The sequence below is a fragment of the Melopsittacus undulatus genome, chromosome 14 (assembly GCF_012275295.1).
Source record: "Melopsittacus undulatus isolate bMelUnd1 chromosome 14, bMelUnd1.mat.Z, whole genome shotgun sequence".
Classification (NCBI taxonomy): Eukaryota; Metazoa; Chordata; class Aves; order Psittaciformes; family Psittaculidae; genus Melopsittacus; species Melopsittacus undulatus.
In genome coordinates, this window is record NC_047540.1 from 2671290 (window position 1) to 2806543 (window position 135254).

The 135254-nt window shown below is 51.7% G+C and overlaps 3 protein-coding genes across 3 annotated transcripts; 2 read left to right on the plus strand and 1 right to left on the minus strand.

Moving 5' to 3' along the window:
• The first annotated feature begins 22225 nt into the window (after positions 1 to 22225).
• EPHA10 (EPH receptor A10) lies at positions 22226 to 57999 on the plus strand. The gene is made up of 16 exons (XM_034069199.1): positions 22226 to 22285; positions 23490 to 24159; positions 38218 to 38373; positions 38976 to 39305; positions 44667 to 44791; positions 46083 to 46245; positions 47542 to 47650; positions 47866 to 47921; positions 49179 to 49304; positions 50777 to 50962; positions 51654 to 51715; positions 51800 to 52003; positions 53225 to 53374; positions 53535 to 53728; positions 53827 to 53991; positions 54387 to 57999. Exons 2-16 carry the CDS (start codon positions 23556 to 23558, stop codon positions 54499 to 54501), a joined length of 2745 nt encoding a protein of 914 aa, XP_033925090.1. The 5' UTR covers positions 22226 to 22285; positions 23490 to 23555; the 3' UTR covers positions 54502 to 57999.
• A 15124-nt stretch (positions 58000 to 73123) lies between these two features.
• Positions 73124 to 78049, minus strand: CDCA8 (cell division cycle associated 8). Its single transcript, XM_005142219.3, has 10 exons — positions 77870 to 78049; positions 77648 to 77776; positions 76936 to 76976; positions 76358 to 76433; positions 75886 to 76019; positions 75372 to 75433; positions 74946 to 75044; positions 74667 to 74793; positions 74121 to 74207; positions 73124 to 73754 (listed from the first exon to the last, which is right to left on the minus strand). The coding sequence occupies exons 1-10, from the start codon at positions 77949 to 77951 to the stop codon at positions 73710 to 73712; spliced, it is 882 nt and encodes a 293-aa protein (XP_005142276.2). The 5' UTR covers positions 77952 to 78049; the 3' UTR covers positions 73124 to 73709.
• A 54-nt stretch (positions 78050 to 78103) lies between these two features.
• Positions 78104 to 79737, plus strand: AIRIM (AFG2 interacting ribosome maturation factor). The gene is made up of 4 exons (XM_034069409.1): positions 78104 to 78375; positions 78456 to 78635; positions 78732 to 78850; positions 79227 to 79737. The coding sequence occupies exons 1-4, from the start codon at positions 78104 to 78106 to the stop codon at positions 79292 to 79294; spliced, it is 639 nt and encodes a 212-aa protein (XP_033925300.1). The 3' UTR covers positions 79295 to 79737.
• The last annotated feature ends 55517 nt before the right edge of the window (positions 79738 to 135254 follow it).

The window sequence follows — 135254 nt, forward strand, 5'->3', positions numbered from 1 at the left end:
CTTGTCTTCATCCCATTTTCCAGCTCCTTAAAGAATGTTTTTTTGAGGGGATTAAAGGGAATGTGGTCTGTGCATGCGCATCGCTTTTATCCCTTCCCTTTACCAAAGAGTTTAGCCTTTCTGGGATTGACACCTTGGAGATAGCTGCAGGGTGAATCCCTAGGGATAAAGCTTTGGGCAGCCCAGGCTGAGGTAGGGATGTGCCATGAGGTGCCAGAGGCCAAGTGCTGGAGCGATGAGCAGCTCGTGCTTGCAGGGAGGAGAGCTCCAGAGGTCAAGGGGTTTTACTGCGGGGTTGTTAAATTAACAATTCATTTAATTACATTTTGATTGAATTGGGTGAATTGGGTCCTTTTTACTCTTCAATGTCACCAGCAAATGGTTCTGAGCATAATGAACAGTGCCTGCTGCTGTTCGTTCATTGCTGCTGCTGAGGGGCAGAGGTTCCGCTAGCAGCCTGAGCCCTGTGCTGCTTCCAGGAACTGGTGCTGCCCCAGGGGCCAGCCTGCAGCTCCCCACGGATCCAGGCGGTCTCTGGGATAGGGAAAGCCCTGGATCAGCCCCCTCCATGCAATGAAGCTGTTCATTGTTACTCAGCAGCCAGCTCTCCTCTGTGTCTGTGATGATGCTCTCCATTAACTCTGCCCACCAGCAGCTGGGAAGCAGCTCCTGCAAGTGCAATTACTTGGTTACCCCATGATGCAGACTGTCATTAGGCACAGCTTGTTGTGATAAGGGTGGCTGGTGAAGGGGGAACTCCTGAGCCTATGGGAGCAACAGAGTCTCATGGCCTGTGTGCCCCAGGCCAGTGATGGTCTAATTCATGCCCTTCCTTCATGGGGAAGCTGCTCCACATGGGCACACTGGCCCATGGAGAGGGAACGGGATGGGTCCCTCTCTGCACCGCATCTCCCCACCTCACCCAAGACCTGAGCATCTCTTGGAGCCCTTCAAGGGAGGCAATCTTGTAGTGGCCAATGGGTACCAGGGGTGCTGCAGCTCCCATGGGTGGATCTGCAAGAGAAGCGAGGGTACACAACAGCTTCATCCTGCTTCTCATTGGGGATCAACCCCAAAGCAAGCCTTGCTTCCGCAGGAGCTGTCATTGCTGGGGGCTGGGCTCATGAGCTGTCTGCTGCTGAGAAACCCATTGAATTAACCTCAGGTTAGTCAGGAGAATGGGAAACTCTTCTTGGAAACAATATCATTGAAACCATTGCACCTGAAACTATCCCCACTGGAAGTGCAGCTGGAGACAGTCCTTCATTCACTGTGCTCCCATGTTGATGCTGCAGCCGCTCTGCTCCAGTGTGACTTTGATGAGCCGTGTCCAGCAGCAGTTCTGGGCAGGGAGCCCTGGGATGGGCAGGCTGGTCCCTGGTGGTTTCTGCATAGATGACCAGCAGAAGATGCTTTTCAGGCTGTTCTTGGTGTGCAGTTGTATCCTTTGAATACCCTTCAGATGCTGACAAGCCTCCCAAGGCGTGGAGACAGCACTTCCCTGCCTCCAGGTGTCTGGAGGCCCAAGAAGAGGTGTATCTCCAGGGATCTGGGGTTTTAATCATGAAAGAGCATCTTTAAAAGCTGCAGCGTGAGCAGAACCATTGGTTTAATGATCCTGAGCAGGTCTGGCTGGAATCCTGTGCCTGCTCCAAGTCTGTGCTGGGGGTGCTGGGGGCACAGCATCTTGCTGGGGATGCAAGTGGTGGAATGGGGACCATGATGGAACTGGGACCACTGGTGCCTGTCTGGCCCTGGGAACCACAGGGGCTCTGCAGTGCCTGGGTGAGGCAGCCACAGCTTCTCTGGGCACCCTGTGCCAGCGCCTCAGCACCCTCACAGGGAACAGCTTCTGCCTGAGAGCTCAGCTCAGTCTCCCTCTTGCTCAGCATCCAGCACCTTCCTGAGAGGCAGCACCACCAGCACAGTGCTGCTGGCATCGGGAGCACCGCGAGGACGATGCTGAGGTGAGTGTTGGGCGCACAGACCCCGTCTGGCACCGAACCTTCTGTGCTTAACGCTGCTGTGAGCAACCTCTTGGAAATGATTCCAATTAGGCGAGCACATCTCTTTGTAATCTGGATCCCTGTTGTGCTGTCAGAATCAATTCAAATGTAATTTGCAGAAGGTGTATATTGGGCAGCTTTTTTACTTAGCACAAAAAGGAGAGGAAGATAACATTGATGGAAAAAATAATGCAAGTTCATATCCTCCTTACCTTAAGGAAGGAAAAGAGATGCCAGACAAACTTGGCCAAATTTACATTTTAATGGGAAATGTTATGACTGCCTGCTCTAGAAGACACAAATTGCTTTCCGGATGGGACCCAGGCTTTATACCCGAGAGCAGAGAATTAAATCGAGCAGCCTTTGATGAGATGAAAGGGATCTCTAGAAATGCAGGCGATGCCACCAGCCAGACGTGGGGATGCTGCCTGTCCCTGTCCCCATCACTCTGAGGGCCAGGGGCAGGATGGGCTGGAGGGAGGCTGATGGACACGACCTGTGTGTTTCAAACTATGGGGTAGCCCTGCTTGGGCAGACACTCTTTAAGAGGGTGATGGCAAAGGAAGGGCTGGCTAAGAGCAGCCTGTCCTTGCTCCCTTGGCAGCAAGGAGTCTCCAGCAGCATTAACTGCACTTGCACAAGTGCCACTTCAGCCTTTCCCCCTGGCAGCTTCAACAGGAGCCCTCCTGCTACCCTATGGTCTCATTGCTCCTCATCGGAGCATCCCAAGCTCCATCAGTGCAGCTCCGCGGTGCCATCCGGCTGCCTCAGACCTGCACACAGGCCACTGATGTGCTGTCACCCACCCCTTGCACCTGCAGCACAACAGCAGTGAGCTTTACTTAATAGCTCTGTGTCCTCAGAGCATCCCAGTTGCTGCTGGGGTGTCCCTGGTGTCCCCCAGCCTGGTCCCTGCTCCACTCTGTGTGTGTGGTTGCCCAATCCTGCAGTATTTGGGGGATTTTCCAGCCTCTGAGCTTGGTTTTCAGGTAATTTCTCTGCACTCGAGGGTTGGGTTTCTACACACATTGGATGTTTTTATATTGGCAGCACAACAGGCAACGAGCTCTATTGGCATCAGATATTCTTGTTAGCAATGACCAAGGTGTCTCAGCACTTGAACTGACAGTTCATAATTCAAGTGGCTCAGCTCACCACCTATTTATTTACTTCCAAAAGTTGCTGGTGATTATTTTTCCTGCTTCCAAAGCAAGAGGCTGCAGCTGCCAATGGGGACTGGCTGTGAGTAGTGCTTGGCTGTGCCCTTGACTCCTCCCTGGCTCTGCTGGGCTCTCATAGCCCTGGAGTGGCAGGATCAAAGGCCAGCGCTGGGATAGAGGGATGCAGGCACAGGAGTAGCTGCAGGCTGGGATCTTGCATCCACAAAGCAGACGGAGCTTTTCCAGTTGTCAGAGCAGTTGTGGGATGTAAATTCAGTGTTTTATGGCAAAGGCATCACTCCGGCAAGGAGACAGTGCGCTTATAGGGGATGCTTCCAACCCAATCAAATGAACAAACCCAGCGCTGTTAGAGGCTCAACCAGAGCAGATGCTCTGGCACCCATGAGGCTGCTTCCCTGGGTGAAGCAGTGTCACTGTCTGCAATCCAAAGCAGTGATAAATCATAGGTGACCTTCAGTAATTTATTACTGCCTTGTGCAAAACCCTGCTGTGTCTGTGGGCCGGTTCCTGGGCATCTGCCTGGGATCACAGTAATTCCAATCTTTAGCATCATAATGGGTTTGTCATGGCTTAGATAATGACAAAAGGCTGGGGATGGAGGGGACGAGCAGATACTGGAGGCAGAGCAGTGCCCACACCAAGCAGCAGCTCCCACCGGCATTTCCTGATGTGGGAAGTGGGATCCAGGCTGCCGGCTCTGCAGAGCCAAGTGGGATCGCTCAGAGGGGATGGAGAGGGGTTGTTGCTGCTGCTTTCAGGCTGGCAGGCTCTGGGCTGCACACTGACTGATGCTGGTAGTGGGGAGCGATGGGAGCAGCAGCAGATGTTCTGGTAATGACACGGAACAGCTCAGGGCGGGCGCTGGGGATTTGGATTTCACAGCATCGTGCCCCAGTGCGGAGCCATGTCTGGAGCTCGATGGTCACAGACTGGAGCTGCATAATGGGGCTGTGGTGTAGTGGGGGTGCTTGGTCCTTCAGAAACCTCGTGGGCACCTATTTGGGTCTAAAGTACAGGGGTTTTGCTTCAGCTTGGACAGTTGGTCTTGTAGCATTCCCCCCCTACACCCAGCAGGGATGCTCTGTGCTGAACCACATCAAGGGCTCAGGACCCTTCCTGCCAGCGCTGGTCCTGAAGGTCCTTGTCCTGAAGCTCCCCCTGCTCGCTCTCGGATGCTCTGCCTCTGTGTGAGCATTTCAGCATCCAGGAGGGCTCTGAGGATACCCTGTGATGCTCAAAGCCAGGCCATGCCCCAGATACAGGTGCCTGAGTTGAACTAGCTTGCTTCGTGCCTGTGAGGATCAGGTGGGCTTGGCTGGAGTCGATGTGATTTCCCTGCAGGAAAATCACAGCAAGAGAAAAGACTTTCTGAGAGCAGAACCTTCCAGTTTGCGAGGCCAAATTTACATTTTGATTTTGGGAATCAATAGCTATTTACAAATAGTGCTCCTGCGTTGCTACGGGTCATCCATCAGCTTCGGGTCTCTGCTCGATAGAAGCCATTACTGGCTGCTTGTTTGTTTGTTTGCTCAATATTAGTGGCTTGTTCAGGTGCTACAGGTCTGTGTTCCAATGACAAATTACAGACTCGTGGGCTTCTTTTCTTTCCCCCAACGAGGGAAATGCAGATGGTGACATCATTGCGGTGCCACGGAGCCAGGGCGTGCAGCCAGAGCAGCTGTGAACATCTGGGATGAAGTGATGCTATGGAGGGCATGTCCCTGTGCAGTGAGCACCAGGTGAGCCTGGCTTGGGGTGGGCAGGGTGGACTTCGTGCTGCTGCCTCCGTGCCCATTCAAACTCCCCTCATGGAATCACAGAATGGTTTGGGTTGGAAAGGACCAGTTCCAACCCCCTGGCATTGATCCTTGTGCCAGGTAGAAGGACCAGGGCTCTTTGGGTGTTGATTCTGCTTTTCCAGTCTGTCTCATCCTTTAGAGTCATGGAATCAACCAGGTTGGGAAAGCCCTTTAAGCTCAACCAGTCCAACCCTTACCCCAGCACCTTGTTCCTTGGACAAAAAGACCAACCCCAGCTTCATGTCCTGGCCGTGTTGTTGGGCTCCCATCACAATGTGCATGCTGGGCTCTGCAGGTCCAAGGCTGTTTGCCAGCTCTGGTGCTGTGCTATTATGGGCGAATTACCTGTGGAATGCCTTTTTCATACTGAAAGAACTAACTTGATTAGTAATTATTGGTGCAGAACACTTGGGGAGTTGCCACAGAAGGTGAGGACGGGCTGTTTCACTGGAGCTGCTGTCACTTTTGTCATCTAATTATAAGACTATTCAGTGCCAAGGCTCTGGACAGAGAGAGGAAAAAAGCCCTCTGTGTAATTGTATTGGTCCCATTTTGTAGCCACTAATTACTTGCTTCACAATTAATGTTTCTCTGGCTGGCACTGGAGCTGTCGATGCCTTGGCTTGGGACAAAGAGCTTGATGCTCCTCATTGCACAGCTTCTATGTTAAATGTGGGGCTGGGTGGGGAAGGGGCTCAGCCCCTGTGTCACCCATCTGCTGCTGCAGAGCTGGAGGGTGCTGCTGCAGTCCTGGTACTCCCAGGTGTGCATTTCAAAGGAGCACCCATATAATCCATCACCCCTGCACCCCTGATCCCACTAATGCCCATGGCTGCTGTATGGGAGACAGGAGGAGAAAGGCAAAGTCCAAGCCTGAAGGAGAGGAGCGACAGGCACTGAGGTTATTTATTGTTCCCTGTTTACTTCTAACAAGCATCATTTTCAGCCTGTTAATTGCGGCAGGACGTGAGCTGGGTGCAGATTCACTTGGACCCCACCATTGAAGCGGTCAAACAGTTAAGACCCTATTTTCCGCTCTCTAACCAGACATGGTGATTGTTCTCCTCACACACTGTTTTACACCAGTTTAATTCCAACACTAAATTGAAAGCAAATGAAAAAGCAGCTTTCCAGCCCAGAAGACCTTCCTGGCACGTGTGCCTGAGAACAACAGCCCCTAGCAGGGAGATGTGTCCTGCAGCACCAGGTAACATAAAGAGCCAAGCAGAGCCAACAGAGATACAGGCAGATGGAGGAGGGCTCTACATCTTTAGCTGTTCACGTGCCTTGTTTGTGAGAGTTACACAGTGCTCCTGTCATTGCCATAGTGCTACTGCAAACTGCAACTTCATCCTTGCAGATGGCCAAGCCATAGTTTGGTGTCTGTTGGCCTCCTGCAGCCAGGGTCTCAGTGTCTCTTGGCTCCCAGCCTCCTGCTCCTGGTCCATGGGGACCTCCAGGGCAGCACAGGAGGGAGATGAGGGGCTGGCAGTCACTGGTAAGGGATGCACTGGTACCAGGTCTGGGCCAAGGTGCTGGAGCTGGGGTTGGTGCTTCCCCTTGAGCCTCATGGGCTCATAAATCAAAATGTGGATGTGAACTTTAGCAGCATCCATAAATTCTTCATTTATCATTATTAAAGATATGTCAACATTCCAGAATTGATTTATAGCTGGTAATTTAGATCATGGATTGCCTCTGATACAGTCAACTATTCACATCCAAAGTACGTCATGCGGTTTTCTACTATTAGGAGTTAATGACTCATAAAACAGGGCCAGAAGAGGCTGTTAGTGTGAATGAAGGGAGGGCTCTTTGGGTTTCCCTCCTGAATCAACATGAAGGAACCCCTGATAACCATCCCTTTGCATGCACCATGGGCTGGGCTGGGTGTTGTGGTGGGTCTGGAGCTGGTTGGGATGGCTGGGACCTGGTGTGCTGCCATCGATGAGGCAGAGCTGTGCCAGCCACTGTCAGGCTGCACAACCAGGTGCTCTCCCCTTCACTTTTACAGCACATACCTGAAAGCTCCACTTCTCTGCACTGGCGAAGCTTTAAAGTCCTTTATGTCCAGGCAGGACCATCTGCTTCTGCAACACCATGGAAACAGCTTTTGGCAGATGAAAACGTGAGTTTAGCACTTTAATTTAGTGCTGAGTTCCACAAAGTCAATAATTTATTGTGCACTTTACAAGGGATTTCTTGCAAGCCTTCAGTAAGCCCTATACCGAAGCGGGTTTTTTTCCTCGTGTTGTAGTGATTTTGTGTTTGTGTAAGTGCCACAGAATTGACATTATAGAGCGAGACAGATTGGCCTGTCTTAAACAGCGTCTCAGGGTAAACCAGCAACAGCTGCTGAATTGATGGGCTGTGCTGGCATACCTTCATAAATGGCATATTAAGTCCTAAAATAAAACTATTCGAACATCTAAATTAAATGGAATCAAAGCTTAAATCATAGCTAAATACATTTGCAGAGGCTGGGCCATCGTGCTGTTGGGGGGTAATGGGAAGTGTGAAGGGGATAGGATCCCAGACTGGTTTGGGTTGAAGGAACCTTTAAGCTCCTCCAGCTCCAACTCCTGCCATGAGCAGGGACCTCTTCCACTGGAGCAGCTGCTCCAAGCCCCTGTGTCCAACCTGGCCTTGAGCACTGCCAGGGATGGGGCAGCCACAGCTTCTCTGGGCACCCTGATAAGAAGTGTCAGGTACGAGTTCAGGTGTGTGGATGGGGCTGTTGCAGACCTTGGTCTGATGAGGATGAAACCTCCTTCCAGGGTGGAAGGGGCACGGTGGCCTTGCGTGTCCTGCTCAGGTTCAGAAGGCTCTGAGATGGGTTTGTACTGAACCATTTCCCAGTTTGTTGGGTTTTTTTGGCTTTATAAGGGATGTTTTGCATCCCAGTGCCTGATGAGTAAAACCTCTGCTCACCCACTGTGACAAACTATTGTATTTTGGTTAAAATATCACAGAGAGATGCCGGCATGATAGAATGAGCAACGTTATCTCTGATACGCAATTATATTTCATAATATGAATTAATTAAAATCTTACTCTTAAATCAAGTAGCTAATTGCAGACCTTTTAGCTTAATAAAGATAGAGTGTGGAAAGGGATAATGTATATGGTAATTATTGAGTTAAGCAGAATGTAATGTGCATCCGGGGCTCGCCTTGGACATTCTCAGTCAATACTTAATTACTTTACTGCTCTCTGAAGCCTATATGGCATCTGGCTGCTCTGCTCATGTTTCCTCTCCTGAAACATCATCCCTGCTGTGATTTACCTGTGGCTGTTCTTTGCAGTGGCTGGTGGGTGAGGGATGCCATTGGGTCCTATGGGATAACGCTCCATGATGGATTGCATCCAGCTTGGTCCATGCCTGCAGTGTGCTTGGCACAGCATGGCAGTGCCCAGCTCTACCTGGCTCCTTCCCGTGGGGCCTCTGCACAGCTTTGGGCTCTGGCCACAGGCTCCACTTTGGTGCTGCACAACTGCAGCATCCTGTGGATCTCCTTGGGGTTTCTACTACAGCTCTGTTGTGCAGGGAGGAAACGTGTTGTGAGATATGGATCTGTGCTGGCAGCTGGCAAAGCCTCCCAGCCCCATGCAGCCTGGCAGCGTGCGTGCCTGCTGTGCCCCGTGGAGACCCTTTGCTTCTCCAGCTCGCCTTGATTGAGTGTCGTTCCCGGCATCGCACAGCCCTTACGGGAACACGGAGGAGAAATGTATTTAGCAAAGCTGAAGGTCAGGTTTTGAGAGTTGATGGTTACAAGGTCGGGAACAGGGAGTTACAAGAGAAAACAAAGCATAAACCGCAGTCGTTGCTGGGTGCAAGGGCCAGGCTGCTCCCTCAGCTCTGGTTTGGGTGCTGCAGGGCTCCTGCATTGTGCAGCAGCACAGGGATGTGCAGAGTCCCACTCCCTGCTTGGGGTCTCTGCAGCCCTGCTTGTGTTAATCCTGTTTGCTGCCAGTGAAAACAGGGCAATGCTCCTTGTGCCTTCCTATGGGGCAGGATGGATGGGAAGTCCTCTGAGACCTGACTGCCATGTTCCTTTATGGGGATGTTTGGTGATGCTGAACCTTTCTATGGGCATGTGAACAACGCTGGAGAGCTGTCAGCATCAACCACAGCATCCTGGCACTGTAACAACGGGCCGACAGCTGATATGAGCTTAATGACTGGATGTGAACTTAATGAATGGCAGGCACTGGGACTCGCTGGCTGGTGGAAACTGGAACTTGACACAAAGCCAGAAGTATCCAGCTGGAAAGTTCTGGCTTGTTTGGGAAAGGCCACTGTGAGCTGCAACACTTGAGCTAGCTGGATTAAGAACAGCTCCAAAAGAGCCAGCAATAGATGGAAAGCAGGATAAGATGTACCATGGGTTCCTCAGCAATGGATCTGGGCAGGCTGTCCTGGTGAGGCAGGCATCCAAGGTAGAGAATGGGCATGCAGGAGATCTAAACCACACGTGTTGCTGTCAAACGTGAGACAAATTGTTGGCTACAACACAGCAAACTGAGATTAGAGCAAGAATGGCAAAGTGAGAAACACTTTCTGCTGTCAGCAGAGTTCATCAGGTAGAAAGAGCTTCATGGGACAAGGACCCGAGTTTATCAGTGCATCGTTATTTGCTCTGGCCTGTGGGAAATGGCCGGAGCTGCTCCACAAGGAGGGTTTCCCAGCAGGTGCACCCATAGGGCTGTGCAGAGGGGTTTGAGCACCATGCATTGATCCACAAGTGTCTGTTTGCCCTCTGATGCTTTCAGGTTGGTGGTGGTGGAGGACTCGGTCCCATCCCTGGGCATGGCTGAGGCCAGAAGAGCGTGTTGGAGGGATGGTGGCAGGAGAGACCTCTGCAGCAGGACCTGGCTCTGCCTCCACCGGATTCATCCTTCCTGCAGCACCCCTGCGAAGGGCTTGAACAAGGATGAAAGCCTCCTCTTTAGGAGGAGAGGCTGTTTCATTCATCAGCTTTCCTCCTTTTCACTCAAGTGCTGCGCTGCTTGGCAGCTGCTCTGAGCCTGCAATAATTATGTCAAAGCCTGGGGTGCCATCAAGGGTCTCTGACCATCTGCAAGTGAAGCACTCCTTTCCAATTACCAGCACTGGCATCCCATGTCCTCGCTGGTCCGAGCTGATGTTTGCTAAAGGGTATTGGAAGAATTAGGAGATATATTTCTCTCTAATCCTGTCCCTAGCGACAGCAGAATCAAACTAAAAAGCAGCAGCTCGTGTGCTGTTGTTTTAGGCAGGAGCCCAGTGGTGTTAATGAAGGGTTTTATCGTTCTGGGGGCTGCATTGATTTAGAGAACAGAATATCTGAGGTACCAAAGCTGGGTCAATTAAAAGCTTAACAGCGTGAAGAGGTGTTAGAGCACCACAAATCCTATGGGAACTTGTCTGGGCTGTCCCACTCCTTGATCCTGGTGTCCCTGCCAGACAGCGTTATCCTTCCCTCGGGAATGTGCTCAGCTGCTGGGTTTCCTCTCTCCAGGAAGGAGGCTTTAGGGCTTCCCTGTCTTCCTGGCATCACTTGTCAGGTGCAGGTGTGGGACTTGCCTTCCTCATCAGGACACAGGAACAATGGAAGGGCCTCACTTTGCATTGGATGTGTTAGGGATGCAGCACAATGGGGCTGTTGAGGGGTTCAGAGAGCCAGGGAACCATTTGTCACTGTCTGTGTTTTGGCTTCTATTTCATGATATCAATAACTGGATTGTGTTTGCAAAGGTGATGCTCCTGCATGTCCAGCTGGCTTTGGGGAAGAACAGCAGGGAGAGGATGCTTCTGAGAATCTTCTTCAGTCTTTGCTCTTCTTTCCTGGCAGCATCATCAAGCTTTCAAGCACCTCTGCTCTCTAATCTAATCAGCCCGAGGGAAACTGGATTTGCTGCAGTGCCAGAGGAAATTCCAGCTCTGTTTTACAGGAATGGCCCAAAGCTACCCCAGCACCTTTTAATGCAGAGACAGGGCTCCAGGACCTGCACCTCTCCCTGCTTTGTGCTGCTGCTCAATTCCAGCACTCCCGGCTTTCAGCAGCACTCTGACAGGTACGGTCCTTGGGACAGAGGGGGATATGCAGGTGGGGAACTCCAGTAGCAAGAGCCAGTTACTGCCCCCTCCAAAGCCCTGTGCTGAGGACTGATACAGCAGCTCACCAGGCAGCCCTGTCCTGGTGGCTGTGTGTGTTGATAAAGAGAAGCTTTCCAAAGGACACAGTCAGCTGCTTGTGACCACATTCCTATGGCAATGGCACCTTTGCAACCGCTGCAGTTCCAATGTCAGTTGTGAAAATGTGGCTTTGCTGCTCCAGGGTCTGAGTATCAGCTCCGGATGTTCCTGCAGGATGCAGCCTGGGAGACAGAGGCTGCTCGCCCAGGGCTCACTGGTCCAACTTTGCTTTCCAAGTGTCAGGAGAGCCCTAAATTATCACTAAATTGCTACTCAATTTCTTATGGATCTGGTCCAAATACCACTTTTCTGGCTACAGCACATGTGTTTTCCAAGCAGCAGCAGGACTGGGTGGTAAGGAGGGGAGATTTGATTTGATTAGTCCTGTTAATGCTCTGTTATTAAAGCTCAAGTGATGGGAGGCCATGGTTTCCATCTGCCTGGTGAGTGTGAACCTGGCAGGGCCCTGGTCCTGGGTCCAGCTCTTCCTCCTGGAAGCAGAAGAGGGTTTTCTGCTGGGTGCTTGGTTCTACCAGGCTGGGTGGGCTGGTCCAGGCAGGGCAATGCCACAGGGATGCACAGCATCCATCCCAGCACCCATGCAGCCCAAGAGCTCTGCTCTGCACCAAGGTCCCATTTGGCAGGGACAGGGGATGCCTTGGGTACCTGGTACCTTGGGTACCTGGTGCGATGCTGATGTCTCCCATACCTGTTGCAGTGGCTCTGCTGTGTCTCCAGCAGATGCCTTGGCCTCATGGACGTGTTGGTGGGGATAATGCAGGAGCTGCCACCGCTTCACTGTGCTGCAGGCTGGGGTTTCCCTGGGGATGTACTCAGGGATTTATGGGCGTCTTCCAAGGTTTTTTCCTTTATGAGTCTTGATCGGTAGATAAAAGGCCCCTTTCTTCCTTTAATGGAGTCTCTGATGTTAATGGCCTCCCTCCAGTCAGATTAAGGTGCTTTGGCCTGTTTTACTCTAATAGAGGATGATTGAGAAGCATCTGGCTGGGTCGCAGTTGGCTTCCTTGTGTGTCTCATTGTGACTCACAGCTGCTATCCCTGCTCATGAGGAGCTTCCTGGAAGTTCAGGAATGAACAGGCTGGAGGAGCTCATCCCTCCCTTGGCAGGGACTGCAGCATTCCCTCCTCCTTGCTTGCTGTGGATGCAGCTCAGGACAGTCCCAAGCAAGGGTTGGATGTGGGATGGGTATGGGAAAGGCTGTGCTGCAGCTGCACCCATTCTGCTTTGCCCCTGGGGTAGCTGGTGCTGCAGTGACTGCCTTCACTGGTGGTGCTGTGGGAGCAGCCCTGCCTGTCCCTGCCATGTCCAAGGGCAAAGCAAAGCACTGGAGTCTGCAGGGTAATCAGAGCTATTAGAGGCACTCATGTGTGCAAGAGGGTGTGAAATGCAGATGGATGGAGGACTCTGGGGAGCAGGAGACAAGTGGGGATGTGCCCATGTCAGTGCTGAGGCTGGAGGGAAGCAGAGGCTGTGGCAGCCAGCACAGGTCCCCAGTGCCCCGCTGAGCCACGGGCATCTCTGAATCAGCACAGAGCAAGTCCCCAGGCTGCAGCCTGCATTAACACAGCACCATTGCTGCATCTTAAGTGCATGCTCCTTACTCTTGTCCTGTCTCTAAATGATCCTGGAAACGTATCGTCGACTGAACTGCCTTTTAATTAAAAGTCAGGGATATTAGAAAAGAGCAGTCAATTCCTGTCACAATTAAGCTGTGGTTTGAACAATTGCAGCATTTCAGCAAAGGATCCTCTCTGGACTTATTGATCTGGATTGTCATAACCTCTGCTTTATTACCACCGCTCAGACCATCTTCAGTGACTGTTTCACCTGAATTACGCATGGCATCTGGCAGGCAGAGGGACCTGCCTGCTGCCAGCCACAGCCTACCCAGGCCCCCACACCTGCACGATGCTTGCACTGATGGCCTGGAGCCTCCAGGTTTGCCAAAGCCTTCCTCTTCTTCTCTGTCTGCAGACGAGGGGTATAGGGAGGTCTCCATCGCTCTCCCCTGTGGAAGTGACAGGAGTGCAGGACACTGATTCATCAAAATCCACCAGGATGAAGGCCCCTTCTAAAGGCAGAGGTTCCAGTTATGTTTTCCCTGCCCTTTCAAAGATCTAGCAGATGAGGGGGTCTTGAAGAAAGGAAAATGGGTTTCTTATGGCTTCAAAAGGGCCCTGACACAAAAGGTCAGAGTCTGTGTTGCTGGAGCAGATAATGAGATCTCTCACAGGCAAATCAGAACACTTGGACTGCAGCACAGAGGAACTCCTGGTTTAACCCAGGGAATAGCAAGAAGAGAGGCACGTGCTGAAGTGTTGTCTGCTGTGGGATCCTAGCAGTGGGAATGCTGCAGCCCCAGTTATCCAGGGCTTGCTGCCGTATCCTGCTGCCCCGCGGTGCCTGGCCCAGCCAGTGCTTCCCTGCAGCTTGGGCAGAGCCTGCTGGCCTCCTTCTGTGCTGTCACTGCTCTCTCGTGCTACGGCCCCTGGAGATGCTGTGATTCCTGGAGATGCTTTCTCTGCTGGAGCCACCTCACCCAGACATAGGGGCTGGGGATGGAGAAGCCCCCCCCACCTCCAGAGCATTTTGTGTAAAGCAATGGGCAGGGCTCCCGAGGCTGCAGCCCTTTAGATGCCATTTACTTCGTGATAAATAGGATTCATGTAATAATTGCTGGCTCTTATTAATGGTTTTAATTCGCAGACCTCAGGAGCACTCAGGCAGGGAGAGGTGAGCCAGTGGGAAAGGGAGGGATGCTCAGAGAAAATGGAAAGAAGCAGAGAAAAGTGAGCAGGATGAACTCTTTACCTCTCTATCCCATTAGCACATCCACCTCAGACTGCTAAATCCTGTTAGGAGCAGGCAGCCTGCAGAGCTGGGAGGCAGCACAGGGCACTCGATGCTGGGTGGTGCCAGGGCTCAGCACCATTTGGGGTGTTGGGAATGACTCCAGCCCTGCCTGCCCCTGGCTCCAAGTGTCTCCCCCTTGGAACAGCCTCTGGCTTTGCTCTTTGCCCCTCTTACCTGTGGGTTTTGTGTCCCTCAGGCTGCCTGTTGGTGCCTAATTGGAGCAGTGCCTCATCCTGTCCTCCGCCGATGGTCCCGGTCTGAGGCTTGTGATTAACCACGCTGTCAGGCGCAGCTGTTTACAGATAATAGTGCTGCTTTCTCTCCATTCCTCCACTATCAGACTCATTAGGAAGGTTTATGGGTAAATCAATCAGTCTGGGATTGAATAACATCTAAAACGCATTTACTGAGCTCTCCGTGCACCCAGATGTGACTCTGGTGACCCCAAATCACTGCACGGGGCAGAGACCCCGCTCCACACCAAGGTGACCCCAGCTCCTGCTGTCCCTGCATGCAGACCCTTCCGGGGGTGCATCCCCCCACTCTCTCCCAGACTGGAGCCAGCAGCAACCATCTGGGTTGATGAAATTCCCTCTGATGCTTCATTACAGCCGAATCCGCAGCACAGGCAAGAAGCTGCTGTTTCCACTCCTGCTGAGTGAAACGCTCATACATTTCCAGAGGAGGATCCTGGTACGGATGGAGCTTGGCCTCCCAGATGCAGTAGGAACACGCTGCAGCTGGGAACAGGTTGTTTCTGCCATTTGTTATTCTTTCCCCAGATTCTCATGCAGATTGGACACTCGCTCCAGCTTTTCCTCCCTTTCCGTTTATTTCAGCAGGATTTCTGTGAACCTCCAAAGCAATCACACTTTGGGACACTGAAACTGGATTTATCTCTTCCCCCCAAAGCCCTTTCCACAGTGGCCAGTGCTGAGCCTGGGAGACCAACTGGGGTGCACCCATCAGGGAGGGCTCATCCCCCCATCACTGGGATGGAGCTGGCATTCCAAGGGGTCAGTGTGGGTGATCCCTCTCTGGGGGGCTGCATCCAGCCCCAGCATGGTGACAAGCAGAGCAGAGGCACCCAGCGGCACGGGAAGCCATCCAGCTCTCCACTCTGCAATTACTGGAGAGCTTTAATGGAGCTGGATGCACCCGGTGCTGGTGCCTTATTTAAAGTCTACCCAAGTGTGGAGTCCTGGAGTGCAAAATGCATCTAGGAATCAGCCCCAGCTGGAGTAAATTGCTCATTATCATTTGCAAAGTATATTGCCCTCTTTTATCCTGGCCAAATACAAAAAGCGTCTCTCTGCATGACCTCCCTGTCCCCTCACCCTGTGACTAAGGGATAACTGGTGAGTGCCTTGCGGTGATTGAGTTCCCGAGCGAGTCCCCAAGTGTCTGTCTTCATCAGTGTGCCGTGCAGCTCGCATCTTTGATTGCCTCATGAGCAGGAGGAGAGCAGTGTTCACCCCAAGGAAATCCACTGCGGCTCAGTGTCCTTGTTGCAAAGGGAAGTTTATTGAGGGGCCAATCGAGTTGGGCATCTTGGTAATGGATCTGAAACGGTGATCAGCGCAAAGCCTTGAACGTGAAAAAGCCTTTGACAATTAGGGGAAGCACTGGGAGTTCTTGGAGAGGTTGAGGGAGGGCTGGGAAGAGCAGAGGCTGCAGTGGGGGCTTGGCTCTGGCCTCTGCCATAGCCACTCTGGCTTGTGAGGTTGGACTCTCACCCATGTGTGGCCATAGAACCAATAGGACCAGTCTGGCCACCAGTGCTGGCCACACGCTGCCCATCCTTTTGCAAAGCATCAGCTACCTGCTGTAAACTTGTTTCTGATGCCACTGGAAATGAAACCCCTAATGACAGCACTTCAAACAGAACTGCTGCAAATCTCTGTAAGTGATTTTAATGAAACCAGCCAGGAATACAAAGAGAGCAAATCAAAGCTGGGACAACTCCTTTGTTCAAATTACACGTAATTGGTATCAGAATTATGATAATGGCTGTTTGCACCATTATACCTGAGGTATATCATCATTTCTATCAGAGACCTCAGGTCTCAGAGGCTCAGACTGAGCGCTCGGTCTGCAATTCAGTCTTGCAATCAGAGGAAGAAGCAGCAGGTCTGTGCTCAGTGCTGTATTCAGTACCACCAGCAAAGCATCCTGCAGGGCAGGACCTGCCTCCCTGGGGAAGCTGGGGGGGTCTCTGGGGTGCCAGGCCCCCCATCCTGGTTGTAACTGTGCTGTGCACCCTCCATCCTGTGTGTGCACAGCACTGGTGCTTGCTCTGGCTGCACCCAGCAAAGGAGAGCCCCAGAGAGCTGGGATTCACTGGGCTCATGTGCTTGGCACTGGCTCCAGCTCTGCCGTGCGCCTCCATCCCCATGGGCACAGAGCTGTTTGAGTGGGCATGGGTCCTCTGGGAATGGCACAGGGAGTCTGATTAATGCATGTAATAAACCTGCAGAATTAGGTGGCCTGCCTGTTCTTGTGCATCTGTTGGTTCCTCCTCCACAGAGATAATGACATCAGAGAGCTCTTAAAATAGGTGGGTTTCCCCTTACAGGGGTTTTGTGGCTGGAGCTGAAGGCAGCCCAGCTTGGGATGGAGCACCCTGGGATGGCTGGATCCTGGGAATGCTGCTGGCAGCATGGCATTGCCGGACCCATGTTGGGTCCCTGTGGCTGCAAGTGATGCACAGCAAACCCTGTATCCTGATAGAAGCAAGGGATTTGGGGCTTCTGGGCAGTGATTTGCACTCACCTCATGCATGGCATGGCAGCACCTCCTGTGAGCCCTCCTGCTGCTCCCAGAGCACAACTGGAGGTGGGGAAAGGGGAACAGCATCTTCCACACACAGCTTCCCAGTAAATACCTTGTCTTTGCCCTTCAGATTCTGTCCCTGGATGGCTGTGCCTGGATCCCTCCTGTCTGCTTCTAATCAATAGCGTGTGATCATCTGTCTCCGGTTGAGTTGGAGTTTAATGCTGAGTGGATCCTTGCCCCCAGTGAAAGGCTGCTTTCATATTGATGGTGACAGGACGGAGTATTACTTATAGAAGTATAATGATCTTGTGCTGCCTGGAGCTCTGGGTTCTCTCAGTGTATGACGAATGGGAGGCACTGACAAAAATGAGGCATTTGCTGTGTTTTACATTATTTGCTAGAACGCAGACCTCTGTGGGCTGCATGGGAATCCATTAGCAAGAACTGTAAAGATGCTTCAAGGCATTTACCCAGATTAGCTGCCGTTATGTAGGCAAGGATCTTTTATGTGATTACCTTAAAAGCTAAAGAGCTGCTGCAGAATATTTCTAGCGCAGCGATCCTGAAGCAAAGTGCATCACATCCGACAGGGAAATGCAGCCCTTAAAAACAAATGCATGGCTCCGCTTGCTTTGATTTCCACACAAACAACTCGGGAGGTAAAAGGAGTTAATCCACAGAGTATTCCCTTTTTGCAGCCCAACATGTGGGGCTGCACAGCTTTGGCTGTGGGTTATGGGGAAGCTTTGTATTAACTTTCCTCCTCGCTGTGATTTCTACCAGTTAGCAGAGAGGAGACGGTGCAGGGATGGGATGGTGCTGGCTGCGATGGAGCAGGGTCTGCCTGGGAAGAGGTGTCTGAGCCCTGGGGTCAGCAGTGGGATGGTGAAGGTACTATTGGTACCCGGTGTGGATCATTAGAGCTGCTTTCCTCAGTGGGATATTTGCTTAAAGCCAGATTCTTTAATGCTGTTGTGTGCTCTGCTCTGCCTCCACCTTTGTCACGGCAGAAACATCAAACCTTGTCCTGGAGCATGTTGTTGTGCTGTGCCCAAACCAGCATGAAATCACACAAGTCCCTTGCTCTCCGTGGTAAGGAAATCCTTTCACATGTGGAAGAGGAAGATGCAAAAGCTTCTGTGAGCTTTTTGCTTGCTTCAAGCCACATCCCAAGGCCCACATCCTCCTTTGTCCTTTAGCATAAAAAGTCATTTGTCAGCAAAAGAAACCAAGTTTTGTTTTTCAGGCCAGATCTGGCTGTCCTCCCACTGAGACTTTCAACTCTTTATCTCAGGAATTGATGGTCTTGGATTCTGATCCTCTTTCCTTGGTGTTTGTATTGATTTCTGTTTTTTTTCCAGGAGGGTTATTTTCACTGTGGTTTCAAACCTATCTTTCTGTCTGCACTTACAGCAGGTAATAGCTCAGCTCAGTGAATTACACATTTCCAGGGCTCTGCTGGCCCTGGCTCTTTGCAGAAGTTCCCCTGGCAATCTGGAACCTGGGTATCCTGGATATTGCTTTCCAACTCTTGCGTCTCCAGGCTCATGTGGCAGCATTCAGGATGGGGGTAAGGTATTGTGCCAGCCTGGGGACAGCATCCCCCTGTTCTGCCCCCCCAGCCATGTCCCTGGTGATGGTTTGGCTGTGCCACAGCCTGCATTTGGGCTCAGAGACCCATCCTTGTCATTACCTATGCCTGATCATGAATTGATCCAATAGTCTCCATTGAAAAGGTGCCTCTGCTTCCTTCACCACAGCACTGGCTTTCAGTCACCCAGTCTTGCAGAAGAAACATGCATGAGATCCTTTCCCCTGAACAACACGATACTTCACAATCGTAATTAAAACACCCTCTGGCTGCTCTAATATTAAGCTCTTATTAGTGCTTGGAATAATATTTCAGATAAATGGGAAAGCTTCGTACTCTGTTAGCATGACATCCTCTTCTCCTAGCGAAGCATCTCTCTAACCCCAACCCTCCATCCACCTCCATCCACTCCTCCCTGTTTGGTCCTTCGATGACACGAATACATACACCTCCCCTGGGTTTCGGAGGTGAATGGAGCTCTCCCAAGGGGATGTATTGATTTGCTCCATGACTTTTATACCTTCCAATGTACCAGCAGCAAGATCCTGTCTGTGAATACTAAATGGGAGGAAGTTGTGCCCTAGAGGCTGGTAAGTGAGATCCCATATATTACACCATGTGAGTCGTGTGTCATATTAGAGCAATGTAGTTTTAAAGGGCATCTTTCAAGCACAAACTAGCTTTTCCCCACACTTGACTGATCACACAAATAACTGTGATTAAAGGTCAAGTGCCTGGGTTTTTCTATTTTACTCCTTAAAAATTTATATGCAAAAGAAAACCTCCAAGTTAACATAGCATGAAATTGTTATGCAGTTATGAGCCTTTAACGACGACTAAATATCACTTTTCTTCCTGGGTGGCTTGAAAAATCTCCAGTAATAATGGGTCACTTCTGCTTTCCACTTGAGGAAGATCATAAATAAGCCCTGGCTTTTGCTTCCCTTCCCCTCTAATGTGATGGAGGGAGGGTTTAATCATATGAACGTGTGACTCCAGTCACCAGGATGGTACCCCAGGCTCACCAGGAGCATCACTTGGGCTCAGAGCACTGATGGGATTCAGCAGCACCGCAGCAATGCACCAGCCCATGCTGAGCTCTCACAGATGGAAAGAGCATTGATAAATGGATGGGGATTTTCTCCCCTGTCAAGATAATGCAGGGAAAAGGTAGTGGCTGTGTTTGCAGAGGGATGGAGAAATGGAGGGAGAGATGGAAACACACTCCAGCTAGGCTGGCTGTGTCCCCTTACAGGTCTCTGCCCTGGATTAGGTTTCAACTAATGTGGGAGCTGAACAGCAAGGTTGGGGCTGAGCTGGAATATGGTAGATTGGTGCTTTGGGGTGGGAAGACATGGAGAACAAGTAGAAATATTAGAGGTATATATTGTCAAATCCAATTGTGAATCCTCTGCAGGCTGGCTACAGCAGCAGCATCTTCCTCTGAGCTGGCTGAGAGCCCCAGGTATCCAACAGCTTTATACTCGGATGCAATGCCTCCCTAATGTCTCAAAAGAAAACATGCCTTAGGTGTTAATAAAATGCTTGGAAAGGCAAGATTCCTGTGGAACGGATTAAAGAAACATCATGCTCAGGGTTTAGAGCTGGTACCTGAGTTGTTCACGGTTCCTGGTCCTGCAGGGACTTTCAAGTATGGTTTCACATGGGTAGTCCTAACTGACTTCAGGAAGAGAGAGCTTAGAAGCTGGGGTATGAGACAAATGAACTGCAGTCACCATATCTAATTAATCTTATTATGCAATGTGCAAATCTGAGCCTGACTGGCAGCAGGCTTCAGTGGGATGCCCGCTCCAGCAAGCTTCTCATGCGTGAGGCACTGCAGAATTCAAGCTTGAGGGTCTAACGCTTTGAGGTGTTTAAATGGAGCATGTTTGTGCAGACACATGACACTGCTCTTCTCCTGCAGCACTGTGACCTGCGGGAGCTTCCCCATTCAGTGCTGGCCACTGCACTGCTGCCTTTCTCTGGGGTTTCTTTCTGACTACTCTGACTTTTAGGGCAGCCGCTGGGCTTAGAGAGCCTGGAGAAGAAGTGGAGAATCAAACCTGAAGCTAGAAAGGCAGAGCAGAGGGCTTGGCATAAAACTGGTACTCCTGGGAATCAATGGCAGCCCTGAGAGCTGCCCTGCTGCTCTCCTGGGCCATACGGTGCAGAAACAAGGCTCTGACTCGCCCCTGGCTGCCTGTTAATAGCAGCAGTGAGCAAATGTCATCCTTGGAGTGGGGGCACAGCACTGCTGGTTATGGTTATGACCACAAGGCTGCAACGTCCCAGCATCAGCAAGGGCTGCCTGTGCCCCAGCAATCCTTCAGCTTCCATGGGCTGTAGAATCAGACCTCATCCAGTCCAACCCTTACCCCAGCACTGCCAAGGCCACCACTGAGCCGTGGCACTGAGGCCTCGTCTGCAGGCAGGAGCCTGCAACCGGACGCCGCAGGTCGGGGCTCGGGCTTCCCCTGCCATCAATAGGCTTCAGAGTGAACGCCGCGCCCACCCCACCCCTTCCCTCTGATTGGCTGTTCCGGCCGCTGCCCCCACCCCGTCGGCTCTGATTGGCTGTGCGGGGCCCGGAGGGGCGGGGCTCAGCGGCCGGAGCGCGGCGGTGGCGCGGGGAGCGCGGAGTTGGCGGCGCCATGGCGACGGCGCGTGGCGGCGGCGGCGGCTTCCCCCGGGCGCTGCCGGTGCTGCTGCTGCTGCCGGTGCTGCCCCGCGCCGCCGCTGAGCAGGGTGAGATGGGGGGGACCCGCACCGGGACCGGCATCACCGCACCGGGACCGGCACTGGCACCACCGGCACCGGCACCACCGGCAACGGGACCGGCACCGGGACCGGCACCACCGCACCGCGACCGGCACCGGCACCGGCACCACCGGGGCTGCTCGGGCGTTGCGGTGCCCGCAGCCGCCGGGAGAGGCCGGTGCGGCTCCGTGCCGGGTCCGCTCCGATGCTGCCGGGTCCGCTCCGATGCTGCCGGGTCCGCTCCGATGGTGCCGGCTCCGCTCCGATGCCGTCGGCTCCGCTCCAGGCGCCCTTCCCCACCGGGCGCGGCGGTGGCTCCGCAGGGTGGATGAAGCCGCCGCTCTGCGGGGCGCGGGGAGCAGCGGGACGGGGCGGGTGCATCCCGGCGGGATGTACGGGTCTCCCGAGGAGAGGGGTCTCGGGTCCCCGGCGCTACCGGAGGCGCTGGGACGAAGAGAGCTCCTCACCGGGATGGAGCCGGTCGGGAGCCGTCCCGGAGAGCTCGGGTGTGAAACGGGCGAGGATGCGCCCGGTATTAGCGGGCGGCTCGAACCGGGGGTGAGGCGCGGCAGAGCAAGCAGGCAGGGACCGCTGCTGGCTGTGGAGGAGCCCCGAAACTGTGAATATGGGGAAAGGCTCTTCTGGCACCCGGAGAATCGGCTGTTTCGTGGGAAGAGGGTGTAGTGTGCCAAGGAAACTCCTGTTTCAGAGCAGCCACCGGTATATTCCTGTTCCAGGACACGCACGGTGCCGCTGCAGTGGTGTCAGTGGGGTTGTCCTGCAGAGTCCCTTGGGAACGATCTCAGCCTTCCCGGGATGTCACCCTTCGTTAGGTCAGGGTGTTAATGGCATAGCTGAGAGTGCAGCCTAGAGCTCTGCAGTGGGAGTCCTGCTCTGTGCTCATGCTGGTGGAGATGTGATGGGAGCTGCTCCCCATATTCCAGGACCTGACTCCCATGCCAGGAGGGGTGCACAGCACTGAGGTTCCCAGGTGGATATTTACTGGCATTTTCTGGTCACCGAGCTTGCTTTCTAACGTGTCACCTTCTCTGCAGTTGTCCTACTGGATTCAAAGGAATCGCAGGCGGAGCTGGGCTGGACCTCGCACCCATCCAACGGGGTAAGTGCAGAGCTGGGGCTGCCTTTTGGTGCTGGGTATTGCAAGTCCTGCAGTGTGAGCATCCTGCTCACGTGGAGCTGGTGGAGGGGGCTGACAGCCACGGGGTCACCTCGAGCTGGGGGTGTACAGGCATGAGCTGTTGTGTTAGTCAGCACCAGGCGCACTGGGGAGCAGAGCAAGGGTTATGGGAGCAGTGTGGTCAGTGTGGAATGCCCCCTCCAAATGAATTTTACACTCCTGTGGTAAGCAAATAAATAGCAGCAAGTTAAAGCTTTGTGTTGTAGCACGAGCTCTGGAGGATCAGCTCGGCTCTTGCAGGAAGGCTGTGGCTGGGGTGGGATCATCAGCCCAGCATCACGTAGGGTTTGTTTGGTTCAGGTCCAGGGTCAGCCTATAACCGTGTTCAAGAGAACATGTTGGGAAACTCGGGAGTTGTGTTGCCTGTATCTGTGGGTTCATTTTCCAGCATGGAAGCAAAGTGTTCAGAGGGAGTAGTGCTAGATCGTGGAGTCATCTGTGTTGGCCAGCTGTTAGTCTGATGAAGAAACACTATTTTGGGTGGTTTTGGCAATCTTGCATAAGTTTACACCCAGAAAGAATTGCTTTGGGAGGTTGCCAGGTCATCCTTAAGGATGTGAGGGTGGAATCATCATTTCACTGATCAGAATCTCTGCTGGGAACTTTGGGGAAATACCATTTCATTTGTAGTCAGAGGGTTTGTCCTGTCCCAGCTAAAACTTCCCCTGATGGAGAACCTGCTGCTACTGTTCACAAAGATATTTGTCCTCCTGTGATGGTGTGACTGGAGTCACATCTCCTTGGCCATCTTTGACTTCTCTAGATAGCCCAGCCCCACCTGGCTTTGTGCTGTGCAGATAGTCCTTCCTAGGGACAGCATCTAGGGGATAAAGTCTCTGGCTTCTCAGCAGATGATGTGTCACCTTTTAGAAGGTCCAATGCCAGTGCTCTTGTTCTAGGCGTGTCTCCATGTTTGTACTTCTGTAAGGAGCTCAAGTGTTAGGTGGTCCAGCAGCACCACTGTGCTCCTACAGCTTGAGGTTTTGGTGGCCTGAAGACTTGTATTGCCTATGATATAATGGGGTGTAGGTGGGGAGAGGCTTGTGGTGGTGGGTGTTTTTCTGCCTGGGCAGCTGGCTCATGGCAGCTCACACGCTGTTTAAAGCCCTTTGCCTTCTTTCCCCAGTGGGAAGAAATCAGCGGGGTGGATGAGCATTACAAGCCAATACGCACATACCAGGTCTGCAATGTCATGGAGCCAAACCAGAACAACTGGCTGCAGACGGGCTGGATTGCCCGGCGCGATGGCCAGAGGATCTTCATCGAGCTGAAGTTCACCTTGCGGGACTGCAACAGCATCCCTGGTGTGACAGGCACCTGCAAGGAGACTTTCAATCTGTACTATGTTGAGTCCGACTCCGACCTGGGCCGGAGCATCCATGAGAGCAAGCACACCAAGATCGACACCATCGCCGCTGATGAGAGCTTCACACAGGGGGACCTGGGTGAGCGGAAGATGAAGCTGAACACGGAGCTGAGGGAGATTGGGCACCTGAGCAAGAGAGGCTTCCACCTTGGCTTCCAGGACGTGGGTGCCTGTGTGGCGCTGGTCTCCGTGCGGGTCTATTACAAGAAGTGCCTGGCGACGGTGCAGAACCTGGCCATGTTCCCAGACACGGTGGCAGAGACGGCGTTTGCCACTCTGGTGGAAGTGAAGGGCACTTGTGTTGCTCATGCCCAAGTGGATGTGGATAATCCGCCCCGGATGCACTGCAGCGCTGAGGGCGAGTGGCTGGTCCCCATCGGGAAGTGCACGTGTGGTCCTGGCTTTGAGGAGAAGGACGGGGGATGCAGAGGTAAAAGTGGCTGTTGGTGTCCTCTGGCAGCCTTTCTGTGTCAGTCCCTGTCGCTGCCAGACTGCTCCAGTGCTGGAGCGCGGCTCAGACAAGTGGAATTGCCTTTTGTCAGCAGTATGGTTCTTTTAGCTGATTGCTGCTCCCAAGCTAATGGCCAGACCTTGATTTGAAGGGTGGCAATTGGGTAAATGGGGTGCGTTGCTGGTAGCTGCTCTGCAGCACGGTGCTGGCTGGGCAGGCGTGCCAAAGCTCTGGGTACCGTCAGGCATCTCCCATGGCTTTTTCTGTGACTATAAAATTAATCTAGAACATTAATATCCCCTTTGTCACGCTTTACACACGACTTAATAATTCAGTGACTTTATAGCTCTTGAGGTTACGTTTAATGACAGCTGTAAAAGTGGATATAACCTTTACATTAACAGGTCTCCCTCTAATGAGCCTGCTGCTGTGACCACTTTGATCTCACTTTCCAAGGCAGGGGAGAGCCAGGCATGGGATCAGCCCTGGGTGTGGGATCCTGGCTGCTGTGCTCCTCCTCTCAGTGTGAGGGAGCCTCTGAAAGTACTGCTGAGGGGTGGCTGCCCCATCGCTGACACTGTTCAAGCTCCTCCAGCTCCAACCCCTGCCATGGGCAGGGACCCCTTCCACTGGAGCAGCTGCTCCAAGCCCTGTGTCCAACCTGGCCTTGAGCACTGCCAGGGATGGGGCAGCCACAATTTGTCACCTGGTAGAAAACAGATGGAGAGGAAAATGGGCTATAAATAAGTCCCAAACAGGCACAGCTCTGCCGTGTTGGAGGTGTGCGGTACCGCAGGAGAGTGAGCTTTTCCTGAGGGATCCAGTCTGCCCTTCAGGAGCTACTTGAAGCATTCCAGGTTTAAACCGTGCCAGCTCTGCCGCCTCCCTCCGGGAGGTGGGAATCCTTTCCCAGTGCTCCAGGTAGTGCCTGTTTGCTCAGTGCCCTCCTTTCAGGCGACCTTATGAAAACGATGGGATTGAAATCTCAGCACTGCTCATTGCTTCAGTGGCTGCGTGGCAGCTCGCCATGCTTTCCCCATCTGTTTGGAGTGGGAATTTACATAGTGAGTCCCAGCAGGCTTTTGCTAATGTTTCAGGTTTCTCTGTGTTGAGTTTAAATAATTCATATTCTCTAAGGAAAAATATTTGAAGTAATTCAATGGCTATAATGAAGTTTTCCCCCCTTTCCCAGGAAGCAGGTCATTAGTCACTCTGCGGAGCAGCATTTGATGCCTGGGCAAATAAGTTTTGTAGGGTTGAAAGTTCTGTGCTTGGTTTTGGAGGCCTGCATTAGCATAGAGCAAAGTGAGGAGCTTTGTAAGGCTTCTGATGGAAGCATCAAGGGCTGTGGAAATTCTTCAAGGACAAAAGCCCTTGAGCTGGAGGCTGGTAAATACGGTGGGAGTTTGGGGGTGTTAAAGCAGTGAATCTGGCTGTGCTCTGGTGGTGATGGTGGCTTTGGATGGTGCGAGTCCACTGGCTCCTCCTTGCCTGTGAAGCTGCTTGGCCACCGTCTCTGTCGCAGCCATGAGGGGTTGGACCAATGGGTTCATTCAAGGGCCAGATGCTTTGGGAGGCAGGGCTGACCCTCACCGGTGCCAGGGATGCCTGGTGGTTCTCCAGGCTGCCTTTGGTGCTGCTTCCCAGCTCCTGCTCCTCTCCCTTCTCCTTTGCTCTTCTCCTAGGACTTTCTGGCTGCCCCTACAGGGTGGGTGTCTGAAAGCAGTTGCTTGTTCACCCCCTTGCCTGCCGGGGTGGCTCCATGTCCAGTGATCCTACAGGGCCTGGCTGTGAGCTGGATCCAGAATGGATCCAGCTTGGTGCTTAGGGCCAAGTGTGTGGCTTCTGTGCAGCAAGAAGGAGCTTTATTCCTTTATTTGCCACAGACCTGGTGAAGCTGCTGGAGCTCAGTCACAAAGCTGGTGGCCCCATAACTGTGATTTAAGTGCTGAAATCATCCTGCCGCTGAGAGAACATTTGTATCCTCACACTGAAATCAGGAGATGAGAGAAGACTAATAGGATTTACGGCCCTGCTAATGACTGCTGCAAGAAAGCTGAGCCTTATTGCTGTCCATCTTCCTCTATGGCACCACTCCTCTGAAGAAGCCTCAGTGTACCTGCCAGGCTTCCGTGGGTTTCAGATGAATCATTCTGGGGCTGGTTGAGATGCAGCCATCTCCAGGGGGGCACCGAGCAGCTTCAGCATCTGCTTCACGTCTCCCCTCAAATAAGAGGAGAGCTTCTGGCACAGTAAATACATTTGGGCTGCCTTTTATGGCTGATGTCTGTCTATGGCCAGATGCTGGCCTGTGCTTACCCTGATCTTAACACCCAAACCTGTTTCCAGCAGATGCACAGCAGGCAAGTGTGAAGTCCTGTTGCACTGGGGATGATCACCTGCCCATCCCTAGTTTGTTTTCAGGAGGCTTCTTAGCACTTAGGTCTTCTTACTCTTAATTTCACCAGGCAGGAGCTGTGGCCCCTTCCTGCCATTTACTTTGTGGTGCCTTGCAATAGCTTTTGTGTAAATGAAACAGTGATGGGGAGGATCTGCCTGACATTTGCGGTGAAGTTGTCTCTTTCTGCTTCATCTTTTCCATCCAATCCCTTGTAATATCTGCAAGGAGAATTTCAACAAAGCCCAAGGTTAATATTTACCAGCCAGATTTGCTGCAAATGAGACAACTTCAACCAGACGTTGCATTAATATGATGGAGACCAGGTTCCAGAAATAGCTGTCAGCCACTCTTCTTTGACAGCAACGTAAATTTGTGCTCGAGAGAAGTTTCCTTCTTGATTTATTCCCCTCCACTTCTGACAGCAGTGGTGAGAGCTGGCTCAGTGCTGCTGTTGTGCTGGGCAATGCACTGCTTCCAACACTGGCATCGCCCATGCAGGGCATCCTGGCACTGCACTTGTTCCAATAGGTGATTGTTTCGTGGCTGCATCTCTTGCCTACACAGGAAGGATGCCAGTTTTAGGGATGAAATAGTCTCTAGTGCTTGGGCAAGAGTTTTAAACAACGTTTTGAACAGAGCTCAAGAGGGATGTGGAGCTGTTGGAGAGAGTCCAGTGGATGCTGTGAGGTTCTGGAGCCAGGCTGAGAGAGCTGGGCTAGGTCAGCCTGGACAAGAGAAGGCTCCTGAAGGGGAGACCTGAGAGCAGCTCCAGTGCCTAAAGGGGCTGCAGGAAACCTGGAGAGGGGCTTGGGACAAGGGCCTGTAGGGACAGGCCAAGGGGAATGGCTTGAACCTGCCTGAGGGGAGACTGAGCTGAGCTCTGAGGCAGAAGCTGTTCCCTGTGAGGGTGCTGAGGCGCTGGCACAGGGTGCCCAGAGCAGCTGTGGCTGCCCCATCCCTGGCAGTGCTCATGGCCAGGTTGGACACAGGGGCTTGGAGCAGCTGCTCCAGTGGAAGGGGTCCCTGCCCGTGGCAGGGGTTGGAGCTGGGGGAGCTTTAAGGTCCCTTCCAACCGAAACCACTCTAGGATGCTATGATTCAGCTGTACAGGCTGCTGGCCCATCTTGTCTAGGTCATGCTTTACCTGGACAGGTTGGAACAGGTGATCCTTGGGGTCCTTTCCAACCTGGGATTCCATAATTCCATGATTCTGTGATTCATTCTAATTTAAATTATGGGTATCATCTAGTTGCATGCCCCTGCCATAGGCATGTATCCCTTCCACTAGACCTGGTTTCAGTCTGTATTGGGCTCATCCCTGTAATGTCTGTGTATAGAACTTCAGAGCTTTACAAGGCAAGCTGGCGTGGCTGCTGCTCTGGAAACACAGGGGTAAGATGAAAGGCACAAGTCACACTAATGAGAAGGAAGCAGTCTTTGCTAATGGGAACTGCTTGTGGTATTGGATGTAGTGCACGCTTGACACTGCATTAGGCAAGAAATGGCTTTTCTGATCTACTGTGGGATTCATCAGTGATCTGCTGAAAAATGAGGGACACCAGCCTGCAAGTTCTCTGTGCTCATCAGCCTGAGCTCCCTTATTAATGGCTGCAACCGGGTGATGACTCTAACACTGTGTGTAGTGTAATTATGCTTTATGGCAGCCTATAATTGTTTCTGTTAATGAGGAGACAAGCTTTGCAACAGCTCAGTCTGGGTTCTGTGGTGCCTTTTTGCTGCTGCTCTTTCCCTAACCCATTTTTGGCCTCACCCCCTGGTGGTTCCATACAGGACTGGCCCATGCAGAGGGCAGGCTGCTTCTGCTGCTGTGGCTGGGCTCTTGGGTGTTGTATGCCTCCTCTGGATCACTTTATCCTTCTCTCAAAGCCCTCCAGTGATGCCTTTGCTGCCTGCCTGGGTTTATGTCTAACACAAATCGCCCTTGCAGTCGCTTAAGCTTATAACTTCTTGTCCTAGCGCCAGTGAGCAGTGAGAACGCTTCTCTCATAGCAGATTGTGCCTTGCTACAGATCTCAGGCATGTCAATAACATCTTTCCTGTGCTTGGTTTCTTGGATAATAGGGGAAGAAACTGATAAGCAAAGCTTTTGAGAAGATCATCCTGCCTGGTGTGAGTACCGGGTTTGAGGACAAAAAAGCACAGCTGTAAATAGTGTGAAATAGTTTCTTCATTGCTGCCAGCTATTACTTGGCTTACACTTGGTCAACACTTTGAGCAGATTTAAAAGGAAGTCCTTGAGTTTTGTTTTCCAAAGGGAAGGGCTGCAATAGAGAAAGCCCTTGCTTTTAAAAACACCCGTCTTCCCATCTGTGTCCTGTTGTACCTCCCCTTTTAGAGCTTCCCTTGTTGCTTCTCAACATCATAAGCTGAATGTGGGGAGAAAGCTCACACTGGTGTGGGACCCATTTGTTTTACACTCATCCATGGACTCATCATCCATTCATTTTACACTCATCCATTGATTCATCCCTCATTCATCTTACTTTCATCATAGATTGCCCTGATGAGTGCCTTTGCCTGGCTGTGGTACCCGATGGCAGCATTTGTCTCTTCTTTGGGAGAGGGAAATCAACAGATCCATTCATGTGTCTGCATTGAGAGATGCAGGTAGAGAGGGGTTTGTGCTAAAAGCAGGAGCCCCATTCTGCTTTGGCAAAGGAGCATGTGCTTGGGCTGACTTTCTGCTTTGGAAGCCACCAGTGCAGGGGTTGGGTGTGCAGGGGGCTGTGGGCAGCAGCAGTGCATGGCAGCACCCTCCTGCCTGCACCAGGCTGTGCTGGTGCCTTTCCTCTGCCACTGAATTTGCAGACATCAGCTTTAAAAGCAGAAAAACAGGAGCCCCAAAGCAGTGGCCTGGCCCTGAGAGCTCCTGACATCATCTTTCTCTTAATGACAGCAAGCTCTGAGCGAGGCTGCTGTCCTTGCAAGTCTCAAGGGCTGTGCGGCTTGCCTTGCGCATCAGCAGCTAGCTGCTGTGAGGGTACAGCAGGCAGTGATGCTCCTGCTTGGGGCTTGGTGGATGTGAGAAGGAAAGCATCCGAAGACCAGATGAGGTTTGCTGAGCAGGCTGTCTCCTTCTGGAAGATGCTTTTGGGAGCTGTGTGTGTGTTCTGTATGGCCAGGGCTTGCTTTTGCTGGGCAAAAGGTTGGGGCAGGAGTGGGAAATGGTATTGGTGAGATGCTTTCCTCTGTGTTGCATGTGTCCCATCAAGGCATTGTGTTACTACAGTGTCCTTAGGTAGAAAATAAATAGTTCAATTGAAAGTTAGAGAAATGTAGACAATTAAATGACAGCATTTTGTCAGTTAGTGGGAAGATACCTCCTGAAGCCCGAGGTCTGCTTTCCTGTTTAAATACAAAAAGTAATGGATCCAAATGTGCAGTGCCTGGGGCTTTTGATTTGTTTCATCTTTTATAGGTTAGCTTACAAACCTGTATGTGCTTCTGGAGTTTATTTTATCCTCTGAGTGATGCTTGAGTATTATGCATAACAAGTTTATTTTTCCTCCTGGGATTCTCTAAGTTGCACAAAGCACCAGCTTTTACTTTCATCACTGATGCATCCCACAGACAGGCACAGCAGGGCCAGTGCTGATGTACAGGTTGAGCAGCACTTGTCGGGGCTGGAGCCAGGCATGCTGTGGCTTCATGGGGTACCTGTGGGGTGGGATAGGGGCTGTGGGGGTAAATCCATGCCTGTTGCTGAAGGAATAATCCAAGAGGAAATTCATACTTCAATTTGCCTTCTGAATTATGGTTTGGCTTTCTCCTCTTGCATCTATGTTCTAGTAGGATGTGTCTGGAGCACCTTTGTGACCCTGGGCAGGGTGACAATTGGAAGGCATAGAGAGCTTTGTGCTGAATGAATTTGGAGCATCCACCTCCATCCATCCATTAGCAGCAGCTTCTGTGATAGCTGTGATGTCTCCTGATAGATGCTGCTTTCCATCAGTCATACCTATGAACCCCCCTTGTAAAATATGCTTTCTCTTCAGTCTTTTTTTTGGAGTAATGATCAAGCTTGGAGATATTTATTATTTGGGATCCCATATTATATTGCTGCTTTACAGTGTGTCTGCAATAATTATGGCTATGGAAATTGTGGCAGAGCCAGACACAAATTACTCGATGACATTTAATTTTAGAGCAAACTACTCAGAAAATTACAAGAAGCCCAATTCATTTGCCAGATTCTTGTCAGACTTCAGGTTATAGATACCTGCCTGCTGGATGGATATGCATGCATGCTAGATGGACATGGCTATTGTGCTGGAATACAGGGGAAGCACCTTTTGCCTGAGGCTGAGTTTGGGTGATGGGATGCACTTGGCAGGACCAGGTGTATTGGGGATGCAGGTCAGTCACTCCTTCACAGGGAATCATTCTGGGAGCTGGAAGAGACACCAGTAAATTGCAGTTGGCTCAGTGGCTGTGCCTGCTCTAGTGTGTCCTTGAGGAACATTCCAGCATAAATAGCCATGAGGTTCTGCCATAGCACTGAATTCAAGCAGATGTATTCTTTTATACATTTCAAGATTGTCTTAATATTCTTGGGTATTTAATTTGCTTTTGAGCTAAATCAGTGAATTTAATTTTCAGCTATTAAGAGCTCATTGTTGGAGATGCACAAAGATTTAGCCTCTGGACGTAGGTTTTCATTTCAATGCTCTTCAAATCATTTAACAAGGGCAAAAATGATAGAGGGACATTGTCCTAAAGGTTTTGGAGATGTTGGGAATGTGCTGAACTGTTGGCTGCTAAGGAATGTTATCAAAACCCAATTATTGAAACTAAAAGAGAAGTTAGAGGACAAGATGCTGTTGGTTTTGCTCAAGTGGTGCAGCCTAAAATGCCCATCCTGGCAGGCAAGGAACCAAGGTAGGAAGAGCTGGAGACCTGATCCAGTGCTTGTATTGATCGCTCCTTTGCACTGACTTTGTCCCTCTTGCTCGGGCGCGGCGATTGGACACGATTTCTTTCCCTTGCTCGCCGTGGGGCTCTGTAACAGCATCGCTCTCTGCCTGCAAAGTATTGATTACAGCTTTTGCAATAAGACAAGGCAAGATTGCAAAGCCAGCGTGGAAAGGGAAGACAGGAGCCTCTCTATTACCCAAGGACATTTGTTGACGAGGCTCTTTGACCAGCTCAATACACCACTGACACTGTATTTTGTCGGTGTGTTTTGTACAAGGTGCCCTGTCTGGTTTTGGGCAACTTGTCCTTGTCCATAGACATTCCCTGCCAGCTGCCCTTCCAGGATATCCGTCCCAGTGCTGACCTTTCTGTTCCTCCTTGGGCCTGCTGCCCTGTCCCTCCTCACGCAGTGCTGGCATGAAGCACCTCTCCTTTTAGGCGTTGATGAAATGTTTGGAACGTAATAAATAGTGACTTGCTTGGCTTGGTAATGGAATTAAGATAGATGGAGGCTGGATGTGCCAGCCTGGTCTGGGGAGGGGTCAGCAGCAGCAATAGCTCCCGAGAGACACATTGAGAACAACTTCATATTTTATAGGACTGATGATAACAGTGAGTTTGCAGGGACATGAGAAATGGATGTCGATGCAGTGCGTGGCGTGTGCACCTTTAGTGTGCCTCAAGGTATGTTAATGACAGGCACATACGCATCTATTCTCTGTGCTGCTGGGGTAAGATGGGCACTGGTGTGCCAATATCTCAAGTATGGGCTGTGTGTTGGAAGGAAGGACCCCAGGGGTGGGGTGAGTGGGAAGGGGGATGCTCTGCATCCTGCCTGTGTTGGGCAGAGGACAGGACAGACCTGCCTGTAGGGAATGGTAGGTTCCAGTTTGGACATAGATAGGATCCTCATAATGATGTAGACCTTTGTCTTGTGTGTTTTCCCCCCATCCTATTCTGATGGTTGCAATGGCATGTTTGACCATTGCTAGGTGAAGGTTGGATGCAAATCTAGAAGCTCAGTGCTCCAAGCCTGTCCTTTGCCAGGAGGGACACTGTGGCTGTGCTGGGGTGCCTTGACCCATGGGTGCTGCAATGGTTCTCGCTGCAGCATGCCCCTTAGTGTGGCTGTTAGTTTCCCTGGGCCGCTGCCTTTCCTAACCAGTGTTTTTACGAATGCCTACTTCAGCAGAGCAAATTAACACACATTAAAAGCAGATGAACTTTGTCAAATACAATTCCATGACAAAAAATGGCAAGGAATTGATTTTGGAAGACAACCGAGTTGTAGTGTTAATTATAAATGACTGTATAGGCGTTCAGAGTGAAACTGCAGGCGTTATTGATTCACGCTGGCACGCACGCGGCTCTCCTGCTAGCTGCAGGAGTTCAGCAACATGGGGAAGCTCAATAGTGCTAACGCAGGCAGTGTCCTTCATGGGGTTGTTTTCCTGCCTTCAAAGCTATCTGTGAAGTTTGTGGGTCAAGAAGCTGACCTGAGACAGTTTGAGGAGGGGAAAAGCAAGGCAGAACCCATCAGAAGCATGGAAAGTAGAAGCAGAGGGGGTTGAAAGGAAACCAACAACCTCTGATACGAAGAAAATGATACCAGACAACAAGGAGGCATGAGTGTGGCTACGAGAGCAAATGCCTTCCACAGCCATGGAGGGGTTTGTCCTGCTGGTACCTTGAGGAGGAGATCCAAGGCTTTGGTCTTTATCAGACACCGATGCTGGTGTGAGTGTGCTCATGCACTTGTGGCTGTGCTGTGTGCCCCTTCCTATCCCCTCCACCCTGCAGCATGGTCACTGCTGGACCCTTGACCCATATAACTCATTTTTTCCAGCTATGAGATGGCAGGAAGTATGTTTGATCAGTTTTGCCTGATTTTCTATTAACATTAATGTGAAGTTGTCTGAGTTAAGTAGCTTTATCCCTAAATCTGTGACACAAAGCAATTTCAGCCTAGTATTTAATCTTCCATCTGTGCTCATTCTCTTAATATTTCATGCTAAGCTTCAGTATTTACTTAGGTCTCAGCCCTTTCCTCTCTGCAAAGTGATGAACTTTTTAATTAGAAGAGTCTTGTGTAAGCTGCAGGAAATGGGGTTTTGGTTTTACTGCACCCTGCGATGCTTCTGGAGCAGTGTTGCTGCAGACCAGGCCAGGCTGGATGGGGCAACCTGGTCTAGTGGAAGCTGTCCGTGCCCATGACAAGGGGTTGGAACTTTAAGGTCCTTTCAACATCATGTATGGTTGTAGGAAAATCCCATTGGACTCATTTGCCCTTGACATCTGCAGCATCTCCCCAAAATGCAGCCCATGATCCCCAGGTGAGAGGGTGGCAGAGGGGAAATATCCTTTCAACCTGGGACAGCACCTTGGCTTTTCCCCCCTCTGTCTGCTCCTTTAGGGAATGTTGTCTTTTCTCTGGGAGGCGAGTTGCTACCAATACAATTGCAGCCTGATATGCTACTTGGGTCTTCTCTTGGGAAGATTGTATGTAGAAGCTGTGGATCTATGGGGACAGGGATGCTCTATGGATGGAAATTTTGCATTGAGCTGAACTGTTCCATGGGAGAACAGCAGCAGGAGCAGCACCTAGCCAAAAGGCTGCGGGAATAGGATTCAGTTTGCTCTAATTTGGTTAAAAGCCATTCTTTTCCTTGCCTATGTGTAAGCCAATATGCAGAGCAAAGCTGTGGATCCTTAAGGGCCAGCTCCTGTCTAGTTGTGCTGTCAATGTGCTAGCTGCACTTCCAGAGACCCAAGTCCTGTTCTTGGTCCTATTTGTCTTGGATGACTTTGTGCAAATCATGTGGTTGTTCTGTCCCAGTTTCCTGCTTGTCAGTGGGGTTAATGCTTCCTAAAGAAAACTTAGGTTAACTTAATTGCTGAAGAAGCCCATCACTGCACCAGCTGACTGTCAAGTGCACAAGGTAAAGGCTGCTGACCAGCTGGTGGATACTGCCAGAGTGATGGATAACTTCATTTTGCTGCTGCATGCAAAATCTTGGCCATGCTTCACTTGAACAGTGAACTATGATCAACCCTGGTGCTTACACAGCCTGTGTCCTGCAGGCGGGCTGTCCTACTTGGTGCTCTTAGTGAGTCACTTGCAATCTCTGTTCATCCATTAACAAGACAAAGCTGTGCAAGCTCCTGGTGCCCTTTTTGCTCTTTAATCAGGCACTTTTTAAGGCAAAACTTGAACACGCAGCTCACTGTGGCTTAGGAAATGTTGAGAACCTTGCTGGTGAAGGAGAAGGGTTCTGCCTAGGAGCCACTGGATGGAAGATCTGGTTGGCAGGCTTCATGGGGCTGTGATTTAGATGTCTGAACTGCTGGGGAGGGCAAACCAAAGCTGTCCCATGCCAGCTGAGTAGGAAACCATGCATTTTGCATCTCTGCATCCTCGATTGCCCTTGCTCTCCCTATGGCACAGACTGGGCATGAAAGAGGACGTTGCCTTCTCTTGATAGAGCCATCTGCTCTTGTCTGAGGAGCTGTGCTGGATGAGTTGGTAAGAGAAAACCTTTCCCATGGGTGCATCGTGCCAGGTAATCTGCCAAGCTGCAGCACAGATCAGTGCTGCTTGTTCTGCTGCTGGTTTGCTCATGTGTGCATACAGTGTTCTATCAAGGAGGGAATACGTGCTCTCTTTGTCAGTGAAACGAATAAGGCATGCCTGGTGAACAGGGAGTAGCTTGTGTGGGCAGAAATGATGGAGCTGGAGAGAGGCAATTAATCTGTCTGACCCATCCTGCTGCTTCTCTTTGGCTCGAGGAGAATGGCTTCTTGAATTTTATTATTTAATAATTAAGTTGCAGTAGTAGCAGAGGACGAGAAACAGGCTAGAAAATAGCATGGGGGGGGGGGGGGAAGAAAAGAGGGTTTCATTGTATAAACTGATGGCCTGATCTCTTGCGAGCTGTCACGTACCCACTGCAGAAATGAGCACTGTGAAATCACAGGGACACTGAAACCAGCTGGGGACCAAGAAAAACACTTGTAGGATGAGGTGGAGAGGGTGGGAGTTTATCTGAGAAAAGAAACGGAGATGCACACATGATGCATCACATGTGCCCGGGTGCTTTTGTTCTCCCCAAGTGTAAGATGCAGACAAGCAAGGAACAGAGTTAAGAGCAAACCCACTGGCTCCTCGTGGGATGTGCTCGTGCGGGGTCGTGGTGCCTGTGTTTATGGGAACTGCAGCTTGAGGTGTTTTGTACAGTTATTAACTCACCTCCTGACAGACACTGCTGTAAACTTCTAGCTCTTAGAAAACACTGAGGAACAGCTCCGAAGAGCCTTCTGATTGAAGATGTTCCATTTCCCACGGTGAGATGCCACACTTACGTGGCTGTCAGGCTCACCTTTAAATCCAAGGAATGGCAGCTCTGTGCTCAGGCTTTAGTGCCCAGGTCCCATCCAGTTTGTAAACAGGATTGATCTGTTGTGTTCTGCCTACAAAGGATGCACGCAGGCATCGCACACCAGCGTTGAGGCTTTGATGCATGGATGAGATGTGCTGCTCCCTGCGGGGAGGGTGAGCAGGAGCTGGAGCTGCAGCAGTTACATGCAGCACTGGAGCCCATGAGCCCCTTCCCATCCTGGCCAGGGTGCTCATCTCCCCATGGCCTCCAGCTACTGGAAAAAGGTTGGTTCTGAGCCTCGGCTCTTGAATCTCTTGGGTCACAACTGCAGAACTAGAAGGAAATGTTTGAGGAATCACAGAATCCCAGCCTGGTTTGGGTTGAAGGGACCTTAAAGCTCCTCCAGCTCCAACCCCTGCCATGGGCAGGGACCCCTTCCACTGGAGCAGCTGCTCCAAGCCCCTGTGTCCAACCTGGCCTTGAGCACTGCCAGGGATGGGGCAGCCACAGCTTCTCTGGGCACCCTGTGCCAGCGCCTCAGCACCCTCACAGGGAACAGCTTCTGCTTAATATCTAATTCAAATCAACCTCAGATACAGGGAAGTCTCAGTTTGTTACTTGGGCATAGCTGGAATGGGCCTGAGGAGCCCAAATCTGCTTCCCACAAGCTTTGCTTGCACTGGGTGACAACAGCACAGGATCTTGTCTGGCGAAAGCAGCTCTTGTAATGTTGTGTCTCTTATGGATGAAAAGGAAAAGGAAAAGACTGCTGTGTGTGGCTGCTCCAGCTCTGCCAAGCTGCTGTCATCTGCCAGCAGCCAGGGGATGAAGGGACCATTGGGAGTACAAACCTCAGCCACGGTGCTGTGGTCCCTCCCTGTGTGTGACTGCACTGAGATCCAAGGGGCTCTGTGGTAGGTGGAATAACCTCCCCTTAAATGCTTCCATCTCTCTGTGCTGTGCCTGGTGCTTTGTCCTCAGCTCACGGCTGTAGCTGCCAGTTTTATATCATGCTAAAAGTTAATGAACTGGAGTGCACCGGCATCATCTGCTTGGAAAGGAAGAGTCTCAGCAGCCAGCTCCTTAAAGATGATAAGAGAGGGACTGTGTGAGTGGAGCTGCTCATCGAGGAGCTTTACAAGTGATTAAGTTTAAGCATCCCAGGAGCTGATGAAGGGGTAGGAGACAGCAGCAGCACAGCAAGAGGATGCAGAAGCCAAGCAAAACACGAGATCCAGCTGAGCCGAACTCCTGCCAGCCCCTGCACCAGCTCCAGTCCCTGGTGCTGGGGCCACCAGCGATGCCAGACACACACACACACAAAAGGCCGTTTCCTTTTCAGATGTTTTAAGGTCAAACTGAAGCTGCTGTCAGCTCCTTTATGGAGCTTTGCAGCCTGTTTTTGTTGGGTTTGTAAAGTGGAAAGTCTTTCATGCAGCTTCTGGGTGTCCTAGCAGGGGGATTGCTTGGAGGCTGTGTGCTTACTTGTAGTAAAGATCAAGCAACTCCTTGTCCAGTGTGCGAGTTGTTTGTCTATCAAAGATGCTTTTCAAAGGGAAGCTTGGGTCTGTCCTGTTCAAGCAGATTGATCCTGCTGCTGGTTAACTCCAGCACATACCTGCCTGCCAGCAGTGACTGTATAATGCACAGTGATAAAGCTGTAGCTGCTGCTGACGTGGCCTCATGACTTGGGTTTGTGTATGGAGCTCTAATGACGGATGAGGTCTCCAAGTTCTCCCTTTTCAATATTCCTCTCCTTTTGGGGCAGTTCCTGAGTCTTGCTGTGCCTCTGGTGTCATTTCTGCTTTGCTCACCTGACACTTAAACCCAGAGCTGTCTGTTTTCCATGTCCCGCATCTTTCTGCAGCCACCTCATCCCCCACATCCCTCCAGAGCCTCCAGCTCCCGTCATCCCTTGCCCCAGCTGACATCGGATCATTCCTCCAGCCTGGAGCTCAGTGCAGAGCTGCAGCATCCAAATGTCCCTTCTGGGTCAAACCAAAGGCACATCTCTCTTGGTGGCAGGGTCATGCAGAGGCGAAGGCTTGGGGGGTTGTATTTACTGGCCAGTGGTAGGTAAAGGATGTACGAGACTACAGGGAAATGCAGTCATCAAACGTGTCCCAAATTCACCTTGTGGTGTTCTTCCTTGTCCCATCCCTGGCAGTGTTCAAGGCCAGGTTGGACACAGGGGCTTGGAGCAGCTGCTCCAGTGGAAGGGGTCCCTGCCCGTGGCAGGGGTTGGAACTGGAGGAGCTTTAAGGTCCCTTCAACCCAAACCAATCTGGGATTCCATGATTCCCATAATTCTCTCTGTCTTTTCAGCTTGCCTCCCTGGATTCTACAAGCTTTCCCCCCGTCTCCCTGTCTGCTCTCCCTGCCCTGAGCACAGCTTTACCCATGAGGAAGCCTCCACGTTCTGTTCGTGTCAGAAGAACTACTCCAGGTCTCCATCAGACCCACCATCTGCCTCCTGCACACGTAGGTCTCACTGCAGCATCTCCTTGTAAAGCAAGGGAATAGGGATCCAGACTGTCCTGCAGCACAGAGCCAGGGGGATGCTGTCTGAGGCCCCATGCATGGGAGCTTCACCTGGGTATAGGGAGTCTGCACTGCTGCAGGGGGGGGATTTGGGGTCTGTGCCATACGGCTCACAGGCTGAGGCTGCAGGCTGGTGAGACAGACGTGAGGTCAGGCTTGTAGGCTCCCCAGTAAAACTCGAGTACAGTCATTTAGTCAATAGAGTTGACAGATTTTAATTAAATGGCCTCTAGTTAATTGGATTGGACTCCAGCTTCCCCAGTGATGGATGCTCTCCAATGATGAGAAACCCTCCAAGAGTGTCTGACGGGTGGTGGGGTCCCTGCAGCGGTGCTGTGCGAGCTGAACCTTGCTGTGCAGACACCTTCCTCTGGTGGGAAACCTCCCTTTGGTGTCCCCACCATCAGCGCATCCACATCCCTTTGCGCTACCTGGGACCACGCGCTCTTGTGGTACCCGAGGTGCCTCCACTGCAGCTCCCATAGGTTTGCCCTTCACCCTGGGGAAGCACTGACCTATCTGTGATGCTCTCCTGCTTCCAGGCCCACCCTCCGCCCCTCGGAACCTGGTGTACAGCCTGCGGCAGTCATCCCTGGTGCTGGAATGGAGCGCTCCCGCGGATGCGGGCGGCCGGAGCGACCTCACCTACAGCCTGTGGTGCGTGCGGTGCCCTGCGGCTGTGCGGGGCCGCTGTGAACAGTGCGGCAGCAGCGTGGGCTTCGTGCCGCAGCAGACGGGGCTGGTGGAGCGCACCGTGACCCTCGTCAACCTCCTGCCCCACGTCAACTACACCATCCGTGTGGCTGCACTCAACGGGGTCTCGGGGCTCAGCCCCCAGTATGCTGAGGTCAACGTCTCCACTGGCATTACAGGTAGGGATGTGACCCATTGGGGTGGTTGCACAGGGGAGGGTCAGGGTGGGTGGAAGGGAGAAGCTCTTCCCTGTGAGGGTGCTGAGGTGCTGGCACAGGGTGCCCAGAGAGGCTGTGGACCCTGTGCTGTCCATGTAACCCAATCAGTAAACTGCAATAGATTCGAGTCTGCTTTCAGGCAGGGACAGGCAGCGCTGCTCTTGTTCAAAACAAGAGGATGAAGTTAGAACAGGGAATGGTTTGGGTTGGAAGGGACCTTGAATCTCCTCCAGCTCCAACCCCTGCCACGGGCAGGGACCCCTTCCACTGGAGCAGCTGCTCCAAGCCCCTGTGTCCAACCTGGCCTTGAGCACTGCCAGGGATGGGGCAGCCACAGCTTCTCTGGGCACCCTGTGCCAGCGCCTCAGCACCCTCACAGGGAACAGCTTCTGCCTAAGAGCTCAGCTCAGTCTCCCCTCTCTTGGGCAGGTTCAAGCCATTCCCCTTGGCCTGACCCTACAGGCCCTTGTCAAATTCATAGAATCATAGAATTTGATTTAATCCTTCTCTTCTGCCCTGCTCTGTGGCAGTTTTGTGCTCTTCCACCTCGCATCACATTTACATTCCCTTATGTGAGGGCAGCAAGTACCCAGCCTTGCCCTGGGTGGCCAGAGGAGCTTGATCCCTCCTCAGTTGTCAGCTGTGCCTAAGGAGAATCAGCTCTGCCTTGTGTCCTTGTCTGTTCCTCTGTGGTTATGCTATGAATTTGCATGAACCCCCTTTGCCAAGGCACAGTTAATGGAGACGGATGATCCTCACGTACCTCTTGGCAGGAATTGGCCAACGATTTCATCTAAAGAGATTAAACTTTGATCTTGTTATAACTAATTTTCCCACCACTTGATCAAGTGTTTGTGCAGGCGTTGTTGCTTTCCCTGCCCTCCTATAGTGATTTCTGTGCATCTGTGGGGTGGATGCTGTGCTGCAGACTGCTCTTCGGTGGAAGTGTCGCTCCTCATTAGGATCTTTGCTGTTCAAGGATGGATTTAGCTCCGGGAAGATCTTGTGTCTCCTGAGCTCAGGCTATTCCTGAGCCAGTGTACAAGCTTGGGAAGGGTGAGCTTGACAAGGTCTAATAATGAGCCATTCATCCAGAGGCTTCCTCCTGGTGCCAGGCAGAGGGAAGAGGGATTGAAGCTGCCTCCTCACCTGGAGCATCAGCTCTGAGCTGGGGACAAGAGGCTGGTTAAAGGCATTAAGTGCCTTGTGCTCTGTAGGGAGTGAAGCAACCGGTCCATCATAGCAATGCATGCCTTAGCTGTTTGTTCAGTACAGCTTTTCTTCTGGGTAAGTGGGAATCTCAGCCCCTCACTCGAGGCTGCTCCTGAAGGAGCTGAAATGCGCATGAAGAATATGGCATAATTAATCTTGTGAAGTGCTCAGAATCAATGTCTCTTGTGGAGCTGTCGAGTCTCCGGATGCAGATGGTGGCTCACAATTAGCCAAGCAGCTGAGGCTCAGGAAGCTTCTTGGAACACTTAAATCTTGTGCTGCTGAAGGTGCCCCTCCTGAGACAGCACCAGGCTGCCCTGGTACCCAGTTGCTCTCCTTTGGCACTGTGGGCGTGAAGTGACAGTGATGATGAACCTGCACCTATGGGCAAAGAGGGGGAGATGGCTGGAGAAAGGGAAGGCTTCAGAGGTGTCACAAGCAGTGGGGACTTCCTTGGTGGCTGCGATGTGATGCTCTCAGAAGTGGTTTGCAGCAGCAGGGAAGCTGCAGCTTCAGAGGAAAAATTAAACAAAGAAACAAGACCCTTATTTAGCTGTCAGATCTCTGCTCCTCTAAATATAGCTCCGAATGCAGCTTTCACACTGCCCTTCCCCTTCAGCAGTCACAAGGGGGAATTAGCAGTTGTTCGTTGTATTTGCAGGGGAAAAGAAAAGATGCTATTTAGTCTGCAGGAGGCCAAATTAATACTGTGTTTTTTCTAATCGGGCCCCAGCATGGGACTAAATAAAAGTGTTTGAGGAGAGAAGGGAGCTGTTTACCTGCAGGAGTAGAGCTGCATTAGCTATGTAAATGCCTGCTCTGGGACCATGCCATTTATATTCCCGGCAGGGATCGGCTCCGATCTTAAAGGGCTTTTAAATCTGTTGCAGATTAATAATGCAGCCGGTGCTGAAATACATTCTCCTCTCTGAGACTGTGGAGAAGTGGTTTGTGCTGAATTAGGTCTTGTGGAGTTCTCTGCGTGTGCAGTAGCCCAGCCCCAGCAAAGAGGGACAATGGGTCAGCAGGATGAGGGTCTGGGCTTGTGGGGTCTTTGCCATCCATGCAGCAAGATCCACCCCTGGAAGAGCTTCATAGGAGTTGATGAGTTTGGAAAGAAGGACCCCAGGGCAGGAGTTGCTTGGGGCAATGGCCAATGCGTTTGGTGTGATGGGGAGGATGTTGGTTGTCCCCAGTGCTGCGCTGCAGGGTGCCAGGGATGCTCAGGGTGACTGCAAGCTCTGTCCATCTGATGGCTGCTCACCCATATGGGGACCAGCAGACAGCACCAGCGGATGGGCTGTGTCTGCTCCTGTTTGCTCCGTGTCTGCCCTGCTGCCCTGGCAATGGAAAGGCATGGAGAGAGCGTTCCTGGTGATGGGTGGGCACCAAAGAGGCTCTTCCTGCTGTGGGCACTCTTGGTTCCACTTCGTCTTAGAGAGGAACGGTGCTTGCTGCTGTCCCTCTTTGGGTTTTGGATGCAATGGGTTGTTCATTGGAGGAGCACGGTGCCCACCCCTGGTTTGACTCCTTTTCTGCCAGCAGACTGGTTAATTAAGAGGACTAAACCCACATCCAGCTGAAGGGAGTGTATGAAATGAGGCACAGTGCTGAATAATTTAATGTTTGCTTTTTTAGAATAGAGGCAATGTTGGGGGAGCTTAAAATATTGATGGGGAACATGTTTTTTTTTCACAGTGTGAGATGCTTTATAGTCTGTGTGATTTCCTTTAATGCCTTTTAGACATGTTTGAGGCTAGCGCCTGCTTTTCTGACATGTAGCATGGGCTCTGCTCTACAGCCCATCACCGAGTGTGATTATTCCTTATGACTTTGTTAACAGTCAGGACCACTTGTTGGGGTGTTTTCAGTCTGTTTGCTAGATTCAGACATACAGGAGGGCATCTGTGTGATGATTTATTGATGGGAATCATATAAACCAGCAAGGAGCACTTAGCTTAGTTTACAGGAGTGAAATGCAAGTGGAGTGTTGGGCTGATCTCAGCTGCCCATATCACTTGTTCCATACAACATGCAGTGATGTGCACTCATGCAGAGGCCAAGGGCTCATGGTGGGGATTACCCTGCTGTCCAGTGACAAGAGCTGTGTGCATGCTGTGTGTTTGTGTTTGTGCATGTGGGTCAGTGTGTGTCTGAAGGCTTCCATTCCAACAGCAACAGCCTGGACCAGCCTAAACCTGGCTCTGATGAAGTGGAAACCAGGAGAGGTTTGCAGGGTTTGGAGCCAAAGTGGTGCAAATTCAGCCATGCTCATTATGGGTGTTTGAAGAGCCACGGGAGGACATGGGGCTTCCTGCTGGTACCAAGCTCACATGAGCACAGGGGGCTCCTGGCTGCTCTTTGGGCTCTCTCTCTCTTTCAGCAGCAGCCAAAGGGACCTGGAATCAACAAGCAAATCATCATGAATAAAACATCAGTTGGGCTTTTTGTCTTCAGCAAAGATTAATGAGCTAAGTAATAACCACAGCATTTCACGGACACTTAGGTTGACTTTCCAGGGACTTGCTCCTCTCCATAGGAATCTTTGTGGGATGCTCAGGGTCCAGCAAACATCCTGATTTTTGCAGGAGAAGCAGGACAAGCCAGAAATAGCCAATTTCCCCATGCAGCTTTCATTGTGCCTGTGCAGGGTCACTGCAGCTTGTTCACCCAGGTGTGCTCTGATGCTTACCAGGGTGATGCAGGGAGGACTGTGGCTCCCAGCCATGTCCAGGCTGATGCTGTGAAGGGCAAGCTGAGCAGCCCAGAGCCACACTTTTGAGAGGCTTTTGTGCCATTTCCCATTCCCTCCTCACCCTGAGAGGAGATTTTCTGCCACCCAACCAGGACAGCTTCTGGCACTGCCCTAGGAGAGCTGTGAAGACCTCACTTGATGTGTTCAGCCACCGGGGAGCTCAGTTTTTCCCATGAATCCTGATTTCCTCACTAATGAATCTGAAGCAGAGCAATAGCCTCCCACAGAACCTTTATTATAGTACCAGGTATTTTATTTCCCTAGCACATGGCAAACCCCTTCCTCCCTGCTCTTGCAGGTGGATGCCCTGGTCATGGGCAGATGATCACATCTGAGCTGCTGCTGCCTTGCTCTGAGCAGGTGAGGGATGCTGTGTCCTTGGCTGGCTCCTGAGATGCTGCAGACAGTCTGACAGGTCCAGCTGGCTCTCTGCTGGTGCAGGAAGGAAAAGACTTTGGGAAGAGCTGCCGGGATGCTGCCAGCAGGCAGGGATGCTGCTGCTGTACAGGCACTGAGCACAGCTCAATGGCTTGGAGGCAGGAGAAGGTGGTCAGAGGAGGAGACAGCACAGAGGAGGCTCTGGGAATGGGGAGATGAATGCAGCAAAGGCATCAGCATCCGACACAGAGCCTGTAGGTAGCCAGGGACAGCGAGCTGCCATGCCAGGGAATTCAGCCTGTTTGGTGCCAAACCTGCTTAACATGGGAAGAGTTGGCAAGTGCATCCTGCACAGTGAGATGAACTAAACGGGAGCACAGGTGCCAAAGCACACTCCTGCTCAAAGGTGTTGTGTTTCCCAGAAATCCTTAGCAGCAGGTTCGGAGCACTGGATGTTTGCTGGTGCTCGGACCCCTCTGCAGCACCACGGGTGGAGGATTTTAGGGATTTTTAAGGACTCTTTTGCCTGGTTCTGGTCCAACCATTGCCAGCTGCCCACAGTTTACAAAGCTGTTGTGTTTTACCACCATTTTCTCCCATTGTACAATCATCAGCTTAGAATTTGCTCTGTTTCAATCCTGGTTCAGAGCGTGGGAACTGGCATCCTGCAGCATGAGCACCACTCTTCAGCTGTTTGCATTGCTGAAGTTTTCACTGTGGCATCACTGGGCAGAAGCAGAAATGAAGTTACCAAACCTGAACACATTTGGGCTGATGTGGGACTTGCAGCCCAGGGGAATGCCCCATCCCTGGCAGTGCTCAAGGCCAGGTTGGACACAGGGGCTTGGAGCAGCTGCTCCAGTGGAAGGGGTCCCTGCACTTGGATGCAGGGGGATTTGGGGGCTGCTGGAGCAGGAGGGAAGCTCTGCCCTCAGCAGCACTGTGCTCACCCCCTGCTTTCCTCTCTGCTTTTTCAGCATCAAATCCTATCACTGACATCCGCACAGATAGAGTGGAGCAGAAGAGCATCTCCTTGTCATGGCAGGAGCCGGGCTTCCCGACCACAAACGGCACCGAGTACGAGGTCAAGTACTATGAGAAGGTAGGCTCTGGGGAATGGCTCTGGGGAATGGCTGCAGCTCTTGGTCACGTCCCAGCCAGCTCCATGTACTTCCCTTGACAGTCTGCCCCTGACCATCTCTTAATTTTAAGCCCAGCTTTTCTTTGACAGGGGGGTTGAGATTTTGAGAGTCAAAACCAGTGAGCAGAGAGCAGGGACAATGCTCTAAATCCAAATAACTGTGGTTTATGAGGCAGTTCCACAAATTACCTTATCTGCGTGTGCTCAGGCTCATTATGGAACTGATTGCATGTCAAGCAAACCGCGCAGGTGACATGGTGACGTTCTGTATTTAGAAACAAGCCACCATGAAGCTGATTCATATTAATGTGATTTTCAGCCTCTGATAGATTTGAGAGGAGAAATCTGTGTGAGAGGGCGAAGGCTGAAGCCCGAGATGGTAATTCCTGTGCAAATGGGCTGCAGCAACAAGATGCTCAGGGTATGTGAAATGAGGAAACATCCTGCTTGGGCAGGGAATTTGAACTGGTTTAGTAATTATTGACTGCAATGAGGCTCTTGATGCTGACACGAAAATCAACTTAGTTCCTCATCTTTGCTTTTAAAGCTGTATTTGAACTGTGGAGATTCAAGGGGGAAAGCGTATCAAATGGCAAATACATTTCACAGTGGTGTCCCTGGGTTGCTGCACTGGGATGCTCCTAGGGACCGATCCCTTCCTGAAAGGAAGGCACAGCACACACATGTAGGATCCGAGGGAGGCTGATGCTGGGACAGCAGGACACAGCCCAGCCCTGCTCCCAGTGGGAAGTGGCATCAGATAACCTGGTCCAAGTCTCATCTTCTCGCTGGGGAACTTGGTCAATGGTACCCAACACGGCTGAGAGAATGATCTCTAATGGTGGCTGTACAGAACCACAGGAAGCTTTTTTGGGAGCCATTGGAGCTTGGTTTGCTTTGCAAACCCACTGCCAGCTTTAATCACTCAGCGTGTGTGGATACAGGGGTATTTACTCCAGGGCTCAAGTGGCTCTAGCAAGGGAACTGGAAAGGACCGGAAAGTACCAGCATCCTGTCCTCTGCCTGTTTCCATAGCACATCACCAGGCTCCATCTGCTATTTCGTGTGACCTTTCCATGTAATTTCTATTAATGAGACATCCAGCAAATGTATTCTTTCTGTTGAAGGCTTTCTGTTTAGATAGAGTGTCCCGAGGGGACCCAGAGGCGAGGGGGAGATCCAGCAGTGCTGTGCCTGCTCCAGGGCACGGCCGTCAGTCCAGCTCCGTCTCAGGTATCTCATTATTTCACAGGATCAGAGAGATCAGAGCTACTCAACTGTGAAAACCACATCGACGGCCGTGACGGTCAATAACCTGAAGCCTGGTACCCTCTATATTTTCCAAATCCGGACATCCTCCTCTCCAGACTATGGGAACTACAACCCCAGCATCGAGGTGGAGACGCTGGCAGAGTGTAAGTGCTGCTACCTGAGACATGAGGCTCTTGGAGCTGAGCCATGGGGATGCTGCTGCTCCCTCCTCCTGCCCCAACATGCTTGTGGTTTCCTGGAGCAGCATCTCTGTCTCTTGTTCCTCTGCTCCGGGTCTAAGGGGAGGCACTTCCCAGGGTTTGCTTTTAATTGCATTTCCTATATGATTTTGAGCCCTGCCTCTGCTCTGTCTGTTCTGGAGGAGTTTGTCCTTGCTCTTCTCAGTGCATCAGTGTCCTGGGGACACAGTCTCTGCTCCTTGACTGAGGTTGCCCAAGGAAGTGCTCAGCATTGGCAGTGACTGGCTGCTGGTGTGATGCTGGTGCTGGAACAGATCTCACCAGGTCTCTTTTGTGGTGCTACCAAACAGGCACTGGAAGAGAGCGAGTGTTGGTCCCCGATGGTATAAATGCTGAGGGCACAATCCTGCCCAGGTCTGGGAAGCTGTGCAGCCCACAGCAGGCACAGCAAAGGAGGCAAGACCAGCCTGGAGATGCAGCTGGCCTTGGATGCATGCCCCACGTAGGAGATGACTGCTTTATCCCCACTGCCATCCTGGCTCATGAGGCACTTGGCTTGTTAGCTGTTTGGCTGCATCAGGTCAGCCAGCATCCGTGCTATTTGCTGGGGCTTTTCCTTTTCACAGTTTCCATTCATAACTATAGTCCAGAAGCATCTTATTTCACTGATTTAAAAGAGGGCTTGGAGAGATGCTTGGGCTTCAGCTTAATAACCCACCCTGGCTAGAAATGAAAGCCCTGAGATGGCTGGCTCAGTATGACTCTCACAGATTGTGTTTAACAGGGCTTTAAATTGCATCCATTTGCCACACAGAAGACATTTGCAGAATGAATTGAAACCAATAAAATTTTTATATAGAATGTAGCTTTCTAATACCCCTGTTTGCAAAAGCAGGAAGGGAAGGGATTAATGTGATGAAGCAAAACTATTTGTAAGCTATAAATTTTAATATGTCCCTCTGATAAACAAGAACCTTTCCTCAGTGCTGATTAACAGGACCAGGAGCCTGGTGTGGCAGTGCTGGGGCTGCTCCATCTGTGCCTGCAGCACTGCCCTGCACGTTGGTCTCACTGCACCAGCTCAAGTGCAGTAAAACTGAACCAGAATGGGAATGAGAGGATGGGGAAAAGCAGCTTGGTGCTAAGGGTGGATTGTCCCATCCTTGCTGGAGGATGCAGTCAGCACTGGGAGGAGCAGCTGGGGCTGCCCCATTGCCCTCCTGCGGTGCATTGCTGACCACCTCTGCTTCCCTCCCGCAGTGTCGGTGGCCTCCAGTGAGCAGAACCCTGTCCTCATCATTGTGGTGGTGGCCATCGCGGGGATGACGGTGCTGGTGTCCATGGTGATCGGCACCATGGTCTGGAGGAGGTGAGCGGGGCTGGGGTATGGACCAAGGAGGACCAAAGCCAAGTTGTCCTGCAGCAGGGCTCTTGGGAGCATGGGGTGGTGCTGGCTCTAAGCATGGGAGCTGGGTTGAGCCTGCTGGGGCTGGACTCTGCTCCTGAGCACTGTGACTTGAGGCTCTTATAGCCAGCGAGAGGCTGCTGCCCAGATAACAGTGTGCATCTTCATTCTCATTGCAGACAGTGTGGATACAGCAAAGCCAGCCAGGATGGGGATGAGGAGCTGTACTTCCATTGTAAGTGAAGCCTGGCCACCAAGGCTGGTATGACTGTGTGGGCATCCCTGTGTTTATTGCTATTAATAACCCAGCTTCCAACAAAGCAGCCCTGAGTCCTTCCTTTTGGAGTGTTGTCATCCTGCATTATCCCAGAGCAGGGGCTCAGCACAGTGAGGCTCCCTGGGGACAGCAGGCTTGGCAGCTTCCTAAGCCAGTGTCCATCCTTCCCTCACAGGGGTCAGTGCTGTGCCGAAGGAAACAGGGATGCTTCAGCTTTCCATGCAGTGTGTGAATCATTCTGTCAGATTCCCACAAACGGCTGCATGAGAGCACAGCTTTTGTTTTCTGGGGCCACTCTTGATTATTGAGCATCAGTAATTAGACAGACAGCAGTTGTCAAAGGGAATTCAGATATCAGGATTGATGAGTTTATCTGATTCCTGGCATATGCCCATGAAGCGTACACATGCTCTTGTGCTCCCCGAAGCATTTCAGACGCAGCAGAGCCTGCGTGCTGCTTGGATTCAGCTTGGCTGCTTCATAGCATCCCAGACTGCTTTGGGTTGAAGGAACCTTAAAGCTCCTCCAGCTCCAACCCCTGCCATGGGCAGGGACCCCTTCCACTGGAGCAGCTGCTCCAAGCCCCTGTGTCCAACCTGGCCTTGAGCACTGCCAGGGATGGGGCAGCCACAGCTTCTCTGGGCACCCTGTGCCAGCGCCTCAGCACCCTCCCAGGGAACAGCTTCTGCCTAAGAGCTCAGCTCAGTCTCCCCTCTGGCAGGTTCAAGCCATTCCCCTTGGCCTGTCCCTTTGCAAGTGCTCCTGTGAGCAGGTCAGCCTCGATCCACACTCTTGTCCTGGATGTGCTCCTGGTGCAGGATCACTGCCCCTGCAGCAGATGGTAGAGGCCTGGGGGAGGTATTTTGCTGCCCATGCTGCTGATGGAGGGGACCAGGAACATGTTTGTTTGTGGTTATAATTATTTCTCCCAGAGGTCTTGGGAATGGAGATGATTTGGATACCTGAGGATTCACATGAGTGACTCAGTCAAGGAGAGAGCCGCACTAAGGTGGAGGAGCTGCTCTCCTTTAACTCAGGGGTTGTGGCAATGGAGCAGAGCAATGAGTTTCATTTAATCCCACAAGAAATTTCCTAGCAACCTGAAATCTGAGTCTTTTGCTTTACTTACAAAAGGTGGCAACAACCTGGTGAAAGATGGATAACGTGGGAGAACAGGCTGAGCCCTTCTCATGCACCTTTCTGCCTTCCCTGCAGTTAAGATACCAACCAGGAGGACGTACATCGACCCTGACACTTGTGAAGACCCCATGCAGGCCGTGCACCTCTTTGCCAAAGAGCTGGATAACGCTAGTATTAAAATTGAGAGGATCATTGGGACAGGCAAGTTCCTTGTTGCATCTCCTCATCCTCTGGCACCATGGACTTTGCTCTCGTAGGGGCTTGCAGCAGGGAGATGGGATTGTGGTGTTCAGGAGCTTGATTGTGCATCCCTGTTTGTTTTTCCAAGGCACTAAGCACAGGCAGGGAGTTTGGAGCAGAAAGCATCAGCAATTATCTGCATCTGGGCACTTTGACAGCAGCATGAAAACTATTTATAAATACGTGAACCTAATGATTTATTGATTTTCATCAACTTTGCTGCCTGAAACTTAAAAGCAAATTAACAGCCCCTCAGTGGGCCCTAGAGCTTCCTCGCTAATGTGAGCCAGGACATGGGAAACGTGAGGATTCTTTGTCCCTTCTTTTCCTAAAGACAAATTCAGCTGCAGAAGAAGAGGTGGAGGAAGGGAAGAGGAAAGGGCTTTGTTTGCCAGCTTGAAGGACAGGGTTGAAGGGAGGAGGACACTGAGGAGGAGAGGAGGTTGTCTCTAGCTGCTGAGCGGAGCGGCTGAGAGGAATCCTACATCCCTTTGAGAAGCGAATTGATGTTGGAAAGATCAAGGAAGAAAATTAGCCAGGAAGACGTTTCCATGGAAGGAGTTTGGGAGTGCATTTGTCTCGTGTCTGACCTAAAAAGTACCTGGCTTTTAAATCAGGAAAGCTTTTCTTAGCTACACATTTTGCTATAAAGCCAATATTGGCCTTTTATGTTATGAATTTGGTTATGTTATGAATAGCTCCAGTTGTCAAGTGCGTGGCTGTGCAGAGTGGGATGTTCTGCCTCTTAGAATCATCCTAGCATCCCAACCTGATTTGTGTTGAAAGGACCTTAAAGCTCATCCAGTTCCAATCCCTGCCATGGGCACTTGAGCAGAGGTGGAGAGAATGGCTTTAGAGGTGTAGGATGAGGAAGAAGAAGCTGCATTGCATTATCCCAGGGTTTTAGCATCACATGCTGGTGCTAAACTTGTGTGAAGGGTTGTGTGTTCAGCAAAGGTGGGGGAAGATGTTAAAAGAGGCTCTGTGGGGGAAGGGGCTCCGGGTGTTTGAGTTTATGGATTGGCAAATCCTCTGATGAACTATGGGGAAGTCTTGCTTGTCTACACAGCAACACATCACTCGTGCCACAGGAATGTGTTTTATCCTTCCAAAGAAAGGGAAATGTTCCCTGAAGGGAGCTGGCTTCCAAGAGGAGGACTGCTGCCCTTTGCTTTATGGCAGGTATATGTATAAGCTGTCTTTATAATGCATTGCAATGGCTCAGTAAAACATCGCCCTCACACAATGCTACCAAGAGAGGAAGCTGTGAAGGAAAGGAGGAGGTTTCCCCTTCTTTCATGGTCTGGCTGTGGCCCAGGGCACTGTGACAGCCCATGATGGAGCGGTGCAAACATGACGGCAGGGGCAGACGCATGCTGGTGGCCGGGGCTGTGGGGCCATGGATGCTGTTAACCCCTCTCTCTGCTGCACAGGGGAGTTTGGAGAGGTCTGCAGAGGGTGCCTGAAGCTGCCCAGCAAGCGGGAGCTGCCGGTGGCCATCCAGACCCTGCGGGCAGGATGCTCGGAGAAGCAGCAGCGTTCCTTCCTGGCAGAGGCATGCACCATGGGCCAGTTCGATCACTCCAACGTCATCCGGCTGGAGGGGGTCATCACCCGAGGTGAGGGGGGGCATGGGCTCTATGATACAGGCTGCTGTGCAGGCAGCGTGCGGAAGCCATCACTTTGGAGCGGTGAGCTGGTGCCATAGCGTTGGCTCTAGGGATGAGGGCGTTTTTCCTCCTGCATTCCGCTGATTAATAAAATGCTCATAGCTGGATTAATGCACCCAAGGAGTGGGACTGGCTGAAGAGCAAAACTGTGCACTCTTAATAAAAGCAAATTGAAGTGAGGTTCTGTCAGTAAAACAGATGACTCTGCTCCCGGCTCTTGTACGCGCTGGACTGCTCTGCGGATGCTGTAGTTAAATGGATATCCATGTAAATCCAAAGAAACGTGAGCAGCTGTGCTGATTTAACTGCCCTTTTTATTAGGTAAGGAAGTGTTTGTGTTCTGAGCCATGGGCTGAGTGGGTTGCTTTTGCTTTCACTGGGTCGTGCTCTCCTTTGTGATGGGGTTTAGTGTCCTGGTAAAAGGAGCATCTTGTGGGATCCCAGCTGGGAGAGACAGGAAAACCTCGGACTCATTGCTCATTGAAAACCATCTTCACATGAAGTCCTTGTCTTCCTTAATAGCCAGGCAGCCCAGGCTGACTGTGCTGGACGTTAGCACCCAGGTTTCTAACCCCTGCATTGTCAGCACTGCCTAAGCTGTGGGCAGGACTCACCCAGTGCTCCTTGTCTGTCCATGCAGGGAGCACTATGATGATAGTGATGGAGTACATGGCGAATGGTGTGCTGGACTCTTTTCTCAGGGTGAGTGCTGTGGGAGCTGGGTCTGTCACCATCCCAGGCTCTGCTCATTGCTCACCTTTGGCTTTTCCTGCTCTCATCCTACAGAAACATGAGGGGCAGTTCACGGCCACCCAGCTGGTTTGCATGCTGCAGGGGATTGCCTCTGGCATGAAGTACCTGGCAGAGATGGGTTACATCCATAAAAACCTGGCTGCCCACAAAGTCCTCGTGAACAGCAGCCTGGCTTGCAAAATAACTGGTTTCAGACGGCCACAGGAGGATAAGATGGAGACCATCTTCTCCACGATGGTAAGCTGCTTTTCCAGGCTCCGCTGGTGAAGTTCCCTGAAGGCAGACTGCTGTCAGAACAAGGTCTCCCTGCCTGTGATCCATGGCTACGGCCAGGAGTGCTCGGCCACAGGACAGAAGGATTTGCAGCCTGCTCTGAATGCTGAATAAGGATCAAATCCAAAGCCGGCCAGCTTCCACAGGTGGAGTTAATAAGACATACAGCAGTTCCCCTCCAGAACCGCTATTTTTCCTAGGCTCCCATTTCCTTCCTCATGTAGGGATGCTGGCTCTGCATCTGAACAGCTTCTTTCTCAGCTAGAAAACAAAAGCCTTTAGCCAGGAGCTGCATGGATCTGCCCAGCTCTGCTCTTCCCATCCTCTGGCCACAGCCCTGCTGCATGTCTGTGTGAATGGGCAGAGGCACTGGGTGGCTGGAGGCAGCCCTGGCAGCCTCAGGGTCCCTCCTGTCTCTTTCATCCCTTGGAATGAAATTCATGGCCTCCAATTAAGAATCCAATCCCTGCTTCTTTCACACCCTTCTTTTGAGGGTGCATCAGTGCATTTTGAACCGCAGAGCAATTGGATGTATTTCAGTTGGTACCAGCTGGGGCTGTTGGTGCCTTGCATTACCCAGGTATTCATATAGGAAAGAGCATCAATCCCTCGATCAAATGAGCACTTATAGCTTGCAGGGAGCATTGGGCAGCGCCAAGGAGGCAGCAGCTCAAGTGTGCTGGGTATGGAGCTGAGCGAGGGCAGTGGAGAGCTCAGCAGGAGGCCTGGCTTTGCCCACCACAGTGCAGCGGGGCTGTGGCTTCGGGTCAAGGTGTCCCTGCTGTTAATGACGATTGGCTGTGGTTTGTGACCTGCTTCCAGTAGTGCAACCAGAGGGCTCTGCAGACAGCAAGACAGGCATTGAAAACCACAGGAGAGCAAACCAGGATGGAGGGACTGTGTGTTTGCACAGCACTGAAGCTGTTTTCATTAAATATTAAGGTATAAAATGCCATCAGCTCTTCCCAGAGACTTTCTTCTCTCCCATTAATATTTCAGGACTTGCATACAGTGGCATGGCTGTTTTCAAAGTAACCGAGGCTAAAGTTTTCTGTTACTACTAAACCTACACATGGCTCATGGGCTGCTTGGTGTCTGCCCTGTGCTGCTGAGCAGGGCGTGATGAAGAGCTGCTTGTGGAGGGGCTACATCCTGCTCATCATCTCTCCCCTTCTCCCCATGCAGCGTGGGAAGAGCCTGGTGCTGTGGTCAGCCCCTGAAGCCATCCAGTATCACCACTTCAGTCCGGCCAGTGACGTGTGGAGCTTCGGCATCGTCATGTGGGAGGTCATGTCCTATGGCGAGAGACCCTACTGGGACATGTCCAACCAGGACGTGAGTGCCTGCGGGGTAGATGATGGCATTGCCATTGCTGATGGTGGCTCTATGGGGTGTGGAGGAGCTGCCGCTGCTCTGATGTGGGCTATGGGTGCCCCAGGGGTTTGCCGTTGCTCTGGTCCCATCTCCTCACCTCCCGCACCCTTGTGCACTGCAGGTGATGAAGGCTGTGGAGGACGGGTTCCGCCTGCCCGCCCCAGTGAACTGCCAGCCCCCCCTGCACCAGCTCATGCTCGACTGCTGGCAGAAGGACCGCAGCCAGAGACCCAAGTTCTCGCACATCCACAACATCCTCAGCAAGCTGGTGCAGAGCCCGGAGCCCCCAAAGTGCCCCAGCTCCACGTGCTCCAGGTGAGCATCCTCTTGCTTTGCTGCCTCCTCCCTTGCCTGCCAGGTCCCACCTCAGGCGTGCCACGTCCTCCATCCTCACCACCCTGTTGTGTTGGCAGGTCCCACAGCACCTCCATCCCCCTCACCGAGAGAACCTTCTCAGCCTTCCCATCTTTCAGCTCCGTAGGCGAGTGGCTGGAAGCCATAGAAATGGGCAGGTACAAAGACAACTTCACTGCTGCGGGCTACTGCTACCTGGAGTCAGTGGCCAGGATGACAGCCCAGTAAGTAGCTATAACCTTGTGTCGCTGGGTGCAGCATGAGCGAGCTCTGCTTTGCACTTAGGCATCACTAAACAAGAGGACAGGTCTTCCAAAACCTGTCTCTAAGAGCTCGCTGGTGGGGGTTGGCTGCTTGTGTTGTGCATCTCAGTTGCTGTTGCCTTTCCCTTCCTGAAAGCAGTTTAATCTAATGCAGTTTACTGATTCTATGTTATGTGGACAGCACAGGGTAGCAGGGTTGGGAGCTACCTCATAGGGGGTGTGCTGCAGGCTTGTGTTATCCCTGCATCCCTGGGACAACAGGCTGGGGCTTTCTCACTGTGGCAGCTCTGAAACTGCACTGGGAGCTGTTGGTGTTGGGGCATTTGAGAGCTGAGGCTTGTTTTCCATGGCTTTAGGGACATCCTCAGCCTGGGCATCACACTGGCGGAGCACCAGAGCACCATCCTGAGCGGGATCCAGACCCTGCGGGCGCAGGTGATCCAGATGCATGGCCGAGGCGTGCAGGTGTGAAGCTGAGCCCTCAGCGGTGCAGAGCACTGACCCGGGGGCAGGCAGCCGCCCGGCCCCACACCGGACCAGAGGTGGGATGTAGGGATCACTGAGCTGCTGCCAAACCAGCGGGGCAGGAGCACAGGGCATCAGGAAGCCAAGGATTCCCGGGATGTGTGCCTCGGTGGATGCGGCTCTCCCTAGCACTGTTGTGTGTGATGAGTCAAACTGATGATGCCATTTCACATGGTGATTGGGTTAACAGGGTGGATGGACGTTTGTGCGCTGTCTTAATCCAGAGCTGACAGCGCTTTCGTACCTAGCATCCTACTGGTGAGATCCATGGGTATTTTTATACGAGCTGACACGTTCAGGCAACCCCACAAGGAGCTTTTTATTGCTTTTATTTTTAGAGACCGGAGCACAGCTCCCACCCAGCGCCCAACTTCTGGAAGGTGACTTTCCCCATCTGCTATGCTGAAGGCAACCCTTTCCCAGCCGCCTCCCTTCTGCTCTGAGTTACTTCCCTGTGTCTCGATGCCACGGTTGGTGAACAGAACCAAAACCCTCTCCACTAATGTGCAGAGCAAATGGTGCTGAATGTTTCTGAGGCTCTCTTGGCAAGACAGTTTCAAGGGGAGAAAGGAAAAGCTTTGATGAAGGGAGCCATAACCAAGAGAGGTGAAGCAGTGGAGCCCTTGGGCTGCCCAGGGTGCTCTCAGCCTTTTGTGCAGGTCCCAGTCCCCCTGGAGCCCAGCAGTGGGGTGGGAGCTCACAGACCAGAGCAGCAGCAGGCAGTGCGCCTGCTGTGTTATGAATAGCACTAATTCAACCCACAGCAGCAGTGGGAGCATCCCAGTTCAGCCAGAAATGGGCTGGAAAGCCAGGAACTGGTTTTAGGTCAGAGAGACATCAGGCAAAGCTGTGCTTTAGGGGGGGATGCTTCCCATGTCCTCACTGCAGTGTACCCCTGGCCACTGGAAGGGATACCTTAGCTGTGGTGAGTGCTCTTCTCTTCCTCCTCTGGTTGTCCCATACTGGGAGCAGGGAATGCCTGGCTCTGCTGTGCGTGTTTTCCAGCCTCCCATTAATGGCTGGGCAGAGGTCCATGGCCAAGGGCTGCAGTGCCAGCACTCCCCACAGCACCCACAGTGGGTTGCACCCCATTCTCTGCTGGAGGGACCACACACCCCAGGTGGGCAGAACTGATCCCTGCATCCATGGGATCCATGGAATCCTGCTGTGCAAACCAGGCCAACCAGGGCACATCAGCACTTTATTTGTTGCAGTGGGAGCGCAGTCCTGCCTGCCTTGCACGCTGGCAGTTCCCACTGCTGCAGGCCTGATCCCTGACAGAAGACATAAATAGCATCTACTTAATAATACAAGTTTCCTTGAAGTTAGTTAATTAAATGGGTCTTTGCAGCCTTGTACGGAGTTTTGTAAGCCTTTTATTGCCATCTGTAAGTATTGCAAGTGAATTATTGATGATGAAAGGCAAAGATTTACAAAGGGAATGGATGCTGTGGGAGATGCTCACAGCACGGCTGGAAACCTGTTGGAGTCGCATCCTCCAATTAGCCTGCTCTGTGAGGATGAGAAGCTAAATGATGGTTGAGAGAAAGGCTTTAATGTTGGCACAGGCACCTTGGTTCCCTCCTGGTCAAGCAGAGGAGCATGGCCATAGGCACTGGTGGCAGCGGTGAACAAGCTCTCTCCTTCCTTCCCCCTCTGCACTTTAAGCAACGCTCCCCAGTGTCACTTGGTTGGTTTTACAGCAGAAATAACTTGTCTTTAGGTTTGGCCCTTGCCCGGTCTGGTTGGTCGCTCTCCATCCCACTGTTCCACACCCAGAAGAGTAATAATGGTGAACCGAAACCTTCATTTGGTAGAGATGCCAGATCCCAAGGATCAAGTGCAATTTGTATGCTCTTTATGTTTACATTTTATCGATAGAGGAAGTCTATTCTAGTTCTCTAGGCAGGGAGTTGAACCAACTTGATTCTGGATCCTCACCCCCATTTCCCTGCTCTGGTCCTATCCACTGGGATTTCTATCCTGTGCCGGGATGCAGGGAGCTGTGCTGGGAGGTCATTGCCGGATAGGCTTGCACCACGAAAGCTCCATGCAGCTGCTTTCAGGAAGGTGCAGGGAAGCCCAGGGCTTTGTGATAAGGTGACGGAGTGCTCAGGGCCTGGGAAATGGACTTATCCAGACTCATGGCTCTGAGTCCCTCTGGCAGCTGCTGTGGCCATGCGGGCAGGGGTCCCTGCTCTCCCAGGGCTCTGCAAGGGGCTGGCAGCTCCACAGCTTCCCAGGCCATTTGCTTGTGTAGAATCATGGAATAGTCTGGGTTGGAAAGCACCTCCAGATCATCCAGTCCCAACCCCCCCCGTGCGGTTGTACAATGCTAGAATAGTGCAAGTAAAACTGAGACCAGCTTTCAATCATTTCTTTAGCGTTTCCCCCACTGAATTAAGCTCCCTCCATTCCCCAGCACAATCAGACCTGAAGGTGTAATTTCTTTGTCTGTGTCTCTCTGGCTGCTCCCAAAAGGCTTCCAGTGTTTAATTACTTCTCTGACTTATTCTGCTGGGAGCCTTGGACGTGGTGTTTCAGGAAGCTGGGTCTGTGAATGGGACCGTGCTCTAAATCAGCAGAAACAAGAGGTGTTTGCTTTGCTGGCCTCTCCTTCCAGAAAGAAAAGGAAAAGCACACGATGGAAGTCTGCTTTCTAGCCTGGCTTGCAGCAATAAACACTTTTAATTGAGCTCCGCATCAACACTGGAGATAATAAAATGAGCAGATTAAGCTGTAGATTGTTGTTATGATTTTAGAATTAACTTGCAGCCTCCCAGCACCTCTCTTTGGGGAAGCATTCAATGCCTTATAATTAAATTAATTAGCAGCACTCTTTTGAAGCTGCTTGACCGAGGGAAATGGCTCACAATGAGTTTGGTCTCTTTGGCCACCCAGCCTCTGAGATGGTACAAGGCTCCTTCCTACTTCCCTTGGTGTGGGGAAGCCCTCATCACATCGGTGCTAGTAAGGGGTCAGGGCAGGCTGACCACACTCTCCCGGTGCAGCAGCGTTATTGTTAATGGGCTTGTTCAGAGAAGCGAGCAATGAGTGTTCTGTAGTCTGTGGGCTTTGCTGGAGCTGATAAATGCAGTTACATGAGGATATGATTTTAGATGCTCAGGCAGAGCGGAGGCCAGGTGTGAATCAGAGGAGCAGAGCAAATGTGCATCTAAGCTCATGTGTGGCCAGGACCATTGGCTGTTCTTGCACAGTGGGTCTGCACTGGAAGGCAATCCTGATCCCAACAATGTCCCGTTGGCTGTTGGTGCCTTGGCTTGCGAAGCAGGATGCAGTTCCCATCATTGGAAGAGCAGGGCAGCAGCATTGCTGTCAGCAGCCAGAAGGCTGGGTGCTTTTGGAGGGGCAGTGGCAAGGCCAAGGGGAATGAATGGCTTTAACCTGCCCGAGGGGAGACTGAGCTGAGCTCTTAGGCAGAAGCTCTTCCCTGTGAGGGTGCTGAGGCACTGGCACAGGGTGCCCAGAGAAGCTGTGGCTGCCCCATCCCTGGCAGTGCTCAAGGCCAGGTTGGACACAGGGGCTTGGAGCATCACCGGAACCCTGCAGCACCCCCCTTACATGAAACCAAAACTGGAATCAAGTTGGTTCATCTCCAGATGCTTTTTGATATTCATTAACCACGTGTTATATACTGTAAATACATACTTGAGAAGGCAATATATATTTTTCTAAGCTTGAAACAAATGTAATATAATATCATAAGGGACACTGTGTGCATTTCATGTTTGAGCTATAGTCAGACATCTCCAGGGAATCACAGTTGGTTTTGAGTAATAATAATAACAATAAATGGTGATAAAGATCTATAGACATTTTTGTTAATTTTGTATTTATTGAACTATGGTTGAAGTTTGCAATAACAAAATATCCAAATACCTAAGTAAAGCCAAGCACTCATTCTGCCCTGGCTTGTCTGTGTGGGTCCTTTCAGGTGTTCTGATGCAAAGCTCCTCTGTAGCAAGGGTGGTAAGTGTCAGGTAAGGAATGGTTTTAGGAGCAGCAAGGTGTGAAATGATGCACTGTTTTATTGAATAGCCCATGTGCTAAGATGGGAACTGTTTGCTCCTGCTGTGGAGGTGGAGCTCAGGATGGTGGCTTCTTGCTGTTAACGCCTTGTGAGGGGGGGAAAACATGCTTTACCTAGTGCAGCATGTGTGTTTTGTGGACATAAAGGTCCGTTGGTTGGCCTGATGCTTTTGGCACAGGCAGGAATCCCTCTCATCACCCGGAGGACCAGATAACCTTGGAAGTGCTCCCGGCATGGAGCTGTCAATACCAGCACAATTCAGTCTAATCTACGTGTTGCAGTGTTTAGCGTAGGGATGCTGCTGAGCAGAGGGAAAACACTGCAGAGTTCCTGTGCTTGAGGCATGCCACTGATTGCCTGAGTAAATGGCAGCAGGGTATGGCCAGCATGTGAAATGCAAACACTGCACAAGCAATACTGAGAAATAATTCAATGCAATGCTCAGTACTTCACATTTCTGCTCTTTTTCTCAGGGTGCTCGATGCCAAAGTGCAGGTAAAAGGGTCTCAGTTTGGGAGGCTGACAACAGTGACAGCTGCTGGGGAAAAGGAACTGGATGGGTGCTTAAAATGGGTGCAGGCTATTTGCCTTCTGTCGATCAATTAATTCAGCCAGCTTTCACTAGGAGCCTGGCCAGGGCTCTATTGGCACTAGGAAGAAATAATGAGAGCTCTGAAGCAGGGTTATGAATAGTGGATTGCGTCTCACAGCCAAGCAGATGGATTTTGTGCCCTGATTTATCTGTGCTCGTGCCTGCTGCGGTCTGTGGGTGATGGGTTTACCTCTCTTCTGTGACCTTCCTGGCTGTAATGGGGGGTGCTGGGGACACCCAGCACAGGCAACAGGGGGTTGCTGTGGAGGACATGGGGGTCTCCAGCTGCAGACATCGCCCTTCTTCAGGGCTGGTGGGCAGGCACAGTGATGGCATCACCACCACCCTGTTGTGGTGATGCATTGCTAAGGCTGACGTTGAAGCTGCTGCTCCTTCTTCCCCCATCCTTTCCCCATCCTCTGCTGGTGCAGTGGAACAGGATATTTCCTGCAGGATGGACCAGGGAAAACTCTGCATCAAATTCTACTTCTCTGTAGAGCAGAGTCTTTGAGGGACAAGTCTAGCTCTGGAAAATGGCTGGGAAATCATAGCACACAGGGTGGTTATCACACTGTGCATGGCCAGCCCATGGTTCAGAGGTGCTGGTGCCAGCTCCTGCCCCTGGAGAGCTTCCCACCACCAGCTCTGCATCCCTGGGCTGATGGAGAGCACGCTGTAAGGCAGGGTGTTGCTCTCTGGTACCAAAGGAGGAACCAAGATGCAGTAAAATACAGGATGCAGCAGGTACTGGTGATGGAAAGGCTCAGGCCTGGGCAGGTGCTGCCTGTTATAGAGGGTGTTTTACATAGATCGTTTGTTGCATGGTGCTCATGCAGGCAGCTGGGACCACATCTGGCCAATGCCTATGGCAGGTCCATGTCTCAGGGAGAGCAAAGGCAGAACCAGGTCTCCTCCTCTCGCCCCTTGTTCCCATTTAGCAGCCTCGGATATGAAATCCATCACCTTCCTCTTTCCTCTTTGGGCATTAACTGCAGAGGTGCTGCTGTGATGGCTGATGAGGACAGGGCGAGCCATTGCTCCTGTGACAGCGATGTGGTGGGGTCAGACCAGCTCAGCCTCGCTGGCGCGTGTCCCCCATTATCCCCGTGCAGGATGGGGCCAGGCAGGAGGAGAGGATGCTCAGGGAATGCTAAAAAGAGCCTGGCTCTGGAGGAAGAGAAGTGTTTAAATATGAACAATTGCTAACTATCTATCATCATCACCTGCGATCAGTTCAAGTGTCACCGGGACGGATGCATCTTTCCTCCTTGTATTAATCTCCCAGCACCTTGGTGCATGAGAAGAGTGCTGCACAGGCCGGGGCAAGGCCAAAACCATGCAGCTCCTCCTGTCCCTGCCCAGCACCCACCTCCCAATAGGACTTTGCTGGGAAGGATGGGTCCTTTCCCAGTCTCCACACCGGGCTGGTCAGTGTCATGTGTTACCCACCTTGGTGCATGAAGGTGCTGCCATCCTGCAGGCACAGCCCTGCAGAGACCCAGCATCCTGCAGAGCAAGGGACAAGGCATCCAAATGCATCCATTGGGAGATATGGAGGCTGCACCATGGCTGGAAGCAGATCCCACAGCTCTCAGCCTTTCCCTGCCTGTAACTGCCTGTGTTACCCCATCTGGGCAATGGGCAGCAGAGCCGGGTGTCCCTGTGCCTGCCCCCATCCTGCAGCAACACCAGCTCTTGTGATGTCTCTTAGGGACTGATCCTGATCTGCTGCCTCAATCCCGTTCCTCTGCTTTTGTTCGTGCCCTTTCGGATGTGGCCACTGCCCAGGCAGGCGGCCGCTGCGCAGGGAGATAACAGCTTCCCTTTGTCTGATGCTGAAGGCGCTTGGCAGCCTTGGCAAGATAAAAAGGCCAAAGACATACATAACTGTGTAATTAAATGGCTCCTTGTGCCTTCCATGCATCCCTTGCTGCTGGGCAGATGGGTCTGTTGTCAGCAGGCAATGGAGCAAAGGCAGTGCAAAGGCAGCTAAGGTTACCCAGGGTACGGGGGTGCTGCATGGGTGCATGGGGTGGGATCTGTGGCACATCCTGGTTTATGTGGCCTTGGCACCCCTCAGGAGGAGTGCTCAGTGCTTTGTGTTGGAGCTGAGTGATGAGCACCCCAGTGCCCAGTGAGGCACCCTGAGCTGTGGAAGGGGAATGATGCAGAGGTGCCTATTGCACCTGATGGAAAAGCCCATGACGTGCTCGTGATTGGCATCAGCTGAGCAAACGCATCCCTTAGAGATGCGGCCGCACCAGGCCTGGGGGTGCTGCTGCACATGGATGTGCATTAAATACCACTTTACCAATGGGTCATGAAACATTCACCCACAGACATCACTGAGCACCAGCTAAACCCATCAGTGTGTTACCAGTGTTCCCAGGCTGGAAGTCAAAACCACAGCACTGCACCAGCTACTAAGAAGGAATAAAAATGACTGCTACTGCTGAACCCAGGACAGTTCATTACAGCAGTTCACATGTGGAACAGCAACAGCATCATTCCCCCTCCACCGTTTCATCACCAGCAATCCCATGGGAGCTATTTTATCCCCATGCTGCCTGTGTACCTGTGTGTGTGTATGAGGTTGTCTCACAGATGTGCCCAAGTCCTTCCCATCTAAAGCGCTGGCAATCAAAGCGCTGGTGTTAGTGGGGCATCTGGTTGTGTTGCTGCTGATATTTGCAGCCAACTCTGCAACACCTTTGATTTCCTAATCATGGTTAAGTGCATAGCAGGGTCTATAGTACCTGCTGCTGGGGCAGGTTCTGCTTTCCACTTTCATAAGGAAGCTCTGTTATGTCTGTAACACTTACCCACAAAAGGAGAAGACTTTCCCTGGTTAAAACTGTTGTTAACAGGATATTGTCTTGCCTGATAAGAGCAGGGTGGCTCTGAGGAGCTGTCTCACAGCACAGAGCAAAGCAATGTATAAATCACTGCTTCCACTGGTGGGGAAAGGCAGCGTGTCAGGTATCACATCACACTGCATCCAAATGTGATGCGGCAATAATGAATCCAGCTTCCACAAATACAACTTTCTTCCAGGAATAAACTTGTCGCTGTCAACTTCAATTCTTGCCAAAGAATCGTGATTTGAGGGGAGTTGCTTTTGCCAGCAATTTACAAAAGCGAGTGGGTTTCAGCACTATTTATAACACCAGTAAGAGTCTAAAGACTAAATATGTGTGCGTGGTACAACAGAAAACCCACATCCTAAATGGAGCTCCAATGTAGAAGAGATTTAGAGAGAGAAAGTGAAGCACAAACCACTTCTATGCTTGTGGACAGGGGCTGCAGCTCACCTGGGTGATGGAGACTGAATTGAGATTAGCCTGAAGAGGACTTGGGGTTGCTGATGGATGAGAAGCTCCCCATGACCTGGCTTCAGTGTGTGCTTGAGCCCAGAGCCCCCCCCCCCCCCCCCCCCCCCGGTAGAATTCACTTCCATGAATTGAATCAGGATTTATAGGAAGTACATTGGGGTGAAGCTTTGAGCCTTTCCCTGCATACACACTGCAATGGGAAGGTGCATTGCCCCAGATTACAGCTCTCGGTTTTACACAGCCTTGATTGCGGATAAGCACAGCTGGGCTCAGCCATTCCCACCTGGTGCTCCATGGGGAAGCCATGAGGCAGGCGAGGGAATGGGCCTGGTGCCTGCTGCTTGTACAGGGACGAGGGTGCCCTGATGCAGGGCTGGAATCCCTGTGCTGCCTTTTAAACCAGCATCAAGAGAGGGAAAAAGATACCGAGATATATGGGCTCTGATCAGCACTTTGTCAGACTTCCCGTGTCAGCAAGGAGCTGGGAATAAAAGGAGATGCGTGAGGGAGAGTCTGAGGACCTGAAATACAAGACACAGCGAGGAGCCCTGGTTATTGATGATGAAACCTCTGAAACTTGGCTCCCATGCATCAACGTCTCACTTGCCCTCTGTGTTCCTCTGATTTAGGCTTTAAAGCAGGGAAGAGCTGATTAAAATTCAGCAGCCTGAGGTGCTTCAAGTGCTTCTTTAGAGACAAGAACCTCCAAAACTCTGCGAGGAGGGAAGAGGACCTGCTCTGGCAGCAGGCTGAGGAGGACGATGCCTGCTTCCCAACCTCCGGAAGGGGTTTGTCCTCCCACCCCCCTCCTGGGAGCACAGACACGATGCAGGGGAGGTGAAGGGATGAGGGGGGGAGAGGCAGCGTCTCAGGCTCCGTTATTGATTTGAGGGATGTTTCAAGCACATCATTTATTTCCATTAGAGCTCTGCCGATGTCTTCATCTCGGTGTCCCCGGCGCAGGTCGACATCTGTCCTCAGGAATGCTTTAATTGCATTTCCTTCGCTTTACGCAGCTCTCCGCTAATGCATTCTGGCTTCATTAGATTAGACACCTATTGTCCTGAGGATGTTGTCATGTTTTCAAATGGCTTCAATCAGCACCTCCCAGGCACCAGCTATTTCTGGGTATAATAAAACTGAAACCTCATTCAGGCTGGATGAGTAATGGAGGTGCGTTTCCCACCCCCCTCCTGCCTGCCTTTGAATCCGACTTGCCCCTGGATGCTGGCAGAACACAATTAAGCCTCTTGTCTTGCAGGCATCATGCGCGTGGTTACGCACTGCTCGGGAGGAAGGGCTCTGCAACAGGAGCCGGGTTCCTAACGATCTTGTCATCGCCAACAGCACAGAGAGATTAAATGAAAGACGCAGGGAACAGTCAAGATCAAACCTCAGATTTCCAGATGTCCGGAGCACGGCAGGATCTGGCTCGTGGTGCTTGGACCTGATCTAGAGCAGCAGCTCGGGGTAGAGGCACGAGTGCGCTTGGCCTCTGAATGCCAGAGGGTGAAATATGGAGGGACACAGAACGAAAGAGCCAGGGCACAGCAGCAGAGCCCACCCATCACCACCAGCTCCGGGGGTTTCTTTCCTTGGCAGCTCCAGGCAAAGCCCATTCTTAGACCTTGTTCTGCCCCTTGGTGGGGGGGGGTGGGTGGCTGGGATCATTTCCCAGCACTTGTAGAAGCTCCTGACCCCACTGCACAATGGCAAAACAACCACAGCCTTAAGGAATGAACCAAGGAAGGAAGGAACTGATGGGACCTTGGGGCAGCAGACCTGTTCCATGGTCAGCTCTGTTCCGTGGCCAGCCCTGTTCCATGGTCAGCTCTGTTCCGTGGTCAGCCCTGTTCCATGGTCAGCCCTGTTCTGTGGTCAGCCCTGTTCTGTGGTCAGCCCTGTTCTGTGGTCAACCTGTTCCATGGTCAGCCCTGTTCCATGGTCAGCCCTGTTCCATGGTCAGCCCTGTTCTGTGGTCAGCCCTGTTCTCTGATGCCCCATCAAGTGGGATAGCTCTGGGATCAGTTTAACACCCAGGTACCCAGCCAAGGGCTCTCCTTCCTCCAGCAGAAGGATTGCCTCAGCCCTGTCTTATCATGAGCTACCGCAATCCCTGCATCTATCCTCACCCCACAGGCAGTATTTTGACTCCTGGAATTCATCTTACCTAGCAAGGGGACTCTAAATATATCCCAGACAATTTCCCCTCCTCATTTTTAATAATCTCTTTCAGTGTTAAGTAGGTTCTGGAAAATATGTATTGGGCTGATGGGCTTTTCATCCCAGCCGATAGACAGCGTTCATCACACCTGTGTTCTAATCCCCACGACACATGCACATTCATTGCAGCATTCCCTGCTTTGATTCTAATGGCACTGAATTCATTGCAGCTCCATCACTGCCTGTGTGTGCACTCCACAACAACAGTGATTTGTCAGCCGGGTCCCTGTGGATGGCTCCGGTCCCATTCCCATGGAGCCACAGTTGCTCCTTGAGCCATGGGATGGGATGGAACACTTGGAGTGCTGTGGGTACCTGTCCCCCACACGTGGAGAGGGCTTGCTCCGGAAACCTTATGGAGGTGACAGGAGGAAAAGCACAAGCAGAAGCACCCTTTTCCTGGGCAGGATCCCTTTCTCTGCTCACTGTGGGATGTGAGACCTTATGAGACTGGACCTGACTGATGGAGACAGCCCCACACAGGACTGGTGCTGCCTCCCTGTGCCCTCAGCTTGGTTGGGGACCCCAAATCCCACTGGAATATTGCAGCAGTGGCTCCTCTGGAGCAACTGTTGTGGCTCTTCACAAGGGAATCCAGAGACAGGACAAAGGGAATGGCTTGAACCTGCCCGAGGGGAGACTGAGCTGAGCTCTTAGGCAGAAGCTGTTCCCTGTGAGGGTGCTGAGGCGCTGGCACAGGGTGCCCAGAGAAGCTGTGGCTGCCCCATCCCTGGCAGTGCTCAAGGCCAGGTTGGACACAGGGGCTTGGAGCAGCTGCTCCAGTGGAAGGGGTCCCTGCCTGTGGTGAACTTTAAGGTCTCTCCCAGCCCAAACCATTCCTTGAATCCATGTAAACCCCAGTTTTGCAAGAAACCTTCCTGTGAAGCAGGTCCTCAGTGGCAGGGCAGAGGAGGAGCCACAGTGCCTGCTTAGGGCCAGGGCTGAGGGCAAGAAGAGGAAGCGACAAGGCCTGGAAACTGGGGACAAAGAGGAAAACTCACTGAAGCCTGAGATGCTCAGCAAGCGCATCCCAAGGAGTGCTGCAGAGGTGGTGATGCTGCAGCATCTGCTGTGTCCTGGGAGCGTGCAATTGTCTACACTGCAAAACCTCCATCTCTTTGGGCTGGCTCTGCAAGACCGAGGATGCAGTGCCCCAGAGCCCGTACCGGCTGCCTCATGGTGCGCTGCCATCAGCCAGTGCACAGGAGAGGGGTGAGGGTGAGATTTACACTGCTCAGCCCACGTGCCGGGGGGTTTATGGCACTGTAAAATGGCTCAGCTCTGAACAAACACATGGAGCAGCTCTGCACGGCCTCCAAAGCTGCTTTATGACTCCCTTTGGATGCGACCGATTCCCTTTCACTGCATTTAAAGTATCGCAGGAATGGGGCCAGTTCCCTGTTGCTTGGGGCTCGGTGGTGCCGGGGCTCCAACCCAGAGTGGGAGAGGTGGGATGAGGAGCAGGGCCCCCATCTTGCCCATTTACACCATGGGCAGCCAGTCTTGCAGGCAGGAATGAGCCCAGAATCAATGAGACCCACTCCATCAGGAAAGGAAATACCCTGCGATGCTGCTGGTCCCACACTTGTGGCCAGAAGGGCAGTGCTATGGGATACCCGCAGAGAAAGCCTCATCAGTAATCTTGGGAGCCAAAAGGCAATTATGGCTGTAGCAAATAGGGCCACCCTCCAGAGAGGATGGGGATACTGTCAGCTCGAGGAGAGCTTGGGAAGCAGGGAAAGCAGCACAGTGGCTCTGTATTGAAAACAGCATTTGTACTTCTCATCAAAAGCAAAATGGTTTTAAGGACATTAATGGATGCAAAGAGCAGAGGTGGTCTGAATGCAGAGTTAGGGTTAGACAAGAAAAGGAGTGCAGTGGCAGGTCTTTAGCAGATGGAGATAGAGAGGAAAAGCTGAACAGGGACCTTCCTTACAGCCTGGATCAGTTAATGATGATCCCCACCCCATCCTGGCAGTGGCCCTGGTGTACAAGGCAGAGGTGCTTGGGGCATGAGGGACCACTGTGAGTGCCCAGCCTCCAAACCCACTTGTGTTGTGCTACCTGCAACTGGGGCTCCAGCTCTCTGCACAGAGAAGCTTCCTACACCAAAGCTTAGCTAAGGCTGGGAGTGCTGTGGGGAGCAGATGGCAAGTGCCAGATGGAGACGGTGTCTGAGGAGGGAGATGTTATTATGTGGAGGGAGCCACAGGCTCCCACGATCCCGCTCTGAACAATCGGCAATTAACTCAGGCTGTTAGCATCAAACTTGGTCTCTGAAGTTCCCCCCTCCTCCCTTTGCCATTGGGCCTCCTCATTTCGAGGTGAGCTGGGTGTTGGATGAGAGCATGAACCTGGAATTCATTGGCAGTGAGACACCCGATACCTCACCAGAGGGGTTATTTGCCAGGGGTTATCCCTGTCCCAGAGGGAAAGGGAAGCTGGTTCTCTCTCATGGGCCCTTAGTTATAGGGAGCAAATGGAGCCTTGATGTTGACTTGGCTTGGGCTGTGTCCTTCCAAGGGGTACCTGCAGACAGCACCTTGGATGCTCCCCAGTGGGGCTCAAGCATCCACTAACAAAGCATTCAAGTGGGAGCTATTTGGGTGCATTCACGGATGAATGAATCCACAGCATCTCTGTGCTTTATCTGCAAGAGCTGCTCTAAGCTGGCAGCCCTTGGCAAGTGGCTCCCCTGTCCAGCAGGTTCCTGTGGAGCTGCAGCTCCTGCATCTCCTCTTTGTGTGCAGTAATTGAGCCACAGAAAGGGAAAGCAGGAGCCTTTGTGAGCAGGCACGAGCCGGGTGCTCAGCACTGCCCTGGCCGAGCTCCTCTCCTGCACTGCACGATCCAGACTGGATTTGCACTTCCCTTCCTTCACTGGTTACTGGCCAGCTCCTTGTGCCTTCATTTGCAGTCAGCAGAGGCAGCCTGACTGACACTGAAGGACAGCAGCGCCTCACATCCCATCAATCAAATGCCATCAGGATGCAGCTTCCCAGGCTCCTGGGTCACCCTCGGTGGCAGATCAGAGCCCTCCCCATACTCTGCTGCCCCTACAGCACACAGCAGGCAGGAGACAGATCCTCAAGCTGCCACTACTCACTGTCCCCTCCATCCCAGCACCATGTGAGGAGCTCAGATTGATCTGGATCCAGCCTTTGCTGTTTGTGTGCATGAGCCCAAGTGGGGAGAAGCACAAACAGGGTGGCCCAAGGTAGCTCTTTCCTCCTCACTTGCACCGCCTGAGCTGAGCGAGATCCATCTCCATCCCTAATGCATGCTGCAGCAATGGGGGAAAATCCACTTGCTGCTCACAGAAGGTATCATTTGCAGATGCTTATCACTCCAAATTACTCTGTAATTAGTGCTCTTCATGAAGGTGAACTGAGGCCTTTTGCAGAAGGGAAGGTTTGGGAAGAGAGAAGAGCAGATGTGCTTCTTAAAGGAGACCAAAGAAACTGCCTCGGGTTGGGTTTTATTGCTGTAACAGTGAATGCACAGAGGAGCAGACAGGCTCTGCTCTCACTGCTCGCTGGGAGCCAGCCCTGGGTATCAGGGTGTCAGCAGGATGCTGGGTGATAGGCTCCAGTGCTGCAAGCAGGGATAAGCAGGACAGAACCCAGCTCATGGTGCCTGCTCACCTGCAGGACCCGCAAGTCTCTGCTCTGCACTGTGCTCCTGCCCTTCCACCAGTGTGGTCCTGCTCCCTGGATGAGCAGTGCTGAGGGATGTGCTGGCCCTTAGATCCAGTGTCTCTTCCCAGCGATAAGGGTCCTGTAGTGCCAGGTTCTGCAAGCTGGCCTGGGGAGGCTGAAATTAATGCTCAACCCTCCAGTGCTAGTTTGTGTCTGATGCATGACAAGGATAAATTGTCTTTTCCCATTGGCTTTGTGCTTTGGCTCTAAGGATCAAGTCACTTCCCCAAGCCCCTTGATTTGGGGGCTGGACTCAGGTCCCAGCATCGCTCAGGGAGGGCGATGGACAAGATCTTATTAAATGTCTGGTTGCAAATGAATTAATTTCAACGGAAACACAGTAGCTTCCCTGCTGTGTGTAGCCCTGAACTGTGCAAACTCAGCAGGGTTTGTACTTTATGAGGAAGATTGACCCATAACCAGTAACTATTGATTGTTTCCCTTGAACGCTGCTCTCAGGCAGTTGCTGCAGGGCTGCACAGCATCAGCAGAGCAGACAGACCCTGGTAGGGCATGGGATTGCACTCCAGCAGCATAAGCTGCTGCTCCAGAGGTGCTGGGAGCAGAGCCTGCATCCTTTCATCCACTCTCTTCTGCAGCATCACAGTGAGCATCTCCAGGGCTATGTCCTTCACTAGCACTCCCAGGCAGAAGCCTGAGCCCAAGGGCATCCATCCATGGGAGGGAAGAGGGAATCACTCCTTTCCCTTCTCCCTCTCCAATGTGATTTCTGGTTCCAAGGTGATATTTCCTGGTTCCTTTGGAGGCACAGACAGTACCTGGCCCCAGGGCAAGGGCCTGAGCTGGGCACATGGGCACAGTCCTGTCCATGCTCTGCAGCACAGCCAGGCTTAGGCACAGCAAGTGGAGCTGAAGCCAGGACTTTCCTATTAACTGTCTTGCCCTTATTAAGGGAAATTAGATTAATTACATTGTAGCAGGCAATAAATCTTTCCCTGGAGAGACAGGGAGGGGGGCCTGGGATTCTGGTCCTGGTGTGCAACGTTAGAATGAGCAGCTCCATCTAATCCCATTTCTCAGTGTACGAAGGCTTTGGGCAGGAGCAGGGTAAAGCTCTGTGGTTTATGGGCACCAATTTCTGAGAGAAATAGAGGATTTCTTCCCTGCTCTCATCAGAGCCAAGGATGAAATTGCTCTGAAGCCTGCACCCTGTAAGCTCTGCTTCCCACTGCTGTATTTTAAGAGGACATTTATGCTTTCCCCAGCTCTGATGTGACAGCGGAGCAGCGGCGCCTGCAATTCCACAGCGAGGTCCAGCCACATCACTTTTCATATTATCATGCTGTAAATGACATTCACTGGACAACATCGGTCTGATTGGCGGCTCAGCTGTGAAAGAAAGCCTGCTACCATCTATGAATAAATTGGATATACTTATTTTGGCCTCCTGAAAGGCTTAAAAGTTTCAGGTACGAGGCTGTGAAAGCCTCACAAGACCCAGCCTGCCTCATGGGCACCTCTTAGGGATGGTGATAGAAGCCCAGACTGGTTTAGGTTGAAGGGATCTTAAAGCTCATCCAGTCCCAGCCCGCTGCCATGGGCAGGGACACCTTCCACTAGAGCAGGACCTCAGTGATAAGGTTTAGTGGTGGCCTTGGCAGCCCTGGGGTAATGGTTAGACTTGATCTTAAAGATCTTTTCCATCCTGGTTCATTCTATGACTCTATGACCTGCAGTGCTTCAGTGCAGAGACAACTTACCCGTGTACAACACCATGTGGCTCCAATGGACTCATCTCCCTGATGGAGATTATCTTTTTGCCTCATTAAAAACTGCACATTGCTCAGCTGAGAGCTGCTGGAAGGAAGAGGGAAGTTAGAGCAGAGCCACTGCGATGCCCCAGATGCCATCAGGTGACATGGAAACACAGGCTGGGATAGGAGTGGAGAGAGCATCCTGTCCCCACTGGGAAAGGCCCCCCCAAGCTGTGTCCTTACCAAAGGCAATAGCATCATGCATCACAGACCTGACTCTAGGAGCTTGATGCTCTCACTGGTCCCCAGACAGCCCTCACTGACCCCTTAGAGGGGACACTCATGTAGAAGAGTCAGTTTTTCAGGACAATTCATCCTATTGATTAAGCAAATAACATCTGGTTTTGAAAACACCTTTTTCTTGTCATTTCCCTCACCTCTGAGGAATATCTGTTTCCCAATGGACTCACAAATCCCCACGGATGAGTCCTGGGTGTGCAGAGTACCTTTACTGCTAGCTGCAGTCACTGCAATGGAACATTTGCAAATGCAGCCTGTTCAACTAAACTCACCCAAACACCAGATACACATTCCACCTTTGAATTTGCACTTCTCCCACTCACTTCTATAGAGAAGCGAGACCTTATGATCTGCTCGATGCCTCTTCAAGTGATGCTAAGGAACATTTCCCCTTCTTATGCCTTCAACTGACCCAGGAGACATGGATTTCTGGTGGAATTCTACAGGTCCACTGCATGTGCTGTCCTGCACCTTCAAATCCAAAACTCCTGCACGACAGAATTGCCTAGAGACAGTTGTAATTTCTTCTAAACTATCATCCCTTCTATCAGCAAGCAGGGAATTGGTATCTGTTCCTTTCTTCCAATGTCACCGAACCAGTGACCACCTGCAAGGTGTCCATGATGATAAACACTTGCTTTGTATACGGAGCTATTTCTGACAATGCTTGATAGTGCACATCTATCAAATTGCTTGCAAGAGCCACCTATTAGGATCATTATCTAACACAGTCCCTTTGTGGGAGTTCAATGTCAGCACGTCCTGGGGAAGGTACCTCACTGGGTACATTTTCTGCTCATTATTTCTCTTGATTGAGTGTTGCACATTCCCATTCTGAATTTGGGCTGAACTTTGGGGGCTTCTCACACCCGTGAGCATACCCCAGTGCACAATGTATGGCTGTACCCACTTGTAATGGGAGTGGAAACTCGTCTGGAGGGCTGGCTCTATATAGGAATGTATTTTCCTCTGCAAGTTATCCAGCACAATAAAAGCCTTGTCTACTCCCTGCTGGGTCTTATGTTGCTGGAAATACCACCAGCTCTTCCTTCTGCAGTTTGCTCTTTCCCAAGGGAAACTTATATTGGAAGAGCTCTGGTTCTGATCAGGAGTTTTGATCTTAAGTCAGTGCTCAGCAAACTTCAACAAATGATGGCCATTACCCCCCAAACCACCCTTCTTACAAGAAAGCCACAGTTGTCAGCCCTGAGCAGAATGCATCGTGAGTGAAATGGCAACCAGGAAAACCACTTTTTCTCATGGAATCAGCCACAAACCGCAGGAGCCTTAATTCCTGCTGCAAAGCCTCAATCTACGAACACAAAACACAGACCCTTGGAGGTCAGGTAGTTCAGTTCTTGGGAAGAACATAGGAAGAAGTGATATTCTAAGAAGGCCCCTTGGTGCCCTCTAGCCCTTCCCAAGACTGGCTCTGCTCAGGTCCGTCCCCAAAGCCATGCCAAAGACAGTTTCCTTGCATTGCCCCCATCATCCTTGAACTAGAGAAGTAGGTTCCATCTTAAACAAAACACAACTCCCAAGGGCCAGAAGTGATGGCAACAATTTACACGAGCAATAAAGCTGCATCAACCTAAAATACTGCTTACCCCTGTTGCAGAATAGCACATGCTGCAGGCAGCATGCAAAATGGATTTAGGTGATGAATCTGTTTAGCTATTAGCTGCCAGACAGCTTTAATTCATGTCAGATACAATTAACTCAGTCTGACAATGGGAAAAGGAAGCTTGAATATTAACAGCACTGTTGGTTGCATTGTGCTAGGAATGCCATGTGCTGCCTCTGGGAATCATAGTACTGCCTCTGGGAATCATAGAATCATTATAGAATGGTTTGGAAGGGACATTAAAGCTCATCCAGTTCCAATCTCCTGCCACAGGCAGAGACATCTTCCACTAGAGCAGCTTGTTCCAAGCCCCTGTGTCCAACCTGGCCTTGAGCACTGCCAGGGATGGGGCAAAAAGGAACCTTGACCTATGCTCTGTAGAGCATGGTGGCAAAGTCAGCATGCCAACAACCCCAACAAGTACCAACTGAGATGCGGCCATAACCCTCCAGGTTCTGCAGATTCTGCTTCTCCCAAACTTCCAGGTGCTAAACATTTATTTTTCAAGGAATTTTTTTGCTGTATGTGTAAGTAATGTCTTCATTCCAACAGGAGCATTAGTTAACAGAATACAACAGCAAGACAACCGTACTGGTAGCTTAGTAGTTTACAATATTGCCACCTGCAGTTAGGACTTAGAATTGATCCATCCAATTACAACAGCAAGCTCCCAGGGGGCTACATTTAAAGGTGATGACTCTCAAGCAGAGCAAGATTTCTATGTCCTGTAAGCAATGGGGAAAAACCCCACATTAATGACTGAGGAAGTTAAAACAGCGTTTACTGGATATGGGTTCTTTGTCAAAGAGATGCACTGAATGAACTCAATTCAGATGAGCAGAAAGGGCAAAACAATGTTTTGACTAGGCCAAACTTTCCTCTACCCTGTCTATACTCTGTTCCAGGAGCATTGCTCCTCCTAAAGGTTTTAAAGGGGGTGTAGGAAAAGCAAAGCTCTCTCACATTAGAGATACTCCAGTAGCCCGAAGGTTACTCTCAGGAATCTGGTTAAGTCACAGCCCAGCTGATTCTGTTGAGTTTCAGTAACTCCAATCCTTTATTATTTGAAAACAATAAAATGCACAAGTTCTTCGTACAAACCTCAAAACCAGTTAAAATACAATGGCTACTATAAGAATGAAAGCACTGAGATTCATAGCAGCATCATGAACTACAAGAAGCTTTCCATTTAACCCCAGGCACCAGTAACTTGCCTTTTGCCTCAGCTTGCAAGCACATCTGCAGAGAAAGGATGTGCCTGGAAGGTTGGGCTACAAATCTGAGCCATTGCTTTCTTTCCCCAGTCACTTGCGTCCACTGCTTAAGTCTTCTGTGAGCTACCAGAATAGCTTTTTTTGCTCAGGCTGTTGGTCTGCAAGCCCATGATAACTGTATCTTGGTCTCAAACCTTAAAGGAAATAGGAAATAGAGTATCTGGCCCCCAGCCCCGAAGAACAAGAATGAAATCTATTCTAATCCCATTACATATTATAGGTAGAAAAATTAGTTAACCTCCCTTCTATAAATTAACAGAGGACACAATTAGGACGAGAACTAAAGACAGCAGTCCTAAAGGGTACGTTCTGTATTTACAGAGGGATGTCAATATCCACTGCATTTCATTTGCGGGGTTTTGTAGCACTGCAGGCTTGTGCGAGACGACCCTAGAAAGAAAGGGAAATGAATCAGTGCTCTAAGACGCCAATATCCCACAACCATTTACAACTTCTGCCTCAAGGAGAAGACACCCTCAGTTTGAATCAGCTTTTCCAGAGCATTGACAATAGTTCTTTTTCAAGAAGCATATGGTTTACTCACAGTTTGTATTAAGCTAGATGTGATGTAAAGCTACTCTATCTCCTCCCCTTCTCACTTCATGCTTTTTGACCACTGATACGAGCCAAAACGCAAGGCAGGGCAGGGAAAAATAAGGAGTTCCTGTTACAGTTCAGGAGTTCAGTGACTAATGCCAGAATGACAACACTGCCTTGTGACTTCAGGCTACGACTGACAAAAACACACAGACTTACTGATAGCTTCTGCATAAATCCTTGGACCTCCGCATTCAGATGAAGAAGATTATTCTTGGTCACATCACTTGCTGCTAAACCAACGCTCTGTGGAAAACAACAGCCAAATGTTAGGTTTTCTGTCTGTAGAAAGCTGCAGGAGTCAGAAGCAGCAAATAAATTCAATTAGAAAATAAAAGTAAATAAAACCCAAGCATACCAGGAGACCATGTGCAGGCAGAGACTACATTAAGCTCGACCAGAAGCTCATCTCATACCTTCCTTGCAGTGCATTAACACATGAGTGCCAGCAGAAGCTACTTTAAATACAACTTAAACACAGAGCAACCATCAATTCTACATTCTGTTTTGACTAGTTTGTAAGAAGTGAGAGCTGTTCAAGTCTTTGAAGGTTCTTTTTATGTTACATCCATCCCTTGATAAAACACAATGGCACAACTAAACAAACTAGAGTGGATGAAATGAAACTGGTAAGGCCCCTTCTCACCCCCCCCCAAAAGAATTTACAAGCTATCTCTTCAGCATTGATTCAAGTTTGTGATTTACCTCCCCTCCTCCCACAGGGACTGTGATGAAGATATCATTGATGGCAGCAAGGGGGCTGCCATTGGCAGAGACGGTGTAAACACGTTCGTGCGATACTGGTGCACGCAACCCGGGTGTCTTGAAGATGCTGAAACAAAGAGAGATGAGAAATGGCACTGCAGTTGCTCAAAGCACTTTGAATCAAAGTCTTTCATTTCAGGTTCAAAGAGCCACTAAGGATTACATTGCCAGGAGATGACAGCATAAGAGAGTAACAGAGAAGTTCATCAAAAGGCAAACCTGGGATCAAATCTGGGTGTGGGCATGGAGGAACCTCCCGGAGCACAGAGACCAACCATCCTGCCCGTAGCTGGAGTGATAAAACTGTTTTTGCTTGATCTGTTAAAGGAGAAAAAACCCCAACCATTTGCTTGTAAGAATAAGTGCAAGTGTTATCTTACCAAAGACTTGCATGAGGCTGTCACCACACAATACCAGAGGTTCTAGCTCATCAAAGTTAAACCCCAAAGCCAGGGGTAGCTGCTCACCACCAAACAGAAAGTTGCCCATCATTCATTCACTGTCAAATCCCATTTTTTCCTATAGCATGGCACAACTACCCCCACCAGCCTACTAAACCATACTCCAGTCCTTTTCAGAGTTGTGTTAGCTCTATACACTTACTCTCCATTTCTAAAACCCAGCACAAAAGATATCCCCCATTACCTTTTGTTTGCGCGAGCTCTTCTGCTCCTGGATGCTGGCACTTTTTTAGTGGATGCATTCACCTGAAACGCACATTACACAGCAAAGCAGTCACTTCACTCTCATGTGACAGCTGAGTCCACATCAGCAGAGGCTTCCATACAAATTGCTGGACTCCACAGGCTCCTTTTCATGGCACAAGAGTCCACAAACAAGCACCAAAGAAGCTTCCGTAACCTTCCCCTATTGCTACAACTTTCAAGGAAGCGACAGGTGTTTTGAAGTCCCCCAAAAGTGGGGATTTGCCAACACTGGACACTGTTGAGCTTTGGCTGGACAGGGTGCTGGGACATCTAAACCTAAGCCATGCTTTGCCTAGACAGGTTGGACCACATTATAATTGAGGTCCCTTCCAACCTGGGATTCTAGGATTCTACAGTTCAAAGTATCCCAGCCAGCTCTAGTATCGTAGGCATTGTCTCAGTAAGTCATTCACACTTTGGGAATAAAGGCATCACAAAAACTAGCTATTCACCTCTCCAGTTGCTGGATTAGTGCTTTTAGCTTCTGGCTCTGGAAGACATTGGCCCTCATGTTCTGCTTTCTTTGCTTGAGGAAGCAAAGACTCAACTTCTTGAATAGCTTCAAGATGCTGTGTGAATTTTCCCCCTGGAAAGAGAAAGTGTTGCCCAAGTTGAAAATAAACAGTAACTTGAAATTATTAGTTAGCAGAGGAGGTAAATAGCAAACAACAAGCATTTTGAGCAACAATTTGCTTGCAAAATCCAAATTCCAGTGTCATCCAGATGGCTGACAGAGCACTGTTCTGAATGTTTTAATAGAATTAAGCAGAGGTCCTGCAGATAGTAGGGAGAAAACTAAGATTCTTTGCATGGTTTTAAATATACTGGAGAACATAAGGAAGAATGGGGTTGTTACTCCCAGTCTGTAAACCTTGACATGCCTCCATCTCACTGCACTCACCACAATGTTTAGAACAAACTCACCTTGTTTGGTGACCTTGGAAGGAGTACGGCCAAATTCTGCTGCCAACTTGCTTATTTCTGGTATTTCCAAGTCTGCCTACAATTAAACCCAGTCACAACACCATTAGGGCTCTCAGCAGGATATAGTTCTGACAGGCAGCAAGAATACCTTTGTGCTTTAAACTGGGATTTTCCCCAGTTATTCTGGAGGTGATAGTGACACACCTCTGCATGCCTTTCATAATACACTTATGCTACAAGTGTGTTTCACCTGTGTGAAGGTGTGAACACAAGTGTTGTACAAGTGTGCACCCAGCTGCCCAACCAGCTTACGAATGCTTTCATTGATTGAAAAGCGTGTGTGCTGTCAGGGATCTGGCAGTGAAATCAAGCAGGTAAGGGAAGATGCACATGGAACAGCACGAGCGTACAAATCCCATATTGCATATAGCAGACTGTTAGGTTTTACAGCAATGCTGATAGAAGTATTTGTGTATCTTCTGCTATAGCAAGACCCCCACAGACTCAAGAAACCCTTCCCTGCCCACAGTGCTATGCCACAGTATCAGAAAAGCTGAAGATTTATGCTAGAAACCTACCACTGCTGCCTCTTCCAACAGCTCCTTGCATCCTGCTTTATCTAAAAGGAAAAGATTGATTAGAAAACAAAGACATCTAAAAGCCATAGGCCCATACAGCATACGCAGATATACTTTAGTACGTGACCACTAGGGTGCAGAAACCCAGCAAAAACCAGTTTTGGGGCACCGAGAGAGCTGGGCAGTGGTGGAATCACGGCCACTGGTTCACAAAACGCATAGACTGGATAGAAGGAAGATATATTGATATATATGGATATATTTTTAGTCTGGATATAAGGAAGAAGTTCTTTACTGTAAGGGTGCTGAGGCACTGGAATGGGTTGCCCAGAGAAGCTGTGAATGCTCCATCCCTGGTGGTGTTCAAGGCCAGGCTGGACAGAGCCTTGGGTGCCATGGTTTAGTGTGAGGTGTCCCTGCCCGTGGCTGCGGGTTGGAACTGGGTGATCCTAACGTCCTTTCCAACCCAAACTATTCTAGGGTTCTACAGACGAGGCCTTCAGTGCTATGGGTTAGTGCCGGGGAAGGGTTGGACTGGCCGAGCTTAAAGCTCTTTCCCAACCCAATTGACTCCATGACTTCAAAGCGCTCAGCGCTCCCGCAGGTCGCTCGCTGGGGAGGGGTGAAGGGAGCAGAACGGATCCCGGCGGCTCCGTTATCGCCGTTGGGTTCAGTAACAAAGACAAACCAGCGGCCCTGCCCGGGGCCGTACCGAAGAACTCCAGCCAGTTCATTTCGCGGAAGGCCTCGGGCAGCCGCAGGATGTGCATATCGTACATGTCGTCCACCTCCTTCACCAGGCGCTCCCCGTTCTCCTCCAGCCGCGCTATCCGGCTCTCCACTGCGGGGGAACACACACACACAGGGCCTGAGCGCTGAGCACCGGCCCCGCTCCCCTCCCGGCCCCGCTCCCCCCCCCGGCCCCCCGGCCTACCCTCGCTGTCGAAATCCTGCAGGAATGCCTCCAGCTTCCTGCGGCGCGCGGCCGCGCCGGGGTTCTTCCTGGTGGGGGCCATAGGAGCGGGATCGGGATTGGGATTGGGATTGGGATTGGGATCGGGATCGGGATCCGGACCGGAATACGGAGCACTGCCGCCAGCCGCGCTTTCAAATGTACCGCCCAGCGCGGTGCGATGACGCTGAGGTACTTCCGGTCCGGCTCGTTGCCATGGCACCGGCGGCGGCGCTGTCGGCAATGGCGGCGGCTCTCGAGGCCTGCTCGGCGGCGGTGGCCCGGCAGGCCGCGGCCTGGCGGCAGGCGCTGGCCGGGTGTTCGCCGCCGCTGGACTCGCTGGCCGGGCTGGCGGCGCAGATGCGGGCGGCAGAGCGGCTGCCGTGGGGCTCGTCCCCGCTCGCGGCCTTCGGGGACTTACCGGAGCGGCTGTGGCGGAAGCAGCGCGGCGCGGCCGAGGCCCTGCTGGAGCAGCTCGGCAGCCGGCGGTGAGGCGGTGGGACCGGGCCGGGTGGGCTGGATGGGGAGTGCGGGGCCGCGGCTGAGCGCAGCCCGCTTTGCCGTGCAGGGCGGAGCTGCGGGCGGTGCGGGACGCGGTGGGGGCCGCTGTGGCCTCCGCGCTGCGGCTGTACGAGGAGCGGGCGGCGGAGCTGGGCCTGGAGGCGGCCCTGCGGCGGGGGCCGCGCTGCCCATCGCTGGCCGACGCGCTGGAGGGGCTGCAGGACGTGGAGCGCCACTACCGACACCTGTATCCTTCCGTGGGGGGGGGCTCCGCTGAGGTTCTGTCCCTTTCCCATCCGTGTGGGGTTCCTCTGCCTCGTTATTGTCCTTACCGGGTGTGAAGGTACCTGGAGATCCAGCTCTTCCTCCTCCGCATCAGCTGTGACAGCCTGGCAGACATGGAGACCCTTCCGCAGGCCTGGGGGAAGATGCTGGAGCGCTACAAGGAAGACGTTGTCGAAGGTGGTTCCGCTTTCAGCAGCCCAAGGGACCCTTCCTTGAGCTCCGTGGTGATGGCTCAGCCCTGGAGATCCCACGCAGGCCTTGCACTGTGTGTTGGTGTTGATCTTGGTGGCAGTGGGTGACCCCACTTGGTTTGCAGTTGGGCTTTGCGACCATGAACAACTTCAGTTGTAAATAGCATCCCACCCTGGCGCAGCGGGAAGTGATGCCCTTCCTTGCAGTGAAACAAGGGGTTTGGAGAGCCATTGCACTTGGTCTGCTAAGTTAGTTGTCCTTAAGCTTTTCTTTATTACTATTAGAAACAAGGTTGATTTTTGTGCATACAGAATACAAAGTGCATTAAGCTAACGGGGTTGTTTTCTTCCTTCCAACTCAGATACTCTTCTGAAGATCTCTCTGTTTGTGGACAACCATCAAGAGCTGTGCAGCTCAGAAGGCTCCTGACGGAGAACAGGAGGGGCTGATGTGGACCAGCTTCTGTGAGACTCTGGTGTGCTCCAAGATGACCTTGAAGAGCAGGAAGATGAACTGAGGAAGCTTCACTGGTGCTTTTTGGAGGCTGAATGAGCTGGGGACCTGGCCTGAGCAGGAGATGCTTGGGCTGTTCTGTTTTCAAGTGGAAATGGACTTGATATCTGCCAATAAATGGGCATAACATAATGTCCTGATACCATATAAGAAAGATGTTTAGGTGCTGCCCTTCCAAATAAATAAGGTGTCAAATCAGGGCTTCAACCCAGTTTGCACCTGGTGCCTCTCAGCAGTGTGTTTGCTTTCATCCCACCTGCACATGGCTTGACAAGGAAGGAGTTTGTAAATGTAATGCTGGAGGTGCACAGACACCCGAGTTCTTCTCAGAGAAGGCCAAATAAAGAATGGTGCTTGGACAGGTTGGAGCTGTGCTCTGCTCCCTGGTTTGACGATGAAGTGGCTCTTGGAGCAGGGAATGTGACCACCTGAGGGCACTGCTCGACCGGCAGAGAGCAGCACTGGGGGCCCTGATGGCTGTGCGGGGCTGGGGCTGGGTGTCCCCCCTCCTGCCCAAAGATCTTCCTGGGATGGTGCTTTGTAGGCAGTTCCAATTGCAAAGGAAAATAACGTGAGCCGTGCACCACTGTCCTGAGCTGCTCACTTGGCCATCCCCTTCCCCGGGAAGTGAGAAATGGAGTCCCCCTCCTGCTGCTTCAGCTTAAGATGAAGCAGATGATGCACTCAAGATCCTGGTTTGGCAGATTGGCCAAGAATGCAGCTTTGTTTAGCAAATGGCTGTACAGCAGTCTTGCTGCAGACACTTCTGCATGCAAAGCACTTCCCTCCTGCTTGAGTGCCTTTGTCTCACCGTGACCTGTCACTGACTCATTGGGCACTAGTTCAGTTTAAGGCATTTATTTTCCTGTCCACAGCAGAGTGAACAATTTCAGCTAATTTCCTTTTCCAGGGCTTTGATTCCAGCCATAAACTCCTCCCAGCCCTAGAGATTCACATCCTGTGTTTCAGTTCCAGTCAATGAAGCAGCACAGGTAAACTTCCTTAGCCATTGCCTGCTGCTGGTGTTGAACCCCTGCTCCTTCCCTAGGGATGTCACTGACTTGTGATGTTAAGGAAGGGGTCAATATATGCCATGGATGACACAGGTCACAGTAGATTTATGTAGGTGCCCTCCAGGCTATCTCTGACAGCTGAGGGCTGGTGGCTGCAGAGGCCACCAGCCTGAAATCCAACTGACAGTGCCTGTATGGCCTTGTGTTCATGAAATGTGGCTTGAAGGGCACAGAGGCAGAGCACAGAATCCCAGCCTGGTTTGTGTTGGAAGAGACCTTAAAGCTCCTCCAGCTCCAACCACTGATATGGGCAGGGACCCCTTCCACTGGAGCAGCTGCTCCAAGCCCCTGTGTCCAACCTGGCCTTGAGCACTGCCAGGGATGGGGCAGCCACAGCTTCTCTGGGCACCCTGTGCCAGCGCCTCAGCACCCTCCCAGGGAAGAGCTTCTGCCTAGGAGCTCATCTCAATCTCCCCTCAGGCAGGTTAAAGCCCTTCCCCCTTGTCCTGTCCCTATATGGCCTTGTCCAAAGCCCCTCTCCAGCCTTTAGGCACTGGGAGCAGCTCTAAGGTCTTCCCAATTCCTTTTTCTTCTCCAGGATGAGTGCAGAGTGAACCCGGCAGTGTCATCCTTGCTCAGGCCTTGCCGAATCAACACCATAAAGCAATAAATGGTGGTGTTCAAGGATGCAGAGTCGTGTTTACATGTGCACACACTATACAGCCCTTCAACACCCCTCTCTTCTGTCAGTCAGTCTTCAGTACAGCTGCATAAAGAAATGGATTTCAATTTTGGAAGGTCTTCACAGGAGTTCACTGGTGGCCCTTCTGCTTCTCCCAGATGTTTGTCCCACTGATGTCTGGCTGTGGGCTAACAACAGCCCTGCTAAAAGTGCTGAGAAGGGTTTCTGGATTAAAAGTGGCCATGACGTGACTGAGTGACTGAAATGGGTTGAAGGATGTGCTCACTGAAGTCTTGCTACGATTAATGGCTCTGCACTGTTTCTGGCTGGTGGGCCATGTCATCAGTTGCATTTGTCTGCAGTGTTCTGAAAGGGTACAACTGAACCTCAGCATCAGAGCACTCTAATTGGAGACAAGTGTGGGTTTGTTCCACTTGAAGATCTGGATGCTAAAGCTCAGGATGGCTGCCAAGGTCCCCAGTTGCTAACAAGAATGTGGTTCCCTGTGGGTGTGAGACTCCCTGCAGCCAGCATTCACCAGGGAATCTCTGTGGGGTCAAATGTTCCCTCCATGAAGGCTGCCAGGATGGGCATTCAGTCTTGAAGCACTTAACTTGAGAGCACTTGAGTGGAAAGGCTGCGCCTCCTCCTCTGATGCCTGCGAGCCTGCATGGCCAAGTTAGGTACCTGCATGGGATAGCACTGGGTGGTGCCATCCCAGCCTGTGGCTCCAAGTGATGGAGTCACCATCCCTGGAAGCATTCAACAACCATGTGGACAAGGCCCTCAGTGCCGTGGTTCAGTGGTGGCCTTGGCAGTGCTGGGGAAGGGTTGGACAGGATGATTTTAGAGGTCTTTTCCAACCTGGTTGCTTCTATGGATCAGGGGAGCCAGGGCAGGCTGCCTGCGGTGGGCGCTGCTCTTCCTCCCCACGTCTCTCCCTCATCCTGAAGGTCCCTGGCTCACTCTTAGTTTGTTTCTGCAATTCAAGGCTGAGCTGTGTCATGGTTCACTATTAGCAAGCCGTGTCTGCTGTCACCAGCAAAAGGTTTCAGCGCCTGTCTGAGTAGTGGCAGAGGAGGGAGGAGAGTGAAAAAGCAGCAGCATCCGCCTGGCCGGCAATGGGATGCCCTGGTAAAACACGCCAAACCATAAAGATAAACCCGAGTGCCTTTCTTTGGGGAGCAGGGCTCTTAAAGTGTTCATGCTCGGAGATCTGACTTTCAGGAATGCAGTAAACCTGAGTGAGCAGCTGGAGCAACCTTGTTAAAGTAAAATGGTCAGGAAACACAAAGCTTGTGCTTTGATTTCCAGCTTTACCTCCTGCTACCTTAATTTGAACGTAGTTATTCCTCCCCTGTAGGGAGAGCAAAAACTGAAATGGGTTCCTGAATTTAAACACTCTCAAACATTTATAGGGAGCCTCTGACTTCTATCTGCTTAGGTTGTTTTCTCATCTAGGTTGGAAGTCAGCTTCTGGTGTGCTGCTGTCTGCTCAGTTCTGCTTTGGGAATGAGGACTCCAGACTTTTGAAACCCAAAAGCTTTGCTTCAGTGCAAGCTCCTGGATCCCAAGCAGATTCCAAACTTGAATTTACTACAAGGGTCCACGGGTAGGAAAAAACACAAAGGATTTGGCACCTGAATTGAAGTGTAAAGTGAGTCAAAGGCAGAAATATGTGATAAAAAGCATCACGAGTCAGTCGGGTCCTAAACCAAGCGTGGGTTTCACAAGCCCCTGTGGTTTTCAGCCTTCTTTGCGACTTTTATCTCGGCCTGCAGCAGAACTCCTTTGTGATTTTGCAGGGCCCAAGAGGCTGCACAAGCACTTACCCGCTCCGAGAGAAACCCAGCAGTCAGTACTTGGATGTTCAGCTCTGTTCCCAGTACTTGGATGTGCAGCTCTGTTCCTAGTGCCTGGCTGCCTATGCTGCAGTGTTTCTCCAGTGCTCTTGACTTCATCACATCACTTGCCCTGTTGGGTTGCTGATGAGCTCCAAGGGGGCCAAATCTAACCCTGTGGATGTGTGCTGCATGGGGCACATCTGCCTGAGCAGCAGGGTTGTGCTTTCCCACATGCTCAGCATGGGAGCTGTTTGCCCTCACAAAGGTGCCCGCACAAGCAGTGCTATGGCCAGCTCTTTTGCCACTGTGGTTTGTCCTTTGTTGCCACCCCAGCCCCTTCTGTTGCAGCAGACCCTTTAGGGCTTCCTGCTCTGCACTTTGTCCTTCCACAGAGCAGAGCCTGTTCTCACTGCTCCCCTATCAGCCGGTCCTGCGTAGGTTTCATTTCAATCCTCCCTTCCTGCTTTTCCCCCCAACCCTTTCCCTCCTCCTCCCTCCTTCCGTGGAAACAAGTCTACAGTAGGTGTCTCTTGAACTCGCCTGAACTCCTTGTCCCAGCCACCTTCCTGACTAATCCTTTCCAGATGTCCAGGAACTTTCATGTTTAGCAGTTTTGCCCGAGTTCCTATTCCTTCTCAGACAGAGCAAACTTTCTGTTTCCTAATCCTATTGGAAAAATGCAACTGATCACAGCCTTCTGAGAAGTCCTTGCTGCCACAAAACACCATGTTTTAAGCACCACCACAGCCTTCTACCCCTCACGAAGCACAAGACACTCATAAATAGCACAGGAGTGTTATTTTCCATAGCTGACTGTGCTCCATGGCTGTCTATGAAGGCATGAAAACACTCAGTACCCAGCCAAGTGGCAGGGCTGTTGCCTTGGAATATCCCAGCTACAGCAGAAATGAGGAGATGTATCCGATGTTCCTCTGCTGGTGACCCAGCAATGGAAAGCAAGTTTCTCTGCCCATCCTCTCATCTAGTTTCCAGCATAACATTGGTTTCGGGGAGGTGACTGGTACTTCAGGCAGGGGATATGGTCAGTGGCTCACTGGGTGACCTGAGCATCCCATGTTGGTTGTGAAGTATGGCAAGCTGCATGCAGCCTCATGGTTTGTGCATAAAGGTGGCATTCAGCATGGACCTCTGGGGAGAAGGGTTCTCTGTTGTCCCAAAGTCCAGTGGGATGATGAGATTTGGAAGAATGGAAGCAATGCCTGAGCCAGTTTGCAATCATCTGCCTCTCCAGCAGAGCCTCTGCCTTGTCCTGAAGTCATGTCCTAGGGTTCTCCATGTGCATCCAGTGGTTCTTCATCCTTCCCCACTGCACTCGCTGTGCAGCAAGGCTTGTAGTGGTTTATGGCTATTGTAAAGAAGCTTTGGGTTCTTCAGTGAACTTGGGAAAATCCCCTCTTTTTCCTTCCATTTTTCCTTGCTTCTGGATTCACTTACCATATTCACGTTCATTGGCAAACGGCACTGATAGGAGGGAGACCTTCCCTAGGTTCAGATTCTGGGAACAGTTTTGTGCCATTAGCAAAGCAAACCTCTGTGAGATTCCGTGCTCCTCCATCCCCCAGCCACAGCCACCTTCCTCACTGCGGGCTGATATGGGATGTGCTCCCTGCTCCTTCTTCTCCACAGTGCAGACACCCCCACCTGGGGCAGGCAGAATGCAGGCCATCAAGCCGGTAAGCCTCCTCACCCTTCTGCTATGTGAGGAATGAGTCCAAGAGCCTTTGCACACCATTAATCTTTTCCAATTCTTAAGCAAGCAAATGATCTCCTCCCGCTCCCATAAATTCAACCTCTCTCTCCCCCTTCCCCCCCTCCGCCTCCTCCAGTGTTTGAACTGTTGGCCAAGAGCTTTATTAAAACCTACAAGATGCCGTTTTGTTCCTAACCGAATCCCAAACAACAGCGTTAGGTGGAGAAGAAACATTTGGTGCAGGCAGCTTTAGAGCATTTTTGTGTCTAGTCCATAGCCACTTGTCAGCCAGAGACCAGATTCAGCTCTGCACTAAGCACAGTAGGACCTTTTCTCTCCTGAGCTTAGGAGATGAATTCAAGCTGGTCCCACCTTGTTTCATAGAGCACCTGGTAGTGTTGGGGAGAACTCATAGGGCACAGCAGAAGGGATGCCCCCCCAGCGATGACAGCATGGTCCAGCCTCTGCTTGACCTGGTGTGTGGCTGAGCTTCAGAATGATGCTGCTGTCTGCAGTGTGCTGCCAGCCCCAGGAACAAACTGTCCTGTGCCACTGCCAGGGCCAGTTTTCCTGCCCTTAACAGAGAGGTTCCAGAGATGCCATGGGCCCAGCAGCATCCCCTCCATGGGAGGTGTGGAGCAGCAGGTATCATCCCCAGCTTCTGTGAGCAGAGAGGCTGCAACCGGTGCTGGGAGGCCGAGGGTGGCTGCAGGGTGCTGGGGCAGTGAGGACAGCAGGGTCCCATGGAGGGTGGCTCCATGCTGTGGTGCTGGTGAGGTGCACACCAGGGTCCCGGCCAGCAGCCGTGCGTCACCGCCATTCCTTGGCACCGTTTAGGATGTGTCACAGCCGTCCCCCTTCCGTTTCCTAATGTTCCCTCAGCCTGAAACCCATCAGCCAGGGCTGAGGGAAAAACATGCACTGAGGAAGCCAAAGCAGAAGTAAGCAAAGCTGTTCCTTTGGCTGCATTCCTTGTGTCTCACTACTTCGTTTGAGCAAGAAGAGCCTGCTCCTGCCTTGTGCACCTGAGCGGTGGGGAAAGGACAGCAGCAACAGCATCCTTCTTGCTCACACTAGCAGAGAACATCACATCCCTGTTTTGGGAATGAGCAAGGAATGAATTGTGATTCTGGAATAAACTCTAAGGGTTTTGTTGTTTTTTGTGCCTGAGAAAGCAAATAACCATCATTCATTCCCTTTCTTTGCATTTTACCCTCAAAAGTGGGCTCCGCCATCTCCCTCTCCTCGTGGAGGCACTGTAATGATGATGAAGTTTAAACACAGCTTGTCTTGAAAGCAGAATAGAAAGCCAGGGGGTTACCCATCAGGGATTGTAAAGGTCGCCTTGGTTTCCACAGGCTGCACTGGTTGTTAGGTCAATGATGGATTAACTTTGTTCTTACTTCAATGGGTCCAACCGACTGGGTTCCCTCCAGTCTGTTGCAATAATGGATTATTCCTGCCATTCAAAAACCAGGCCTAACTTGCCATCTATGACGATTTTCTTTTGCAATGAGTTGTACTTGGCTTTTCTGTGCTGTTTCATGCTCAAACAACCTTGACATTTTCACTCATGCCTGGGCATTTGAAATCAATCTCTGCTTTGCAGCCATTCTCAAAGAGCTGGGGAAGAGGAAGACAGGAGTTTCATTCACAGGAGTGTGTGGAGGTGTGTGGAGGATGAACCTGGGAATAGCGGGACACAGGGGAGCAAGAAGCTGGCACTGTCTGGAAATCCCTGTTGATGGCAAGCTTGAGACAGGGGAAGATGCTGAGTATCCTGAGTGGTCCAGGTCTCTTCTCTACAAAGAGCTTCCCTCCCTCAAGGAATCTCTGTGTTGTTGTGCAAAGAGAGGTGGTGGCTTTGCTAAGGAGAACTCTGTTTCATGGTGTGGTTTTCATACCTATGCCCAAACGAGCTCCAGGGCTGAGAGTGAGAGCAGGAAGATGGGAGCTCTGGAGTGTGGCTTGCACAAGGAATGCTTTAAAAGGTAATAAATCTCCCAGTGAGTCAGATGTCAGGAGCAAGGGAAGGGAGAAACAAGGGATGGAAAAGTCCAGATAACTGCACACAAGGAAAAGCCATCTGAAGCAGTTCTGGAGCCTGTGGCTGATGTGTCTGGAGCAGAGGCCTGGGGGGCACCTGAGGCAGCCAGAGAACAGTTCTCCTAATGAAGACCCTGCTGTTAACCACATCTGCAGGTGGGCTGAGCCCTCCAGGACAGCAGGGTCCAGGCAGACAGAACCATCCCATTCCCATCCCACATCCCCTTCCTGAGGCTTGGGATGACATGGAAAAACCCCCGAGGCTCCAGGGAATAATCCAGCCCAGCTTTCGCTGGACACGACTCCCCCACTTCTAAAAAGGCTCTTTTTTTGGGTCGAGTTTAATAAGATTAGTGTGTCATCTCTGGAGCTGTCAGCTCGCTGGCAGGTCTGCCTTCAGTAGTTCCTCACGCGCCAGGGAACGCTGTTGCTCATTCCATTGGCCTTGGTTTCCCTGGATCAGGCTCTTGCTTTGCTTTTCAATTAGCTGCATCTGCACAGCAGGAACAAAGTGGAGATGAGAAAGCCTGGAGAGGGGTGCAGGGAAGTTCACCCATGTGGAAGGGAGCTCCCAATGCTCCCAGAGTGGGGAATGCTGGGGCTCTGCACCCAACCTGACCCCGCTTCCCACCAGGAGCCCCACTAGGATCCAGACTCCTTGTACACCTTGTTTTGCTGCTGGAGACTGTGTGTTCCCTAACGCTCTGGTTTGGGTCTGTGCTGACATTATTGAAGCTACTGGTAATAAAACATGTCACTACGGGGGCCAGGGCCACATCTGATCCTGTGAAAGGAAAGCAAGAAAACCCAACCAAACCCCCAAACTCCAAAAGCAAATGAAAGCCAACCCATATTGACATGAGGAATGGAATTCCAGGGATGCAGAACACTTTGTCCTGCTGCCCAGCCCTATGGAGAGGCAGCTCCCATGCGAAGGCACAAAGTGGCACACGGGAGTCACAGCATCCCGGTGCCACATCATCGTGCAAGTGTTGAACACTGCAGTGCACTGAGAGCCAAAGAAATGCTGCTGATGCCTCTGCCATCCCGTCAGGGATTAGTACATGCTGGAGCAATTTGCATGGGGATGAAACTTGGAAGGAAGGGCAATGCTGAGGGAATACGGGATTATTTATTATTGCCAGTTGCAAGGGAACAGCAGCAGCCTCCAAGCTTGTATAACTCTGGAACATGCCTATTATTAGAACGGAAAGTTAGCAAGCAATTAGCTAATTGCAATTCACATTGTCAGTTGGCAATTAGAAGGAGAACAGTTCTAAACCCCAACAGATGGAGCTCAAATGGGGCAGCCTTTTATTTATGATGTGTTTTTTCCATCCCCAAAGGGCAGTTGCTAGGAACTAAACTACAGGTTAGGATCAGGGAGTAGGGAACAAAGCCAGGCCTGTGAAGGGGTCCCTGCAGACCACCTTGCTCAGCAGCAGCAGACCTGCCCAATGCTTGCAGGCAGTGGTTTGGTGGAGCTTGGCCTGTGCAGGCGTTCCCCAATGGGCCATCTTCAAGGCTGGAGAGTTCAATTGCTCTGTGGTTTCATTCATTTACTCTGCTTTGGGGGTATTATCAGCTAAAATACATATTTCTTCTTATCCATTAGTTTATGGCTCTATGGAGCTTCAGATAAGGCCTGCTCTTCTTGACACAAACCAGTGGTGCCCTCCTGAACCTGATTTGAGGTCATTTGAGGGCTCTTCAGTCCATAGGGAGATTGAGTCAGAAAATGGATCTCTGCAAAGATTAGCAGGGGCTGAGGCACTGCTCTGCTTCCCCTTTCAAGCCACAGGAGACAGCAGCAGAGCAGTTCTCATGGGACAGAGATTACCTCGTTGCTTGTGTTAGAAATACCTGAGTGATGGAGCACTGGAACGTGAGGCTTGGCTTCAATGGACCGCTCAGTGCATGCTTTATGTTTAAGCCAACTGCAGCTATACTCAGTACCTGGGCTCTTTTGTTGTCCTCTGCATGAGTTCTGTATTTAAGGAGCAGTATTTTCCAGTGAAGCTATAGATGGATGTCGAATGAATGGTTGGGAAGTGGTTGTTTTCTGCTGACCAATGCAAGATCCAAGCTGCTCACATACAGAAGGCTGTGCTTAAGGTGGTCAGATTTGACCTTGGAAATAAAGCACCCCAGGAGGTATTCTGAGGCAAACACTGGGCTAAAGAAGCTCAAATCTACGTCAGACTTTCTGTGGTCATGGAAGGAGCCTTGCTTTTATCTCCTCTGAATGTCTGTGCCACCAGTGACTCCAGCAAAGGAAGAGCATCCCTGTTGCAGGTCAGGCTGGCACAGGGACAGATATGGGATCTGAAAAGGATTAAGCCCAGCAATATGAATTTCATAACTAGTAATACAAACCCACTGCACACCTTGGGCTGATATTAACCAGAGGATGAGTTGGGGTTCATCTTAGAGCGAACGCACTGTAATGAAATGGAAACATCAGGTTTTACTTATGAACCTCAGGTTTCCCACAGGAGGCAGTTTATGGAGTGGCCATTTATTAAAGACAAATGCTATCATTTGAAACGTATCTCACGTAGGGCAGGGGTCTGGCTGATGCAGAGGAGCAGTAACTGGAGATGGAGCTTTGCATTTGCAAGGCATTGTTTTAAACAGGCTCCTCATGTAGGAGAACGTGTGATGAGAGCTGCTGGGTGCCCGAATGTCCACCCCAGCCCCTGCCTCCCACAGTGAGCACAGCCCCACGAGGTGCTGAGTGCCGTGACCCAGGCTATACATGCTTAACCTCAATATATATAACAGTAGGCAGGGAGATAATCCAGTTATCTGGAGCCAAGCCAGCTATGTGCAGGTACAGGATAGGGGCCTGAGCTGCAGAAGGGCTTCTCAGCCCTGGGGTACTGAGCTCTGCTCCCTAAATCCGCCACATGGGAGCTGCCTCTTACAGAGCATCTACTGGGGCTGGAAAGGACCATGTCCAGAAAAGAGCAGGGTAAGAGGATTCCTGTCTTTGTTTGTGGATGGAGGGCGATTTGTAATGCTCCTTCTCTGGGGTCTCTCATTTGGGGTTATGGAGGCCACAGAATCCCAGCCTGGTTTGGGTTGGAAGGGACCTTAAAGCTCCTCCAGCTCCAACCCCTGCCACGGGCAGGGACCCCTTCCACTGGAGCAGCTGCTCCAAGCCCCTGTGTCCAACCTGGCCTTGAGCACTGCCAGGGATGGGGCAGCCACAGCTTCTCTGGGCACCGTCACTTGAAAAGCCTCAAAGAGGGGAAATCCTCCCCTTTCTCATCTGCTCCTCTTGAGGCACAGCAGCCTCAGCACCCTCCAGCCACCAGCCTGATCCCCCTTTCCTATCAGGAGTTAGTGATTGTGAGCTGCATTGCAGATGTTAAATGTTAACAACTGCTGCTGCAGGTAATTCTGCTGTTCACATGGGAAGGAACAGTTCATTCAACTCATTGAAGAAGCATTCATTGCCTTTCTGAAATCCTTCTGGGTAGATCCTGGCACCTCAGCAGGATGGTGCTATCCGGTCTTAATATTCTAAGTCAGAAGTCCAGGGCAAGGACGTCCTTCATAGGCAGCAGCAGGTGAAAAAGCAAGCCTATTGCATGCTTTCTAGAGGTGTGAGTCCCATCTGTTCCGTGTAGAAGAACTTTCTGTCTCAATGCCATTTGCAACCATTTAATTTGAACAATTTCCATTTGGATGCTGAAGTCTATCAGCCAAACCAGGGACAGAATCCTGCCTGTATTCCTTCTCCTGCGCTATCCTCATGGATCTATCATGCTAACGCCACTGTTGCTTTTGCTTTCAGAGCTCCCAGGGCTGAACAGTTCAGTTCCTGGAGCCCTGGCAAAAACCATGGGTTCCTTTTGGGTGGACAGTGGCTCTGGTTTGGGATCTCTCCCTGTTCTCCATCCTGGATGCTTGCAGACCCTGCTGAATTGCATGGCAAGGAGGAAACATGGCCTGGAGCAGTCAGGATGCTGCTCATGGTGAAGGTGCGGGAGCAGGGACAGCCCTGAGCAGGGACACCCCAAAGCATGGAGAGCCCAAGGATGAGCTCTTAGGTCTTGTAAGAGGGTTCTAAGAGCCTCGTGTCCCTCCCAAGCCCATCCTCTGCTGCCAACAAAGGCAAGGTTTTGCTGGGCTAAAGACCTATCACTTGGCATCCATTAATGGGAAAATCAGTTCCTCTCCCACAGAACTTAGAGGTGATTTGGTCCTGGGAATGGTGTCCATCCATGTGGAGCCTGCCTGGCCCCTGCACAGATGGGAGTAAGCAGCAACCCCCCTGAAAGGCAAATTGCATCAAGGGAGCTCCTAACTGCTTTATCCTCACAGCTCTACATCTGGCAGGGAGAGCAATGGGGCAGGGGAAATGCATTGCCTGCCTGCCTATAGAGCTCAGACAGGCTGGTGACAGCTCGGCAATGTAAATGATGCATATTAAGCCCTAAATAAAGTGTGAGGAACATGTTTGGGATCAGTAAATCCATCCTGACACAAAGAAGCAAAGGAATGAAATCCCTTTTCCCAAACAGACTGGTAAATGGCCTAAACGGAATCTAGTCCCACTGAAAAATGGAGATTTATGGTTGTGGTCAGGGAGCTCAGTTGGGATGCAAGGGAGCTTGTATCAGGCAATAGGGGCAGGGAGCCCTTGGGGAAGGTGAGGCTTGACTCAGGAATGGGGGTCACATTCCCCCCCTTGTAATGCTCAGGTTTCATCAAACCCGCTTTGTCCACAGCCGAGCTCATCCCATTTCCTGTCGCATTCCCCCATCAGCCATTTATCATCCCCATGGGGTGGCTGCAGCCAAATGTCCCCTGGCTTTCAACAGACTTTGTGGGCCTTTCTGCTCTGCATAAGTGGTAGACTTAAGATAAGCCCAGGGTCTCTTAAAGATGGATAAACAAAGTGGGTGTGATGTGTTACAGGCTGTGTTGTGACAATCAGACAGCAGAGGAGAAGGGGACTCTCCTTAGAGCTCTGTTGATGCTGGAGAGTCCCTTGTCCCCAAAGGATGCCTGCTGGGGGGCTCAAGCACGCTCACATCCCAGCTCCGGGAGGCAATAATCAAAGGACCTGAGCAGTCACATTGCAGGCAGCAGGGGAAGGAGGAGCCCAGGGGATGCTGCTGTCCAAGTCTGGGAATGAACAGCTCTGGGTCTGCTCCCAGGGAACAGAGACAGCCCCGTGCTTAATGGAAAACATGATCCAATCCAGCTTGCTTCTTCCCAGCAGGATTCCGTGCCCGCTCCCTCTGCCGAGCCACCTGCTCCAGCAGATTCATGTTTTCCAGGGAAAGCTTCCCAAAGATAAGCACCTGCACAAAGCCTGCAGGAAGATGCTGTTCCAGGCTTGTCCCCCCATGCACAAAGGCCAGCACTGGGTATGGGAGGCTGAGCATCACATCCCAGATCAGCGCATCCCTCCCTCTGCTAGAAACCATCGGATGCTCCTGGATCCCCCAGAACCAAAAAGTGAGGTCTCTGGTCCTGAAGAGCATCTGGCTGAGGAACCAGTAATGCTGCTAAGGCACAAGTCCCAGCAGAGAAGGTACCTGGAGCTCTGTGTGCCCTGGACAAAGTGAGTCCTGTGCTGCCAGCCCTGCACAGAGAGGTGCTTGTGGCTGCTCCCTGCAGGGCGCTGGGTGAGCCGCAGGGAATGGCTCTTTCTGGGCTCCATGAAGACTCTGAGTTTTTAACCTGTTTGCTTTAAGTTTTTTGCTGCCCTTCCATTTGAACAGGGGCCAGAAAGGTGGGATGCAAACTGCAGGTGTTTTCCTACTGCCTCTACCTGTCTGGAGGCTGCTGTTTTTGGTCTTTGCATTCCCCAAGCATTGGGACGTGGTCTCCCTCCAGTGTGGGTCAGGCCATTGTCATCCCAGGACACAGGACCATGTTACCAGCATGAGATGCAGGCCCAGGGCGCAAGAGGCTGCCAGGACACCTCACCAGATGCACAGTGTCTCTTTGTTCCTCTGAAAACCACAAAAGAAGTTTCTCCCTTCACAGTTCAGCAATGCCCAGACAAAGATGACATGAAATCTGTGGGAAGACTTCGTTTGTTACAATATAGGAATGCACAGAACCAGATGTTTAAACTTAGCTGCTGCTCCTCCATATGAGCATCGGTGCCCCTGCTCCATGGAGCTGTTTGCAAGAGTATTTACAATGCTTTAAATGGCTCCATTGCTGCTTGGGTCTCCAGAAGCTGCTTGGGGTCAGGGTCGATGCCATAGGATCCCATGGAGAGAAGGTGGTGATGCCAGAGCCATGGGAGAGCAGCACAGTGTCCCTCAGTGACCCACAGGAGTGGGGACAGGGTGCAGCTGTACATGGTTCCCAACCAGGAAGTCATCCTGCCCTGTGGGAAGTGTTTAATAAACCATGTTCCCTATGGAATGTCCTCCCTCTATGCCGGGATGTGGTGTGTCCACTCCCATGGAGTTCCAGGAATGGGCAGCATCTCCATAGTCCCCTAAGACTCAAACCCTGGGCCTGGTTCTCTGGTTTTCTCACTGGGTTCAAAGGCACCCGAGTCTCCGGCTGGAGATGTTCTCTGGTGGGATCCATGCAGCCAGCAGCTGTTTTGCAGGAGCCTGGGATAGCCTTCCCAAACCCAGTTAGTCAACCCGGGTCCACAGGCTGGAACAGGGAAGAGAGGCTGACACGCACGTCCAGGCTGGCAGTGTTCTTTGTTTCCCCAGCATCCAGAAGTTCATCTTTTCCACCTTCATGCTGCCAGCATGGTCCTTGTCCACTGCCCTGACACCTCCAGGGTTTATTTCAGGCTGAACCATGCTGCCTCCATATGCGCTCCTGCCACTGGCTGCTGGCTATTAAAAGATGATGCTGTTGTTGGTCCTCCTTGCCTCCATTCAGAAGCTGGCAGTCTCTAAAAGCTCATTCATCTTAGACAAGCCTAGTGGCAATTGCAGCCTCCATCCCACAGGATCAGTTAACTCCTTCCCTCCCATTAGCCCAAGCTGCAGGGATCAGCAATGGCACCTGGTTCTAATTAAAGTGATGCATGGAATCAGGGCACATTCCCTGCCCCAGTTGCAACAGAGGTGGCTATAGAGAAAGGGAAAGCTGTGGAACTGCCCAGAGGCAGGAGATTGGCACAAGTTCTTCCCTGTGAGGGTGCTGAGGCACTGGCACAGGGTGCCCAGAGAAGCTGTGGCTGCCCCATCCCTGGCAGTGCTCAAGGCCAGGTTGGACACAGGGGCTTGGAGCAGCTGCTGCAGTGGAAGGGGTCCCTGCCCATGGCAGGGGTTGGAGCTGGAGGAGCTTTAAGGTCTCCTCCAACACAAACCAGGCTGGGATTCTATGTGCTAGGTTATTGTGACTGAAAGTGAGACCCTAAATGGAGCTGCAGGCACTACATCACCTCCTGGGGCAGGACACAGAAGGTAACAGGGATATAGGAGTGATGGCAAAGGAGAACAGCTTCCAGAATGCAGCAAGGCATCAACCCTCAGGAGGTTTAGGCGGTGAATATGAAATAACAATTACCTACCTGGAAAAGCACAGTGTTCCTAGTGGATCCCCCCATTCCCAGTGCTCAGGAGGGGCTGCTCCCTTGGATGTGACCACTGTTTAACAAACGACTCCAGCCAATTAAAAGCACTCAATTAGACCTGGATACAACCCCACCCCACCCATACAAAAGCACTTAGATCCTAAGGACCAGGAACGAGCAAGCTGAAGGTCTGTGGCCCCTCTGAGCAGTCCATTTGCTTTTGCTCCAGAGGATTCCTCAGGTCTACAAGCCATAGCAAGGATGGGGTTTATGCTCTGGAGTGAAATCCAGAAACACACAAAGAAATCTCAGTGACCATCTGGCTTGAACGTTCCCAACGCTCGGAGCCATTTATCTCTGTCCAAAAGCGTGCTTTAAAGATGCAACAGGAATAGTCCTTTGTCGGGAGAATCCGTGAGGGTGTTTGGCCTTCAAACGTGCTCATCTGAACACCAAAGCCTACAGGAGGTGCATAAACAGGAGAGAACAAACAAGCTCCTTCACACCTGAAATACAACTCACTTTTGGATGCAGAAGGGTGTTTATTTCCTTGGAAAGAAACCGGCTTTGGCCTTTTAGCTGTTCCAGATTCTCCCAAGGGAAGAATTCTCCTAGCAAACCTTGCTCCTTCTGTAATCCTCTATAACAACTCACCGGCTCCTGCTGCCCCAGCTTGAAAACTGCAGTTTCAAAGCCCATTAGCAAATTCACAGGTTTTTTTTATACACTGGGAATTCGAGTGGAAACATAAGACCTAGCAAATTATTTTCGCTTTATATACAGCCTCCCTAGTAAACAAGTGTTGCAAGAGCCTGTGTGCTGTCGGCAGAGCACTGAGGGATGGAGAGCAGAATGTGGTCACATGTGGTTTTAGTCAGGGAGTTATTTATATAATCTGAAGTATAGTAACAATGTCCTTAGATCCAGAGGCTCCCAGCTCCGCAGCCCCTGCAGATGCTGCTCCCTGGCTTTCCCACCGTGTCTACATGGACACCGCTCAGCTCCAAGTGCTTCTCTTCTGAACATCGCTGCTCGGTCAGGATCCTTATTCCCAGGAGTGACTTTGGACCCATAGAGCTCCCTGGTGCATTCCCAGAGCTGCATCCTGGTGCTCCCCTAGTACAGCATCCTGCATCCCGGTGCTTCACTGATGCAGCATCCCTCATCCTGCTGCTCCCCTAGTATGGCATCCTGCATCCCCGTGCTTCAGTGATGCAGCATCCTGCATCCTGCTGCTCCCCTGCTGCAGCATCCTGCATCCTGGTGCTTCCCTGGCCCCATGGCTATTCAGCATCTAGTCAGGAAGATTTTGTGACAATATCTGAAGGACAGGATGTCCCAGGAGCCAGTGTGACCCCATCCTCTCTGCTTCTCACCCCCCTCTACCTTCCCAAAGACCTGATTTTACACCTAGAGATGTCCAAAAGCACTGTGACTCCATCTCCTGCTTCCTCTGCATCCCATGACAGCCAGCATCTCCTTTGCTGCCCTCCCAGAGCATCCCACATGAATGATGTCCTTTGTTTTCCACACACCATTACCCCACAGGCCAGATCCGTCTGCACGGTGATGGGCACCACTGCACCCCGTGTCAGCATCCTCTGGGACAAATGGGAAGCAGGAGCCAGCACCGCATCACATCTCCTTTCTCCAAGGGGTGGTGAATAACATTGGCTGGAGACTGTGGTTCCACCAGAGCTCATCCCTGAGCAGCTCCATTGGGATTGATCTCTTGCTGCTGGCAGGCGCAGTGTGTCAGGGTGGAGTGCAGCTCAGTTAGCTTCTGCTCCGGGCACACTCTGAGTGTGTGGTGTGTGCTGGCTCAGTTCTAAGTGAGTTTGAGGGAGACTCCTGTGCCAGGGCTTGTTCTGCCTCCCATGAGAATCTGCTGGGACCATAACAAAGGAGGAAGGAGCAGATTCCGGGTGCAGGGGATGCGGGTGCAGGGCAAGATGAGCCAAGCAAGCAGCAGTGGCTGATAGCATCCCATAGGGGTACCACTGGCATGGTGTGAACTCTTCCTTTGCATCCAGAGGATCAACTATGCAACATTGCAGACTAGTGGTATGACAGGAGAGCAGCTGGGGAGGTGCAGCACGGGCTGAAGAAGGTCAGATGGGGTCTGAGCAAACCCATCACAACATATCTGGTCCACTCGCTCTAAAGAAATGCTTTTAATCTCGCTGGCATTAAAGGTTGCAGTCAGTCACTCTCCAGGCAGGTGAATGGAAGTCTTTATTGTGGTTGTTTGGTTCTATCTCAGATAGCAATGAGGATTATTCTCCAGATTTCTGCATCTCACTCGGAGCCCCCAGCATGTGTTTGTGATTTGCCTCTCCCTTTCAGGCAATGCCAGCAATCTCCTGAAGTTCTGAAGCTGAACCTGTGAAATTTAATGGCTGGGCAGTGTATCTGACATATCCTTCTAAAATACTGCTGCAAGTGTGCTTCTCCTGCTGATTTATGATGTTTTTCTCCAACAAAGTATCCACTCTATTTTATCTCTAGCATTTCTCATGCCATTCTTTGCCAGAAAGGAAGATGGGGCCAATGATGCTTCTATGAATTTCCAAGGAGGAGCAGTAGGTGGCTGGCTTGGATTTCTTTCGCCTGCCTTTGCTGGTTTAACCAGGCAAAGGCTTCCTCAAGGCAGGGACTATTGGAAGCCCTGGTTCTGCCCCTTCACCCGAGTGCTGAACCCCATTAGGCTGCAGACACACAAAGAGGAGCAGGTTGGGGTCCTGCACCATCCCTTGGCTCCAGGGAGACCCCATCCCACCACTGGGTTTAGTGGTGCTGGGCCGGTGCTGTGCATTGGCTCCACATTCCAGTGTGTGCAGCTGCTTCCCCACTCTTGGTTGCTTTTCTTTTATGAGTGGGTAGTTTAAAACTGAAATATACAAGGATCACTTCCTGGTTTGAGGGGAGGATGCTGCTTCCTGAGCCAAAGCAATGATGATTTGTGAGGACATAAAAACACCATTGGCTTTCCCTATATCCACACCACTCCTCATCAGGACCTGCGATGCTCCAGCATCCCAGTACCAGATTTTGGGGAACCTTTTGTGTCACATCATCACCTCGGGATGCTCTCAAAGCCAGTGGCATGGCAGGGCCAGTCTGGCTCTGGGTCAGCGCCTGCAGTGGGTTTACAGGCAGCATTCGGTGGCAGGATGGACGCTGAGCTTCATGAGTCTGTAATGGCAAATGCAGGGTTGTGGTAATGAGGGAATTCAATGAATCCACAGATTTCCTATCTCTGCTGACCCTCTGCAGCCCATAAATGGTCTGAATACTGATTCCTCTTGTCTGTGGCCAAGAGGGAACAGTTCTTGTGTTTTTGAACAAGGCGGCATCGTCTGGCAGCGGATTTGAGGCTTGATGGGGTCGTCATCAACTCTGTTTCTCAAAAGCTTTTTTCTCAAGTCATTTCTTTCACTGAACCTTTAATTGCTGCCCTTGTCCCATCGCAGCCCTCCCCTGCGCTTGTTGCATCCCCAGGCTGCACATCCCTGTCTGATGTCCATCATGGGGCTGCTCCTCTGCCACACAGCACGTACAGTGAAGGGTTTAACCTAAACAGGCTCCACTTCCCACCCCTGGGCACTGCGCACGCAGATCCCGGCTCTCCTCCAGCTGGGAAGCCAGGAGCAGGCAGGAGGAGGTGGCAATGTCAAGACAAGGAGCTGCTCAGGGCCGCTGCACAAGGGGATGTGGGGGGGCCATCCCCACTGCCCTGCTCCTCCCCTGGCTCCCCATGGCCTCTAATCCATCCCAGTGACCACAGCAGAGGGGTGGCTGCTGCCTCCCTCCATCCACAGCTGCCCAGACTGGTGCCCGGTGCCCAACACCGTGGCCTCGAGCACCCCAAGCACCACCTCTGATCCCAGAACCGGCAGTTTGGGACAGGCAGGCTCTTTTCCAGCCAAGCAGAAATCCATGGCTTGGCTCCCTGCTTCCTCCCATCTGCCCAAGTTTATTTTCCTTGTTTTCTGTTTATGAGCTAGGCGAGTATTGAATTTCCCCAAGTCATTGCCATCCATTGCCACAGGTCTCGCACACAAAGACTCCCTCGGTGCCAGGATCCAAGTTTTGCAATTGGACCGGTTCCCTTTCCCTCCAACCATTGTGGAAACAGCCTTTGTTTTGCTTCTGGATCTTGTTCATCAGGCCCAAATCAAGGGCCACTGTCCAAAGGCTGCCTTGTTTGAAATCTGATTTCCCTGCTTTAATGAAAACAGCACATTTCAGGGGACAGGGCTGAGGTCCTTCAAAGCAGGGTTTTCTCTGCAGGACCTGTGCATCCCTGCACAAGCTGCGCTGTCCAGTCCTACCAGCTCCCTCTGAATAGCACAAACTGGAAGGACGGGGCATGAACTCCATAAGGGACTTGTTAAAAGAGAAAGCTGGCCCAGAACCTCCATCCTGGCTGCAGACTGATAGCAGAGGCTGAGCACCGTGTGCCCTTGCAGGAGCTGGGATGCTCGGCAGCTTCCCCACCTCTGTGTGCTCAGGGAGCAGGCTTGTGGTGATGCAGGCTGGGCTGGGGTTGAGCTGGGACCACTGCTGCCACCCCAGCTCCTCCAGGACCCGGTGCCGCTCCGGCTCCAGGGAATGTGGCTCCTTTCACCTGTGGAGATGCCTCTGCCCCATGTCCTGGCAAGGGGCAGCCATGCTCCTTGTCCCACATGAGGCGGTCGCACCGACCTCAGACTTTCCCGATGAAAACTCCATTGATTCCGGGCCTGTAGGAGAGGAATCCCCTTAACTGCATGCTCAGGCATGTGCTGCGACTGCCCTTGTGTGTGTCAGAGCCAGGGAATGGTTCTGTAATCACCCATTTTTGTTTAATTGTAACGCCCCTGTCCCACTAACTGTTCCAGATGCTCTGATGGTTCCTAGCTCTGGGCTCTATAACATGCTGTTCTTTTCACCCTGGTCCCCGCCCTTCAAGCACAAACAATGGTTTCGCTGGTTTTTGAGCCTTTTGTGTGCCAACGGGATGTGGGGAGAGAATCCCCTCCATGCCAAATGCAGTTGATAATAAAAAACAGGAAGGGAGCTGGATGCCAGCGTAGGAGCGGAACGGCCCTGGTCTGCTCACTGTGGTGTGTGAATGTCGCCATCGCCCAGCAGCAGGGTGGGATGTGGGGGGAGATGAGGGGACAGGGACAGGGTGGAGGAGGATGAGGTTTCACAGAGGGGCTGAGTCCACACACACCAGCAGCCCCCAGTTGCAGCCGCAGCACCCAGTGGGTGCTCCCAGTGAGCACCTGGGATGGTGCTGGGGTAAGGGGACCACCGAGGACTACAGCAGAGACCTGTGCCAGGCACTGCTTTTGCACACTGAGGGATGTACTGGGGGCTGTGAGCATCCTGCATCCCAGCAGAGCCATGAGCATCCTGTGCCATGGTGGATGCTGCGCTCCTGCTGCTGGCATCACTGCCCTTCATGGTAGCTACTAGCCATGGGCAGGTGGGAAAGGTTGATCCCATGGCACCCTTGGCCTGGCCAGTGTGGGAAGCCCCTCTGCTCCATCCTGCCCACTGCACAGCTGCCACGGGGCACTAACAGCCCTGGTTATCAACAGCCTCCTGTCACCTTTGCTGTCCTTGGGGGGATCAGTTATCCCTGTCTCCCTTCTGATGGCAGAGATGGGAGGAGCAGCCCTGTCTGCAGCCAGGAAAGCAGTGGTATCAATGCTGCAGGCTCATGGGGCTGGTGGCTGGAGGAAGAGGACCCTGTCTCCCAGGACTGGCTGTTGCTATCGTCTCCGCAGGTTCCTACATCTCCTCTTTTATCCCTTCTTTATATCTATTCCAGAATGATATAGATTCTCCGCTCTGTGCCCTGCAGCAGGAGCACAAAAGAGGAGTTGCAGGCGGGCCCAAGAGAAAGGGAGGAGGAAAAAAGAAACCACAGGAGAAAATTAATAAAGCATTTGAGAAAGGGAGAGGGCTCCTCGCTGGGAAAGTGTGTAGCACACAGGGCTCCCCAAAGCACTTCAAAGCCTGACTCTGAAATTAGCCCAACTGTTGGGAATGTAAAGCAGGGGATTCTCCCACTGGGCTGTGGATTGAGAGTCCCCCCACGGGCTGCGAGGCACTGACATTTGTATTTATCCAGGCTAGAAGCTCCATCATGGAGCTTTTCAAAGGGCACTGCTGGGACCCAGCAGGCCACCTCCCCAGCGTGGCCAACACTGCACTTTTAATTACTGCTCCGAGACGGCACATGTGCCCGACCCCCACGTTAATTCTTGTTGCAATTACAGCGATCTAATTGAGTTTATTCACTCGCTGCAGCTTTTGTGTCTTTCTTTCTTGCACTCCCTGCCGGTGAGAGCCGGGCCCTCCATTGATCCTCTAGGTAGTAATATGGGCACTGCCGGCGTGCCGCCCCTCGGGGTCCCGCCAGCCTCATTGTGTCCATTGAGATGCTGGGAAATGCCAGATCCCTGTGGAGGCAGAGCCCTGCCCGGAGCGGGGTGACCCTTCCGCCGGCTCCGGCACCGTGGATGTGCAGTGTGTGCTTGATGCTTTGTTTGGAGAAGGAATTCTGTGTTTTGATAGGAAAATTATTCCCGAAGAACACAGAAATGATGCCCTGGAAGTCACAGACAGGATTTCTGCACGCAGGGATGATGAGCTGACCAATGGGGACCATAAAGGTCTCCAGCCACATCCATGCAGCCAGGGGAGAAGCTGGAGCCTTTTGGGCTGTGGGGCATCCAATATCCCTGTGTCCCCCCATTTGCTTTCTACAGGGAGGCTGAGACCTCAGGTTCCCAACTGGAAAATCCATCAGGGAGGAAAGGGCTCTTGGGAAGGGGGTCCCTGGGTGCTGCTGCTGTTTCCTGCTCCCCTGCATTGGCTGTGCCCAGCCAGTGTGATGCCCAAGCTCCACAGGGGCTCACCAGGAAAGTGCCTTAGCAGCAATGTGGTTATTACCAGGTACCCGGCACTCTGTGCCCCGTGGATGCAATTACACATCTACATAGTAATAATCTCATTACAGTGCCTTGCACCTGCAGCAGACTCCTGCAAGCACCAGGAGTGAGGACCTGGCTTTCATTTACCAGTGGGGCTGGGTGACATTAGTGAGTCCCAGGCACGTTACTGCGATGAGTCCCTGGATGCCATCCCCCTGGCTGCTGTTGTTTTAGATGCTGGCAAATGCAGGTTTCTACTTCATGAAAAGAAATCCACCCCATCTGCAAGGTCCTGTTGGGAATATTCTGAGTAGAAATCAGATCAAAATCACTGAGGTTTTTGATAAAATCCCCTCAGGTTTTTGGTCTCTTGGGGATTGGATTTTGCCTTCTCTTTTCCATCACCCTCACCTCTTCTTTCTCTTTCCCTTCTTGCTGTCTCCCTGTATTACAGGGCAATGGGGGGATGTGAACCATGCTCCCAGCCTCAAGCTCTGCTCCCACCACTCACTGGAGTGGCTTCTTGCTTTTTCAAGCTTATTATGAACAATAACACACATGAAGCATATTGGTGCTTGAAATCAAAGCTTTCTTGTGCTGGACCTTCTGCAGGAGCAACAGAACAGGGGACCCACCTGAGATGGGCAGTGCAGCCAGGGCTGAGCCCCTGTGGGGTGAATGGGACCCCAGAGCATCCTCCATCCCCAGAGGCCCCCATAGGAGAACCTCTTCTTGGAGAGCCCTGGTGGGAACATCTGCCCGTGGCTTCTGTGGATGCTCTCGAAGAGGGAGCTGAGCAGACACATGGTAACTGGCAAGCAGCCCAATGAGGGAGAAGGGGGAGGAATTAACTCTCATTTAAGTCCATTTTTGTTGTAAATAAACTATAATCACTTCAAACCTTTTGCTTAATCAGAAAAGGATGTCGACCATTAAGCAAGCAGTCGGCAGGCTTGTCTTACTGCGGGATTAGAGATATTAAATGCCAGCAAAACTTGCTTTTTTTAATCTGTCCTGCAGCTGCATTATTAAAACAAACACATTTGTGGACCTGCAAAAAACCTAAATGAAAACAAAAGATGAGATTGAAGCTTTCCCAAGGGCAAGATCTGAAATCTGGACAATTTAAAAACCTGCATTTAGGCTTCATCTTTTGAACCCAATAATGGAGGGAAATGACACATAATACAATTAACCACTGGAATTAGCAGCACAGCCTCTAACGGGGCCAGGTTAAGATCCAGTAACCTCTCCGTGTGGAGACAGCACCTCCACAGCCCTGCTCCCCATTGGCATGACCTGGTGCTCCTCCTGTGGTCCTGGCTTTCTGCTGGAGAGAGCAAACAGCCTTTGGTCTTCCAACTGTTCCCAGGTTTATTTCTTACAGCTCCAACTTCTGGCTTCCAGTGAATGTGCCCAGAGAGAGCCTCTTGCAGGAGCTCCTTAAACTCTCACCTTTACTTGCAGATATGAAAGCTTCTGTCTTCTTTGGTGGCAGGGAAAAGCTTGCAAGTGTGATGCTGGAGTGGAAGAGGAGCACGTACTCACCATGCATTAAAGATTCAAGCACTTGTGCTGACCCCGGAGCAGCAACCAGGTCCCAAGAGCTTTGAGAAGCCATGGGGAGAGCTGAAGGGACCTGTGGGGTGTGAAACTCCACCTAAAGCTGCCCCCCAATAGGTAACAGAGGGGTGATGGTGACAGCCAGTGCATGGTGGGGTCACCCTGGCTGAGGCGAGGAGCAGGATGCTGCCCTTTGGAGCAGAGTGCAAGTGAACCCCTCCTCACCCAGCTGGACTTATGCAGTCTCTGCCACCCTGCCCAGAGCTCTGGCATCCTTTGTTCCTCCCTCCAGCCCCGGGCACAATGAAACCAGATTTTAAAGGAACCAGAGGGAAATGCCAGCTCCATGGGGCTGGGTAGGCTGGGACATGCAGGATGGCGGAGTTAAAGTGAGCGTCTTTGCTGACAGGGATGCCAGCCAGCAATTCATTTTCCACATTAATTTTAATTATGAGCTCTTCTATGGTTGAGGAGTCCAATTTTCAAAAGGGAAATTTCACCCCTGCACACACAGGACAGCAAACCAGATTGACCTAAAGTCGTTCTTTCCTAAATTTCTTGTGGAATCTTGGCTGGATACAAGTTGTCTCAAATGCAATTACACTGTCATAAATAATTTTCCACCTCTTTTTTCTGTCTCAACCATCCTGCTCCCCTGCGGTCAGTGGAAATTTCCCCCTTTTATTAGGTTAGACTCGTTGGCACGGAGAAAAACCCTGTGCTCATGGCATCATTGTCTGCATGGAGCCAAATCCTCGGAGAGCTCCCTCCCGCTAGCACAAAGGCTGGGGCCGGGGCTGGATAAGGAAGCCTGGAGCTGGATGACGAGCTGCCACCCTCTCACGAGCCTGAGGTCTCCTTGCCCAGACATGGGAAACACCCACCCTGAGTGTCATTGACTATGAGCACCCGCATAGACCTTGGGGAGCTCAAGAGCCAGAGCATCAGCTCCCAGCTGGAGTGAGGAGGTCGCAGCTCGTGCTCCAAGTCAAATGCATGCTAGAAACGCTTTGCTGCAGTTCCGTGTGAAGGAAGGGTTATTACACACACATTTCTCAAGGTTTTGGCCAAAACACACCGTTTTCTAGCTCCTGTTTTGCTCCTCGTGGCAGAGGAGACTGTGAGTATGTGGCCAAGTCCTTCCAGACAAAGGGCTCAGCAATGTGACTAACATCTGCCACATGTGGACACGTCCTTCTGCTATTTAGGACTCCACTGTGCTCTTTTTTACTGTGCCTTTCATGCAAGCTGCATCCCCAAACCACTTCATAGAGCAGACTAATTAAAATCAAGGCTACAAATCCATGCAGGGAGAAAAAGCTCCATGGGGGGGGGGGGGGGGTCACGTTCAGCCCTCAGGCTGCTCTGCAGGATGAGGGGCAGATCCAGTCACACCCAGGCCCTGTCTGGGCAGGGTTCATTACTTCAGCCCCTTTGAGGGCTGGTAAATGATGTTTAAAGGTCATTAGAGGTGTTATAGGTCCTAAAAGCCCCATGTTCCTCATAGGACCAGTGCATTCCAGCTGCCAGTAGCACTGCCATGGTGGGGATGGCCACAGGGAGATGCACTTCTGCATTTGCAGTGAAGCCTCAGACAGTTGGATGCATCTTCTGCAGCAAAGGTGTTCACTTCTTGACACTTCACTGCCCTCCCAGAGGTGGGACCGTCTCGGCTCCATCCTTCTGTGGGTTCTGGTTTGCATCCGAAGGAGGAGCGCTCATCCATCCTCTCCCCATTCCCAGGGCTGCATGTTCTGAATTCAACCATATCGGAGACGTTCAGGGAAGTGTGAAGTCATTTTCTATTTAGAGGGTGGAAAAAAAAAGCATGGGGGGAATAAACCTCGAGCTGATCTGATGAAACTGCACTGTCCGATATTAGCAACTGATTAACAGGAGAATACAGAGGAGACTCCAACCATGAGCTGTGTGAGAGCACTGCCAAGAGAGCGAGCCACATTACTCAAGAAGTGGAAAGTCCAGGTAAAGCCCATCCCCTGGCTGCACATGTGGTAGTGATTTGGGCAGATCCTCTGTCAGAGGGGCTGACATCATGGCGAGAGGTATTTACAGCCGACAAGGAGAGCTCGGCGCGGACCTTGGCCCCCCTTCCCTCCTTCTTCTCCTGCTTGATTCGGAGCTGTTATTATAAAGTATTATTTATGAAGTGGTGAGAGCATGAGCAGCGCAGCCCTGCCAAACTTAAAGCACTTTTCATTTAACAGAATGAAAATGATTTTAACATGAGTATCTGAAGGAAAGATCCGTGGATTCTGGACAGCTTTATGGAGGCAGGCTATAAATTCTGAGCTCGCAAATGTATTTTCTTCACCAATAGGCTTCTCTTCACCTCCGAAAGTTTATTCTCAATAAACACAAGCTGACTCTCCAGCAGTGTCCAGAGGAGGATGTTAGCAGCTATTACTGTACCTAATCAGCCATGGATCTGTCCAGAGAGACACTTAGAGACATGTTTGCGTGTGCTGTTGCACAAGGCTCACCTCCAGCTGCCGAGGTCAGCAGGGAGCATCACTGCGGCCTCATCCATTACAGACCTGATGCCAGGCCACCGGAGGCAGTGGGATTCGCTCTGTGGACATCCCTCAGCTTCCCATTAAGCTGCCACAGGATAAATCTTGGTGCACCCACTTAACTCCTCTGACAGAGGTCAAACTCCGAGTCCATGGGAATGGAGCCCTCACCCAACCTTGAGCTCCAGCAGCTGCACTGGTCCCACTCCCCACACCAGAGATTTGCTTCTCCTTGTCTGGTGGTTACTGCCTGTGCTCACACTGATACCAAACATCATTTGGGTGAAGCTGACACCAGAGGCTCACCTGCTTATTTAGGAAGATGTTCTCCTCTCTTCCCATCTCCTTTGCTCCCACTCTTTATCCCTGCGAGTGCCAGGGATGTGCAGCAGCGAGGGGCAGTGCTGGTGATGGCCACGTGCTGCTGGGACAGCAGGGCAATGCTCAAGGTTGAGAGGCACAAGGGCACAGTGAGCAGCTTCCAGGGCACAACCTGCATGAAGAAACCTTGTGGATGAAAACCACCCGAGCTCGCTCTGCTCCCACCCTGCCACCCTCTGCAGCACAGTCCTTGCCATGACCCAAAGTCAGCGGTCACATAGGATGGTTTTCAAACATGCAATTAAGCGTTTTCCACTGGCAAAAGCCAGGGATCAGCACAGGCTGGTGGCCCTGGGTACATTTTGCATAGAGATGGAACCCCCGGACCTCAGGTTTGTGACACTCAGAGGTGATTTGCTGCCACTGGTGTGTTTGGCTTCGCTTCCTTGTGTGGACCAAACGCAGCCAGCGGGGTATTTGTATTTCTGTCTCACATAGCTTAGAACGCCAGTTGCTGTCATGTTATTCTTTTTTGGGATTTCATGTCAGTTCAGTATGCTACTGAAATGGATCCTCCCCACAGACGAAGGCTGTTGGGAAACCACAAGCTTTGTGAAATTCAAAATTGGTAAGCAAGAAAATGATGAAACCACAGGAAATGAAACGAGCAATTCCTGCAATTCTGGCTCTTCCCCTCAGCTCCTCCATTGCTCTTAGGAAAATGTGCATTAAAGAGGGTGTTAGCAAACGCTTCCTGTCCTCCAGTAAGATTCCTGCTTTCAGAGTGTGGAATGGGTGCTGAGAAGGATGGAGGGGATGAGCCATAGAGGGTAACGCTGACTCATAACAACAGACACCACAAAGCCGGGAGTGGAAAAGATACATCAGGATCAGTGGGAAGAGGATGACAGGAGACCCCCACGATGACAATAGGCAGTGACATCAGTGACCCACACACCGAGGGCAGCCCAGCGGCTCAGAGAGCAGCAGCTCCCTCTTTGCTCCGCTCTATGTTTTATGGGTTCATACTTCATCCTGCTGTTTGCACCACTGCTCTGCCTGTTATCACACATCAGACCAGGCTGTGGGGCTCCACAGAGGGGGTGTGTGATGCCAGCTGTGTGCCTCGCACTGGGCAACTTCTCTTGACCTCTTGGTCAGATGGATTCTTGGTTCTTTCCAACCTCATGGAGAGAAAGCCACTGATTTGGGAACATTGGCCAATGCAGAACAGGCACAGCACAGCTCACAGCACATCTCCTGTTGAAGTGAACCTTGTCCCATGATGTGTTGCTCCAGGGTCCTTCATCCTCTCTCAGCTTTCTGTTGCAAGTGCATTACAGCCGATGTGCTCCTGTCTATGGTCGCGATTCTCCACTGCAATTTGGTTTGCATTTCGCTGTTGACATGTTTATGGGCTGATGATGCTGGGGCAGCAGCCCCGGTGGGGGAGTAAGACACATCAGTGTTTTCTCCCCCTTTTGAAGAACACACCAGTTGCATGGATAGCCAGAAGCTGGAAGCTGTGGTACAACTAAATCCAGGACTCCATGATGCTCCAAGGCACGATCCGTGGTGCTTCATGAGACAACCTTTTCTTCCCATCACCAAAGTGAGCTCCAGCCTGGCTCTGGAAAGGCCCATTCCTTGCAAGTGAGCACATCAGCAAAGTGTTCTTATACTTCATTTTGCTTCTGGAAAGGGATGGGGTGATGGTGGGGTCTGTGGACTACAAACATCCACACATCTGCAGGGAAGAGGAGCTGAGATGGTGCCAGTGTTCAAGCTGCAGAGTGTGATTCAGTGATTTATCCTTCCAGGGCAGACTTCTTACATTGCTTGTTCACACTTTCAGTGCAGGGTAGGTGTTAAGGTGCTTGCACAATGCAGAGGATGAGACAGGGTCCCCTTGCACCAAAGCAGCATCTTTGGAGAGGGTAGAACAGCCCCACTGCGTTGTTTTGGTTGACACCATCTCTGTGGGATGAAACAGGAGCAGCAGCAAGCCCTGCCCATGGATTCCTCCAAATCCTCTATCAAACAACTCATCAAGGCCCAGCTGCCTCGAGGAATGTGCTTTGCCATGCGAGAGATGGTCCCAGCCTGCAGAGAGCAAAGCGGCAGCGCATTGGGAAGAGCGGCCGCCTCCGTGCGTGCTGCACGGCTGGCTCCAATGGGATGTCCTGGTGCCTCGGATGAGCTGTGAGCCTCCAGGATTTCCCCAAGAAACGTCAAGGGACAGTGCAGAAAATGCTGCTTTTCAATAACAAGGAAATATTCCATGAATGAAACCAGATCTGTTTATTTTGAGTTCACTGTTGCAAATCATTGCAAAGAGAACCCAGTCCTACAGAATGGATCCAATGTGGATGTGAACCACATGAGGTGCAGGTTTGATCCAGCACAGAAACATTTTGAATTTGCTTTTTTTAATCTAATTTCTTATTGAAACAATGTGGTTTGCATTAAGGTTTTGATGTTTTGTTTTAAAACCACACATCTAATTTTAAATGTTTAAGGCTTATAAATAATACAGTAATTTTGATGCAGCCAAAGAAGATCTCATGCAAGAAACAGATAAATCAGTAAATCAGTACCTCATTTACATGTTTAACATGTGCCACATTTCATTCCCTCTCCTCCTTGGATGGGACTCAAAGGGACTCTCCAAAGCATTTGCCCCCACATCCCTACTTCATCCTGAGATAGAAACAAATTCCAGTTTGGAAAACACAGTTTTTATCACAGATGTCAGCAATTAAATTGTCCATTAAATAAAACATTCGCTCACCTTATTTTTCCCCCTTTTCTCATTTGCTAAGATGAGAAATATTTCCCTCCGTAGCCACATTCCACCAGGAAAGCTTCCCAGCACATCCTTGGGCAGCTCTTGTGGAACGGGAGCTCTTGCAGGGGCACATGGAGCTGCTCAGTGTAGTTGGGGGTTCAGAACCCATCACCCATGTGGGATCCATCCAGGGTCCCAGCTACAGCACCCATGCACTGCAGGTAACTGAGCTGGAACCTGCCCTGGGAGTGAATGTCTTCTCCAGCACTGCATTTGGCCAGCTGAGGACCCCCTGGATGAAGGGCACAGCAGAAGGAAAAGCTATAGGGAAGCAAAGAACAAGCCAGGATTGCTGGAAGGCACCCACCCATAACTCTGCTCTCCATGCCTGCACCCATCTCCTCAGCAAGGGCACCCAAATCAGCACTGCTGCCACAAAACTGCTCATTTTCACCTGCTTTTACACCTGTAATCAGGCATCCCATAATCACTCATTTCCTCCTTGCTTCCACCTGTGATAGCTGCTGTCTCCTGCAGAAGGGTTCAGCTCAGGCAATTAATTCAGCTGTAAATGAAAGGAGCCCCAATTATCCTCTCTCCTCCTACTGTGTCAGAGTGAAATCTCATTAGCACTCGTGTGTATCCGAGGACGCAGTAACAGGGGTGTTAGATGTGTTAATGGAAACCATTTTCCTTTATCCTTTGGCAATTCCAGCTGTTTCCATCAGGGAAGTGTGGAATTTGATCTGGAAGAGTCTGCGGTGGCCAGGCTTTGAGGGCGTGAGGTGTTAGAACAGAGCACCAACCCCAGGCTCAACCAGCATCTCCTTGCTTCCCTGGTGCCTATCCTAAGGGAACACCTAAACTTTGAGCCATATTATTGACTGCGGGTCAATGTGTAGCTCTGGGTCTTATGAGGAGAGCACCTTGAACCTGAGCTGGAGGGCTGGCTAATCTGAGAAGACAAAGAGATTATGATGGTGTTGGGAATTTAAGTATTCCACTGCAAAGTGCATGAGAAGAATGTGGAAACCAAACCCTGAGAGTCTTTGCATCCTGCTGAATAGTTCCTGTCCCATCTTTACATTATATATTATATACATTATACATTATCTTTACACATATATGGAAATTATACTGCTCTGAAAGCTGGATGTGAATGTGATGCTGGCTCCCCCAGCGGTGCTCTCCCCTGCTCTTAGTTCACACCCTATGGAAGGCAGAGGTTTCCCACTATATGGAAGTTCCAGATTGCAGGACACAATTGCAGGTCATTACAAGCTCAAAGCATGGTTTTCCTTGTGCCTTCTCCCCATCTTGGCATCCTGGTATTCCAGGTCGTCCCCCCCCAGACCCACAGTGACAACAGAGATTTCCCTTCCCCCTGGGTTTGGGTTTAAGGCTGAAGCTCCTCCAGAGAACGTAAGGCTGGTGTGAACATATAACAACTGATCCCATCTGAAGCAATGGAGTTGTTTCCTAGCTGTGCTCTCCCTGCTCGGGAGCAGGATGATGCTGTGCAGGGCTGGGACTCCCATTAGCAGGGAGGGACTCTGCTCACTCTGTGGGGGGAATGAGGAAGGGAAAACATCTTGGTGTTGCAAAAGGGCTTGATGAAAGCCAGGAGGATTAGCAGGAGACCTCAAGTCCTGCTGTGTGAGTGTCGGGAGTGTACATCCTGCTCCTCAAGGCTGTTGGAAGCCCCTCAGCCTGTTTCGGGATATGCATTTCCAGAGTTCTGGTAGATCTTTGCACTTCATTCAAATTACAAAACGACATTGTGTTAAATCTCAGCATCTTTGTGAAGTAAAGCTAATCTAAATGCCAGGGAGAACAAAGGAAACACCAGCTTTCATGGGATGTCCTGATTGCCACATCCCTGCCTGAAGGAAGGGGCAGCATAGGGAAAGTGTGGTGGGACCCCCTGGGGCTGGGGGAACATTGCTGCCTGCCAAGGCCTGGTGCAGGGTGGCCATGGGGACATCCATGCTCATGAGGCAGAGCATGGCAAGGCTGCTGTGCACAGTGCCTGCCTCAAGACCTGTGGCAGAGCCTCCACCTGCACGCTGTGCTCCTGGGCATGCCTCCACCAGGCCTGTTTGAAGGGTTAAAAGCATTCTTGATCTGGCCTCAGTGCAGGTCTGAATTAGAAATAAATGAAAAAGGAGAGAAGAAAAAACTATCATTTGACTTTTATTAAAATTTTGGGAGGGATGGGGCCAATATAACTCCTTTTTATTGATAAAAGTGCCATTAAACATTGCATTCCCCCATCCCTTTCCACTTTTCGCTGTCAGGTGTTGGCAGCGGATGGGCAGAGGAGCACAAGATGTTTGGGGCTGGTGTGCTCCATACCGGGCCATAGGCATGGCACAGGGAGCATGAGCAGAGCAGGGAGTGATGGCAGCACGATGCCTCTTGGTGCTGATTTCCAGGGGATGCTGTAGCCCTAAGCTAAAAGATACTGTTTGTTTGGTTTGGCAAAGAAACCCACTTTCCTTTCAGTGCGTTTATTGACATATGAATCAGAGCTGGCACCGAGAGCGAGGACTCAACAGTTGTGTACAAGCAAGAGAGTGTGTGTCAGTGAAAGTCGCAGTAATGAGGCTATTAATCATGTCACTCCCAGGCAAGGGAAACCCCACAGTCCCCGGTGCGTGGGACACTGCTTGGCGAGAGGGAGCCCCATCATGTGGCTGCCTGTGCCTCTGCCTCCGGGCTGGGAATTGGTTCAAGACGTATAGATGTGAGTTTGTGCTGCTGCTCCCTGCTGCTGCCCTGCCATGAGAGCCCAGCCCCTGGCAGCACCGGTGATGGGCTCCGGTGCTTGGGTTGCTGTAGTCCTCCTGTGTACTTCTTGTCTTCCTGAAGTGCTGAGCTGAGATTACCCCCGGGTCTCTCCAAATGAGGCACTCTCACCCTGTAAAGCTCTGATGGATGGTGTCTGTACCCACCATTCCTTAGGCAGGGATGCAGGGCAGCCCAGCTCAGCTCCCTGGACAGTGCTGCCATGTCCTCACGCTGGGTTGCAGGTGAAGAGCTGTGTCCTTCCCTGCTGTGAGCACCGGAGTGCTGCAAACCCACAACCAGCACAACAAGAGGATGCTTTGGTTTTGGTTCCTCCTGCAGCTGGTTCCAGATGAAGCTGCAGGAAGGAGCATTTGTGGAAGTGAAGGAGGAGGGAAGGCAACAGACAGGCTGGGGCATGAGCAGTTGGGATGGAGCTGAGCACCAGCAAAGCTCATGGCATCGCAACAGCCCATAACACAAGTCAGCCCATTGATCAGAGCAGCCTATAGCATTCTGGAACCCCATGGCACAGTGCAGCCCATGGCACAGGACAGCCCATGGCACAGGACAGCCCATGGCCCTGCAGAGCCCATACTGTCACAGCACCCAAGTGGGCAGAAGGGACAAGGGCTGGGGTCTGATGATGGCCTTGCTGATGGCAGCACCCAGGGCAGGATCCTGATGCTCCTCCTGCCTCTCCATCCCCAGCCCCATCTCACCCATGCGGGGCCACCTCCCAGCATCCATCCTGCTCAGGTCTGCATCCTCCCAAGCTTCAGCTCTGCCCATGCTGGTGACTCCGTTCTGCTTCCACGTGCCCCCATACACACGTGCCCCTCTCCTCTGTCCCCCCTGCTCTGCATCCCAGAGCTAGCAGGACAGCTGAGTGAAAAGAAACCAGCATTTTTGTTCAGGATTAATAGACATTTTTAGTCATTATTTTTCATAACTTGAGAGGATTTATTTTGTTTGCTCCTGGGATATGAAACCTTCCCCTTCAGAGGAATTCCCACTGAAAGCACTAACCTAAATGAGAGGTTTTCTTGTAAAATGTCAGAAGCATTCCTTTGAAAAATGATGGCATTTCAGGGAGTTTGCAACGAGTTTTTCTTTGAGTGCAACACTCGGCTTGACCTTAATTATGGAGCTGTCCCTGCTGCTTCATTACACAGATAAAAGAAATAAGAAGCAGATTTGCTTAATGTCACTGTGGAGGTAGTGGGCCAAGCTCAGTTTGAGTTGTTAAGTTCTATATCAATGTCTATGCGAGTACTTCAAGCCTGATAAATAGTGATAGCCATTGTGTGTGGTGGACATGGTGCTGTCGGAGCATCCTCCTTCCCCCATGAGGTCTCCAAACCCACTGATGCAGGCTGAGGCCACCAGGCTGATGGCATCCATGCCTCAGGAAGTGGGTACACATCTTGCTGCATTTCTACAGGATGATCCATAAGCAGCCAAGCCAGGCAATGTGCAACATTGGGCACTGGAATCTGAGCTTGCTTGTACACAAAAACAAGCCTCTTTGTGTTTATCATATGCCAGCAACAAGGCTAACTGCCTCCTCCGTGCTCTGGTACTGCTTGGTGTCATAAACTACTGGAGGAGGTTGGTGCAATCAGGAAAACACTAGATTATGAGCACTGCGCTTGGTCACCCATTAACAAGCTCTTGGCAAATGGAGCACTCATCACAGCATGTATTTCATTTATGAAAGTAGAGCCCCAGGACGGCTGCTAGTAATTCAGTTGGGGGGTGAATGAAGTGAGATCTTTCTCTGCTTAACTGCAATCACATAAGAAGAACGCCTGCAGCCCTGGCAGGGAATGGGGCTCAGCCTTGGCAGGGAATGGGGCTCAGCCCTGCCTCGGTGGCTGATCACCCTGCACAACCCCAGCTTGCCCCAGACACAGGCTGCTTGGGCCCATCTCTTCCCATTGCTGCTGGGGATCCTTGGCTGGAGAGCTGCATCCTGGGGTGGGAAGGTATGGACCACGGTGGGATGCTCCGGAGGAGAGGGAGGATGGGCCAAGGTCTGGAAACTGTGATCTGTGGGAAAGGATGGGCAGGACTGGGTTTGTTTCATCCAGGGGTGTGAGGAGCAGGGAAGATGTGATGTGGTCCTCAAATACACCTTGTGAATGCTCTCAGTTCACTGTCATGGGTGTGCGGGTCACAGTGGGACTGCAGCACACTTGGATGCAGGGATGGGGTCTGCAGCTATATGTGGGATAGTCTACCCACATCCCACACCAGCTCAGAGAAACAAACCCTGTCGCTGCTGCTCATCTTCTAGACACTCTGATTGGAACAATGAGGCTGATTAATGCAAACCAGATACGGATTCAGAAAGAGGAGTTTGGGGGAAGATGAAAACTGCTTGGGAAGTCAGGGAGCTGTGTGACCACATCCATGGCCGGCAAGGGCATCAACATGTATTTGGTTTTACTACAGCGAGTATTTCTGTGCACTAAGGGAATGCACGGCTGAGATGAGGCAAAAAGCACAAAGATGGGTGAACCAGAGAAGAACACCCACTCCTGACCTCATTCATTTGGAGTCAGTGCAAGATCTCTCCAATCTCAGCATATAAATTAACTTATAAATTAAACATGAATTTTAAGTTGATGACATCCCTTTAAATAAACAACAACATGGGTATCTTGCTAGCAATCAGCTCCTGGTCCATTATCTGTGTTTTCACAAGTGTGCTGTTATTGTATAGTGTCTGCAGCTCCTCCGTACACTGCAGCATCCTGCATCAAAGAACTCCTTCACACGAACATCCCACTCTGAAAACAATAGAGCTGAGCACCACTTCTTCAACTCCAATTGCTAACAGACCACTAAATTAAATAGATCTTTTCCATCTGAGAACTCTCTGCAAAAGTCGATCCTGAAGGACCCAGGAATATCTTGGGATAATTGCTCGGGAAGTGGATCTCACTGATGGCTGCAGCATTGCTCAGACATCAGGGAGCTACAGCAAACACAAAGCCCAGAGCTGTGGCATGTCCAATGCTCTGAAGTCATGCATGGAGCTCTGTCACCTTCCCTTAGGAATACTGCAGCACTCCAGGGTGAGGGCTGGGACAGCTCCAGCCCGCCTCATGGGGCTGGAAGTGTTGGGGCTGTGCTATCTCCGGTCCAATTTGACCCGCTTTAAGGTGGTTCATGACTCTTTAGCTGGTCTTCCAGTGCCTGCAGGATGGACACAGGGGCTTTTTGATCAAATTTGAGTCCTAAATCTCAAAATCAGAAAGAAGTTAAGCTCCAAATTCGCTTTCCTCTCCAAGTTACTCTCTTGGCAGCACTAGAAGCTGTGTGACAGCTGCTACTCCAGACACTAGAAACCTTCATTCATCATAGAGAAGCAAAATCCCTGTTGCTTTTCAGCCGAGAACCAATGTAATCACCATGTATCTAAATTAGAAATGGGTGACTTTGCTTAGTTTCAGTTTCACATGGTCCAGACAGGACCTGCTTGCTTGGCTCATCTGGGAGCTGTGCTTTATTACATCTCCAGAAGTTCAATCATGTTCAGAAGAGAAGATCTCCTTTGTGATCTCTAGCCAGTGCCTGCCATGCCTATTTCACCACCAGAGCTTTCACAGCCTGAGTTTCTGAGGCTCTTTGAACTCAGACTTTGCTATTTTTCATCATTCCTGGGATTATTTCTCTGCTGCTTAACTGGAAGTGCAATGCCCTGGACCCATGGCTGCAACACTGAGGATCCAGGGGGGCAACGCCTGAGAGCTGTGGGTTTAATGCCCAGCATCCAGGGATTCAGTACCCAGGATCCAGGGATGCAATGCTCAAGGTTCAGGGGTGCAGTGCTCAGAATGCATGGGTGCAAAGCTGGAGATCCAGGGGTGCAATGCCCAGAGCCCAGGGGTGCAATGCTGGAGATCCAGGGGTTCAACGCCTGGGATCCACGGGTGTAAATGCCCAGGATTCAGGAATGCAATGCCAGGTTTCATGGGTGCAATGCTGAGGATCCAGGGATAAAATGCCCAGCATCCCAGAGTGCAATGCCAGGTATCCCAGGGTGTAATGCTCAGGATCCAGGGGTGCAATGCTGGGGATCCAGGGATACAACGCCCAGCATCCCAGGGTGTAATGCCCAGGATCCAGGGGTTCAATACCTGGGATGGAAGGATCCAGTGCCCACACCCAGGGGTCCATCCCCACAACCCCACCATCGCCGTGGGGCTGAGCCAATTGCCACCATGGTTGGAGGCTCCATCTCCGTGTGCCTGCAGTGGCTCCGTGACCCGTGGGGAGCTTTGCACAAGGAGGATTTGCACACAAGTCACAGGGTTTAAGCGAAACCCAATTGGTTTCGATTAGGGAAGAACAATTCCCTTGTGTGCTGAGAGGGGAGCGGGGCAGGGGGGAACCTTTCCCTGCCCATAGCCAGGTTGGGTGGAGAGTTCACGGAGCCTGAATGAAAACAAATGTGAAGCTGATAGGTGCATTTGTAACCCATTACCAGGAGGCTTCGTGCAACCCTAAATGTGCTGGTGTGGGGAGGGAGGTGGCAGCTTCCAACCCGTGGGGTTTTGTTTCCTCTTGATATGAGAAAGCTGCTTCAGAGTGCGCTGGTTCCCATGCGGATGCTTGGGATGGGGCCGAGCCCCCATTCCTGAACCCAGGCAGCCCCTTGTCTGCGCCTTGATCCAATTATTGCCACGGCAGAGCTCTCGACAGGGCTGCAGCCATCCCATAGGGCAGGGGAGCAATGTGGGGTGAGGATGCATGGAGCAGGGTGCTGGTGCACCAGTCTCTGCTGAAGGAGCACATAGGGATTTTGTAGATGCTGATGGGATGCTGGTTTCCCACCCTCCCACCCCACCAAAATGTGATGCTTTTGATGCCCAATGCAGTAGAGCTGGTAGGGGGTTGAAGATCACATATCTAAGAGTATGAGCAGAGGTTTTCAGGGTATTTGAGCAGCTTGGCTGAATCAGGGTGGGTTTATTCTCTTTGAAAAGGACAGCCAAAGCTGTGTCCCTCACATAGAATTGTTTAGGTTGGAAAAGACCCGTAAGATCACTGAGTCCAACCCTTAACCCAGCACTGTCACATTCACCACTAAACCATGCCCCCAAGCACCACTTCTACGTCTTCTCAATCCCTGCAGGGATGGTGACTCCATCACTTCCCTGGGCAGCCTGTTCCAATGCTTGAGAACCCCAATATCTAATCTAAACCTCCCCTAGCACAACTTGAGGCCGTTTCCTCTTATCCTAATGCTTGTCACTTGGGAGAAGAGACTGACATCCACCCTTGCTGCTGGCTGCCAAATTGCAGTCCTCTGGCTCTGGGTATGAAAGGACGAGGGATTCTCAGAGAAGTGGTTTACTGGAATCTATTTAAGACATCATAAATTTCTTTCCCCTTGCCTCATTCTCAGATGCAACTGAACCATTTCAGGTGAAACTTTCCAGAAAACAGACAGAAATGCAATGAACTAAAATGCATCCAGAGGGAAGCATGGAGCCAAGACAATGGCAACCTGGTTGCCTTGTGTTTTGCAGGTTTAATAGCAATGTGCATGCAGGTGCTCATAACATGAGGCACGTGGTAGCCTGGGATTTGGTGGGATGCAGGGGCAGCACCTGTGAGTCTCGCATCCGCATCCACCAGCTCTAATCCACACCATTAGCAAAAGCTGTGCCATTAACACGGGCTGGGATTAGCAAACAGGCCCCAGGGAAGTCTGAGCCAGGCAAATGAGTCCCTGCAGATGCTTCCTTTTCAGAAGGGGCACCATCCCTTGATGGCGTGGAAGTGATGTGCGAGCATAAGTATCCCATTACAGACATCTGTGTGATAGCCCCAGCGCTCCCCAGCCTCGCTGAGCGTTTGAAAATGGAGACATCAAAGGTGTCTGCTTTATTTATGAGTCATGTTCCAGTGACTCATCCTGGTCAATGCATGTGTCAGGGATGCTCCAGCCATTCCCATAGTGTTATCTGTATAAAGCCAGTCACTGTGCAGCCCTGAAGGCAGCCAGAACCAAGCAACCCAAACCCCTGTTCTGTTTGCATCTATTCCCACTATTTCACAGCTCTTACCAGTGCAGAATCCAAAGTCCTTCGTGCCTGTTGGGTTGTGATGTTTGTCCCTCAACAAGGACACCAGTGGGGAGCCCTGAGCTGCTGCAGAATGGGAATGGGAGGGAATTTCCACCTCTGCTGTAATGGTGCAACTTGCTTTGCTTGTCAAGCACCAGCACACGTGCTATCGGATCAGGTTCCCAAGTGTAAATGATGCTACCTGACAGTGCAGGAGCTTTTTATGGATGTACTCACACTTGCAGCTTTGACCCTCACATTCTGGGCAATGCACGTGAATTCTGAAGGAAGAAATATTGGGTTTTATTTCTTTAAGGAAAATACATGTGATTTCAGAATAAATCAATAGAACATGACTTTGCTCGGTGGACTGAGCCAAGCGGAGACATGGAAAAATAAACTCTTCCTGACAACTCCTGCTGAAAGATTCTCATCTATCCAGGTCATGGGATCAACAGCAGGAATGGCAGCCACTTGAACTCTGGCAGGCAGCCCTCCATGGCTTTGACAGATGTTCCTGGCACTAAAGCATGAGGATGCTTTGTGGATGGCTTCTGGTCCAGACCAGGCTGGCTCCTGCGCAACAGCAGAGCTCTGGGAAGGTGCATCCCTGGGAGTGCTCCTTGGCTTTGGCAAGCGATGTCCTGGTGAAGAGCCTGGTGCTGGGCATCACCTCCCCAGCCTCTCCCTGCATCCCATCCCTGTGTGGAGGTGTCAGGCTCTGGTAGCACAGGGCTAAGGCAGGCGTTAGGAGCAATGGGTGAAGACCTTGGGCTTCAGCAGCAGCTTCTGAAGATGTTGAAGCATCAGATATTGGTGAAGATGTTGAAGGGCTCCAGAGGAACCAGGGGCTTGGGTGTCTGCCTCCCTTTGTGCCATCTGTAGATGCAGATCCTGATGTCCCAAAGGCAACAGCCACCCACCCTGGTGCAGAAGTGCCTGGATCCTGACCATGCAGCCAGGGCAGACCCTGGACACCTCAGGGCTCTGCACTTCCCCATCCTCTCTTTGCCAACTATTGGTGTTAAAGCAATGAGGAGTGATTTGGGCAGGACAAAGCCCCACTGTGAGCTCAAAAGGTGTCACCTGGAGTCAAAGCGAAGTCACTGAAATGGGGAGAAATTCTCATTTCATTTGGTTCATTTGTTATAATGATTCTTCACCGTGGGCCATATTAAACACTTCAGTGATTTTTGCCTCTAAAACCCTCTTGCAGGGATTGTGATGAAAGGTATATTTATTGTACTTCAGCTTGGAAAGTTGTTTCAGATGTTTCCAATTCATCAACCGGTTCAGACATCTGTTCCTGGTTGGGGCAGAAAAGCTTAACTTGCACACACACACACACACAAAAAGCTCATTTTGGAGCTTTTTATGATGAGCTTTCTAATCCTAACAAGTTGTCAAATAGTGCTAATAACCAGGTCACCCCTGGCCCTGTCACCCCCCGGCTGCCAGGTAGCTTGGGGCTACCTCCCTTGGCTTTGGGGCTTAGGTGACAGCTCCCCAGTATGAGCCTGTTCCTTGGCTCTGAACCCACTGGGACCGGAGGGGAGAGACTCCCCCAGTGCCACCCCAGAAGGGGCTGGTCCAGGCGGGATGTGTCTGGGATGTGCAGCCGGACCAACAGGCTCGCCTTGGGATTGCAAAACCTGGCTCGAAATCAGACCGAAACTATAATATTTAGAAATACTTCAGAAACTCAAAGCTCAAAGCCCAGTTTGAGGGAGGGGGCCCGAAATATTTCATCGAGGCGAAGAATCAATCGCTTTGTTTTGGTTACAACTTTTCAGTGAATATCTATTGCATTTCACCAACAAAAGGCAGTGAGGTCATTCCAAGTAAAAAATCAAAATGATTCATTCAGAAAATGTCAAAACAGGATGTTTTGGTACTGTCAGCCCTCTATTTCCAGATCGCTTTCCAAAGGGATTCTGGTTAAATGGACCAGGTTACAGAAGGTGCTGGGATTTTGGAGGAAGAGCGACATTCCCTGACAGGACGCGGGCAGACACGTCTCCCTCCCCTGTTGCTGCTCTGAAGTTCTCTTCCAGCTCTCATTAATACTGGCCGCTAAGAGGGCTGTGACTGTAACACATCCCAGCACTTCCCATCCCAAACCCGGAGTCATGAGGCCAAGCTGAAGGCAGCCCCTGTTTGTGCTTTGCAGAAGTAAAGCAGTCAGGACCAAGCCAGATGCACACGTACATGCACACCCCCCAAACACAGCAGCTCCTTGTTTTTAAGGAGTTAAAGCTCTTGCTTTATCCCTGTTATCTCCCAGCCTTTCTTGGAGGCTGCACCATGCACTGGACTGGACCCACTATGGGTTCTATGTGCCATTGCAGTGATGCCAGTTGGACAAGTGGGTGAGCTGGGTAAGGATACTCCTGGAGCATCCTTTGCTGGGCAGCACAGAGGCTTGGTCATTCCTGTAGATGCCTTTTGCCTGCAGACACCCTTCCCAAGCACAGCTGCTAAGGAGGGATATGATGGATGAGCTGAGGGCTTGTTTCCAACACACAGTAAAAGCTGTGTCCTATTGGTACAAGGCCAATTAGCAGGAACAACTGAAAATGATGGACTGCAGGAGTTCTGTCCTGATGGTGCAGAGAAAGCTTCTCATGCTCCAGCCAAAGAGAAGGCGAGATGCTTTGGAGGTACCCACGCATGGATTCATCTGGGCATTGAAGCCCTGCAGTCAATTGCAACCAGACACTGCTCACACAGAAGCAAGGGAGGTGGCTTCAACCTTGGACCCAGGTTCTCCCTGGGCTTCAGTCCTCCCTCGGTATTTAATGAGGTCCTGGCAGCAATTGGCATTTAATGGGGTTCTGGTGGTCCACAAGGAACACCAGGTCCAGACAGAAAGGACAGAGCCTGGGCAGGACAGTGCCTCAGCTGCAAGCAGGCAACAGCTTTGGACATCTAATGGATAAGCCATAGGCTTGGGGGAGCCGGGGATCCCTACTGGGATTCTTCTCCAGGTCCCAGTGGGCAGTGGCACCCACCTGGTGATGGAAGCCTGGGACAAGCAGGCTCCATTTGGCCTGGAGCTTGTCCGGCTTCTCCAGCCACATCAATGGGCTTGATGATGGATGCGACTTCCCGGTACAGCCACCAAGAGTGAGGAATGAGGTGCCCCAAGGCAGGCAGGGGGTTTGGAACCCTGTGGGCAGCGCTGGGAACCACCAGCTCCCAGCACCAGGCTGCTTTCCCAGGAGAGCACAGCTCCAGGAATGTGAGCTCCTTAATGAATCCCGAGCCCTGCCACCTGCCTGGGGTGTGAACCCCACAGCCACAATCTGTGTCTGGCCCAAAGGGAGAGTGAGAAAAGTTAATTGAACCACGTTCCTGGGATTCACACGGCGGCTGCCCCGTTTCCCTGTGCCAAGCAGCCTGGGAGCTTCCTGAAGCCTAATCCCCGGTGAGAGACAGGCTGTCTAGCGGCTCGGTGAATGCGGCAAATCCCACCCGGGTGAATCTGCCCTCTGGTGCTGTGCAGAGATTCTTTAATGGAAGCGAATGTTGCCATGGCGGGGCAGAGAAAGCTCCTTGACAGATGCAGGCTGGGGAACAAGGGACAAGGCACAATCTCATTAGCACCTGCAGCTCCAGCTGGTTATTGGATTGGGATGCTTTGCATTTTTATTGTATGGCCTCCTTAGGTTCTCACCCCTCTTGCAGTGTGAGGAGCAAGTTTGAGGCAGGTTGGGGGCATTCCTGCTCTCAGCAGCACCAGCATCCAGCACGATGGGATCCTTCCTGAGGGTTTTATCATACACTCATGGAATGGTTTTGGGGTTGGAAGGGACCTTAAAGCTCCTCCAGCTCCAACCCCTGCCACAGGCAGGGACCCCTTCCACTGGAGCAGCTGCTCCAAGCCCCTGTGTCCAACCTGGCCTTGAGCACTGCCAGGGATGGGGCAGCCACAGCTTCTCTGGGCACCCTGTGCCAGCGCCTCAGCACCCTCACAGGGGAGGTTTTTTTCCTGTTATCTAATTAGATATTATAAATTAGAGATTAGATATTAGAGATTAGAGATTGTAGATGCTGCTGGAGCTCCCAGTGAAAGGCAGACTGGCTGCCCTGCAAGTTAATGATGCCGCACAGGACCAGCCCCATCCTGGGCAGCTGGAGTGGGACACAGGGGTGAACAGGCATACAATGACACTAAGGGGCACTTCAAACAGGAGGATGGGACAGAGAGGTGCCACCCTTGCTGCAGATGCCAGCTCTGCAGGAGAGAGGGAGAAGAGGGTTTGTGCCTATCCCTGATTCTTTCTGTAAAATGCTTTTGTGCCCTGCTGTGCTAGAAGCAATGACTTATGCTGGAGACACACTGCCCGCTGGGCATGCCTTCAATCCCATCCCATTCCATCCCATCATGCCCATCCTATCCCTTGGCAGCCGTGCTGGGGCTGTCTCTGTTCAGCAGCACACAGCTCATCACTGAAGCACTGGTGCGGTGACCTCTGTGTCCATCCCTTATCCACATCCCAGGCAGCCTCTATAAGCAGAACAGTCTGCTTTTTGCAGCAATTATCCCATTTGCCTTTGCTCAGCCAGCTTTATTTGTTACCTGAATGGAAATCAGAATGATCCAGCTTCAAAGCTGAGCTGGGAGCTGGGCACCACCTGGTGCTCTTACCCTGTATGATGGTGACCTGGCACGAGCAGAGCTTCTACATGCACTGAAGATGTTGTTTAGCATCCTCCATCCACCCTGACCCATCCTCTCGCTCCCAGTCTCTCCCCACAGCCAGTGCAGTGCACAAAGAGGATGTGATGAAGCCTTTGAGGCATCACTCATCCCCCAAAGAGCCATGCAGCACTTGCTGGTGCTGCTGCTGTGCTTCCAATTAGCTCACATCTGTTAGAGCTCTCCTTCCCTCCAGCCCCCACCTCGAGCGCCTGCAAGTGATTTTATGCAGTAATAACAGAAATCACGAAACCTGAAATGAATCTAAACAAAAGGAATCATTCAAATTACCCTTAACCCTTTGAAGGCCAGGCCCTGCCCGTAACAAAGAGGCTCAGGTTTGATGTGCTCCATGACACGGATCCAGCATCTTGGCCAAATGAGTCATGACCTGCAGGAGAACCCAGCTGCTCGGCTCACTCAGGCTCCGCAGCACAATGGATTATTTATGCTGGGAGTATCTGACCCAGATGTGTGGTGCAGCACCCCGTGGTTCACATGGCATCCAACCTCTCTGCTCAGCACGCAGCAAACCTGGCCCCTGCCTTGCTGTGCAAGCTGGGGGTCCACAGGGGCACCTGACTTCAGTTTGTAGAGTTTTCCTGCTGGAGGGAATAGATGCATATGTGTTGGGAATGCTGCTGCTTTCGCCCTCTGTTGTGCCATGCAGCAGTGCGCTGCTGTAATGTAAGATGCAATTTCTCTTTCTAAAACTTTTAGTTTCTCCTTTAATCAATTAAAATTCCCCTCTAATTTCTTGTCTTAAGATTTCTTCAGAGGCACTGGCACAGGGTGCCCAGAGAAGCTGTGGCTGCCCCATCCCTGGCAGTGCTCAAGGCCAGGTTGGACACAGGGGCTTGGAGCAGCTGCTCCAGTGGAAGGGGTCCCCTGCCCATGGCAGGGGTTGGAGCTGGATGAGCCTGAAGGTCCTTTCCAACACAAACCAGTCTGGGATTCTATGATTCCATGATAACCAATACACTTGGCACGCTCTGCAGTGACTGGGCTGATCACAGCTTGTGGCCAGGCTTATCCTGGGATGGACGGATGGAGGGATGGAGGGTTGGAGGGATGGATGGGTGGATGGGTGGTTTTGATGCCAGATCTCTTGGTTGTCAGAGGGTAGGCAAGGACCAAAGCACACAGAACCCAGCAACCGTGATTTCAGCCCACGAATGGAGCTGTCCTATGCCATGGCCACCCTGGCATTCCTGGCCTGGGAGACTCCAGATGTCCACAGTATTTTTATTACCGCTCTCCAGAATTCTCAAAGGCCCAAATAAATAAATTATAAAGCTCTTTTTTATTTTTTAATATTTTCTGTTAGGAACCCACCAACTTCTTTCAACGTGGCCCAATTCTGAGGCATTTCTGTGGGTTGTTGCAAGTGACCCCCAAGCAGGAGGTTAATGCTGGCGGTTATGGTTAGCAGTCACCCACAAGCTGGAGGCTTCTGACACTGCTAATAAGGCACATGTGTGTGAATGGGGAATACAGCATGTGGCAGCACCAGGATTTCCTGTGTTCGGGGTTGTCTGAAGCACGAGGAGCTGCCAGGGCTCAGGTTTCCCTGACCCAACCAAGCACTGTGCTTCTCCTCCACCACCTGCAAGGAGCAGGGCAATGAGCACCGGTTGTGGTGTAGAGGAGGCTTGAGCACCTGAATGGGGAGCAGGTCAGTGCCCTTCATTTCCTGCTGATCTCCAGCAACCAAGGGTTAGAAGGCCCAGGTTTTGACTTCAGGTCCATTTACAGCTATGGCTGGTTGTGATTTAATAGTGGTCATTTATTTGCATTACAGAAGCCTGTTTTGCATGGCAGTGAGCATCTCCTAAGCCTGCCCACACAGCCAACATCTCCATAGGCTTTCCCTTCCAGCCTCAGAGAGCTGCCCTGCACACAGCAACCCAACCTCTCCTGATTGCCCTGCTTGTTTCCAGACTCCACAATTCCCACATAAGCTCAACTCCAACTTGAGCAGCTGACTGGGCACACAACTGCAGAACAGAGACTAAAGCACAGATTCATCAGTGCTGGCTTGGTGATCACAACTAGCGGTTATTTATCCTTCTTATCCCCTGTATGAATATGGATCCCATGTGAACACCTGGATCATTTAAGGAAAAAAAGGAGCATTAAAGATGATGTATTCAATAATCATTTATTGAAAACATTCAAGGCCAGGCTGGAGGGGGCTTGGAGCAACCTGCTCTAGTGGAAGGTGTCCTTGCACACGGCAGGGAGTTGGAACTGGATGAGCTTTAAGGTCCCTTCCAACCCAAACCAATTTGGGATGATTCTGTGATCAAATTAATGTCCATCTCTCCAGAGGGATGTCAGAGGAAAAGGTAGGGAAGACTCCCAAGCAGGATGAAGGCAGGGAGAAGGCAAGTTCCCCATGGCATGCAGCAAGGTGGCGGCTTGCTGGCCACAGGTCTATGTGTTTGTGAAGCCCTTTCTCATCTCTGTCCATCAAAGAGATGCCTCCCAACCCAGGACTCTTAGGAATTGGCCTTACAAGCAATGTAGTCCTTTGACAAGCTGCACCACTGAAGAAATGCCATTTGACAGCAGCAGTATCACATTCTGCTGTTGCGCTGTAATAGCTGTTTTTGCAGAGGGGGGATCTCTTACTCTGCAGTCACAGTAAATGTGTTTTTCACTTTCTTACTATGCTTAAAAATAGCATTAAGTTTTTTGCTGATCACATGATTAGAGAAAAAAAGGCTAAGTGAATGATGCAGGGAGTAAAAACATGTGGCACAGCAAAAACAAATTAGGTTCGCATATGTTTTGTGTAACCCTCAAGACTTGTCTGTATTAGATATCAGTAATGAAAAGAATATTAAACTCTAACAGCACAAAATACCATATGCTTAGGAATTCAAAGAAGAACAATGTATTTGCGTTGGATGCTCCTGAATGGAAAATGCCCACAAATAAGTGTTTTTTCCTTTGCTGTGGAAAAAAAAACCCCATCCTTCCTATATTTTTCACTAACTTAGTAAGTTTTGGGTGCTGCTGCTGGAAGCCTCTTGTATGTTCACCCCATGCAGCGTCAGGGGCCATGTGCTGGGGAAGGCCACAACACATGGCAATGGGAGAAGCACCTCCAAGGGTGGACTCCATACACATGGTGCCTGTGTCCTGGAGCTGGAGCCGGCAGGGTCACCAGCTCCTTTCCCATGTTTTCCTCTGGCCCACAGCTTGGTGATGACCACAGGGAACCAGGTTTTGCTTTGAGTTTGCCCTGTGTGCTGGGAAGAGGGATGGGTGGCTCTGAGGAAGCATCCGCCATCCCTATCCCTAACTACCATCCCTATCCCTATCTCCATCATTATCCCTATCTCCATCTCCATCCTCATCCCTGTCCCTATCCCCATCCCATTGCGATGCCCCCGGGTGCAGCCCCAGGCTCCGGGTGGGAGCGTGTGTTTATCCCTCCTGTTTACGAGCTGCGAGTGGGGATCCTCGGCGTGACTCACTGCCTGCAGCCACGACTCAACCACAACTGTAACTTTCCAGTTTGCCTTGGAAAAACGGGGGGGGAGGTGGCGTGAAGAGGGAGGAAGAGCTGGAAAACGTTAGGAAAAGGCAGCAAAGGCTCTAAAGAGACCAGAGGCAGCTGAGAAAAACAACAAACAGTCTTAGAAGGATATTAACATTTTAACGAGAATTCCTTTAATTTAATCACAATAAGATTCACCAAGAGGAGGAAGAAACAGAAAAGCTTCATCTGAGCCCCTAATGAAAAACTCTTCATGCTACGGGCCAGTGCTCCTGCAATTAATTCCCCTTGGTGGAGAGTTTCCATGTGCACCTCCGGAGTCCGAGCTTTCACGCCTTGGCATTCGCAGAGCAGCCAAGGGGATGGCAGAGATTTATTTGCTTTCATCTTCTGCATCTTCTTCTGATGTCTGTGGCATCGCAGACATTGCCACAGCCGCTCGCTGGGACGTCCCAAGTGGAAACATGTGAGGTGGCAGGACTAAGGGGGACTAAGCTATGACCGGTGGGGATGTCTTGGGGGGCTGAGGGGACCCAAAATGGGGAGCTGACAAGACCCGAGCCAAAGACGTGCTTGAAATCCTGCTGTGGGCAGAAGTGAGCAGGAGGGTTGGCCATGTCACCCTGTGGCTGGGTGCAGCACCCACAAAGGCTGTGCCATGGGAGCCCCGCGCATGCCATGAGACCCCGTGGTGCTCACAAGGGGACTTGGGGTGAGATGTCCCCATGAGGCAGAGTGGCCCTGCCCAGGGCAGCTGGAAGTCATGTCTGAGCTGAGGATGCTGTTTGGTAAGTGCTTCCTTCGCCCTGCCCCAGCAAATAAAATCAGCTCATTGGGGTTTTACATGGAAGCAATGTTTTACTGCCTCCGAGCCCAGCCGTGGTGCAAGGGAGCCCAAGGCAGACAATACAAATGACACGTCCTAAACGGCATTTTTAAAAGCTCAAGGCAAGCTTGTAAAGATTTTATTTGCATACGAGGCTGTAATGAATAAAGGAATTGGCATTGCCGCCTCCGCCACCCTCCAAGAGCCCTGTCTGCTTTCCCCAAGTAAAGCCCCATGGAGCAGCGGCCGTGACGCCAGGCCCCTGGCGTGGGCAATGTGGGGCTTGGGATGCCTCTCCCCATAGACCACAGGATCAACCAGGCTGGCAAAGTCCTATAAGGTCATTAAGTCTGACCGTTACCCCAGCACTGCCAAGGCCACCACTGAACCATGGCACCAGAGCCACAGTGCTGCCAAAGGGCAGAGCCACCGCTGGCACTGCTGGTGACAAGGCGCCCTGTTCGCAGGCTTATTGCTTTGGGAAGTCTTTTAATGGAAACATATCCTGCATTTAACCATTGTCCTTGGGGCCAAAAGCAGAGATGCTGAGTGCATGGGCAAGGATGTCCTGAAGTGCTCAGCGCAGCCGAGGGCTGCTTGGTGCCCTGTTCTGAGCCGTGCGTGCATCCCGGATTCCCAAGCATCTCCTGACCTCCCCCAGCCTCCCCAGCGCTAAATGCACTGCTGCCCTTTCCCAGATGCCCTTCCCAGGGTGACTTCACCAGGCTAATCCCAGGCAACTGCTGAACCATTGTCTGCTCAGCGCTGAGCTAGGATATTATGGCTGGGAAAACTTCCTTCCGAACTGCAAGCTGTGTGAACAGAACTTGTTTAAAAGAGCTGCTTTAACAAACAAACAGGGCCAGCTCCGTTTCCATCAGCATCTCCTCTCCTCAAACATCAACATTTACGTTTCAGTAACGGGAGACTGCCTTTAGCCATAGCCACGCTGATCATCAGGGCTCTCGCCTGCATTACTGGCAAAGGGCAGGAGAGAGGGAGCTGCTGAATGGCCAATTTGTGCAGTGACAGAATTCCAGGCATCCCAACACAGCCCTGCCAGCACAGTCCCTGGACCTCGGCTCCATGGGGTGGCCAAGTGGTACCGTGGGTACCATGGGTACCATGGAAAGGGACTGGTGCTTCTGGGCGCATCCTGTGGGATGGAAAGGAGTATTACTGTCAGAAAGCCTGTGAACACAAAGCATCCCGAGGACGGACTTTGAAGCCCACATTGTTTTCATTTGGAGGTTGTTATTAAAAAAGGCACTTGCATGTTTTCTGGTAAAGCAGTTTGCTGAAATGTTTCCTCTTCTTCTGCAGCTCAGACCAGAACCCGATGGGAGCACACACGGGGCCTGGTTGTGAGCATCTGAGCAAGGGGCAGGAAGGTTTGTGAAGGAAGGGGAAGCCCAAGTGGCACCAGGGAGCTGGTGTCAGTCTGGAACAATAAGGTCCCAGGCTTAGTGGCTTCTCTGATGCCAGCCAGCCCACATGGTAGACACAGAGTGAAGGTGCCACAGTGCTGCAGGGAATTCACATTGTGCCTAGAGCTACCTGATAATGTTAAACAGTTGGGCTTATCCAAAAAGCAGCATAGCGCGGTGATGGGCAGGAGCCCTGGGGTGCTGCTGCTGCCTCTTCAAGCCGGTTCTTGAGAAGAAAGGGTGGCCTGTGCTTTAGAAACCACTTTCACCGACTGGTAAACCCAGAGGATCCCTCTTAGCTGGAAACTACCCCTCCAACAGAGCAAATTAATTATGTCCCAGAGACAGTGCGAGAAGCAGCGAGGAGGCCAGCTGGAAGCAGCACCGAGTCCTCACACACCAAGGGCCAAGTTCCACTTCACATGACATCAGTGAGCGCTTTGTCTGCGATGCCAATGTAATCAAGGTCTGTCCCGGGTGCAGACAGCTGCCTTCATGGAGAGGAGAAAATCCAGGCCCCTGCATGATGCTCCCAGCGCAACCGGTCCCCTCCCTGCCCTGCATTAGCAAGGGGGTCTGGAGTGTACCACCCTGTGCTGCAGCTCGGGCAGGCTCTGCCCATGGCAGCACCCATACAGCCCCACAGGGTGGGAAGGAGCTGGTCTGGGACAAGGTGTCCACCTGCATGTCTGGGGGATGGCCAGGTTGGGAGTCCCAAGCGACTGGGAAGGTGATGGGGGTCTGCAGCCAACTGCACCGAGTCCATTTGCCCTTGGCAAGGGGTGAGTGTGTCCCTCTGAGATGCTTTCAGCCCTGGGGAATGGAGATGGAGACTGGGAGGGAGCTGTGCCCAGGGCCTCTCCTTAAGCCACACTGAGGACAGGACAAAAGCCTTCCTGAAGGAGACCATTTCATGGCTGGAAACAGCTCTTTGGGAGCTGGGGGCTCTGCTGGGTGATGCTCCATGCGTGCAGCCCCGTGTGATGTGCAGCAGCCCGGGATGGACACATGCAGCTCACTCATTCCACAACATCCCTGTGGATGTGGTGAAGCAGTGCAGGAGCAGAGGGAGGAGAGACCCCAGGAGTGGGTCGTTGGGGAGGGAAGGCGCTGACGCATCCCCCTTATCTGCAGTGATGTATCAGGGAGTCTCACTGCAGCCTGAGCACTGCAGCTTCCTGCACCCCCTGCACATCAGCACCAGCCCTTCCAAGTCTGACACTCAGGATGGGGACATCCCCCCTGGGAATCTGCAGGGCAGGTCCGACACGGATTGTCCCAACCCATCCCTCCTCTGCTGCCAGCGCCAGCAGAGCCGTGCACTGCCTCCCCTGCGAGCAGCGCTCAGGTTACACTTGACATAGAGAAGTGGCAGCAAAATGGCTTTAATTTATTTACTTTTTAAATGTAATGATGGAAAACAAAACATGTTGCAAAAGTTGTTTGTTTCGTACCCAGCTCTGCACAGACCCTCTGAGGAAGGAGTGGCTCCTGGCAGCTCCTGCTCTTCGGAGACCGGCGATTACTGAGCCGACACGCTGTGCCAAGGACCAGACGGCTGCTGGAGACACCCTCCACCCCCAGGGGCTGCGCTGAGCATGGCTGAGCCTTAGAGAGGACCACGACACCCTGGCAAAGGTGTCTGGACATGGGGCTCCCGGGGCCAGGCTGCTGGCCCGCAGCTGCAGAGGGCTGTGGGTGCCACAGGCAGCCCAAGTGAGTGATGAGAGAAGGTGCTGTGAGTGAAGGACACGCTCCTGCACACCCTCCAGCAACAGCACCCTTGATCTGCTTTGCTCCATGCCTGTGCAGGGCACAGCCCCCTCCAGACCAGGCACAGGGCAGGGTCAATCATAGCATCACAGAATGGTTTGGGTTAGAAAGCACCTTAAGATCATCCAGTTCCGACCCCTGCCATGGGCAGGGATGCCTCACACTAGACCATGTTGCCCAAGATCTGTCCAACCTGGCCTTGAACACTTCCAGGGATGGAGCAATGCAGGGAGTGTGCCTGCCTCTGGGGAGAAGGGGCACCCACCAGCACAGCTCGAACCTCCCAAGGCAGGATGGGCTATGTGAATGAGAAGGGAGCTGTCAGCAGACCCGGTGGCCCTGGGGCAGCCACCCTGGCGAAGGGCTCCGAAGTGGTGTGGGGTTGGGTCTGGGTCATGCAGGAGGGAAGGCACTGGTGTGTCTTGAAAGCCAGACCCCGAGATGTGCCTTGAGACACCAACCCCCTTGGTCCAAACTTTCCCCTGGCACTGTCAGCCCTCAGAATTTATGGTGGACCACCAAGCCTGGGCATTGTCAAGCACCTAATTGAAAACACTGTAAAAGCAACACGGCAACAAGGCCTGGGAGCCCAATGCTGATGGCCACCCGGGTGTTCCATGGTACTGGAGGCCCGGCACAGCACAGCCGGTGTGCGGTGGTGGTGCAGAGATGGGGTCCTGTTTGCTGCCTGCTGCCCAGCCCCGGGTCCATCCCAATCCGGAGCCTGTAGGCAGGGGAGATGCCAGGGGGAAGGCTCCTGCAGCCATGCTGCCTCCTGCACGGAAGGGTGCTCTTTCCCAGAACTTGGGTTAGGAGATACTCATGAGTTAATTAATCCTTGAGTTCTTAAGCAGAGACATATTTATGAGCCTTGTAAGAGGCTGGGGCCTGGAGAGACATTTCTTTATTCTTCCTCCAGCTCAGCTGAAGGAAACCATAAGGGGAAAGAGCGACTGAGCCACGAAAGCATGGAAGATGGATTTCGGGCTGGTGATGGGGAAACAAAACCCGACTTGCTGGGGTGGGAACAGTGGCCAAGTGACAGCTCCCTTCCCTCTCCTTTGTCTTCTTGTTCTTTGTCTACAGGGTGCTTGCTAGAGCCTGGCCGCTGGATGCCAGGGTATCTCCAGTGTTTGAAGTGCATATGTGAAACACACACATGGTGTGAGTGCCCACCACTGGCCTCCCTGGCTCCTTTGGGCTGGAGGGGGCAGTTGACGTGGTCCCATTGCCCCCTGCCAGCAGCACGTAGTGCAGGTAATGCTTTGGGGTGAGGGTCTGGTCCATGAGCTCCCTGCACCCAAAGAACAGCTCGTGAGGACACAGGAGGGACCGCACTGCCTGCACCTCCTGTACCCAGCCCTCTCCTTTGCCCTCTCCTGGCTGGGTCACCTCTGATTTCCTTCCCCAGTGCTGCAGTCCCTGCTCAAACACACCTGCATGCGCCTCGCAGCTCTCCAAACTGCCCCATAAATGGAGCTGGGGATGAGGAAGGTGTTAAAGCAGCTTCTTGCTCCCTGCAGTTCTCATGTGCAGTCTCCCCACAGCAGCAAGCAAGGTCCTGGCTCCCAGGAGCTCTGGCATCTCCTGCCAAGTGGATCTGACGGGCTCTTCTCCCAGGAGATGTGGGGCACCGCTGGGAGAGGGTGGGAATTGCCATTGGTTGCCTGCAGCCAGGGGAGCAGGGGAGGGCAGTGATGCTGATTACATCAGCCAAGATGCCGATGGAAAACCAAGAGTGGAAGAAACATCCACTGTGCTTTCGCTGGGCTTCTCTGCTGCATCACAAGCAGCTGAGAATGTGCATGATGGAAACAATCTGATGCCTTCCTGTGCAGGGCACATTTTTCCAGGCTAAGAGCTTGGAATTGAGGCTATTTTGCTTTATCCCTTTCCTCAGAGTGAGCTGCTTATGACATTCCCTGTCTCCCTGCAATCACCGCTTTATCTATCCACCTCAAATGATGCTTCCTCAGCTTTACTGCGCATCTTGGCCAATAGCGGCCGAGAAATGTGGCCACCACATGTTGGCAGCAATTGAATCCTGGGCACATTTTTTCTCTGCACAGCCTTTAAGCTGTGGGAACCATTTCAAAGGAAACCATTCCCCCTATAACATGCTTGTGATCTGAAGATGTCTATTTAGATGGCAGCCCGGCATTAATTTAGCAATTCACTACAGAGTTTGGCGTGATGTTTAAAGCACTAAAATAAATTGTGGTGAAGTCGTTTCCCTCAAACCAGATTGTGTGGTTTACATTATTTGTCAACCTTAAGTACAACTGGCATGTTTGTATCACTCATGCAAAGCCCCATTGTGCCTCTCTAGAAGGGGGAAGAATCCGCACAGAAAACGCATCCAAGTTCCTGCCCCGGCAGTCTCATATCCCTGGGAGATCTGCCCTGGAGGCACACAGCCCAACTGGCTGGAAGAGAGCCTGGGCTTTCCTCAGGATGATGGGTGTTAAGTGCAGGCTCATATAGGTTATATTACAAAGGGCTCTTTTAATCAGACACAGATTTGTACTTTCTGCCTGCAGTGCCTGAAATCCACTGAGCCGCGATGACTTAGACACGCACATACGGGCACACACATGCACACTGACATGTGAACGGGGCTGCACGGGGACCCGGGTGGCTGTTTGCCTACCGAGGATGCTGTGGACTGCCAGCACCGGGTGACAGCCTGGGCCTGACACCAGTGCCCCGCACACGGTGTCCTGTCACCCTGCCCGCTGTGCCCAGCTCCTTTCTCTCTGGAGAGCCTGGTTTGATGTCTCAAAGGCAGCCAAAGGGAGCGGGGATGGGCTGAAGGTTTCTGGTCTCGTTGAAGGCTGCAGGGGACATCCGGGGAGGCGTTTGCCCCTGGCCAGGCTGAGATCGTGCCCCCCCAGGCAGCACTGCGGGGTCCCCTCGTCTCTCTGGCCGTGCCCGGGCTATGGCAGAGCCACCAGACCTGGGTGTCCCTGCTGCCTTTGGCTCTCGGTGTGCGGGGTCAGACGGGGACAGCAGTCGGCACTTTCACCAGCGGCGCCGGGAGCAGGTTGGAGGGGCGTGCTGCGGTGCTGCGCCTGCCTCCGGCCGAGCAGGCGGGATCCCGGCTGTGATCTCAGTGCTTTATCCCTTCCTTCCCTTCCCTCAGTCCCTGCAGCCAGAGAAATCCCCGGATGGCTGTCACAGCTCTCCGCGCACAAGCGGGGCTGGCAGCGCCGAGGGTGTTTTCATTCCTCTACCTCCCAGTGGCTCCCGAACGCCAGAAGAGCTGTCCTGCGGGAAGCAGCCAAGGCTTTGCACTGACACAATTGCACCCGCACGTCTCCTCCAGCTCCTGGCAGCTCTTGCTGGCTCTCATAGAGGGTGCTCCCCATCACACCGAGCTGCCCTCGGGGCGCAAGGATCACAGGGCAGGTTCGCTCTGCATGGAAGGGGCAACCTCCCCACCCTGCGCTCCAGCAATCCCATCCAAACCCTGGGAATCACTGTCCAAGAGTCCTCTTATCTCTCTCTACTCAGCTCCACCATGCTACATACCCCACCTCTACAGGTCTCTAGACCTGGATGGGAGCACATCCGTGCTCTCCTCCTGCATCTCAATGTGCGCTCGGAGAGCAGCAGCTCATCAGCTGCGTTTCTTCTGCAGCATCTCTGAATTGTAAGAGACACCCAATTTTCTGGAAATTGAATTCAGACAATAAAAACCTCGGTTGCTCCCAAGAGCCGTCTGTGTGTGCTCTGGCCGGGTACATGTTTGTGCTTTCATTGGATAATGGCAGAAACTCCCTTGCTCGGATGAAAGCTCAAAGGGATGGACCAGAAGCAGAGCCAGGCTGCGCAGGCATCTGGCAGCACTGTCTGCAGCTTCTAGACGCAGATATCCATCCCCTGCCATCAACCACTGCCCAGGTAGCCTGTGCAGTGCCTGTCCTCAGCAGTGCTTTAGATGAGGCATCGCCCAGCACAAACCCATCGTGATAAAAGCAGCACAAAAGCTCCCAGCCACGGCATTAAATAATTGTCACATTTTTCTCCTGTAAGGATTAGCGTTCCTGCTAACCTTGCAGCCCTTCATTGAGCTATTGTCACCCCTGCACAATCGCCATGGGATTAGGGTGTCTGCGGAGCAGCCTGTCCTGTCCTCGCTATTGTGCGCTCCCGGCGGGGGGAGGAAATCCGGCGACATCAGCCGTAAAGTCCCTGCGGCGGGGACGCCAGATTCACTGCAGGGACAGGCACAAGGCAGCCCCTCGGAGCCTGGGGCTGGATGTCTGTGGTGGTACCTGGGAACCATCCCTGCATCCCGGCTGGTGGCTGGGAGCGTGGCTGGGTTGGTGGTACCCACGCCTGGGGTGTCCGGCCTTGGACACCAGGGAGTCAGTTCCCATCCCATCCTAGGAGCAGGGCACCCGCATTGGGCTCCTGGGCCTCCAAAGGCATGTTCATAAATCTGAATGCTGAGGAAATCCCATAAAAACTTTAACAGGAAATACAGAGCCATAAAGGGAAGCTCTTGGCTTTTCTTGCCGGCTGTCAGCAATGCCCGCTGTGTGCGCTGCGCTCAGGCACCTGGCAGCCACAGCAGGACCTTGGCTGGGACAGGCTGGATTAGCAGCTAGTTCCCACAGCCCTCCCTTTGGAGCAGCAGGACAGGAGTATGGCAGCAACACAGACTGATGCTCTTGGGAGCAGGACTTGGGTTTCTGCAGAGCTCAGTCTCACAGGCACCCAGCACAGGCAAAAGCTGTGTTGCAAGATGCAAGAGAGAACAAGAATGCTAAAGCAAACACAAGATTTATGCACGTAGGTCCCATGAAGGTCTTACAGTGCTTATAAATGACAATACATATTGTCATCCCAACGCCTATGTTCAGTAGCAAGGGAGAAGAAGTCTTCAGCTCATGAGCTATTGCACAAGAACAGAGAATGGAAAACAACCTCATCTACTTGTCTCCAACATCTGGACCCTGCTTCAGCATCCCCACTCCCATGGCACTTTCCTAAGGGAAAGAACCTCCACAGAGAAATGGGGAGGATGAAAAGAGAGCCCAGAGAGTGTGGTGCACCCGGAGCAGAGCCCAGCATCCTTTTAGATGTGCCCAGTTTGGACTGCTCAACCAGCAAACGCCAAGTGCCTGCTCTGGTCCTCTGCTCAGACAGGGATGAAGTCGCCATCATGGATGGTGCTGGTTTGGGGAGCATTCATTTCTGGCAAAGGGCTTGATCAGGCTTTTGGAGAGGTGTCTGGGTTGGGGCAGACCTGCACAGAGAGGATCTGCAATGGTAAAAGCAGCATCTGGACCCCCACAGGCCAGTAGGATTTGTACTTGCCAGCTCTTTGGCAGGCCATTCAGTATTAGGAAGCCAGCACTTGCTCATTGTTACTGCTGTGCAGTGGGATTTCATGGTAGGTTTTCATCAACTTTGCACATGTTTGATCATACAAATAGGGACTGAACCTCCCCACAAGTGACAGCAGCCTGGCTGCCCAGGGCCTGTTGGGATTTTGGAGGAAAGATGTCCATTCTCGTCCAGAAACTCTGTATTCTCTGTGCACGTGGGGATAATTTGGCTTCCTTTCTGGTGCCATGGCAGAGAAAGGGCTTCTCCCTTTGCCTTGGGGATTGCAGGTGGCCACGCATGGGAAAAGAGCACTCCTAAACCATGCCTTCCACAGAGAAATCCAGAACAAACGTGGCACCAGCATGAACATAAAGATAAGAAGAAGTCACCCAAAATCCAAGGGAATTTCCTTTCTGCTGGGTTTTGCCAGCAGAGGTGGGAGTGAGTGTTCTGGGGAATGGTGTAGGTGGCCTTGGAACCCCC

Coding starts and splice junctions, on each gene's coding strand:
- CDCA8 (XM_005142219.3), bottom strand. CDS start 77,951: ATGGCCCCCACCAGGAAGAACCCCGGCGCGGCCGCGCGCCGCAGGAAG. Junction 76,977..77,647: donor GAACTGGCTGGAGTTCTTCG/GTACGGCCCCGG, acceptor TTTTCCTTTTAG/ATAAAGCAGGATGCAAGGAG. Junction 74,208..74,666: donor TCCCTGTGGGAGGAGGGGAG/GTAAATCACAAA, acceptor TGTTTTCCACAG/AGCGTTGGTTTAGCAGCAAG.
- EPHA10 (XM_034069199.1), top strand. CDS start 23,556: ATGGAGCCAAACCAGAACAACTGGCTGCAGACGGGCTGGATTGCCCGG. Junction 39,306..44,666: donor CGTCTCCACTGGCATTACAG/GTAGGGATGTGA, acceptor CTGCTTTTTCAG/CATCAAATCCTATCACTGAC. Junction 44,792..46,082: donor AGGTCAAGTACTATGAGAAG/GTAGGCTCTGGG, acceptor ATTATTTCACAG/GATCAGAGAGATCAGAGCTA.
- AIRIM (XM_034069409.1), top strand. CDS start 78,104: ATGGCACCGGCGGCGGCGCTGTCGGCAATGGCGGCGGCTCTCGAGGCC. Junction 78,376..78,455: donor GAGCAGCTCGGCAGCCGGCG/GTGAGGCGGTGG, acceptor TTTGCCGTGCAG/GGCGGAGCTGCGGGCGGTGC. Junction 78,851..79,226: donor CAAGGAAGACGTTGTCGAAG/GTGGTTCCGCTT, acceptor CTTCCAACTCAG/ATACTCTTCTGAAGATCTCT.